This window comes from Ranitomeya variabilis, chromosome 2, assembly GCF_051348905.1.
Source record: "Ranitomeya variabilis isolate aRanVar5 chromosome 2, aRanVar5.hap1, whole genome shotgun sequence".
NCBI lineage: Eukaryota > Metazoa > Chordata > Amphibia > Anura > Dendrobatidae > Ranitomeya > Ranitomeya variabilis.
Genome location: NC_135233.1, coordinates 1,067,696,131 through 1,067,840,309, shown reverse-complemented (window position 1 = coordinate 1,067,840,309; position 144,179 = coordinate 1,067,696,131). Strand labels below are relative to the sequence as shown.

At 44.4% G+C, this 144,179-nt stretch overlaps 1 protein-coding gene across 1 annotated transcript; it reads right to left on the bottom strand.

Annotated features, from left to right (window-relative positions):
* Window positions 1–65,794: 65,794 nt before the first annotated feature.
* TNFRSF21 (TNF receptor superfamily member 21) lies at window positions 65,795–143,688 on the bottom strand. The gene is made up of 6 exons (XM_077291543.1): window positions 143,408–143,688; window positions 121,635–122,247; window positions 118,074–118,505; window positions 98,683–98,948; window positions 71,419–71,641; window positions 65,795–70,102 (listed from the first exon to the last, which is right to left on the bottom strand). The coding sequence occupies exons 1-6, from the start codon at window positions 143,480–143,482 to the stop codon at window positions 69,873–69,875; spliced, it is 1,839 nt and encodes a 612-aa protein (XP_077147658.1). The 5' UTR covers window positions 143,483–143,688; the 3' UTR covers window positions 65,795–69,872.
* Between the last annotated feature and the right edge of the window lie 491 nt (window positions 143,689–144,179).

The following is a 144,179-nucleotide window of genomic DNA, read 5'->3' as shown; positions in this document are numbered from 1 at the left end:
CCTCTTGATAGAGTTGTGGCGGAATTTGTTGATACTGCTCTCTGATGGGCGCAGCATTTTCAGTCGGGATCTCATGCCTGATTGCCGTAGTACAGCCGAAATCCTCCTCGTGGTGTGCGAACATGTCCTGATATCGCCCCAGCAGAGTTTCCACCTGCTGGATCTGCATTGGAGTAAGGCCTGTCAGCTCAGCCCACATCTGTTCCAGTATACGACGCCCTTCTGGGATATGCTGGGATTCTGGTGTCAGGGACATATCTACGGCTACAGTCCAGGGATCTCCTTTCTTCACCGTAAGCTATATGGCCTGAGGTGATATTACTTCATCTGTCATGGCCATAACTCGAGCCACTTCACTTCTGGGAGTCTGTGTGATGTTATCCTCTCCCAAATTGACACACCATATTGAAACCGTCCCATCCCATACAATGGCTAGCGTTCGCGCCACAAGGAGTACTGGGGTAGCTGTTGTGTAATAGCTGATTCGATCTGGATTTCAACACCTTCTAGAGGGGTACAGGCCCGGACAGGCAGGGTAAGCATGGTCTGTCCTGATGGCAGTATGAGTGGAGCAGAGGCTGGAACAATCACTTTTCCCAATGCTCCTCCACCACTGGAGGATTCCTGCACTTATGCCACACGGATTAACGGTTGGAACACTCTTCGTTGGGGAGTGTGTGGGCTTCACTGCTTCAAAGTTACATCAAAGGGCTCAATGATGAGGAGACTCCTGAACTCTCTCAGTACGTTCATTCCCAGGGTGATGGCGTGTCCGTTTCCTGCTTCTCTAGTGGTCAACACTACTCCCTTACGGCCTAGATCTTTGCCACAGATGGTTATTTGCATCCAGACCACCCCTGTGACCGGGATGGGCAGGTGGTTGGCAGCTGTTAGTTTTATCACTGGACCCCACTTAGGCCGCATAGCTTCAGGAAAATGTCATCTAAAGTACGTTTCGGGCATCGTAGTCACCTGTGAGCCAGTACCCACCAGACAACGTACGGTCCGACCGTCCAATTCGGCCCAGACAAGAGGGGACATAGAAACTATATTTGCAGTACTTCGGTTACTCCTTCGTGACTGTTCATGCTCCGGGTGGCGTCCCTCGGGCTCGAAGACCTCTAGTCTAATGGACGACGTTGAGGGGGCCTACAACAATGCGGGCACTCCTAAGCCAAATGTCCAATTTCTCCGCAATTATAACAGGTAAGGGGTCTCTCTCGATGGAAAATCCTTGTTTCACAGCGGGTTTCGGGGCCATCTCTACCCCCTGGCAGATACGGAGTTCCTACGAATTTCTTCTTTACTTAGGCCAATTCCCCTCGAATTTCCTCTATTCCCTTCCGCAATCCCGCCACCCTTTGTGGTTCAGTGATCAGATTTACGGATGCCTCTCCGCTCCGGACCTTCCCTACCGGGACTGTCACCCCTTGTTCCTGCTCACGTGTGCTTGCTTCGCTTCCTATCTCAGAAAAGGTCATGCCAGGGTTTAACCGCAAGCGCTCTCTCAAAGTCTGTTTCGTCAGTACGTCTCGCAAGCCTGTCACCAACTGATCCCGCAACAATATGTCAGTCGGTCCCACACCCCTGCCGTCTTTCCTAATGATAGCTGTATGGATCTCCTGGAGAGCATTCATGTACTGAGTCACCGTCTCCCCTTCCCGTTGTATACGGCTAAACAACCGCAACCTTAGATCCCCTACGTCCATGGGGTCCACATAAGTCTCCTCCAGAATCTGTCTCATCTATAAGATAATGTTTACTGCATGTGTTGGGGGACACTCACTTAGCAATGGGATTCAGTCACTCAGGCACGTTTTTCTAAAAAAAAAACAGCCCATGCGGTTTATTTAGGCATCATAAACCGCAACCACGAACAGTTCATAACATCACTTCATATATGGCTTCATCTCACAGACACTAAACATGCTGGACCCCTTTATCCAGTTGCCATGGGTGACCGCATGCCACACAGTTCATTAGTTCATGGAACACAATAAGCACCAACAGTCTGTGGAGGTACCTTACGGGACCTCCTGCTCCATCACGCTGACTCCTTGTCAGTCCATACTCCTGGGAAGCAGCCTTACGGGGATCACCAACTTGCCTAGCAGACACACATCAGTCAGTTTCAGACCCACCGAAGGATGGTAGCTTCCCCAACACAGTAGCCATCATCGGCTCTGCATATCCATGGCCTCACCTCGTGCTCTTCAGGGATCCGGTCCAGACTCTGGACCTCCCAACACAGAGGCCACTCAGGATCACGGCCTCACCTCGTGCTCTTTAGGGATCCGGTCCACACTCTTGACCTCCCAACACCCAGGCCTTCAGGTCCACGGCCTCTCAGTGCGCTATTCAGGGATCCGATCCTACTCCCAGGATCTCCCAACACACAAACCTTCAGTGCCAAAGCTCCATCACGCGCTATTCAGGGAGATATCACTCCCAACACATAGGCTTCCAGGACCTTGCACATGGACCAAACAGATCCATACATTCAGAACTACTGAGACCATGTAACCACACCATGGTCATATTATGTACCTGTAACTACTCCCATAGGTGGGTGGTGTGTGTGGTTAGCCAGACCCGCCCAGCTCTCTGACTAACCCTGTAAGCTTCCCTTTACAAACTATACAAACATTTGTGGAACTACAGGTCCCAGAACAACAACATTACTGGCTTACAGTGCAGGCTCCCTCTGTGACACATACCGACCATTTACAATCCTGCTGGTCACTGTTTCACCATCATCCCCTGGATCAACATGTTAGGGCATGCTAGGCTATGGGTTGAACTAGATGGACTTAAAGTCTTCCTTCAACCTTAATAACTATGTAACTATGTATAAACACAGATACGCCTCCGTGCGCATTCCGAGGAGCACCTACAGCAACCCCTAGCTGTAACAGGGGTCACTGCATCACACGTCGTAACATGACTGAATCTCTGGCTTCTCCATCTAGAGCCATCACGGCCACCTCAGCTTCTAACTCAGGGGTCATGGGGTGCATCCTCATCATCCCCCACAGCCATTCGGTTCAGCTCCATAACATGGTGTTATTCCCCATAAACTTAGGGAAATTGTTCAACATTGCTCCCAGAGAAATGCTGGACCTAGGGCCCACCCCAACTGCTTGGACTGTCGCCTCCGTTCTGTAAGACTGCATCCTGCCGACTACGCCAAGTGTAAGATTGCAGGTAACGTGGGATGCAGTGACGAGCAGGAGGCTGTTGTGAATTCCGTTCTCGGACTCCCTCCTGTGGTCATGAATGGTACTTCGGTGAGTTCTGTCCTTGGACTCCCTCTGGTGGCTTTGAGTGGAACTGCTGGTCCTTGAGGTTGGCTTTCTCAGCTGCCCTCGTTTATTGCTATGCTGGCTTCTCTATTTAACTCCACTCAGATCATTACTTCATGCCAGCTGTCAATGTCTCAGTACTGGTTTCAGATCTCTCTTGGATTCCTCTGATGACCTGACTACTCCAGCAGAAGCTAAGTCCCTGCTAGTTCATTTGTTGTTCATTGCTTTCTGAATATATTTCTTAGTACATGCTAAGTTCTGTCCAGCTTACTATCATGATATTTCCTTGCTAGCTGGAAGCTCTGGGGGTGCAGAGTTGCACCTCCACACCGTGAGTCGGTGTGGAGGTCTTTTTGCACACTCTGCGTGGTTTTTGTAGTTTTTTGTGCTGACCGCATAGTTCCCTTTACTATCCTCTGACTATTTAGTGAAGACTGGCCTCCTTTGCTAAATCTGTTTCATTCCTGTGTTTGTGACTTTCCTCTTAACTCAGTCAATATTTGTGGGGGGCTGCCTTTTCCTTTGGGGAATTTCTCTGAGGCAAGGTAAGGCTTTATTTCCTATCTTTAGGGGTAGTTAGCTCTTAGGCTGTGAAGAGGCGTCTAGGGAGAGTTAGGTACGCTCCACGGCTATTTCTAGTGTGTGTGATAGGATTGGGGTTTGCGGTCAGCAGAGTTCCCACTTCCCCAGAGCTTGTCCCGATTTCTAGTTTAACCATCAGGTCATTCCGGGTGCTCCTAACCACCAGGTCCATAACAGAGGCAGAGCAAGAGTTAAAAGGGTTTATTACAGGGGTTACTCCACACAGGGAAAGAAAGGGTTAAGGGGAGAATTGATCTAAATATTACATCAGGGTAAGAACAAATGGTTATGCGACAGGTAAACTTATCAGTCTGATGGGTTCTGGACTGTCGAAGCTTGAAATCCCACGGTGGCGCCGTAAGTGACGCGTGAAGTCTCTGGCCTGATCCTGAAGAAAGTTGATACACTACCTCCTGACGGACGTAGTGAATCCTGGCTCTCCTTGGCAAGGTCCTGGAATACCTGGAAGATGTCCATGCTGGGAAGGCGTCTGTGGTACCGCCAGACTGGGACTCAGTTCACAGGCAGAGGCGGGGATGACGCTTCCCAACTCTGGATGACTCAGCGGGTCTGACGCAGGCAGCGAGCCTGCGGCAGTAAGCGGAACGGTGTGGGGAGACTGAGGTAAGTGAGCATGTCGATATCCGTTCCTCAGAGTCGGTCTGTTTCAGGGGGGAGTGCTGCAGTGCAGGTCTGGCCTATTGCATAGCTCCATGGAGAGTGAGTGAACCTTCTCCTTCTGCGAGCTCTGTCTTCCAACTGACCCGCTTTCCCACACACTGTCCCTTTTATCCCTGTCATGAACCCCTACAGTCGGGTGCAAAGGTCTGTCCGGGTCAGAAAGCTTTCCGCCCGGTCACAATGGTGACAGCTCCGATAGTCCCGGAACTAATACGAGGGAGGTCTTACCGGCGTGGTCCATCTCCCTACACTGATACTGTGGCACTCAGGTATTCATTTCTTAGTGTGGCTGTTCCAGGATAAGCCTACATACAATTACATAAATCGGCTTTTGGCTCATTGCCATTAATAAATATATATGAGTTGTGAATATCCATGCAGTCTCTCTTGTAGCAAGATAAATGGTGTCTTGTTTTGTTCTTATTTCCAAATAGTCTGTAGATGACACGAATTTGTGTCCCTGTTCTATTGTCATTGAAATAATCCCAAGATTTCAAAAATTGGCCCAGGTACGTTCCTGTATCCTGTGATCTGTTTCCTCCCACCCTCCTATCTCCTCACTTCCTGTTCCAGTGAGCACTGATTGGCTGCAGCATTCAAGTTGATGTCCTCACAGTAAGAAGAAGAGAATGGAATGATGGAGGACTAAGGCATTATTTTAAGACCACTATTCTCCATTGATAGAGATGATAGTGTAATCATTTTTTCGAGTGTGTATAAACAATGTTCTTTCTGTTAGTACCCCCTTTATTAGACCACCAAGGATGATTGTTTGGGAGTGATTATTCTGAACTTTGGTTTCTTGGTAATGTTGAATAAAGAGAGTAGTTTGGTGAGTTTTGCAGATGGAACGTACACAAGTGACTTACCTCGAGGTCAACAGGTCAGCGACTGAGCTGCCCATTAAGAGGAGAGGTGAAGAATTCCCATCCGCTGCCCCTGAGATGGCCAGCAAAGGCATGAAGATCTGCAGGGGAGATGGTGTTCATTGGTGACAGGTGCTGTGGTAGACCATAAACGTCCATGAACTGTCTAGCTACCAGAGAGAAAAAGAAAGAAAGATGCAAGTGGAAAGAGAGACTCCTTCCTGCATGAATGGCATTGAGGAACGAGCCAAGCCTAGAGAAGGATGTTGTAGAGGCAGATGACAAATCTATGAGTGGGTGGAGGGAAGTAGCCTTGTCGATCCAGACTTAGCTGCCGCTTGGTCATATGGGGCATTTGCCCTTCAAGTTAGCATTGTCTCATGGGAAAGAGCTTCAGAAGAGACCGCCGGCTGATGGCAATAGAGGCCAGAGACCATTGATTTTCTCTTGTGTAACATCACTGTATATACAGTTACGTCTATTTAGACAGAGACAACATTTTTCTAATTTTGGTTATAGACATTACCACAATGAATTTTAAACAAAACAATTCAGATGCAGTTGAAGTTCAGACTTTCAGCTTTCATTTGAGGGTATCCACATCAAAATTGGATGAAGGGTTTAGGCGTTTCAGCTCCTTGACATGTGCCACCCTGTTTTTAAAGGGACCAAAAGTAATTGGACAGATTAAATAAAATGTTCATTTTTAGTACTTGGTTGAAAACCCTTTGTTGGCAATGACTGCCTGAAGTCTTGAACTCATGGTCATCACCAGACACTGTGTTTCCTCCTTTTTGATGCTCTGCCAGGCCTTCACTGCGGTGGTTTTCAGTTGCTGTTTGTTTATGGGCCTTTCTGTCTGAAGTTTAGTCTTTAACAAGTGAAATGCATGCTCAATTGGGTTGAGATCAGGTGACTGACTTGGCCATTCAAGAATATTCCACTTCTTTGCTTTAATAAACCCCTGGGTTGCTTTGGCTTTATGTTTTGGGTCATTGTCCATCTGTAGTATGAAACGACGACCAATCAGTTTTGCTGCATTTGGCTGGATCTGAGCACACAGTATGTCTCTGAATACCTCAGAATTCATTCGGCTGCTTCTGTCCTGTGTCACATCATCAATAAACACTAGTGACCCGGTGCCACTGGCAGCCATGCATGCCCAAGCCATCACACTGCCTCCGCCGTGTTTTACAGATGATGTGGTATGCTTTGGATCATGAGCTGTACCACGCCTTCGCCATACTTTTCTCTTTCCATCATTCTGGTAGAGGTTGATCTTGGTTTCATCTGTCCAAAGAATGTTTTTCCAGAACTGTGCTGGCTTTTTTAGATGTTTTATAGCAAAGTCCAGTCTAGCCTTTTTATTCTTGATGCTTATGAGTGGCTTGCACCGTGCAGTGAACCCTCTGTATTTACTTTCATGCAGCCTTCTCTTTATGGTAGATTTGGATATTGATGCGCCGACCTCCTGGAGAGTGTTGGTCACTTGGTTGGCTGTTGTGAAGGGGTTTCTCTTCACCATGGAGATTATTCTGCGATCATCCACCACTGTTGTCTTCCGTGGGTGCCCAGGTCTTTTTGCATTGATGAGTTCACCAGTGCTTTCTTTCTTTCTCAGGATGTACCAAACTGTAGATTTTGCCACTCCTAATATTGAAGCAATTTCTCGGATGGGTTTTTTCTGTCTTCGCAGCTTAAGGATGGCTTGTTTCACCTGCATGGAGAGCTCCTTTGACCGCATGTTTACTTCACAGCAAAACCTTCCAAATGCAAGCACCACACCTCAAATCAACTCCAGGCCTTTTATCTGCTTAATTTAGAATGACATAACGAAGGGACTGCCCACACCTGTCCATGAAATAGCCTTGGAGTCAATTGTCCAGTTACTTTTGGTCCCTTTAAAAACAGGGTGGCACATGTTAAGGAGCTGAAACTCCTAAACCCTTCATCCAATTTTAATGTGGATACCCTCAAATGAAAGCTGAAAGTCTGAACTTCAGCTGCATCTGAATTGTTTTGTTTAAAATTCATTGTGGTAATGTCTATAACCAAAATTAGAAAAATGTTGTGTCTGTCCAAATACATATGGACGTAACTGTACATACAGCAGAAATAGGCTGCAAATAATGGCTGTAAAGCGCAACAACCTACTTTTCCATCAGGATGTGATAACGCAGCTGGGCAGAGTATTGCTGAGCTTCCTATAGATCACATATGGCCTAAGTGCCCTCCTCTGTTATTCCACATAAAGGAGCGACATTAATCACCATTATTGCTTATGCTGCTGCTGGCTTCAATGTATATTTGATAAGAACAAAAAGGACCAAGGGAAAAACAGGAAGCGAGTGCAGCGCTGGCGTCATGGGCAGTCACACTTATCAGTGCGCAATGACTTGTTGGTACTGAAAATATAGAGTTTTCCAATAACAGACACTTTATAAAGAGAGAACGGCAGAGAAGGGAGAAGGCGGCTAGTTGTGGACCACACAGCAGAGATCCTATAGATTTAATAAGAAATTCCAGTGATATATAAAATGAATGCTACCTGTCCTGCCTGACAATCCTGCCCATAAGGCTAGGGTCACACCAGCATATTTCCTCTAATGCCAGAAAATCGGGCCGATTATGCTAATCCAGGGGCGTACGTATAGCCAACTGCACCAGGACCCAGAGGTGTAGGAAAGCCCTTGCCAGGGCGGTAATAATCTGATGTCATCGGAGTGCAGGCCGATGGTTTCCACAGACTCATTGATTTGCATGGATGAGTGCGATCCGATAATCGCATCCAATTCGGGCATGCTGTGATTTTTTAATTTTTTTTTGGTCCGAGGAAAAATATCAGACATATGTACGGCCCCATAGAATACTATTGGTCCGAGCGTGATCCAATGTTTTATCGGATCACACTTGGTCCAAAATACAATCATGTGCATGAGCCATAAGCGGGAGTATTATAATATTTAGTAAAGATATTCCACTTTGGTTTTCAATCTATTTAATTTATCACGACAACCACATTTGTCAGATATATGTTCAGAACAGTTGTCATCTCCTTTCCCCTACTCCTCATACTAAATCATATAAAATGTAGTATTAAACATGGAGTTAGAAATGAGCAACCAGAGTAGAGAAAATATAAAACCTGTGCTTTTACAGAAATTTGTTATAGCATTGGCAAGAGTGGGCAGGGTAGGTTCATAGCCATAGGGGTAAAGAATAGGAAGCTGTAACTGAAAAACTAAGGGCAGCAAGGTGGCTCAGGGGTTAGCACCGCACAGTGGACAGCATGGTGGCTCAGTGGTTAGCACTGTACAATGGACAGCACGGTGGCTCAGTGGTTAGCACTGAAGCCTTGCAGTGCTAGGGTCCTGGATTCAGATCCCACCAAGGACAACATCTGCAAGGAGTTTGTATGTTCTCTCCATGTTTGCGTGGGTTTCTTCTGGGTTCTCCGGTTTCCTGCCACCCTCCAAATACATACTGATAGGGCTTCTAAATTGTGAGCCCCAATGTGGAAAGTTCCGATAATGTCTGAAAAGTGCTGTGGAATTAATGGCGCTATATAAACGAGTAAAATAAATAAACTGGAGCACAATTGCCAAAATCTTCCACAACGTCTTCTAGGCTCCTGGATGAAGAAGAGACCTGGGCTTTCAGATCTCATTGATTCTGTAGAAGCTTCTTGGTACTGTACTTGGCAGAAAGCAATCATTTCTTACAAGTTTCGTGTGAATGGAGCGGGGATGGATGCTCTCTCATCAGGGGGCATGATAATGAGTAAAAAATGTCAATGGCAGAACTATGGATGAACTTGTCTAGTATGACATAATACTGAAGTGATGCTTATGGAGGACCAAAGGTCCATCTGCTACAAAAGAAGACATCAGTGTGGGTGGGTGGCAAATTGCAGGTTGGGGGACTTACAAGTTTCACATTGGGGCTTGGGACGGTCGTGTTGAGTGTTTGAGGAAGAGCACAATTAAGATTTATCCTTTCCAAGCAAAGGTGCCATCAACAGTGATGGAGGTTTCAGGGAGAAAGATTGAGTAGATGTCCAAGTACTTTATTTAGGATTTATATATATTTTTTCCTTTTTTTACTGAAGAAAAAAATAGAGGCTTCGATCGTACTCAACAGAGATGACGGTGGCACAGGGCAATGGCCTTTCCCAGCTGCTTATAGCCGGTCCCCAGTATGAACACTATAGAAAAAGCCACCGTGGGTCAAGAAGTAAACTCCTACACCATCACATCTGTGACGTTAGCTTGAGCAAGAGAAATGGGGTTGGGAAAAGCAATGATTTTCTGAAGAAAACAAAAGTTGCAAAGGCGAAACCTCCCTCTCCCTTCTCGGCATCCCAAGAAAGCCATCAGCATAAAGGGCCTGTCCAATACTAATGGTGTAGAATATCACTAAATTAGGTCATCAATATCAGACTAGTGGGGAACCACCAGCGATCAGATGATTGCAGCTCCTGTGCATTGTGCTCAGAGCTGAGGCAGCACAGCACCACCCACTGTGTAGTGGCTATTCTCAGGTCCCTTTAAAGTCCTTTCCCTTTTACACAGACGTCCCAGGGCCACGGACCGGGTCAGCCACTGTGACATCCCCCTGTGAACCGCAGGACCCGGTATCGAGTACCCCCTTGCCCTGACGGGGCGCTCCAACTGCAGCTCAACTCTTAATTAATTAGTGATAAAAGATTGAGTTGCAGTTCTAGACAAAACCCAGGGTGGCGCTGTGTCAGGATTAAAGTAAATCCATTTACATATTTTAGATATCTGCTATCAAGGGGAATCTACGTTGCCTTGTCAGGGCTTAGATCCGATATCCTAATATCCCATTTTGGCAGAAATTCTCACTATATTAAGTTGGAGTGCTGTGCCCGCTCCTTATATATTTCCTGTCACCACTTTGTATAACTGCATACTGTTTGTATAGTGATTTACAGTTCAAAGGCCTTTCCCATCAATGGTTAAAGTCAACGAGAATGACTCTGCTCTCTTACTATTACTTACAGCATGTCTTCCTTCTCCAGGATCTGCCTCTATGACCCTGGCACTGAAATATAGAAGAAAAGGGAAATATCAACACTTGGTAAAATTACCAAACATTTATAGAAATTTCAGAGAAAGACCTGAACAACCCTGATTGTATTCGTCCACATAGGCGGTAGTATAGTGATTATATTACAGTGCAGTACATATGAGGCAGGATTATAGTAGTTATATTCTTGTACATAGGGGCAGTATTATAGTAGTTGTATTCTTGTATAAAGGGGACAGTATTATAGTAGTTATATTCTTGTACATAGGGGGCAGTATTATAGTAGTTATATTCTTGTACATATGAGGCAGGATTATAGTAGTTATATTCTTGTACATAGGGGCAGTATTATAGTAGTTATATTCTTGTATAAAGGGGACAGTATTATAGTAGTTATATTCTTGTACATAGGGGGCAGTATTATAGTAGTTATATTCTTGTACATAGGAGCAGTATTATAGTAGTTATATTCTTGTACATAGGAGCAGTATTATAGTAGTTATATTCTTGTACATAGGAGCAGTATTATAGTAGTTATATTCTTGTACATAGGGGGCAGTATTATAGTAGTTATATTCTTGTATATAGGGGCAGTATTATAGTAGTTATATTCTTGTACATAGGGGGCAGTATTTTAGTAGTTATATTCTTGTACATAGGAGCAGTATTATAATAGTTATATTCTTGTACATAGGAGCAGTATTATAGTAGTTATATTCTTGTACATAGGGGGCAGTATTATAGTAGTTATATTCTTGTATATAGGAGCAGTATTATAGTAGTTATATTCTTGTACATAGGAGCAGTATTATAGTAGTTATATTCTTGTACATAGGAGCAGTATTATAGTAGTTATATTATTGTACATAGGAGCAGTATTATAGTAGTTATATTCTTGTACATAGGAGGCAGAATTATAGTAGTTATATTCTTGTACATAGGAACAGTATTATAGTAGTTATATTCTTGTACATAGGAGGCAGAATTATAGTAGTTATATTCTTGTACATAGGAACAGTATTATAGTAGTTATATTCTTGTACATAGGATCAGTATTATAGTAGTTATATTCTTGTACATAGGAGCAGTATTATAGTAGTTATATTCTTGTACATAGGAGCAGTATTATAGTAGTTATATTCTTGTACATAGGGGGCAGTATTATAGTAGTTACATTCTTGTACATAGGAGCAGTATTATAGTAGTTATATTCTTGTACATAGGAGCAGTATTATAGTAGTTATATTCTTGTACATAGGGAGCAGTATTATAGTAGTTATATTCTTGTACATAGGAGCAGTATTATAGTAGTTATATTCTTGTACATAGGAGCAGTATTATAGTAGTTATATTCTTGTACATAGGAGGCAGAATTATAGTAGTTATATTCTTGTACATAGGAACAGTATTATAGTAGTTATATTCTTGTACATAGGAACAGTATTATAGTAGTTATATTCCTGTACATAGGAGCAGTATTATAGTAGTTATATTCTTGTACATAGGAGCAGTATTATAGTAGTTATATTCTTGTACATAGGGAGCAGTATTATAGTAGTTATATTCTTGTACATAGGAGCAGTATTATAGTAGTTATATTCTTGTACATAGGAACAGTATTATAGTAGTTATATTCTTGTGCATAGGGGCAGTATTATAGTAGTTATATTCTTGTACATAGGGGCAGTATTATAGTAGTTATATTCTTGTACATAGGGAGCAGTATTATAGTAGTTATATTCTTGTACATAGGAGCAGTATTATAGTAGTTATATTCTTGTACATAGGAACAGTATTATAGTAGTTATATTCTTGTACATAGGGGCAGTATTATAGTAGTTATATTCTTGTACATAGGGGCAGTATTATAGTAGTCATGTTATTATTATTATTATACATTTTTATATCGCCATTTATTCGATGGCGCTTTATGTTGTAGTCAGTTATAATATATCTTATACATCAGGGACAACGTATTATAATCATTATCCGATAATTTACTTGTTTCATTTTTTATATATATTTATTTGTATATTTGAGCATATTTTTAAGTCCTTGAAGGTCCTGATGGAGTTTAGTCCAATAGTTTTACATAGGTTGCCTAAGTTTCGACAAAGTGACTGTTCGGGGATTTGTAATATTCACTATGAATCTGACCATGTTACCAGATTTGGAGATTACTGTAATTTTTCTGGGCATATTGTACACAATAGTCAAGAGAGTTATATAATGTATGGCTATAATGGGAAGACTTACCTTTATATACACTGAGGTCTATGTCTGATATTGCCCTTTTTATCATTTGGAGCGCCACAGTATTCTTCACACATCAATCCAATAATCTTGCACATTTTTAAGGTAATCCTCGTCTTTTCCTTCGTCTCCGGGTCGCATTATTGTATGATCTCTATGTGTTATACATTTATGACCTTTCGAATGTAAAGAATGTAGGAATTTAACACAATTCCTTTTCTTGCTGGGAGAAAGTATAAAATAACATCACTGGGATTAAATGTATCTAAACTTTAAAAAAAAATGAAAATCATTCTCAACCCATATATTTATAGAAGAAGGTTGGCTTTGTGTATAGTAGGGCAAAATCAGTCTGTGACACCTCCATTGTTTCCATTCGTAGAAAAACGTGTAAATCCCTTTAGAGGGTCTGCATAAAATATAAACTGATGTCCAGTCCTAAAGGGAACCTGTCATTAGATTTATGCTGCCCGAGCCACAGGCACCATGTGTCTGAGCCTGTTTTTTATTTGCTCCTTCTTTTTTAAGTCTATTTTCTATGTGTTCGTCTGTTTTTTTATTTTTATGTTCCTCATTGTTTGCGAAGTTCGGAGTTTTCAGATATTTTTGGATGATTCATCAATGGTGACTTTTTTAAATGTCACAAAAGTTTGTTGAAAATTTGCTCCTGCCCTGCCCCTTCCCTCCAAGTGATTTTTATATATACCCTGAACAACATTTTGCTCATATTTTGTGACTTTTCAGGTGAACATTATCCTTTTATGCAATTTTTTAGTTCAAATAGGCAAAAATGAAGAGCATTTTTTATTTTGCGTAATATATAAGAACCGAGCGACCAATTGTGAAGAATTTGGAGCCAAAATCAAATACCACAAGAGTAAAGAAATCAAAAAAGAAAAGTGACTTAAAAAAAACAACTAAAGATGAATTACGCCCAATAAAATGCAAAGTAGGTACTGAAAATGCATTCCATTAAAAAAAAAATCTAGATCTAGACCAGGGAACGGAATCCTCCGGCCATTGGCAGTTTACGGCCCGCAATGTTCTCTTTTACGGTCGTCTGGCAAATTCCCAGGGACCACAGTGCAAAACGCAGGCAGCCGGTCCTTTGTGCCTTACACTGCGAGCTCACACATGCAGCATTCACTACTGAACACTGCGACAAATGCAATGAAGGATTACATCTTGATGCTGGCCAGTGCTAGTGTCAGGGTGCACTTTGTACATACACTTAGGAAAGAAAAAAGGCTCATCCCCGCGCTGCCGCAAGAAGAATTCCAAAAATTGTAGAGGTTTCAACGTGGTTTATTCTAAGCGTTTCAGGGTTCAGGTGACCCCTTCATCAGGACATACCACAAATACTGTACTTTGTGGCAGAGAGAGCTCACTCTGCACTCCATTCCCACCAATGAAGAAAGCAGCAATAGTCTCAGCGTCTCCTGTGTTGTATATGACCCAGTGTCTCCTGTGTTGTATATGACCCAGTGTCTCCTGTGTTGTATATGACCCAGTGTCTCCTGTGTTGTATATGACCCAGTGTCTCCTGTGCTGTATATGACCCAGTGTCTCCTGTGTTGTATATGACTCAGTGTCTCCTGTGTTGTATATGACTCAGTGTCTCCTGTTTTGTATATGACCCAGTGTCTCCTGTGCTGTATATGACCCAGTGTCTCCTGTGTTGTATATGACCCAGTGTCTCCTGTGTTGTATATGACCCAGTGTCTCCTGTGTTGTATATGACTCAGTGTCTCCTGTGTTGCATATGACTTAGTGTCTCCTGTGCTGTATATGACCCAGTGTCTCCTGTGTTGTATATGACTCAATGTCTCCTGTGTTGTATATGACTCAGTGTCTCCTGTGTTGCATATGACTCAGTGCCTCCTGTGTTGTATATGACCCAGTGTCTCCTGTATTGTATATGACCCAGTGTCTCCTGTGCTGTATATGACCCAGTGTCTCCTGTGTTGTATATGACTCAGTGTCTCCTGTATTGTATATGACTCAGTGTCTCCTGTATTGTATATGACCCAGTGTCTCCTGTATTGTATATGACCCAGTGTCTCCTGTGCTGTATATGACTCAGTGTCTCCTGTGTTGTATATGACTCAGTGTCTCCTGTGTTGTATATGACTCAGTGTCTCCTGTTTTGTATATGACCCAGTGTCTCCTGTGCTGTATATGACCCAGTGTCTCCTGTGTTGTATATGACCCAGTGTCTCCTGTGTTGTATATGACCCAGTGTCTCCTGTGTTGTATATGACTCAGTGTCTCCTGTGTTGCATATGACTTAGTGTCTCCTGTGCTGTATATGACCCAGTGTCTCCTGTGTTGTATATGACTCAATGTCTCCTGTGTTGTATATGACTCAGTGTCTCCTGTGTTGCATATGACTCAGTGCCTCCTGTGTTGTATATGACCCAGTGTCTCCTGTATTGTATATGACCCAGTGTCTCCTGTGCTGTATATGACCCAGTGTCTCCTGTGTTGTATATGACTCAGTGTCTCCTGTATTGTATATGACTCAGTGTCTCCTGTATTGTATATGACCCAGTGTCTCCTGTATTGTATATGACCCAGTGTCTCCTGTGCTGTATATGACTCAGTGTCTCCTGTGTTGTATATGACCCAGTGTCTCCTGTGTTGTATATGACTCACTGTCTCCTGTGTTGTATATGACTCAGTGTCTCCTGTGTTGCATATGACTCAGTGCCTCCTGTGTTGTATATTACCCAGTGTCTCCTGTATTGTATATGACCCAGTGTCTCCTGTGCTGTATAAGACTCAGTGTCTCCTGTATTGTATATGACTCAGTGTCTCCTGTGCTGTATATGACCCAGTGTCTCCTGTGTTGTATATGACTCAGTGTCTCCGGTGTTGTATATGACCCAGTGTATCCTGTGTTGTGTATGACCCAGTGTCTCCTGTGCTGTATATGACCCAGTGTCTCCTGTGTTGTATATGACTCAGTGTCTCCTGTGTTGTATATGACTCAGTGTCTCCTGTGATGTATATGACTCAGTGTCTCCTGTGCTGTATATGACCCAGCGTCTCCTGTATTGTATATGACTCAGTGTCTCCTGTGCTGTATATGACTCAGTGTCTCCTGTATTGTATATGACTCAGTGTCTCCTGTGCTGTATATGACCCAGTGTCTCCTGTGTTGTATATGACTCAGTGTCTCCTGTGTTGTATATGACTCAGTGTCTCCTGTGTTGCATATGACTCAGTGCCTCCTGTGTTGTATATGACCCAGTGTCTCCTGTATTGTATATGACCCAGTGTCTCCTGTGCTGTATATGACTCAGTGTCTCCTGTATTGTATATGACTCAGTGTCTCCTGTGCTGTATATGACCCAGTGTCTCCTGTGTTGTATATGACTCAGTGTCTCCGGTGTTGTATATGACCCAGTGTCTCCTGTGTTGTATATGACCCAGTGTCTCCTGTGCTGTATATGACCCAGTGTCTCCTGTGTTGTATATGACTCAGTGTCTCCTGTGTTGTATATGACTCAGTGTCTCCTGTGATGTCTATGACTCAGTGTCTCCTGTGTTGTATATGACTCAGTGCCTCCTGTGTTGTATATGACCCAGTGTCTCCTGTATTGTATATGACCCAGTGTCTCCTGTGCTCTATATGACTCAGTGTCTCCTGTATTGTATATGACTCAGTGTCTCCTGTGCTGTATATGACCCAGTGTCTCCTGTGCTGTATATGACTCAGTGTCTCCTGTATTGTATATGACTCAGTGTCTCCTGTGCTGTATATGACCCAGTGTCTCCTGTGTTGTATATGACCCAGTGTCTCCTGTGTTGTATATGACCCAGTGTCTCCTGTGCTGTATATGACCCAGTGTCTCCTGTGTTGTATATGACTCAGTGTCTCCTGTGTTGTATATGACCCAGTGTCTCCTGTGTTGTATATGACTCAGTGTCTCCGGTGTTGTATATGACCCAGTGTCTCCTGTGCTGTATATGACCCATTGTCTCCTGTGTTGTATATGACCCAGTGTCTCCTGTGTTGTATATGACCCAGTGTCTCCTGTGTTGTATATGACCCAGTGTCTCCTGTGCTGTATATGACCCAGTGTCTCCTGTGTTGTATATGACTCAGTGTCTCCTGTGTTGTATATGCCCCAGTGTCTCCTGTGTTGTATATGACCCAGCATCCTTGGTAAATGTTACATATTTTGGACTGAGGTTTAGGGGCTCTAGTAGCTCTGATGCCAACAATGTAAAAAGAGAATCAGGCTTGTCTATATTGTTCCTAGTTTTTCTCCGCAAGGCACGGGCTGAAAACAACTACACCCAACTTTAAAGCCAGCTGTGTGGATTGGGTTGATGTGCTGGATTTTTCATTGACGTGTGCAGATGAATGGGTAAAGTGCTCCTGCAGTGTGAGAAATACATAAAATACCGGGAGAAACTTCTTATAGAGTTAAAAATAATCCCAAACAGGAACTGGACTTGTCCACAGCATAGAGCAAGTAAACAGCGGAACGCCCCTTGTTAATAATTTCCTCTTGGGCAGTGGGGACCACAGTTGGCCACTGACGGACGTGAAGAGGTATTTTTCTATTTCAGACTTTGGAAAGGAAGAGGAAAATCACTCCTGAAATAGCAGAGAAATATATATAGGCATTAAAAGAGCGCCCTCAACTGACTGCATAGACTTCTTTGCAATGGCTAAACAGTGGTGACCCCGCAGGCGACACCATGTCCTTCCGACCTCTAAGGTTTGTATACAAGCACATGGTGGCTTACTGCTTCCAAGTGCGCGGTGATGTGGTGAGCAGTCAAGAGCCACATGTACAGGGATGTTGTACCCGAAAGAATATTCATGGGTTCTCTAATACAACTGTGCACAAAAGCAAATGCATGAGGCCATAAAGGGGTTGTCCATACTTAATGACTTTAGTTTTGGGAAGCCAAGACATTAGTACAGCTGGGAACACCAACCTGCCTTGGCCACCCACTTTTGGTCAGGGTTTATAAATACTACCGTTTTTTTACATCCTATGCCAGGACTCTTTCTGAAAAATCAGGACAGTCCCGGCATATTCGGGACCATTGGCACCTGTGGTTTTCCCATCTTGGACGAATTTCTTCCATAGGGTATGTTCAGACTGGTGTAGATTCTCTCATGTGAGATAATTGGGCCAATGTTGCCATTGACACTCGGCTCAAATTCTGTTTGCTCACTCCGCAATTTAGATGGTGACCATCGGAATTGGATTGGAGAGCCGTACATGCCCAGCCACTTTTATTGAGACCGTGCATCAAGACCCCGTTCTCTAAAGAGATGGAGGTCCCATCACATCCTATCGATATAAAACAAATGTCCCATATGGGACAACTCCTTTAAGATGGGTATTAAGGGACATTTAGCATCAAGGACACCTGATCATATGACGGGCAGCACAGTGGCGCAGTGGTTAGCACAGCAGCCTTGCAGCACTGGAGTCCTGGGTTCAAACCCCACCAAGGACAACATGTGCAAAGAGTTTGTATGTTCTCTCTGTGTTTGGTGGGTTTCCTCCGGGTTCTCCGGTTTCCTCTGTTGTGATTTTGCTTTTTGCTCCCTCTAGTGGTCATTAGTGATTTGACTCTGGAGCGTCTGTCTTTTCCTATATCCTCACCTGGGCCGTTAGTTCAGGGGCGTTGCTATATAAGCTCCCTGGACCTTCAGTTCAATGCCTGGCATCGTTGAAATCAGAGCTAATCTGTTGTGCTCTTGTCCTCTGATCCTGGTTCCTGTTTTTCAAGCTAAGTCTGCTTCTTTGCTTTTTGCTTTTGTTTTGTTTTGTATTTTTGTCCAGCTTGTTCCTATCTGTATCCTGACCTTTGCTGGAAGCTCTAGGGGGCTGGTGTTCTCCCCCCGGACCGTTAGACGGTTCGGGGGTTCTTGAATCTCCAGCGTGGATTTTTATAGGGTTTTTGTTGACCAGATAAGTTATCTTGCTATATTCTGCTATTAGTAAGCTGGCCTCTCTTTGCTGAACCTGGTTCATTTCTGTGTTTGTCATTTCCTCTTACCTCACCGTTATTATTTGTGGGGGGCTTGTATCTTGCTTTGGGGTCCCTTTCTCTGGAGGCAAGAGAGGTCTTTGTTTTCTTCTCCTAGGGGTAGTTAGATTCTCCGGCTGGCGCGAGTCATCTAGCGATCACCGTAGGCATGATCCCCGGCTACTTCTAGTGTTGGCGTTAGGAGTAGCTATTTGGTCAACCCAGTTACCACAGCCCTATGAGCTGGATTTTTGTATCTTGCAGACTTACACGTTCCTCTGAGACCCTGTCCACTGGGGTCATAACATTCCTCCCACATTCCAAAGACATACTGATAGGGAATTTAGATTGTGAGCCCCATTGGGGACAGCAATGATAATGTGTGCAAACTGTAAAGCGCTGTGTAATGTGTTAGCGCTATATAAAAATAAAGATTATTATTATATGATAATACATAAATATGACATGGGACAAAGGTATAGCACAGGGCTACTGTTATGCTTGTGTAGCAACTCACTCTGGAAAGTAGATAATATACTAAAAAACAGCAACTGACCCTTCTAATTCCCATACTAACTAGAGATCCTGACCCCGCCGTCCCTAGTGGTTCCTGCCTGAGCAAAGATAGCCCTAACCAAAGAGAAGTTGACAACTTGGACCTAAACTGCCTGAAAGTTGCTTCACGCTCCACCTATAGAACCAGAGGGCAGAGCAGAGTGTGAATTACCTACAAAAGGGAAAGTGTGCTTAAAAAAAAGGAAAAGAATCCCAAAATGAGCAGACTAAACCAATATAATACAAAATAAAGTATAAAGTACGTACTGTTAGATATGATGCCATCTACTTCCCAGAAAACAACAGAAGATCCGTGCAGTGTAAAGTACAGAAACAACAAATGGATCACCCTTAACTGGAATGTCACTGACTGGCTTTAAACAACAACATATCTGAACATCCAAATGAAACCATCACCAGTGGGAAATGACAGCAAGGGAGGAAAGAATATAAAGCAGCACCCGAAAGGTGATAGGGCAGACAAATAAAAACACCTGTGTTATGCTAGAGAGCAGCCAGAATACCAGAACTAAAAACCCCAGGAAAAAGTGTGTCTGCAGTGGCTTGGAGGGCAGAGAAGCTGACAACCAAACACAGGCTCAAGGGTTTGGATCTAGGAGCATGACGGTTACTAAGTCCTGGCAAAGGAACCGTACATTTTTTTCCCTAATAGACCATATGGGCATTATTGATGGGCTCCCCATATACTGTCTTTATGTCAATGGCTGCCATGAACTACTATAATTGACCAGTAGTGGCTACCGCAGAATATATGCATGATCAGCCATAATAGCAGCCAATCGCTCCAGGTTTCGAAAGAAGGACTTAAGGTGGTCATCTGATCACCGCACCAACTTCAGTCTTGTGATAAATTATTCTCAGGTTCATGTAAATAGATAAAATGGTGGTTTACTAAAAAGCAAAACATAAAGATATAAAGGAACTGTGTTGCATAACTTTTGTCACAGAAGTTGCGATGGCGGATACTTCTCCAGCAGATCTTGTCACATATTCAGAGGAAGTCCCTCTAGAGAACAAACGGATGGCAGCACAATCGCAGGAAATAGCTTCCCACAGCCCAGCAATCAATTAAAACAAAGATGAAATCCTCGGGGATGGTGCACTCTACTGCAAGACCATTTAAAGAGACAGGCAGCCTACAAACAATAGCAACCTCACGCGAAAGTATGTGCAGCTCTGCCTGCTGACACTGGAGAGGAATGCAACTACAGAGGATGCAAAATTTAGGAAATATGTAGAATAACTATCACATGTGTAACACAATATTTACACTCTGCATATTCTTAAAGAAAATTTTATGATTAAAGATATTGTACTAAATGTATGGAGTTCCCCAGGATTGGACCCCTGTGTTTTAATATAGCATGAATTACAGATTTATAGGGATTATTATTCCCTGCTACATAAGTACCAGTAGAGTATGCAACCCTTTAGGCTCACATGGTGAGGTGGATCCTCCAAGCCCAAGATCCGGGTGGTACATGGGCCACGACCATCGGTTCATTGGGCAAGTGAGGCACACGGGAGACAGGTAGAAGGGGTACTGGAGACCACAGGTGGAAAGGAGACTGAGGGACTGGAAGCCGAAGGCAGTCAGGAGACATCTTGGAGATTTATGCGCAGGAGTTAATCTACTCTCAGCAAATGTGCTCGGAAACACAACATTCCATGTCTCCTGGTCTGCAAAAAAGCTTCCCACTTCCACACACAAGAAACCAGCATGTGTGGTTGCACCATCCAAGTACGCAATAGCTCCACTGTTGTGAATTCTGTTTTTGGCTCCCTCTGGTGGCTACTGGTGGTACTGGCTTACTTTTGTCTTTTATTTCCAGTGCACCTGTTCCCATCAGGAATTGGGAGTTTCCTATTTAGTTTGGCTTCTCAGTCATTCTAGTGCCGGCAATCAATGTTACCAGAGCACCTCTGTTGCTTGCTACCTGCTCCAAGTCTGCAATTCAGCTAAGTTGGATCTTTTGTATTTTTTGTGTTTGTTTTGTCCAGCACGCATTTTTTCACTCTTGCTGCTGGAAGCTCTAGTGATCTGAAATTACTACTCCGGTGTCATGAGTTGATATCGGAGTTAAAGTAATTTCAGGATGGCTGATTAGGGTTTTGAGGTGACCGCGAAGTCCTCTTTTGTATTTTCTGCTATCTAGTCAGAGGGCCTCTCTTTGCTGAACCTATATTCATACTGCGTACGTGTTTTCCTCTTACCTAACCGTTATTATTTGTGGGGGGCTACTATCACTTTTGGGGTTTCCCTGGAGGCAAGTCAGGTCTGTGTATTCCTCTATTAAGGGTAGCTAGATCTCCGGCTGGTGCGAGACGTCCAGGGATAAAACGTAGGCACGCCCCCCGGCTACTATTATTTGTGTGTTAGGTTCAGCATCGCGGTCATCTGAGATTCCATCTTCCTAGAGCTAGTTCGTTTTTGCCTAAGTCCCTGCCATTGGGAATCATGACACTCCACATCCAGCACAGACAGGCCGACAGGGATGTCTGGAAACTGGAGGAGGACGATTGCATCCACAGCAGGTATTCCTAACAGGAGAATGTAGACAGGTTGCAGAGATACTGAGGGTTGCAGACAGACAAGAGACTGGATAGCTGGAAGCTACAGGCAGCCAGGAGATGTCCTGGAGACCATAGACAGGTTGTAGATATTCTGAGGACAACAAACAGATAGGACTTAGGAATACTAAAGAAAGTCTTAATACCAAGACACAGGTGTGTGTCTTGGTGAGCCTTATATACGCAGATAATCACATGGTATCACCCTGGGCCATCTGCAAAGTCCAACATGGAGTGCAAAGCCTGGATTCGGGACTGGTGCGTAACACAAGCCAGTTGTCGGACTCACTATGGTGCGGTTGTTTTAGCCATTGTATGGCACAATTTGTGCACCATATGTACTGTTACGTAGACATCGGATGGTGATTTTTTGGGGGTGGCATTTGACATTCTGTAAAGTTCTGTTTTTCGGATACTACCCGGTGTTTAGATTTCATTGTATAGTGATGTTATTTGAGCACTGTCTGGGAACTGTATAGTAATGGTACTTATAAAGTATGATAGAAGTTATTGTGCTACTGTCTGCAATTTCTTTTACTATACTGTAGTTGCATGTTTTTAATGTTTTTACATTAGCGCTTAAGTTACTAGGGTGAGACTCTTGGCTTAGATAAATATCGCACATCAAGTTGCAAGATTTGTTAAAGGGTTGGAGAGTGACTTTTTGTCAAGCTACTAATGATAAACAGATCTTTTGAAATTCTACTTTGGAGACTTCATCGAATTTTTCCTCAAAATTTGATTTGGGTTAATAAATTTGTGCTAATATAAATACTGGAGAGCTTGTGCTCAGAAAATACACGTGATGTAAAAGCGAAAGAGAGAACTTACACTCTACAAGAGAGAGGACCCTGCTGACCATAAGAGCTTACATTCTACAGGAGAGAGAGAACCCCACTGACCATAAGAGCTTACACTCTACAGGAGAGAGAGGACCTCACTGACTATAAGAGCTTACACTCTACGGGAGAGAGAGGACCCCACTGATAAGAGCTTACACTCTACAGGAGAGAGAGGAGCCTGCTGACCATAAGAACTTACATTCTACAGAAGAGAGAGAGAAGCCCACTGACCATAAGAGCTTACACTCTACAGGAGAGAGAGAGAGGACCCCACTGACCATAAGAACTTACATTCTACAGAAGAGAGATAGGACCCCACTGACCATAACAGCTTACACTCTACAGGAGAGAGAGGACCTCGCTGATCATAAGAGCTTACACTCTACAGGAGAGAGAGAGGACCCCACTGACCATAACAGCTTACACTCTACAGGAGAGAGAGGACCTCGCTGATCATAAGAGCTTACACTCTACAGGAGAGAGAGAGGACCCCACTGACCATAACAGCTTACACTCTACAGGAGAGATAGAACCCCGCTGACCATAAGAGCTTATACTCTACAGGAGAGAGAGGAGCCTGCTGACCATAAGAGCTTACTCTCTACAGGAGAGAGAGGAGCCTGCTGACCATAAGAGCTTACACTCTACAGGAGAGAGAGAGGGCTCCACTGACCATAAGAACTTACACTCTACAGGAGAGAGAGGACCCCACTGACCATAAGAACTTACACTCTACAGGAGAGAGAGGACCCTGCTGATCATAAGAGCTTACACTCTACAGGAGTGAGAGGACTCCGCTAACCATAAGAGCTTACACTCTACAGGAGAGAGAGGACCCAACTGACCATAAGACCTCACACTCTACAGGAGAGAGAGTGGACTCCACTGACCATAAGAGCTTACACTCTACAGGAGAGAGAGAGGACCCCACTGACCATAAGAGCTTACACTCTACAGGAGAGATAGGACCCTGCTGACCATAAGAGCTTACACTCTACAGGAGAGAGAACCCTGCTGACCATAAGAGCTTACACTCTACAGGAGAGAGAACCCTGCTGACCATAAGGGCTTACACTCTATAAGAGAAAGAGTCAAAATGTTTGAATTTGCATGAAACTGCACATTTTAGGAAATTTGTCTTGAACTGTATTTTCCGTCAATCGATCCTATCATCTCGAGTAGCTACCTCCAATAGGTGGCACTATAGAGCCATCTTTCTTTCTCATGGCCTATAAGAGTCTTTATCCCAACTAGTATACAGTATGTCCTATACCTAGATATAATGGATATACACTTTTGAAACCTATAGTCTGGGCTCATTGTTTTCTATTTACCAACACATGATGGAAGTACATCTTTGGTCCCTTCAGATTCCTTTCAAATTTGGGTCATTCCATAGAAGTCAAAAGTTCTTATATAAGGAAATTGCAATCACGGATCTTTAGAAGCAATTTGTCATCAGAAAATTATATTACCTAGTAATTAAATCACTTTTTTTGTGTTAAATGTATTTTTTTAAACTTTAGCAATGTTTTTTATCCTTAGATTTAAAAAAAAAAAAAGAAATATTGCAATTTTCATACTGGCCACTGGGGCTTTTTGAGACTAACTTCCTATTGGTTCAGTAAATTCACTCACACATTAGTAGCAATGAAAATACTCAGACCCTATGTTTTGTATGGAAGCATCTTATGAGCGTGTGCAAGCATCATTATGAAGGGAGGGGAAGCAAAGGGAGCTGTGACATCACCTATTGCAATTGGTGCATCCTGTGTTATGTACTGTATATAGAGGAGGTATAAGCCATTGTACAGGAGGAGGAGGAGGTGAGCTGTGACATCACCTATTGTGAATGGTGGATCCTGTGTTATCTACCGTATATAGAGGTGGTATCAGTCATTGTACAGGAGGAGGTGAGCTGTGATATGACCTATTGTGAATGGTGGATCCTGTGTTATCTACTGTATATAGAGGTGTTATCAGTCATTGTACAGGAGGGGGAGGTGAGCTGTGACATCACCTATTGTGAATGGTGGATCCTGTGTTATCTGCTGTATATAGAGGTGGTATCAGTCATTGTACAGGAGGGGGAGGTGAGCTGTGACATCACCTATTGTGAATGGTGGATCCTGTGTTATCTGCTGTATATAGAGGTGTTATCAGTCATTATACAGGAGGAGGAGGTGAGCTGTGACATCACCTATTGTGAATGGTGGATCCTGTGTTATCTACTGTATATAGAGGTGTTATCAGTCATTGTACAGGAGGGGGAGGTGAGCTGTGACATCACCTATTGTGAATGGTGGATCCTGTGTTATCTACTGTATATAGAGGTGTTATCAGTCATTGTACAGGAGGAGGAGGTGAGCTGTGACATCACCTATTGTAATTGGTAGATCCTGTGTTATCTACTGTATATAGAGGTGTTATCAGTCATTGTAATCCTGTCTGTGATGATAAGGAAGCTGCTGAAATCGCTTCCTGAAAAGATGGGAAGTAGACAGTCTAAAGAGGTTCCCCAGTGGCCAGTGTGATAACTGCAATATTCTTCGTTTTCTTTTTCAATTAAGATCGTGAAAAGAAAAAAAAATCAATTGCCAACGTTTTTAAAAACATCTTTTAGATTATTTTATTATTATATCCTTAACTTATTTGCCATCATTTCTCTGTAAGTGACCATTTATCAAGACTGGTGATGACACCTGAATTCCCTTTACATATATTAAAAGCTTAATGGCATTGTATACAGAGCAGGATATAATCCACAAAAAATGAGTATATGATTATACTCATTATGATCTCCAAAAAGAGATAATAAAAGTTAAGTTTTAGGTCCATTGCTAATCATATATTAATGGCATTGTAATAGAGTGAAAAAAATCAGTTTCTTTAAAAAAACAACAACTGTACAGCCCTGCCTATTGCTGAGGGACAACTCCTAGATTTTAGGTAGAAAGTGACCAAAGATGAGCAATTAATCTCAGACGAAAGGGAAGGGTGGAGAACACATCTGACAGGACAATATCGAATGGGAGGATGAGTTAGGTGGTGCCTTCAACAAAATCTACATGATAAATATTTCCTTTGTCTACATGATCAGATTCATGATTGAAAAAAAATTAAATTTTTTTCTATTTTTAGTTATTTTTTAATTTATCGGTTGACTTCATTGAGACATGAGTCTTAGAGCACTTTGACCTTGACTAGGGACACCAGATCCTAACTCGAACGGTAAGGTTCTCCCAGTAAATCTGGCTACAATGTATCACCACAGTGAAAATGGATTTCAAGACGTGAACATCAATACGGTGGTCTTGGTTAGACTAACCCTGATGGTACTCTACAGCCTTAAAACCAGCGACTTTAGGTCTGTTATGGGCTCACCTGGTGAGAGAACGTCTCTAAGTCATTATTGTTGGTGAACAGCATGATCCAGAGGCGATGTTGTAGCAGAGCAGTTCTTGATGAATGACACATGGCTCGGTGAGAAGCAGGACAGCAGAGGAGAAGATATATCACAGAAGAAGAAGAGTCTAGTGAGAGACATGCAATATAGGAAACTAGTAAATAGCAGATAAATGGTTGATAGCAGCAATGTTAGGCTACCCTCCCCTATCCATGTGAGTGTAGTAAATAGCAGGGAAATGGCTGATAGCAGCAATGTTAGGCTACCTCCCCTATCCATGTGAGTGTAGTAAATCCCGGGGAAATGGTTGATAGCAGCAATGTTAGGCTACCTTCCCCTATCCATGTGAGTGTAGTAAATAGCAGGGAAATGGCTGATAGCAGCAATGTTAGGCTACCTTCAACTATCCATGTGAGTGTAGTAAATAGCAGGGAAATGGTTGATAGCAGCAATGTTAGGCTACCTTCCCCTATCCATGTGATTGTAGTAAATAGCAGGGAAATGGCTGATAGCAGCAATGTTAGGCTACCTTCAACTATCCATGTGAGTGTAGTAAATAGCAGGGAAATGGTTGATAGCAGAAATGTTAGGCTACCTTCCCCTATCCATGTGAGTGTAGTAAATAGCAGGGAAATGGCTGATAGCAGCAATGTTAGGCTACCTTCACCTATCCATGTGAGTGTAGCAAATAGCAGGGAAATGGCTGATAGCAGCAATATTAGGCTACCTTTCCCTATCCATGTGAGTGTAGTAAAAAGCAGGGAAATGGTTGATAGCAGCAATGTTAGCTACATTCACTTATCCATGTGAGTGTAGTAAATAGCAGGGAAATGGTTGCTAGCAGCAATGTTAGGCTACCTTCACCTATCCATGTGAGTGTAGTAAATAGCAGAGAAATGGTTAATAGCGGCAATGTTAGGCTACCGTCACCTATCCATGTAAGTGTTATCAACTGATATACATAGACCAATTATTTTTCAGGTGTCATCCTAGTTGCACCTTAGTTGCTTCCATTTTTTTAACATCCATTTTTTCATTAAAACATGTAGATTGTCTGAACTTTAATTGACTCTTAACAATGTAACTGTTAAAAATGGATCACACTAGGATGGATCTCTGCAGTACACAGTATGTGTTCCATTTTTCATTCATTTTACACAGATCCCCAAAAACTTTAATGATCAAGTCTGATCTGCAAAACAGATGAGATTAGGAAATGTCACACAGGATAGATACAGGGACTCGTTTTTAAAACTGGTGTGTATGGCTCTATTAAACTCTATGGGTCTGTGTACTGTTAGAGAAGAAAATGAACAGCAGCAAACGTGTCACACAGATGTGTGAATTCAGTCTGGTATTTTTCAGCAAGGCAATAGTTAATAGCAGCAATATTTGCAACTTGAACTTTTAGAGGGGAAATAGATAATGCAGGAATGTAATGAAGTATAAGCAAACTGGAGACATGTTTCTAGAGATGTGTTACCTTGTTTGCCGAAATTAGGTGTGAACAGGACTGAAAACAGTTGAGGAGTTGTTAACTTGTTGAGAGGTTGGTATCGAAGCAAAACTGAGTTTGGAATCCACTTTGGTTTGTAGCATGGAAGTCAGGAGTAGCAGAGATGATTGCCTCCATGCTGGAGAAGAGAAGAAGCAAACTTCTGACAGGCTTGCAGCAACTGAGTATTATGCTGCTTGATTTCCAAGCACCTGATCTCTGCCCGACTTAGCCTTAAAAGGCCTGGGTGATGCTGTTTGAGGAGATCGATGGACTTCTTGAGAAACCCAGCATTGACTAAAGCAAAGAAAGGCAGGCATTTGAGAAGGGATCATGGGCCAGCATCGGAGTCGGGATAGGTAAGTAACAATGTCCCTTATTAGCATTGATCTAAAGGAGACAGAGGAGGAAACTATACTAAAGGTCAGTAAGATGTGGTGCCAATGGAGTAGAATGGAACATTGAGGGTCCATACAGACACAGGCAGAAGCACTAGGGGCCTAAGAAATGCAAACTGGAACACTGATGGACCAGAAGGAACCTAATCTGTTGTGAATTTGGATTCTGGGCTCCCCCGGTGGCTACTGGTGGAATTGAACTGGTGTCTTCATTTTCTCTGTTCACCTGTTCCCATCAAGATGTGGGAGTCGCTATATAACCTTGCTTCTCTGTTAGTTGCTTGCCGGTCAACAATGTTATCAGAAGCCTCTCTGTGCTTGTTCCTGCTCCTAGACAACTACTAGATAAGTTGGACTCTTGTCCATGTTTGTTTTTGCATTTTTGTTCCAGTTCACAGCTGTAGTTTCGTTACTGTGTCTGGAAAGCTCTTGTGAACAGGAATTGCCACTCTGGTGTTATGAGTTAATGCCAGAGTCTTAAAGTAATTTCTGGATGGTGTTTTGATAGGGTTTTCAGCTGACCATGAAAGTGTCCTTTCTGTCTTCTGCTATGTAGTAAGTGGACCTCAAATTTGCTAAACCTATTTTCATACTACGTTTGTTATTTCTTCTTAATTCACCGCCAATACATGTGGGGGGCCTCTGTCTCCTTTCGGGGTATTTCTCTAGAGGTGAGCTAGGACTAATATTTTCCTCTGCTAGCATTATTTAGTCCTCCGGCTGGTGCTGGGCATCTAGAATCAACGTAGGCATGCTACCCGGCCACTGCTAGTTGTGCGTTAGGTTTAGTTCATGGTCAGCTCAGTTCCCATCTTCCAAGAGCTAGTTCCTATATATACTTATGCTATGATCTCTTGCCATTGAGATCATGACAGTTTGACCGGCCCACTAAAGGGTTAAAATCCTTGGCTGAGAAAGGAGAGAAATAAGAAGTCTGCTGAGATTTTTTTTTTTTTTTTTTTTCTCTCCTACTAATCTTTGAATGGCTCTGTATCCACCTGTTTGTAATGGATCTTCAGAGTGTAACTGCAGGTTTGAATAATCTGGCCACGAAGGTACAAAATTTGCAAGATTTTGTGTGTCATGCACCTGTATCTGAGCCGAGAATTCCTTTGCCGGAATTTTTCTCGGGGAATAGATCTGGGTTTCAGAATTTTCGAAATAATTGCAAATTATTTTTGTCCCTGAAATCTCGCTCTGCCGGAGACCCTGCACAGCAGGTCAGGATTGTGATTTCCTTGCTCCGGGGCGACCCTCAAGACTGGGCTTTTTCATTGACACCAGGGGATCCTGCGTTGCTCAATGTGGATGCGTTTTTTCTGGCCTTGGGGTTGCTTTATGACGAACCTCATTTGGAGCTTCAGGCAGAAAAAACTTTGATGTCCCTATCTCAGGGGCAAGATGAAGCGGAAATTTACTGCCAAAGATTCCGTAAATGGTCTGTGCTTACTCAGTGGAATGAGTGCGCCCTGGCGGCGTCTTTCAGAGAGGGTCTCTCTGATGCCATTAAGGATGTTATGGTGGGGTTCCCTGTGCCTGCGGGTCTGAATGAGTCCATGACAATGGCTATTCAGATCGATAGGCGTTTGCGGGAGCGCAAACCAGTGCACCATCTGGCGGTGTCCACTGAGAAGTCGCCAGAGAGTATGCAGTGTGATAGAATTCTGTCCCGAAGTGAGCGGCAGAATTTTAGACGGAAAAATGGGTTGTGTTTCTATTGTGGTGATTCTACTCATGTTATATCAGCATGCTCTAAGCGCACTAAAAAGCTTGGTAAATCTGTTTCCATTTGCACCTTACCGTCTAAGTTTATTCTATCTGTGACCCTGATTTGCTCTTTGTCATCTATTACCACGGATGCCTATGTCGACTCTGGCGCCGCTTTGAGTCTTATGGATTGGTCCTTTGCCAAACGCTGTGGGTATGATTTAGAGCCTTTGGAGACTCCTATTCCTCTGAAGGGGATTGACTCCACCCCATTGGCTAATAATAAACCACAATACTGGACACAAGTAACTATGCGTATTAATCCGGATCACCAGGAGATTATTCGCTTTCTGGTGCTGTATAATCTACATGATGATTTGGTGCTAGGATTGCCTTGGCTGCAATCTCACAACCCAGTCCTCGACTGGAGAGCTATGTCTGTGTTGAGCTGGGGATGTAAGGGGGCTCATGGGGATGTACCTGTGGTTTCCATTTCATCATCTATTCCCTCTGAAATTCCTGAGTTCCTGTCTGACTATCGTGACGTCTTTGAAGAATCCAAGCTTGGTTCATTACCTCCGCACCGAGAGTGCGATTGTGCCATAGATTTAATCCCGGGTAGTAAATACCCAAAGGGTCGTTTATTTAATCTGTCTGTGCCTGAACATGCTGCTATGCGAGAATATATAAAGGAGTCCTTGGAAAAGGGACATATTCGTCCATCGTCATCTCCCTTAGGAGCCGGTTTTTTCTTTGTGTCAAAAAAAGACGGCTCTTTGAGACCATGTATTGATTATCGGCTTTTGAATAAAATCACTGTTAAATATCAATACCCATTGCCGTTGCTGACTGATTTGTTTGCTCGCATAAAGGGGGCCAAGTGGTTCTCTAAGATTGACCTTCGTGGGGCGTATAATTTGGTGCGAATCAGGCAGGGGGATGAGTGGAAAACCGCATTTAATACGCCCGAGGGCCACTTTGAGTATTTAGTGATGCCTTTTGGTCTTTCAAATGCTCCGTCAGTTTTCCAGTCCTTTATGCATGATATTTTTCGCGATTATTTGGATAAATTTATGATTGTGTATCTGGATGATATTCTGATTTTTTCGGATGACTGGGACTCTCATGTCCAGCAAGTCAGGAGGGTTTTTCAGGTTTTGCGGTCTAATTCTTTGTGTGTGAAGGGTTCTAAGTGTGTTTTTGGGGTACAGAGGATTTCCTTCTTGGGATATATTTTTTCTCCCTCTTCCATTGAAATGGATCCTGTCAAGGTTCAAGCTATTTGTGATTGGACGCAGCCCTCTTCTCTTAAGAGTCTTCAGAAATTTTTGGGCTTTGCTAACTTTTATCGTCGATTTATTGCTGGTTTTTCGGATATTGCTAAGCCATTGACCGATTTGACTAAGAAGGGTGCTGATGTTGCTGATTGGTCCCCTGATGCTGTGGAGGCCTTTCGGGAGCTTAAGCACCGTTTTTCCTCTGCCCCTGTGTTGCGTCAGCCTGATGTTGCTCTACCTTTTCAGGTTGAGGTCGACGCTTCTGAGATCGGAGCTGGGGCAGTGTTGTCGCAGAAAAGTTCTGACTGCTCCGTGATGAGGCCTTGTGCCTTCTTTTCCCGTAAATTTTCGCCCGCTGAGCGGAATTATGATGTTGGGAATCGGGAGCTTTTGGCCATGAAGTGGGCTTTTGAGGAGTGGCGCCATTGGCTTGAGGGGGCCAGACATCAGGTGGTGGTATTGACTGACCACAAAAACTTGATTTATCTTGAGACCGCCAGGCGCCTGAATCCTAGACAGGCGCGCTGGTCATTATTTTTCTCTCGGTTTAATTTTGTGGTGTCATACCTACCGGGTTCTAAGAATGTTAAGGCGGATGCCCTTTCTAGGAGTTTTGAGCCTGACTCGCCTGGTAACTCTGAGCCCACAGGTATCCTTAAGGATGGAGTGGTATTGTCAGCCGTTTCTCCAGACCTGCGGCGGGCCTTGCAGGAGTTTCAGGCGGATAGACCGGATCGTTGCCCACCTGATAAACTGTTTGTTCCTGATGATTGGTCCAGTAGAGTCATCTCTGAGGTTCATTCTTCCGCGTTGGCAGGTCATCCTGGCATTTTTGGTACCAGGGATTTGGTGGCAAGGTCCTTCTGGTGGCCTTCCCTGTCACGAGATGTGCGAGGCTTTGTGCAGTCTTGTGACGTTTGTGCTCGGGCCAAACCTTGTTGTTCTCGGGCTAGTGGATTGTTGTTGCCCTTGCCTATTCCTAAGAGGCCTTGGATGCACATCTCGATGGATTTTATTTCAGATCTACCTGTTTCTCAGAAGATGTCTGTCATCTGGGTGGTGTGTGACCGTTTCTCTAAGATGGTCCATTTGGTTCCTCTGCCCAAGTTGCCTTCTTCTTCCGAGTTGGTTCCTCTGTTTTTTCAAAATGTTGTTCGTTTGCATGGTATTCCTGAGAATATCGTTTCTGACAGAGGGACCCAATTCGTGTCTAGATTTTGGCGGGCATTCTGTGCTAGGATGGGCATAGATTTATCTTTTTCGTCCGCTTTCCATCCTCAGACGAATGGCCAGACCGAGCGGACTAATCAGACCCTGGAGACATATCTGAGGTGTTTTGTGTCTGCTGACCAGGATGATTGGGTTGCTTTTTTGCCATTGGCGGAGTTCGCTCTCAATAATCGGGCCAGCTCTGCCACTTTGGTGTCCCCGTTTTTCTGTAATTCGGGGTTTCATCCTCGATTTTCCTCTGGTCAGGTGGAATCTTCGGATTGTCCTGGAGTGGATGCTGTGGTGGAGAGATTGCATCAGATCTGGGGGCAGGTGGTGGACAATTTGAGGTTGTCCCAGGAGAGGACTCAGCTTTTTGCCAACCGCCACCGTCGTGTTGGTCCTCGGCTTTGTGTTGGGGATTTGGTGTGGTTGTCTTCTCGTTTTGTCCCTATGAGGGTCTCTTCTCCTAAATTTAAGCCTCGGTTTATCGGCCCGTATAAGATATTGGAGATTCTTAACCCTGTTTCCTTCCGTTTGGACCTCCCTGCATCCTTTTCTATTCATAACGTTTTTCATCGGTCATTATTGCACAGGTATGAGGTACCGGTTGTGCCTTCCGTTGAGCCTCCTGCTCCGGTGTTGGTTGAGGGTGAGTTGGAGTACGTTGTGGAGAAAATCTTAGACTCCCGTGTTTCCAGACGGAAACTCCAGTATCTGGTCAAGTGGAAGGGATACGGCCAGGAGGATAATTCTTGGGTGAATGCATCTGATGTTCATGCCTCTGATCTGGTTCGTGCCTTTCATAGGGCCCATCCTGATCGCCCTGGTGGTTCTGGTGAGGGTTCGGTGCCCCCTCCTTGAGGGGGGGGTACTGTTGTGAATTTGGATTCTGGGCTCCCCCGGTGGCTACTGGTGGAATTGAACTGGTGTCTTCATTTTCTCTGTTCACCTGTTCCCATCAAGATGTGGGAGTCGCTATATAACCTTGCTTCTCTGTTAGTTGCTTGCCGGTCAACAATGTTATCAGAAGCCTCTCTGTGCTTGTTCCTGCTCCTAGACAACTACTAGATAAGTTGGACTCTTGTCCATGTTTGTTTTTGCATTTTTGTTCCAGTTCACAGCTGTAGTTTCGTTACTGTGTCTGGAAAGCTCTTGTGAACAGGAATTGCCACTCTGGTGTTATGAGTTAATGCCAGAGTCTTAAAGTAATTTCTGGATGGTGTTTTGATAGGGTTTTCAGCTGACCATGAAAGTGTCCTTTCTGTCTTCTGCTATGTAGTAAGTGGACCTCAAATTTGCTAAACCTATTTTCATACTACGTTTGTTATTTCTTCTTAATTCACCGCCAATACATGTGGGGGGCCTCTGTCTCCTTTCGGGGTATTTCTCTAGAGGTGAGCTAGGACTAATATTTTCCTCTGCTAGCATTATTTAGTCCTCCGGCTGGTGCTGGGCATCTAGAATCAACGTAGGCATGCTACCCGGCCACTGCTAGTTGTGCGTTAGGTTTAGTTCATGGTCAGCTCAGTTCCCATCTTCCAAGAGCTAGTTCCTATATATACTTATGCTATGATCTCTTGCCATTGAGATCATGACACTAATCCCTAACTTCATTGTACGCTAGAGCTACCTTTTCCCCCCTTATCTTCATGAGTTACTTTACAAAAATAGTTACCCAGAAAAAACTAAATAATTTCATCTTATATAAACCATGTAAAAGAAATGTCACCTCTTGTTGACTAGAGGCTATTTGACAATAAATTTTATTTAAGATCGGGAACCATATTTTTCTGACTGCTTTCCACTCTGTCAATCAGGTCACATGGTGACAATTAGTCAACATTGCTATTGTATATACTGAACGTTTGGTGTGTTAGAAGCGACGCGCGTCGGGTCCACAAAGGCGCCTCTTATTCACCCTGGTAAATATTCTGACAAATATGTTTATTTACTTATCCAATTGATCTGGTGTATATGTCTCTTTTTTGTGTACTTCCATATTGATTTATACTTATTAATTGTTGTCTTATATTATATATATGATCTACTCTTATTAGGAATGTGTTATGTATATACTGAATATTGATCCGATGCCTAAACCTATTTAGTCTGCCTGCTAAGGAGAGGCGTTCTATGGATTATTCAAGCTAAGCTGCTGCCAACCTCCATGTATATACACTTTTAAATGTTTTTATTAATTTGTTGTGTGTTTTTGCTGTTTATCATACTTAAAAGATTCATTAATATTTGCGCATGCTGAGATTTTTTCCTTGGACAGGATTTATCCGAGGAAAAAAAAAAATCGGCCCCATAAAACACTGGTACGAGTGCGATCTGATATTTTGTCGAATTACTCTTGGACCAAAAATACGCTCGTCTGTACCTGCCCTATAGAATAATTGTTACAGCCAATCACTTGGCTTTTTATATCAGCTGCATGGCTGAGCCATGTGATTGGTGGCAGCGGTCAGGTGATGTTGATATGATGTTACCGCTGTAGCCTTATGGACAAAGACTGGAGAGCAAGGAGCCGATATTGGCAGTGGGCGATCTGATCTATGCTGCCAAACCACGGCTAGCGTGAATCCAACACCGGCAGCTTTTTTGCAGTTGTGTATTTTTTAAAATCTGAAATGCTGAGGCATTTATGAGAAAATGTACTTCGAAAAACCAGCCAAGGACCATATGTCTTGGATGTCAGAAAAATAGAACTCTTACATCTAATGGCCACAGCGAGTCATTACTGCAATGGGTCTGAGACTAATCCTGTCGGCGAGGACATCTAGTGGCAGACCAATGGAAATTACATCAAGAAAGTGGTCTGTAGTCTATAAAGGACTGACCTTCACAGCTTCCGTAGAAACGCCAGAAGAAGTGGAGCCATACGCATAATCCATCAAAGCTTGCGGCATACTTTTGGATTTGGAATAGAGGAATAAATGATACCCGCTCTATCCTTTATCCGGAGCTCAGGAAGTGAAAAACATTGTGATGAAGAAATTAGTATGGTAAACTATCATCCATCCATGATGTCCCCTCTGCCCTCCTGAAGGAACGTTAGGAAGATGTGCGACACCGCTAAGTGGATGCATTTACAATAACTTTCTAATGAATTGAACCTATGATTACTTCACCCCAAAAAAATTAAATGAAGCACAAAGGAAACAACATCTAAAATACACTAAAATAAAAGGAACACTTAAACAACAGAATATAACTCCAAGTAAATCAAACTTCTGTGAAATCAAACTGTCCACTTAGGAAACAACACTGATTGACAATCAATTTCACACGCTGTTGTGCCAATGGAATAGACAACAGATGGAAATTATTGGTAATTATCAAGACGCCCTCAATAAAGGAGTGGTTCTGCAGGTGGGGACCACAGACCACATCTCAGTACCAATGCTTTCTGGCTGATGTTTTGGTCACTTTTGAATGCTGGTTGTGCTTTCACAGTCGTGGTAGCATGAGACGGACTCTACAACCCACACAAGTGGCTCAGGTACTGCAGCTCATCCAGGATGGCACATCAGTGTGAGCTGTGGCAAGAAGGTTTGCTGTGTCTGTCAGCGTAGTCTCCATAGGCTGGAGGCGCTACCAGGAGACAGGCCAGTACACCAGGAGACGTGGAGGGGGCCGTAGGAGGGCAACAACCCAGCAGCAGGACCGCTACCTCCGCCTTTGTGCAAGGAGGAACAGGAGGAACACTGCCAGAGCCCTGCAAAATGACCTCCAGCAGGCCACAAATGTGCATGTGTCTGCACAAATGGTTAGAAACCGACTCTATGAGGATGGTCTGAGTGCCCGACGTCCACAGATGGGGGTTGTGCTCACAGCCCAACACCGTGCAGTACGCTTGGCATTTGCCACAGATTGTATCTGTACAATTTGATTGTACATTCACAGCCTGCAATGCAGCTTCGAGTCTATCAAATTCTCCCATACTGTTCAGACTCTAGCTCATAGCTTTCGCTGCCGTCTGGAATGATGCAGATTGTGGGTACGATTTGCAGGGAGATCACAAAAAAATAAGAGAATTGTTTATTTAATTAATGTAAGTACATGTAGAGCTGAGATGCCAGCCCACCCCACCAAGGAGGAGGTAGGGAGCAATATAGAGTGAGTGGAAGTTGGGATAAAGCCCTGACGTGCCGGGACAGCGGGACTAAGCTCTCAAATTGGGACAGTCCCGCTGAATTGGAAACTGTTGGTAGCTTTGTATTAGGGTTGGCAGAAATTAAATACCCGGGCCTCGGTCGCTAGCCATGGGCTTTCGGGTTCCATAGGTAAAGGAGGATTCTGTGCATGCGCCCCACAAAGGTCTGGGGTTAGACCGAGATGTATGACTTCACCGTGTGTGCAACGACCTTTGCGGATGTAAAGCCTTCCCCAACCTAGGAAACCCAGAAGCCTCAGCCTGGCCCGGGAATATCATTTCTGCCAATGTCGATGCTGTGACAAGGACCGAACGGGTGGCGGTGCAAGTGATCAAAAGCCGATTTGTTTGCACTGTAAATGGTTTATGCATGAAATAACAGGCTATCCCATAGCCACATAATGCTGATCGCTGGGAGTCTGACCACTTTCTAGCAATCCTAGGATTGGGTTTTTGGGACCCCAGTAAATGGGCTCTCCATGCTAAATGCTTGGTCCCTACTCCATACATTGTCTATAAGACTGTAGAAACTGTACGCAGCTGTTTCCGGCAGTCCTATAAACAATGAATTGAGCAGAGCCTGAACATGCACATCTCCACTCCATTCAGGATGGGGCTGCGGAGACCTTCTCGGGGTCACGAAACCGCGACCTTGGGAGCTCTGTTGCATGCATAATTAAATCTCCAGTTAAAAACCTGGAGTTAAGGTTAAGTTATCTGAGAACATATGATGACCCCCATTTGCCAATTTCTTGCTGCAACAGTCTCCACGCATTGTAAGGGAAAGGTAGCGGCTCTTCAGGTTTAAGACAGTTCCACTCTTGCCCACAAGATGGCGACAAATATCATAGGAAAATAATAAAAACTGATTTTTCCACCACAGTTATGGTTGTCATTCCACCATTCGTTATTACTTTGTTTTACGTAGAGTGAAGGTTGGAAGAATTCAGCTCTCACAATGACATTGACGTCAGAGGAATGATGGCGTGTCCGTCCTGGCTAATCTGCTAAATGAGAGCGCCGAAATAGCAGAGCTGCGTTTGTTATATAAACTTATCGTGAAGCTGCTGAAACAAAATCAATATCAATGTAAATAATGTGAAATGTGTATTTCCTCTTATTTAGGGACTTAATGGGGTTATCCAGGCTTTTTTTCCATCTGGACCCAGCACTGCCCGGGCTTCCTTGTTTGCGGATGGTGGGGGGTCGCAGGCTGCTGACCATGTGCAGTGCTGGATTAGGTACATTGATGATTTATTAATTTTTTGTCAGGGTGCCACTACTGAGCCGGAGCAATTCATGGATCAACTCAACTCAAATCCGTTTAATATTACATTAGCTTTCAATCGTGATACTCGGATTGTACATTTTCTTGACGTAGAGAGGGGCTATAGTAAACGATGTATTAAGCGAGAGTTAATGGACTCCCTGCAGTCAATGACTTCATTCTAAGACCAAACGGGACGATGATCGTGGACAGCTGAGCTTCATCTCCACTTATAACCATAACTGGGGGAGAATGGGACATATTCTCCAAAAACATTGGTCGTTCCTATTAAGTGAACCTTCCCTCCAGCCTCATCCGCCTTAATGACACCAAAACGCAGCAAAAATCTAAAAGACATATTGGTTAAGAGTCACTATGTTCTCTGAAAGTGAACCCCTTTGGATCAAGAGGACCAACCCACGGGTGTTTTCCGTCTGGCCTGCACCAATGTCTCTCGCAGCACAACATTTACATTTCATGGCAATTTTTTATTGTTTTTTAATATTTTATTTATTTATTTTTTTTATTTTTTTTATTTAACTTTTCCTTCCACGGCTCTTTGCTCCACCTTTACCCTCATGACAATTAATTGATGACTGGACATTGAAACTGCTCCATGTTTGGATATGAATGATGATCATCAGGCGACACTGGACTGTATAGGGCGCGCCATATGCGTATAGGTAGTGATCTGTGTCCACTAGATGCCCTCTGTTATTATTGTTTCTCTGATGTCCCACGGTGTGCGTGTGTCCTCTGTTGTCTCGCACTCCCTCTCTGTCCCCACCATCTATAAGGTGTCCGCGCAGCCCTTGGAGACAACCCAAGTCTCCTTGCTGTGCATGTTCCCCAGTGACTGCTGGGGGGCGGCGTGGTCAGCTCTCACGGCTAGGCACACATGCGCCATTAAGCCGGGCTGCGATTGGGTGGAATCCTGGTTGATAACTAGCCAGTGGAAGGTCCTATTTACTATATCCCCAGAGGAAGCGAGCAAAGATAATAATAGGCGAAACGCGCGTTGGGGCAATTCATTCCCTGTGTGGCCACACTACTTCTACCATGGCTAAGGACTCTCTGCCTGAACATGCCGTAACATTTACTTGCGGTGGGTATAGTTATTATGTCTTTTCATGCCCACCTCGGCAGTTATGTTCTGATTGACCGTCCTCCACTGCTGGCATAGCATTTAATAGGCTTCTTTTCTGTCCATTATGGCAGGTTTATATACTTTTTTGGTAATGTCGAGGGAATTTTCTCTTGACTGTCTTCAGGCACGCTGTCATCTCCTTTACCCTATGGCATCAATCACAACTATGCATATGCTCTATTGCACTTCGGTTATTGTATGAAGCTGTGGGTCACCTGAGGGGTTTTTTTTGTGCTTTTTCCATCCTTGTGTAATTTTTTATGTATGTAATTTTGTATTTAATAAATAATTAACTTTATTTTGCCAAAAAAAACTCCCTCTTCTTATTGCATACCATTTGCCTTTTATATAGTGGTAGTTTACTCTTACATACTTGTATTTAACTCACAATCTTGGAAGTTGATTGTTATTTAGCTAATGAATCTATTGCTAATCTATAGGACTGTTTCCGGCAGTCCTATAGACAATGAATGGAGAGGAGCCTGAACATGCACATCTCCACTCCATTCAGCACTTTATTGGGGTCATGAAACCTCAATCTTTGGAGCTCTGTCGCATGCATAATAAAATCTCCAGTTAAAAACCTTGAGTATATAAAGTTGAAAATGTTTAGGTTAAGTTAACATATGGTGACGCCCATTTGCCAATTTCTTGCTGCAACAGTCTCCATACATTGTAAGGGAAAGGTAGCAGCTCTTTAGGTTTCAGACAGTTCCACTCTTGACCACAAGATGGCGACAAACATCATAGGAAAATAATAAAACCGGATTTTTCCGCTACACTAATGGTTGTCATTCCACCATTCATTATTACGGTGTTTTACTTAGAGTGAGGGTCAGAAGAATTCAGCTCTCACAATGACATTGACGTCAGAGCAATGATCTGCGAAATGACAAAGCCGATGTAGCAGAGCTGCGTTTGTTATATGAACTTATCGTGAAGCTGCTGAAAAAAATTCCGTATAAATGTAAATAATGTGAAATGTGTATTTCCTCTTATTTAGGGACTTAATGGGGTTATCCAGGCTTTTTTTTTTTCATCTGAACCAGTACTGCTGGCTTCTGAGCCTCCTCTTATGGCCAGAGGGTGGTGTCAGGAGAGAAGAAGACTATCTTTTTTTAATTATTATTATTATTATCATTTGGTTTCCAGCATCATCTGATGACACCCAATTATACACATCGCCTCCTGCCGTCACCCCTGCATTACTACAGAATTCCGGGGAATGTCCGTCTGCTGTCTAACACCACGTCCGGCCTCTATCGAAAACTGGATGTCTCCAAAACGCAACACCCGATATTGCAGCTTCCTTGGGTGGCTCCTCCATCACTCCCCAGCAGCACGCTCGCTGCCTTGGGCTCATATTTGACACAGAACTTCCTTTATTCCCTATGTCCAGTCACTCCCTCATGTCACTTGCATCTAAAATAACCTTCTCCAGAATCCGACCTTTTCTTACCTTTGAAACTACAAAAACTCTTACTGTCTTTCTCATTGACTCTCGTCTGGACTGCTGCGACTCTCTACTGATCGGTCTCCCTCTTACCAAACTCTCCCCTCTCCAATCCACCCTGAATGCGGCAGCCAGGGTTATGTTACTGTCCAGCCGTTTCACCGGTGTTTCCTCCTTGTGCCAGTCATTACACTGGTTACCTATCTGCTACAGAATGCAACACAAAATTCTCTCTCTCACCCACAAAGCTCTCCACAGTTCTGCACCTCCCTATATCTCATGCCGCATCTCACCTATTCTGCAACTGATCTAGGACTAACATTCTACAGAATCTGAACCTCTTAGCTCCGTCTCCAAAGACATCTCTTGTGCTGCACCAGTTTTCTGGAATGCACTACCCCGGACGATCCGACTGATATCTAGCCCCCATTTTTGTAGATTGTGAGCCCTCGTGGGCAGGGTCCTCTCCTGTACCAGCTGTGACTTGTATTGTTCAAGATTATTGTACTTGTTTTTATTATGTATACCCCTCCTCACATGTAATGCGCCATGGAATAAATGGCGCTATAATAATAAATAATAATAATAATATTTTAAGTCTGCTCTTTAGACAAGCCTATCACCTGAACTCACTAACCTAACTCCCCCAGCTTCCCTCTTTCTGAATGTTAATCATAATCTGCCCCCTCCTCATCTGTCTCCACATCCTCCATGCGCCCAATAACACACGGTAACTGCACTGACAGATCCTGGTTGATGTCCGGATCATGCAGCTTAATATGAAACCCCCGACTTATTATAATGATGGCAGGACCGTACATGATAATAAAAATAGATAATAGATAGATAATAGATAGAAGATGGATAGATAATAGATAGATTGATAAATATATAGTAGATAGATAATAGATAGATAGATAATAGATAGATAGATAATAGATAGATGATAGATAGATAGATGATAGATAGATAGATGATAGATAGATAGATAATAGATAGATAATAGATAGATAGATAATAGATAGATAGATGATAGATAGATAACACAGATCAACAAAAAAAAATTTTTTTTCTGGTGTCCAAAATATTTTAATGAATTTGGGGTATTTTTGGGGTGCTGATTCTGAATATGCTATCAGTTTTGCCAGATTGGCTCAAGTTTTTGACATTTTTGGTATCTTATTTATAGCACTTGTTGGTAAATGCGACGCATCATCTCATTAATTTCTTTGGATTAGTACTTGAACTGAGCAGTTCTCAATATAGTTTTGTGTTAATTAGTGTTCTAAAAGTTTGTTCATAGCTTGATTTTTGCACTAACTTTATGTTGTTGTCTGTTTTCCAGTGAAAAGCATGAACTCATCAAGAAGAAGTTGTCTTAACGATCCAGACTCATTCTGTTACATTTGTGGTGAATACACACTGCCAAAACATAGAAGAAACATAACAGACTTCGTAAAAAAAGTGTATTTTGCCTATTTTGGGGTTATGCTTGGGGACCAAGACAAGTTTTGGGCACCACACATAGTGTGCAAAGCATGTATCGAATTATTACGAAAATGGAGCAAAGGACAAAGAAAAAGCTTCAAATTTGGTGTTCCAATGGTGTGGAGAGAGCCAAAAAATCATCATGATGACTGTTATTTCTGTGCAGTGCAAGTGCAAGGATTCAATAAGCATAAGAAACGAAAATGGGAGTAACATGGAATCTGCAAGAAGGCCTGTCCCTCATTGTGAAGATGTGCCTGTACCTGTGTTTACCAGAAATAACAGTCATCATGATGATTTTTTGGCTCTCTCCACACCATTGGAACACCAAATTTGAAGCTTTTTCTTTGTCCTTTGCTCCATTTTCGTAATAATTCGATACATGCTTTGCACACTATGTGTGGTGCCCAAAACTTGTCTTGGTCCCCAAGCATAACCCCAAAATAGGCAAAATACACTTTTTTTACGAAGTCTGTTATGTTTCTTCTATGTTTTGGCAGTGTGTATTCACCACAAATGTAACAGAATGAGTCTGGATCGTTAAGACAACTTCTTCTTGATGAGTTCATGCTTTTCACTGGAAAACAGACAACAACATAAAGTTAGTGCAAAAATCAAGCTATGAACAAACTTTTAGAACACTAATTAACACAAAACTATATTGAGAACTGCTCAGTTCAAGTACTAATCCAAAGAAATTAATGAGATGATGCGTCGCATTTACCAACAAGTGCTATAAATAAGATACCAAAAATCTCAAAAACTTGAGCCAATCTGGCAAAACTGATGACATATTCAGAATCAGCACCCCCAAAATACCCTAAATTCGATGAAATATCTTTGGCACCAAAAATGCTGTTGACCAGTGTAATAGATAGATGATAGATAGATAGATGATAGATAGATAGATAGATAATAGATAGATAATAGATAGATAATAGATAGATAGATGATAGATAGATAATAGATAGATAATAGATAGATGATAGATAGATAATAGATAGATAGATAGATAATAGATAGATAATAGATAGATAGATGATAGATAGATAATAGATAGATAATAGATAGATAATAGATAGATAATAGATAGATAATAGATAGATAGATGATAGATAGATAATAGATAGATGATAGATAGATAATAGATAGATAGATAGATAGATAGATAGATAGATAGATAGATAGATAGATAGATAGATACAGTTGTGCTAAAAAGTTTACATACCCCAGCAGAATTTTTGCTTTCTTGGCCTTTTTTCAGAGAATATGAATGATAACACCAAAACTTTTTCTCCACTCCTGGTTAGTGGTTGGGTGAAGTCATTTATTGTCAGACTACTGTGTTTTCTCTTTTTAAATCACAATGACAACCCAAATATTCTGCCGGGGTATATAAACTTTTGAGCACATTTGTAGATAGATAGATGCTAGATAGATAGACGGATGGATACATAGATAATCACACTGGCACTACCACTAGATGGCAGTCTGGAGTAAGTATAGCAATTCCCGCTGATTCATGCTCTGCCTGCTGTTACTGAGGACTGGATGTGATCCGCGGCCTCGTCCTGTACAGATGACAATGAGCAGAGCAGCTTCTGCCATCCGGCTCCCTTTGCCTCTGGCCATCTGCGTTACCAGTCAGCGAGCTTCCCATCGTCTCCTCTCTACAAGACCAAGAATTTTATATTTCAAAACGATGTTTGATGTTTCCACCTTTAAATGATGCTAAATCTAAGGCCTTATTATTTACTGTGCAATTCAATGGGAACTATTGTTCTCTGTTATCTGCCAAACTGATACTTCAATTCTAGAATCTTATAGCAGGGAGACAATGTGATAACTGAGAACAAAAAAATTCCCATATTACTGCTGCTTTCTGTCACATATCTCCATTGCTGTCACTTTTACTGCGGTTCTCTGTATAGAGGAAAGTTTGTATTATCAGATATATTTTCTTTCTCCACTTATGAGCCAGTTCTCTCCCAAGACCATTGAGCTGATCATTCACTCTGAAAAACAGAGCTAAACTCATGGTCAAAACAAGATAGACTGTCAGCTCACTGAGAGATCAGATTACAGCTCCCTACTGAAGTCTATGCTAATAGGGAGAGGTAGAGGAAGGAGCAGAGTGAGAGAGGCACAAATCTAGTGCTGCAACCTTCAAGTAAGTGTTTATCTCACCATAGAACTGGATTCACAGCTACACTGTACTGTTTGTCATCCTAGAGCTGGATTCACAGCTACACTGCAGTGTCTATCTCACCCTAGAGCTGGATTCACAGCTACACTGCAGTGTCTATATCACCCTAAAGCTGGATTCACAGCTATGCTGAAGTGTTTATCTCACCCTAGATCTGGATTCACAGCTACACTGCAGTGTTTATCTCACCCTAGAGCAGGATTCACAGTTACACTGTTCAATACTACTGTATTATGACCTATATTGTCCTCCATGCTGCTGCCGACTATGCATGTGCTACTTAGACACAGGGAAGCAGGAATCCATCATTTCTGTGTGTGCTGTGCATGGGAGACATCATAAATCTTGTGCACCCCCACTAGCTCAGAGACAACTGAAAAATAAATAAGTTTTTGTCAGAATTCAGACATAAAGCCACTTAAAATGTTGCAAAATTTTGTTTTTATATCAATTTTACAGCCCCTCGGACAACTTTATGAAAAGTAGGAGAAACGTAGCCGAGAAAAAGTAAGGGCAATAAATTCATCATAAGTTACTCCACAAAGGCAAGCGTCGCTGTGCTTCCACCTCTGTGAATAGAATAAGTTTTAGGAGGGCAAAACACTCATGTAAGGTAATTTCTGCAATTTGTTTTTATTGCTGCTCTGACATAAATGTGTTTTGGCTTTAAATGGAAAATCTGTGAAAGCTTTATTTACATAAAACAACACACTCCTTTAAAGGAAATGTATCCCCAGAACATGACCTAATGCTCATCAGGTTTCAGGTTTTTGTGTTAAAGGTGTTGTCAGGTCCAAATCAATAAGACTCTGTGACTGCAAACTTATGAGTTCCCCCAGCGCATGCGGTGTGCCAGGACCGGAGGGTGTGAAGCCGTTATACATACTCCCGGGCAGTGAGTGCGGCCTCGCTCTCCATATGAGGACATGCCCGCTATCCGGCAGTAGTAGTCGGGGCCGGGAGTATGTATAACCCATATATACCCTCCAGTCCTGGGTCAGAAACTGGTGCATCTCCGCAGGGCACAGTGCAGTCACTGGTGGGATTCATAAGTCTGCAGAGTGACTGCAGACTTACTGATGTTGATCGGACAACCCCTTTAAATGTTTTTTTTTAAACTTTCATAGTGTTTTTTTTCAATTTTTAAAAGCGCTATCTATATACAAAAAAGACTAAGAAAAAAAAATAAGAAAAGTTGCCTAATACTAGACTCATACTTCCTGCTAAAATTTACTTTTCAGTAGTCTTCTTATCAGTACAGAGAAGACAGCTATAAGAAAGAGTATTATATACAGCAAAAGCACAAGATCCACCATTCACAACAGGTGATGTCACAGCTCACCTCCTCCTCCTGTATAATGTCTGATAACACCTCTATATACAGTAGATAACACAGGATCCACCATTCACAATAGGTGATCTCACAGCTCACCTCCTCCTCCTGTATAATGTCTGATAACACCTCTATATACAGTAGATAACACAGGATCCACCATTCACAATAGGTGATGTCACAGCTCACCTCCTCCTCCTGTACAATGACTGATAACACCTCTAAATAAACAGATAACACAGGATCCACCATTCACAATAGGTGATGTCACAGCTCACCTCCTCCTCCTGTACAATGACTGATAACATCTCTATATACAGTAGATAACACAGGATCCACCATTCACAATAGGTGATGTCACAGCTCACCTCCTCTCCCTCCTGTACAATGACTGGTAACACCTCTATATACAGTAGATATAACACAGGATCCACCATTCACAATAGGTGATGTCACAGCTCACCTCCTCCTCCTGTACAATGACTGATAACACCTCTATATACAGTAGATAACACAGGATCCACCATTCATAATAGGTGATGTCACAGCTCACCTCCTCCTCCTGTACAATGACTGATAACAGCTCTATATACAGTAGATAACACAGGAGCCACCATTCACAATAGGTGATGTCACAGCTCACCTCCTCCTCCTGTACAGTGACTGATAACACCTCTATATACAGTAGATAACATAGGATCCACCATTCACAATAGATGATGTCACAGCTCACCTCCTCCTCCTGTACAATGACTGATAACACCTCTATATACAGTAGATAACATAGGATCTACCATTCACAATAGGTGATGTCACAGCTCACCTCCTCCCACAAGATTTTTTTTATGTTTATATAATATGAAAAAATAGAACAGTCATTATAAAGCACATTGAACATATTTTCTGATCTCACATTCCCTTTTTCCGGTGCTGTCAGTATAGAGCTGATAGGGTACAGTGCTCAGGACTATAAGCTTTTTCCAGCAGTTCATGGGTTAAGCGCGCTGATCTCCCTCATTCACCGTCACATTGTACTTGTTTTGCAATTAAAAGCAGGCGGCTCATTACATTGATGGAAGATAAATGAAATAATTCACTGAGAGCTTTTTGTATTCCAGTTATCATGGCTCCTCTGTGAATAATGCATCGGCCCCGTGCAGCACATCAAAGCCCGTCAGGGAGGCGTCCGGCCTCGCTCCTGCTACTTAGATATTCATTTCTGAGAGGTTACACAGAATTCATGTCATAAGCGGGCACAGTACATAGTCAGGGTGAGGGGTCATATCTATGGCGGACGACACTGGGCATCGGGTCCTGAATGCTATCCTCCGAAGACAAAACAGCAGCCAGAGGGCGAGGCTATTTCCTTACAATCTTAGTACTTTAACATTATTGAGCAGCAATGGAAGGGCTCCCCTGCAGGGCAACAGATCCTGTGTAGGGGACGGCCTCCTGTGCAGGGGAATTGAAACGGTATAGGAGAGGACCTCCTGTGCAAGAAAATAGCTCTTAAGCATGGGAGGGCCTCCTGTGTAAGGGAATAGTTCCTGTGTATGGGACGGCCTCCTTTGCAGGGGAAAACTACAGTGCAGGGGAATAGCACCTGGAAGGGTCTCCTGTGCAAGAGAATAGCTCTTATGTATGGGAGGCCCTCCTGTGCAGGGGAATAGCTCATATGCAGAGGAAAGTATCCTGTGCAGGGGTATAGCTCCTACGCAGGGGAGGGCCACCTGTGCAAGGGAATAGCTCATATGCAGGGGAGGGCCCCCTGTGCATGAGAATAGCTTTTATGTATGGGAGGCCCTCCTGTGCAAGGGAAAACTCCTGTGCAGGGGAATAGCTCATATGCAGGGGAGGGCCTTCTCTGCAAGGGAATAGCTCATATGCAGGGGAGGGACTGCTGAGCAGGGTAAGAGCACCTATGCAGAGGACCAGCTCCTGTGCATGAGAATAGCGCTTATGTACGGGAGGCCCTCCTGTGCAAGGGAATAGCTCATATGCAGGGGAGGGCCACCTGTGCACGACAATAGCTCCTATGCAGGGGAGGGCCACCTGTGCAAGGGAATAGCTCATATGCAGGGGAGGGCCACCTGTGCACGACAATAGCTCCTATGCAGGGGAGGGCCACCTGTGCAAGGGAATAGCTCATATGCAGGGGAGGGCCACCTGTGCATGAGAATAGCTTTTATGTATGGGAGGCTCTCCTGTGCAAGGGAAAACTCCTGTGCAGGGGAATATCTCATATGCAGGGGAGGGCCTTCTGTGCAAGGGAATAGCTTATATGCAGGGGAGGGCCACCTGTGCACGACAATAGCTTTTATGTATGGGAGGCCCTCCTATGCAGGGGAATAGCTCACATGCAGAGGAAAGTATCCTGTGCAGGGGAATAACTCCTACGCAGGGGAGGGCCACCTATGCAAGGGAATAGCTCATATGCAGGGGAGGGCCACCTGTGCATGAGAATAGCTTTTATGTATGGGAGGCCCTCCTGTGCAAGGGAAAACTCCTGTGCAGGGGAATAGCTCATGCAGGGGAGGGCCTTCTGTGCAAGGAGTAGCTCCTACGCAGGGGAGGGACTGCTGAGCAGGGTAAGAGCACCTATGCAGAGGACCAGCTCCTGTGCATGAGAATAGCTCTTATGTATGGGAGGCCCTCCTGTGCAAGGGAATAGCTCCTATGCAGGGGAGGGCCACCTATGAAGGGAATAGCTCATATGCAGAGGAGGGCCACCTATGCAAGGGAATAGCTCCTATGCAGGGGAGGGCCACCTGTGCAAGGGAATAGCTCATATGCAGGGGAGGGCCACCTATGCAAGGGAATAGCTCCTATGCAGGGGAGGGCCACCTGTGCAAGGGAATAGCTCCTATGCAGGGGAGGGCCACTTATGCAAGGGAGTAGCTCATATGCAGGGGAGGCCCTCCTGTGCAAGGGAAAACTCCTGTGCAGGGGAATAGCGCCTGAACAGGGGAGGAACTCCTGTGCAAAAGAATAGCTCATATGCAGGGCAGGGCCTCCTGTGCAAGGAGTAGCTCCTACACAGGGGAGGGCCTGCTGAGCAGGGTAAGAGCACCTATGCAGGGGACCAGCTCCAGTGCATGAAAGGAGCGTCTGTGCAAGGGAACATTTCCTCTGCGCAGGAGAAGCACATGTGTATTAGAACAGTTCCTGTGCATGGGAGGAGCAGCATTTTTTTATTTTTATTTTTTTTGCGTAATTCCACATATATACTATGCGAAGGCATGTAATGTGTGCTGTTTTATATATTTACGCATCAGTATGTATTGTATTATATGTTTTGTGTATTTATATGTTTGTCTATTTTACTGATCAGGACCTTTTGGTCATGTGACAATTTCTCACCATTTCATTGGTAGTTAGTTCTTTTTACACCAGGTGAGCTATCAAGTAGATCAGCTGTGACAAAGACCGCTGTGTCGGTCGAAACGCCTCGCTTGCCTCATACAGTGCTATGGTGTTGTCCCAGAAGTTACTCTGATTTTACCATGTTGGATTAAAGTTTTACATTTTACAAGAAGCTGGAACCATTTTTTTTTTATTTTTTTTTATTTTTTTTTTTGAGGAGCACCTGTGCAGGGGAGGGTTTTCTGTGCAGGGGAGGAGCATCTGTGCAGGGGAAGAAACACTACTTGGGGGGCGCAGGAGCCAATTTGTCCCAAAGATCCTGAGCAATGTTATCGATAACTTATGGAAATGTCCATTTCGGTAAATTTACAGCAAATGGAGGGATCTTCTTTAGTAAATGTGGCATGTGCATACTGAAGATGTGCAGGAGGTGAGACGAGAAGTTGTGCCAGGGCTGATGTACACAGACACGCCCCCTGTGGGCACTGACACCCCCCACGTGTACACTGACACGCCCCGGTGGGCACTGACACGCCCCCTGTGTACACTGACACACCCCCTGTGTACACTGACACTCCCCCATTGCACTTTCTGGCTAATTAGCATTTGGTCAAATGCAGGAATCACTGAATTGGGACATCTGTGGTCCCTCGGGAGGATTGAAGAAGAATGTTGGTCCACCATATAACAGGACATATATACTGCATCATATACTTCACCACTTAAACAAGTTTGCCCTTGACCTGGTGGATCAACAAAGTTCAAAAAATTGACTGTAAGTGGATCGCCCCCACGTTAAGGGCAATGGGGTACTAGGCACCGGGTCCTTCGGTTCAGGGGATGTCACGGTGGCCCGACCCGGTCCGTGGCCCTTTGAGGGACGTCCAAATAAGGAAGAGTTTTTATGGTTTTGGGAAAGGTCTTTAAAGGGGAAGTTCATGACGCCATCTGTGGTATTCAGTCAGGGTGACCGACGCTGCTTAGGGGTCCGCTGGGGTGATGTGATGGCAGCTAGATGGTATACCTTCCCACAGGTGAAGTGTATCCCCAGGGCTTCCTAGATGAGTAGATGGTGATGGTGGATGATGTAAGGCACAGAGAATAACGAGGACACAAGGTTGCAGTCTCTTTACCTTTACTGGAAGCTTCAGCATCCACAGTCCAGGGTACGGACCACAGGGCAGGCAGAGTCCGGCCGGTCCGAAGGCAAATCCAGAGTCCCCTTTGTCATGGTTCCCAATGGCAAGGGAACGTAAAAAACACATAAGTAACGAACGAGCTCTCGGGTGATGGAAACTCGAGTTGACCGTGAGCTAAATCTACCACACAACTAACAGTAGCCAGGGAGCATACCTACGGCTTCCTATATGCCACGCGCCAGCCGGAGGACTAACTACGCCTGGTAGAGGAAGAAACAGACCTGGCTTACCTCTAGGGAAATACCCCAAAAGATGATAGCAGCCCCCCACATGTAATAACGGTGAATTAAGAGGAAAAGACATACACAGTATGAAAGTAGATTTAGCAAAGAGAGGTCCACTTACTAGATAGCAGAAGGACACAAAAGAGGACTTCACGGTCAACTGAAAACCCTTTCAAAAACCATCCTGAAATTACTTTAAGACTCCTGTGTCAACTCATGACACAGGAGTGGCAATTTCAGCCCGCAAGAGCTTCCAGCTACAGAGAATTACAAAAACTGCAAACTGGACAAAAGGTACAAAACAAAAGGACAAAGTCCACTTAGCTGATCAGCAGACTAGTAGCAGGAACATGCAACCGAAGGCTCTGGTTACAATGATGACCGGCAAGGAAATGACTGGAGAGCAAGGCTAAATAGGAAACTCCCAAACACTGATGGAAGCAGGTGAACAGAAGAAGCAAAGTGCAAACAAGTCACCAGTACCACCAGCAACCACCAGGGGAGCCCAAAAAGCGGATACACAACAGTACCCTCCCCTTAAGGAGGGGGCACCGAACCCTCACAAGAACCGCCAGGGCGATCTGGATGAGCCCTATGAAAGGCACGAACCAAATCCGAGGCATGAACATCAGAGGCAGTTACCCAAGAATTATCTTCCTGACCATAGCCTTTCCATTTAACCAGATATTGAAGTCTCCGTCTGGAAATACGGGAGTCCAAGATCTTCTCCACGACGTACTCCAATTCACCCTCCACCAGCACAGGAGCAGGAGGTTCAGTAGAAGGAACCACCGGTACCTCATATCTCCGCAACAACGACCGATGGAACACATTATGGATAGCGAAAGATGCCGGGAGGTCCAAACGAAAGGAAACAGGGTTAAGAATCTCCAAAATCCTATAAGGACCGATGAACCGAGGCTTAAATTTGGGAGAAGAAACTCTCATAGGGACAAAACGGGAAGACAACCACACCAAGTCCCCAACGCGAAGGTGGGGACCAACACGACGACGACGGTTAGCAAACTGCTGAGTCCTCTCCTGGGACAATTCCAAATTATCCACCACTTGTCCCCAAATCCGATGCAACCGATCCACCACCGCATCCACTCCAGGACAATCCGAAGATTCAACCTGACCAGATGAAAAACACGGATGAAACCCTGAATTGCAAAAGAAAGGAGAAACCAAAGTGGCAGAACTAGCCCGATTATTAAGAGCAAACTCCGCCAACGGCAGAAAGGCAACCCAATCATCCTGATCCGCAGACACAAAACACCTCAAATAAGTCTCCAAAGTTTGATTAGTTCGCTCCGTCTGGCCATTGGTCTGAGGATGGAATGCAGACGAAAAGGACAAATCAATGCCCAACCTGGCACAGACTGCCCGCCAAAATCTAGACACGAACTGGGTACCCCTGTCAGAAACGATGTTTTCCGGAATACCATGCAAGCGAACCACATTTTGAAAAAACAGAGGGACCAACTCAGATGAGGAAGGCAACTTAGGCAATGGCACCAAATGAACCATTTTAGAAAAACGGTCACACACCACCCAGATGACAGACATCTTCTGAGAAACAGGGAGATCCGAGATATAGGCAAGGGCAACAACAACCCACTAGCCCTAGAACAACAAGGCTTGGCCCGAGCACACACATCGCAAGACTGCACAAAAACACGCACATCTCGAGACAGGGAAGGCCACCAGAAGGATCTAGCCACCAAATCTCTGGTGCCAAAAATTCCCGGATGACCTGCCAGAGTAGAAGAATGAACTTCCGAGATGACTCTAGTGGTCCACTCGTCAGGAACAAACAGTCTACCAGACGGACAACGATCAGGTCTATCCGCCTGAAATTCTTGCAAAGCACGTCGCAAATCTGGAGAGACAGCAGACAAAACCACTCCATCCTTAAGGACACCAGCAGGTTCAGAATTCCCAGGAGAGTCAGGCTCAAAACTCCTAGAAAGAGCATCTGCCTTCACATTCCTAGAACCTGGTAAGTACGAGACCACAAAATTAAACCGGGAAAAGAACAACGACCAACGTGCCTGTCTAGGATTCAGGCGCCTGGCAGACTCCAAATAAATTAAATTCTTGTGATCAGTCAAAACTACCACCTGATGTCTGGCACCCTCAAGCCAATGACGCCACTCCTCAAATGCCCACTTCATGGCCAAAAGCTCCCGATTACCAACATCATAGTTTCGCTCGGCGGCCGAAAATTTTCGCAAAAAGAACGCACAAGGTCTCATCACTGAGCAGTCGGAACTTTTCTGCGACAAAACCGCCCCCGCTCCGATCTCGGAAGCATCGACCTCAACCTGAAAGGGAAGAGAAACATCAGGCTGGCGCAACACAGGGGCAGACAAAAAGCGGCGCTTAAGCTCCCGAAAGGCCTCCACGGCAGCAGGGGACCAATTGGCAACATCAGCACCCTTTTTAGTCAAATCCGTCAGAGGTTTAGCAACGCCAGAAAAACCAGCTATAAATCGACGATAAAAATTAGCAAAGCCCAAGAATTTCTGGAGACTCTTCAGAGAAGTAGGCTGCGTCCAGTTGTAAATAGCCCGAACCTTGACAGGGTCCATCTCAATAGAAGAAGGGGAAAAAATATACCCCAAAAATGAAATTTTTTAAACCCCAAAAACACACTTTGAACCCTTTACACACAAAGAACTCTCCCGCAAAACCTGAAAAACCCTCCTGACGTGCTGAACATGAGACTCCCACTCATCAGAAAAAAATCAAAATATCATCCAAATACACAATCATAAATTTATCCAAATATTCCCGGAAAATATCATGCATTAAGGACTGAAAGACAGAAGGTGCATTAGAAAGGCCGAAAGGCATTACCAAATACTCAAAATGGCCCTCAGGCGTATTAAATGCGGTCTTCCACTCATCCCCCTGCTTAATTCGCACCAAATTATATGCCCCACGAAGATCAATCTTAGAGAACCACTTAGCCCCCCTTATGCGAGCAAACAAATCAGTCAGCAAAGGCAACGGATACTGATATTTGACTGTAATTTTATTCAGGAGACGATAATCAATACAAGGCCTCAGAGAGCCATCCTTTTTAGAGACAAAGAAAAAACCGGCTCCTAAAGGTGATGAAGAAGGACGAATATGTCCCTTTTCCAGGGACTCCTTAATATACTCGCGCATAGCAGCATGTTCAGGTACAGATAGGTTAAACAAACGAGCCTTTGGAAATTTACTGCCAGGAATCAGATCTATGGCGCAATCACAATCTCTGTGAGGAGGGAGTGAACCAATCTTAGGCTCTTCAAAAATATCACGATAATCAGACAAAAATGCCGGAATCTCAGATGGAATAGATGACGAAATGGACACCATAGGAGTGTCCCCATGAGCCCCCCGACATCCCCAGCTTAACACAGACATAGCCTTCCAGTCAAGGACTGGGTTATGAGACTGTAACCATGGTAATCCAAGCACCAAAACATCATGTAAATTGTACAACACAAGGAAGCGAATCACCTCCTGATGGTCTGGAGTCATACGCATAGTCACTTGCGTCCAGAACTGTGGTTTATTACAAGCCAAAGGTGTAGAATCAATACCCTTCAGAGGTATAGGGACTTCCAGAGGCTCTAAATCAAACCCACAGCGCCTGGCAAAGGACCAGTCCATAAGACTCAGAGCGGCGCCTGAGTCCACATAGGCATCCACGGTAATAACTGATAATGAACAAATCAAGGTTACAGACAAAATAAATTTGGACTGTAAAGTGCCAATTGAAATGGACTTGTCAACCTTCCTAGTACGCTTAGAGCATGCCGATATAACATGAGCAGAATCACCACAATAGAAGCATAACCCATTTTTACGCCTATAATTCTGCCGCTCGCTTCTGGACATAACTCTGTCACATTGCATTTTCTCTGGCGTCTCTTCAGAAGATACCGCCAAATGGTGCACGGGTTTGCGCTCCCGCAAACGCCGATCAATCTGAATTGCCATTGTCATGGACTCATTCAGACCTGTAGGTGCAGGGAACCCGACCATAACATCTTTAACGGCATCAGAAAGGCCCTCTCTGAAATTTGCCGCTAAGGCGCACTCATTCCACTGAGTAAGCACAGACCACCTACGAAATTTTTGGCAGTATATCTCCGCTTCATCTTGCCCATGAGATAGGGCTATCAAAGCTTTTTCAGCTTGAATCTCCAAATTAGGTTCCTCATAAAGCAACCCTAAAGCCAGGAAAAACGCATCCACATTGAGCAACGCAGGATCCCCTGGTGCCAATGAAAATGCCCAATTTTGAGGGTCACCTCGCAGCAAAGAGATTACAATCTTAACCTGCTGGACAGGATCTCCTGAGGAGTGAGGTCTGAGAGAAAGGAATAATTTACAATTATATTTGAAATTCAAAAACCGAGATCTATCTCCGGAAAACACTTCTGGTGTAGGGATTTTAGGTTCAGAAATAGGAGCATGTATAACAAAATCTTGTAAATTTTGAACCTTCGTAACAAGATTATTTAAACCTGCAGCCAAACTCTGGACATCCATGTTAAACAGCTAAGGTCAGAGCCATTCAAGGGTTAAGAGGAGGTAAGAAGCAGCTAGACAGCAATTAAGGGCTAGGCAGCAAAACTCTGAGGGAAAGAAAAAAAAAAAAAAATCTCCCTTCAACACTTCTTTTTCTCCTGCTTCAGCCCAAACAATTAACACCTTGTGGGCCGGTCATACTGTCATGGTTCCCAATGGCAAGGGAACGTAAAAAACACATAAGTAACGAACGAGCTCTCGGGTGATGGAAACTCGAGTTGACCGTGAGCTAAATCTACCACACAACTAACAGTAGCCAGGGAGCATACCTACGGCTTCCTATATGCCACGCGCCAGCCGGAGGACTAACTACGCCTGGTAGAGGAAGAAACAGACCTGGCTTACCTCTAGGGAAATACCCCAAAAGATGATAGCAGCCCCCCACATGTAATAACGGTGAATTAAGAGGAAAAGACATACACAGTATGAAAGTAGATTTAGCAAAGAGAGGTCCACTTACTAGATAGCAGAAGGACACAAAAGAGGACTTCACGGTCAACTGAAAACCCTTTCAAAAACCATCCTGAAATTACTTTAAGACTCCTGTGTCAACTCATGACACAGGAGTGGCAATTTCAGCCCGCAAGAGCTTCCAGCTACAGAGAATTACAAAAACTGCAAACTGGACAAAAGGTACAAAACAAAAGGACAAAGTCCACTTAGCTGATCAGCAGACTAGTAGCAGGAACATGCAACCGAAGGCTCTGGTTGCAATGATGACCGGCAAGGAAATGACTGGAGAGCAAGGCTAAATAGGAAACTCCCAAACACTGATGGAAGCAGGTGAACAGAAGAAGCAAAGTGCAAACAAGTCACCAGTACCACCAGCAACCACCAGGGGAGCCCAAAAAGCGGATACACAACACCCCTTATCCAGGTGGAAATCAGTAGCCTTCCTACTAGCGCCTGTGTGTTGTAGTCCCTCCCTGCTGAGCTTCCTGGTAAGGTCCTCACAACTCTTGTAGATGTTCTAGATGTTATTTCTTCCTCTCTGTCCCCCAGATGGTATGGATAGGACAAACCCGTATGACTGATGGCCTGAGGCTTGTTTATAGGGACCCTAGAGACGCCCCAACCCCCACAATTTGCCACTGTGTCTTCTTAAGTATTAAGGTCGGGCAGCCAACTTGGAATTGACTGTCCTGCCGGTCTCTGAAGTAATGCGTAGAGTCAATTACTCCCTCGGTGTTCCGGACACAGGCTACGCGCCTCAGAAGGAGGCAGCCTTTACAGGGCAGAACTCCTCCCGGTGTTATCTCCTTGTGCTGTGACTTCGTTTCTCACTCTCTACAATACAATTCTCTTCATGTCCTTTCTTAGGATGCTGCCGCACGTGGGGCAGGCGCAGCTCCGTAGCTTTCTGTCCCGCTAGGCCTCTGTCAGGATCCCACCCCTGACAGGGACCCTCTGTCTGCAGCTCAGAAGTTCCTCCTTTCCCCCTGTCTGCCTGACAGGTCTTGCCTGGGCAAAGCCCAGCCAGCGTCTCTCTAACTTTCTATCCAGCCCACCAGTTTTACCCTTCTGTGAGGAGTGCCCTAGTAGATAGGAGCAAGGCACCCCCTGGTGGTCTGGAGTGTGAAGTGTAGTGTATGGTTTGTGATACCTGGTAGGTAGATCTCCTTTATTACCTTCAGACATAATATCACTCCCCCTGGTGGAAGAATGACATTACTGCAACGACCAGGACTCTGGGGCGCTGCATAAGCATCTTTAGACATGCTAAAGTCACTTGAATATTATTTTTAAGCTTTTTCTTTACTTGCAGTACCAACTTTGACCACTGCATCTAATAGTGTTTTTCCCATAGAGAGCAATGCAATAGCGCCTCCACTCCAACCTTTCCAAGGATGGAATGAATTTCCATAACTTTGGAATGAAGCCCTGCAGAAAAAGTTACCATCATTTACTGTATGAGAAAAAAAGTTTTTTTCAACTCATAGAATTAACTGTACATTCACTGTAACAGCAGTAATTTTTTCTACCCCCGCCACTCCTACGAGGACCCCATAAAATGATGTTTTTTTTGTAGTGATGTTTACTAATCAGCCGCGTTGTATGAGCAATGTCAAATCAAATTCTCAAACACAACTACTATTCTCACTGAGATTACGCAGCTTGTTATCCCGTACGCCCACGCCGCCGTCCGTACAATACCGAGCTTCTCCTGCATGAAAAAAAGCTCCTTTGAAAATCTTCATTCAGGAACACAATCCGCCCTCGAAAGGCCCTTTAAGAGGTCAATTGTTTTCTGTGTTTTTTTTTTTGTTTTTTTTTCCAGGAAGAACATTGTAATAGGAATGAATGGGAAGCACGAGACAAGAAAGGCTCAGTGTTCAGGACCTATAGTGACGTGGGGCAATACTGCGTACAGATCATAATGACCATGTGTCAAGTTGGCATTTGCGTTGGATAATATGATACATGCAGAAAGTATCACATGCACAGCATAGATCCACATTAACTCTTACTATGCAAAGAACTTAATTTGCAAAAAATCATCAGGATTTTATAATATATGTAATCAGAAAAGTATTCTTATTTCTCCACCTATAAGACATTTCTTTTCCTCCCCCTGCCCCCTAAACTGTGTAGCAGAACCAGCTAGGACAGGGTTAAGTCCTAGTTCTTCAGGATTTTATTAGATGCACCTGCCTATCTTATTTTAGTAGAACTAGAGACTGTGTTCACTAGTGGTGTGAGTCTGCTGGATGAAGCAGAACCGAGTGTGCTGCTGGTGAGTGATCAGCCAAAGTGTGAGCTAGAGACTGCATGGGTCAGCTAGGAAAGCTGGGCAGTCTGTGTGTTGGAGCTGCAGAGAACTGGCAGCTGCAGCCTGTTCAGTGTGAACTGTGCCCAGAGTTGAATACTTTAACGCTGGAAGCAGCTGGAGCTCAGGCTGAAGATGATGCTGAGACTGAGAGGATCAGTTTGTTGTGGACCACGGAGCAGTGTCTGATGGTGAGAGGCGGAAAGACCTCTTGGCGCAGATTCAGACTGGGACTAAATCTGAAAGAAAGCCAGACATGTAACTGAAGAGGAGAGCCTGTTCTGTCATGTGGACTGGTTTGTTTTTCATTTGTTTGCCTTTATGCCAGAGGAAGGCTGTATATTTTGCTTTATACTGGAACTGTTTTGATGACCTTTAATAAACTTTCCTATGTGCCATAAAAACTTTGTGCCTGTGCATAAATGATGCCAACTGCCAAAAAGTTAAATGCCAAAGAGGTAAATCCCTACAATTGATTAACCCAGAAAAACTGATGAAACGTGTTTTGCTCAAAACAAGACAGACTACCGGCTCACTGAGGGATCAGATTACAGCTGCCTATTAAAGTCTATGGAGAGACGAGGCAAAAGAGTTGAGAAAGAGGAGTACATAGACGCACAGGCAGATAAATAGTGCTGCCAGTGATGCACTGTACTGTAATGCTGCTTTATCTCACTCTGGTGCTGGATTCACAGCTACATTGCCCAGTGCTGCTGTATATAGTCTTCCATTTTGCTTCGCTAGATGCCTATTAAACCCTTATTGACATTGGGTGTAATAGTACGCAGATGTTGGTATCCCTCCCTTTGATGTGAGCTCTGGCGGTGAGCCTACATCTTTCCCGTGACATGTCAAAAATTATATATATATATATATATATATATATATATATATATATATACAGTACAGACCAAAAGTTTGGACACACCTTCTCATTCAAAGATTTTTCTGTATTTTCATGACTATGAAAATTGTACATTCACACTGAAGGCATCAAAACTATGAATTAACACATGTGGAATTATATACTTAACAAAAAAGTGTGAAACAACTGAAAATATGTCTTATATTCTAGGTTCTTCAAAGTAGCCACCTTTTGCTTTGATCACTTCTTTGCGCACTCTTGGCATTCTCTTGATGAGCTTCAAGAGGCAGTCACCGGAAATGGTTTTCCCTTCACAGGTGTGCCCTGTCAGGTTTAATAAGTGGGATTTCTTGCCTTATAAATGGGGTTGGGACCATCAGTTGTGTTAAGCAGAAGTCTGGTGGATACACAGCTGATAGTCCTACTGAATAGACTGTTAGAATTTGTATTATGGCAAGAAAAAAGCAGCTAAGTAAAGAAAAACGAGTGGCCATCATTACTTTAAGAAATCAAGGTCAGTCAGTCTGAAAAATTGGGAAAACTTTGAAAATGTCCCCAAGTGCAGTGGCAAAAATTATCAAGCCCTACAAAGAAACTGGCTCACATGAGGACCGCCCCAGGAAAGGAAGACCAAGAGTCACCTCTGCTTCTGAGGATAAGTTTATCCGAGTCACCAGCCTCAGAAATCGCAGGTTAACAGCAGCTCAGATTAGAGACCAGGTCAACGCTACACAGAGTTCTAGCAGCAGACACATCTCTACAACAACTGTTAAGAGGAGACTTTGTGCAGCAGGCCTTCATGGTAAAATAGCTGCTAGGAAACCACTGCTAAGGACAGGCAACAAGCAGAAGAGACTTGTTTGGGCTAAAGAACACAAGGAATGGACATTAGACCAGTGGAAATCTGTGCTTTGGTCTGATGAGTCCAAATTTGAGATCTTTGGTTCCAACCACCGTGTCTTTGTGCGACGCAGAAAAGGTGAACGGATGGACTCTACATGCCTGGTTCCCACCGTGAAGCATGGAGGAGGAGGTGTGATGGTGTGGGGCTGCTTTGCTGGTGACACTGTTGGGGATTTATTCAAAATTGAAGGCATACTGAACCATTATGGCTACCACAGCATCTTGCAGCGGCATGCTATTCCATCCGGTTTGCGTTTAGTTGGACCATCATATATTTTTCAACAGGACAATGACCCCAAACACACATCCAGGCTGTGTAAGGGCTATTTGACCAAGAAGGAGCGTGATGGGGTGCTACGCCAGATGACCTGATCTCCACAGTCATCAGACCTGAACCCAATCGAGATGGTTTGGGGTGAGCTGGACTGCAGAGTGAAGGCAAAAGGGCCAACAAGTGCTGAGCATCTCTGGGAACCCCTTCAAGATTGTTGGAAGACCATTCCCGGTGACTACCTCTTGAAGCTCATCACGAGAATGCCAAGAGTGTGCAAAGCAGTCATCAAAGCAAAAGGTGGCTACTTTGGAGAACCTAGAATATAAGACATAATTTCAGTTGTTTCACACTTTTTTGTTAAGTATATAATTCCACATGTGTTAATTCATAGTTTTGATGCCTTCAGGGTGAATGTACAATTTTCATAGTCATGAAAATACAGAAAAATCTTTTAAATGAGAAGGTGTGTCCAAACTTTTGGTCTGTACTGTATATATGTGTTTTTCCATTTTTTTTTTTAAATCACAATGAACTTTTGAAAAGTTTTTAAATCCTCTCCAAACTCTTCCTTGCTGCCAGAGACAAATCCTATAATCATTCCCAACTTCTCCTCTCTCTCTTGTCCCTGCTCTATTTGTATCTCAAAAATGGACCAAGTCATGAAAATATAATATTTTTATGCAAGAATTTAAAATCCTTCATAGCTACAATGAACCCGAATGATTCTGATTCTACGCTGGACTCGCCATAATTTTTATATTCTCTTTAATGTATATTCATAGTTTCTGCTCCTTGTACAGTACATGTTGAACACTTTTTCACCTCATTGAGTTGTAACGAATTCGTATTTTGCAATAATTTCAGACATGGTAATATATGGATGAATGGTGTCGCCTCCGGAGCAGCTGTTCAGCTTCTTGTCTCATCTGTAACCAAACGGTGTGCCATAAGTGGAAGAAAAAAGTTGCTCATCTTGGGTCGAATAGCAGGCCCTATTTTAGGGAACTACACTATTTTTGGGGGGCTGTGACAAACATGATCGGTTACTTTAACTGAAATGAAAGAGAATCTGTCTCCAGGTTTTATTATATTCCCGCTTCTTCCCTGAGTATTAAATTTTTTATATTTTGAAAATGCGCCATACGGTTCCAGAGATACGATTCTTTTGAGTACTAATTTTTTTATTATCTTTGAAAGTGGGCGTGGCTCACAAGGTAATGTTGCAGAGGAGCCTAAAGGCACGCCCCAGAGGAGCTATTAAAAACCAGCACTAAATACAAAAAGGTCCAGATCTCTGGAACTGTATGACGGATTGAAAAAAAAACAAAAACGGAATATTCAGGGGAGCATCAGGAATAAAATCAGAGCACAAAATGGCCACAATTGACCTAGTGTCAGGTTCTATTGATGTCAGGCATTTTTTGTAGGCAGGAGGAGGCTGCAAAAACAGTGTGGTTGCTGGCAAGGAGCAATCACTAGCTACCGAATCTCATCTTCTATGGATTACTAAATGACTCAGTGATTTAGAAAGGGACTCAGTGAGGATAGTACTCCAGGAATTGGGGTAGCAGCAGTGCATGATGGTGGAGCTATTATATGAAGTAATATATAAAAATAAAACCATGAAGTCTGTCTCTCCAGCCTAAAATAATGGAAGCCAGGCTGACACATCTGCATACAATATAGTAGTGGACCTGAGGCCAGGACTTTGTAGTAGCTGTGGGTATGTTCCAGGGACACAAGGAAAGATCTAGTCCTGATTTCCGCAGCACAGTCTCCATAAAAGCTGGCAGCGCTCCAGAAAGCAAATTACAGCAGAGAAAGCCATTTGGAAACTTTAGTTACTTTATCTAAATGATGAAATCAGAGTCTAAAATCTACTGATCTGCCGTCAGCGAGGTTTATTGCCCACTAATAGCAGGTAGAAGGAAATAAAAGCTGATGAAAACCTTCCTCTACTGCATTAGCGCCTTAACGATGGGACAATTAAAAAAAAAAAAAAAAAAAATTGCCAGTATTATTTTTTAGCAACCATACATTTTTTTTAATATTTTTTCATTTACAATGTTGCTGTATGAGTGAGGATTTGTTTCGGAAGGGCGTAATTGTAATTTATTTTTTTTAAATGCGGTTTTGCCGGCAGCGGTTGGCGCACAGCGATGCACCCTTAAAGGCTAGAAAGTATTACGGACCCGCTGAGAGGGTCGCCGTGACATGGCGGTGGGCTTCATACAGTCTGATCAGAAAGGTTAACCAAGAATCTCATGATCAGTTTTGTAAATTTTGGAACTAGACCAATGTATGATTTTTGGATGTGCCGCCCATGTCTTTCTCTACAGCTATGGTAGAAGGAGAGAAGTACCTGTTACAGAACTCGCACATCATATATCCGGCTTCATTTACCTATATAAGACATAACAAATCTTTCTCAAACCATCAAAGAAGGGAACAATACAACAGTCTGAGTGTAGAAATCCTGTCCAGGGTTCTGAAGAGGTAGACACAGGCAGACTAGCAGCTAAACTTCTGTTGTTGATGAGGGTATGTGATCGGATAAGGTGTTATCCGAATATGTTCATGTGCTGAGTGTCTTAGGCATGGTCGAAAAATAGGTTCCGAGTCCCTGCATCAAGATCTCTCGTGGCTGTTTGACAGCCTCAACATGTGCAGGGGGACTAACAGACAATCCCTGCATGTGTTGCAGCTGGCGAACAGACGCGAGACATGCAGTTGCGGAGACTCAAACAAATTTTTCGAACACGAAGAAACTCACAGCTAGCACATGAGCATGCCCAGACACCACCTTATCCAAGCATGTTCTTTCATCAACAAAAGTTTAGCTGATAGTCTGCCTCTACAGAATAACACCTTATCCAAGCATGTTCTTTCATCAACAACGGAAGTTTAGCTGCTAGTCTGCCTGTGTCTGCCTCTACAGAATAACACCTTATCCAAGCATGTTCTCTCATCAACAACGGAAGTTTAGCTGCTAGTCTGCCTGTGTCTGCCTCTACAGAATAACACCTTATCCAAGCACGTTTACTCATCATAGAGGACACCTATTCCACACTGGTGACTTCATTAAAACGAAAAAATCTTGCACATGGTCATGCGACAGACAGAACCCCGTGCTTTTCAACATTATGCCATATAGATATTACATTGCAGTTGCCATCATATCTCACTTGTAACCTCGGGCAACTTCTTTAAATTTCTCTCAAATCAGTTGTAAAATTCTCTCCATCTTTTTTCTGTGCTTGTACTTACATCTGACATTTTCCGCCACCAATTACGACTCTGTGCACCCTTGGGGGAGCGTGTTTATGCGGAACGTTAGGAGCGATCTCTCTAACCCAAATGATAGTTTATCTGCAGCAAACAAGTCATTTGACCCTTTCACAGCCAAGGTTTTATCTCTCGTACATCAAGCACTATATAACATATGCCGTGATTAGTATATAGAGGATCCCAGGGTCAAAGCTTAAAAGTACAAATGTCAGGAGCACAAGAATTTCTTTGAAATTAGAAAAGTGGGAAAAATAAATGTACTTCCTGGTTCTGTATCTGTGTAGGGGAGCAGCAAGTGAGATCAGGAAGAAAGAGGACTCATTTGTCCTCTATAACTTATTCCCTTATCAGTTTTATGATACAGTTGTGGCCAAAAGTATTCACACCCCTGCAATTCTGTCAGATAATACTCAGTTTCTTCCTGAAAATTATTGCAAACACAAATTCTTTGTTATTATTATCTTCATTTAATTTGTCTTAAATGAAAAGACACAAAAATAATTGTCCTAAAGCCAAATTGGATATAATTCCACACCAAACATAAAAAATGGGGTGGACAGAAGTATTGGCACTGTTCGAAAAATCATGTGATGCTTCTCTAATTAGTGTAATTAACAGCACCTGTAACTTACCTGTGGCACCTAACAGGTGTTGGCAATAACTAAATCACACATGCAGCCAGTTGACATGGATTAAAGTTGACTCAACCTCTGTCCTGTGTCCTTGTGTGCACCACATTGAGCATGGAGAAAAGAAAGACCAAAGAACTGTCTGAGGACTTGAGAAACCAAATTGTGAGGAAGCATGAGCAATCTCAAGGCTACAAGTCCATCTCCAAAGACCTGAATGTTCCTGTGTCTACCGTGCGCAGTGTCATCAAGAAGTTTAAAGCCCATGGCACTGTGGCTAACCTCCCTAGATGTGGACGGAAAAGAAAAATTGACAAGAGATTTCAACGCAAGATTGTGCGGATGTTGGATAAAGAACCTCGACTAACATCCAAACAAGTTCAAGCTGCCCTGCAGTCTGAGGGTACAACAGTGTCAACCCGTACTATCCGTCAGCGTCTGAATGAAAAGGGACTGTATGGTAGGAGACCCAGGAAGAGCCCACTTCTTACCCCGAGACATGAAAAAGCCAGGCTGGAGTTTGCCAAAACTTACCTGAAAAAGCCTAAAATGTTTTGGAAGAATGTTCTCTGTCAGATGAGACAAAAGTAGAGCTTTTTGGGAAAAGGCATCAACAGAGTTTACAGGAGAAAAAAAGAGGCATTCAAAGAAAAGAACACGGTCCCTACAGTCAAACATGGCGGAGGTTCCCTGATGTTTTGGGGTTGCTTTGCTGCCTCTGGACTGCTTGACCGTGTGCAAGACTACCAACAAATTTTGCAGCATAATGTAGGGCCCAGTGTGAGAAAGCTGGGTCTCCCTCAGAGGTCACGGGTCTTCCAGCAGGACAATGACCCAAAACACACTTCAAAAAGCACTAGAAAATGGTTTGAGAGAAAGTACTGGAGACTTATAAGGTAGCCAGCAATGAGTCCAGACCTGAATCCCATAGAACACCTGTGGAGAGATCTAAAAATGGCAGTTTGGAGAAGGCACCCTTCAAATATCAGGGACCTGGAGCAGTTTGCCAAAGAAGAATGGTCTAAAATTCCAGCAGAGCATTGTAAGAAACTCATTGATGGTTACCGGAAGCGGTTGGTCGCAGTTATTTTGGCTAAAGGTTGTGCAACCAAGTATTAGGCTGAGGGTGCCAATACTTTTGTCTGGCCCATTTTTGGAGTTTTGTGTGAAATGATCAATGTTTTGCTTTTTGCTTCATTCTCTTTTGTGTTTTTTCATTTAAGACAAATTAAATGAAGATAATAATACCAAAGAATTTGTGTTTGCAATCATTTTCAGGAAGAAACGGAGTATTATCTGACAGAATTGCAGGGGTGTCAATACTTTTGGCCACAACTGTATGTGTTCTGGCTGTAGCATATACCATAGTTTTTTTTTTTTACTAAAGCGTGAGAAAATATGCAATCACACCTTCAGGCCATTCCTGGAGTGGACTAACATGTGGCAGATTTCACATCTTAGTCTGTGCTTAGGTCAAACTTTAAGATCATGCTCCCACATGCTGCAAAGTTGCATCAAAATACACAACAGCAATTTGCACCAATTTTGCCTCTTTTTTGGCGCAAATTTGACAGCATTTTTTTTTTAATGCTTTTTGTTGTTGTTTTTTTTCAGTGGACAAACACCAGTGCGTTTTTTTATGTGTATCTTTCATGAGTGCCATAGGAAAATAGAGGGGAAAAAAAGTTGCACAGTTCAACAGCATCAGAACTTTTCGGCAGGATTGACTATACCACCCAACTGATCTAATCTGCGTTAGTTCGCCGTAAGGGCTCATGCACCATATTTTTGGTCCAAATGTGATCTGACAAAACATTGGCTCGCACCTGGACCAATGTTATTACATGGGGCCCTGTAAGCACACAATGAGTTTTCACTAATTCACTTTGTGTGAACCGTGAAATGCAAATTTTCAGCATAAAAAATAAATAAAATCTGCAGTGGAAAAAAAAAATAATGCAACATTTATCCTTACGTGGGAACATGGCCCAAGTCTCGTGGATTAATTTGAATGAATAATCAGATTTATTCAAATTTATAGATAAAATGCAATTAATCATATTATATACAAAGTTATATTTTGGTGCAAAGTTGCATGAAGGAGCGGGAGAGTGTAAAGTGCTGGCTGCAATTTTTTCAGAACATCGGTGAATAATAGTTTGTTTTTTTCGGGGGGTCTTGTTTGTCCAAAATGTGAAGTTTCTTTGAAACCTGCTGAAAAAAAGGGTTAAAATGGAATGAAGGAATTAAAATCTCATTGTAAATAATCGTTATACTGTAGATAACCCTGCCCGGTATGGAGGTCGCATGTAAAAAATGTACTAAAAATATAGACACGAGCCAGACATAACAAGCGCGCGTTGGCGGCGGTGGTGGACGGCGCCCTTCACCATTAATAAAACAACACAAACAGCTCTTGAAATATAAATAGTAATTTTTTATATTTTTCTTAGAAAACAAGAAAATAAAGAAACGCACTTGCTTAATGCTTAACATATCTGACTGCTTACTAGTAAGGTATAAGTACAAGGAAATATCTCATCTTCATGAAGTACACGTACAGAAGTATTGTCCGGTGACATCTACTAATAAATTAGTTCTATTAAAGGCAACCCTCAATTTTAAATCAAACAAGTTTTGGAGCACAAGTTAAAAAAAAAAAAAAAAAAAACAACCAAAAAAAAGCACCAGAAAATATTTCAGAATTGAAAGGGCGATTCAAACATGAACAGGAATGAGGAAAGGTTGTGGACTCGAAGAAGAACTTGCCAGAAACATCTGTTGAAAACTCAGACACAGATTCAGCTACTTGATAGTTTCTAAAAAAAGAGGCTCATCTTTATCAACTGTGACTTTTACATTGGCCGATAATCAGCCAAACTAAGTAAAAATGCTCGTACTGGATCACTGGGCATGAGATGGCAGAGATCGGCTGATCAGTGGGATCACTCGTTGGCTGATCGCATCATTTAAGCAGCCAAAAAAAAAAAAATAATATAGCTGCTTCTCCGTAACCAAAGAAGGTGCTGCCGGTAGAGTTGAGCAAAAAGATTAGCGGGACCTTGGTACAGTGGTCTCCTTGCCAAACCAAAGCACTGCAACCTCCTCCTTCCTGTCGGCATCCCCAGGCCACCTTTTATTCAGCAGACCCTTGTCGTGGCGTGACACCTCCAGACATACTAAATCAGAGGAGGTGCTGGGGATGCCGGCAAGGAGGAGAAGGTTCGCAAGATCCTGGTCCACAGCCACCAAACCGGAGCTCTGAGACCTCCTCCTTCCTGCTGGCATCCCCGGGCCACCTTTTGATTAGCAGACCCTTGTCGTGGTGTGACACCTCCAGACATACTAAATCAGAGGAGGTGCTGGGGATGCCGGCAAGGAGGAGGAGGTTCGCAAGATCCTGGTCCATAGCCGCCAAACCAGAGCTCTGCGACCTCCTCCTTCCTGCTGGCATCCCCAGGCCACCTTTTGATCAGCAGACCCTTGTCGTGGTGTGACACCTCCAGACATACTAAATCAGAGGAGGTGCTGGCAATGCCGGCAAGGAGGAGGAGGTTCGCAAGATCCTGGTCCACAGCCGCCAAACCAGAGCTCTGCGACCTCCTCCTTCCGGCTGGCATCCCCAGGCCACCTTTTGATTAGCAGACCCTTGTCGTTGCGTGACACCTCCAGACATACTAACTCAGAGGAGGTGCTGGAAGAGTTTGCAAGACCCTGGTTCACAGCTACCAAACCAGAGCCCTGCGACCTTCTTCCTGCCGGCATCACCAGGCCACCTTTTGAGTAGCAGACCCCTGTAGTGGCGTGACACCTGCACGCATACTAAATCAGAGGAGGTGCTGGGGATGTCATCAAGGAGGAGGAGGTTCGCAAGATCCTGGTCCACAGCCACCAAACCAGACCCCTGCGACTTCCACCTTCTTGCCGGCATCCCTAGGCCACCTTTTCATTAGCAGACCCTTGTCGTGGCATGACAGAAAGAAGGAGGCAGCTTGCAAGCCTGGTCCAGAGTACATATTGATAGTCAATAGCCGCCAAACCAGAGCCCTGTGACCTCTTTATACCTGCCGCCATCTTCTCATTAGTAGGCATGGCTTGTTGTCAGAAGAAGTGTCGTGGATACAGGCAAGTAGGAGGAGGTTCTCAGGGCTCTGGTCTGGAGGTCATGGACTGCAAATCTTTCTGCTCGACTCTTGCTGCCAGCAATAGGCAAACTGATCGTTAATGAAATCGATCGTTCCCGTAAAGTTAGAAAAAGGGGCCTTTAAACAAGCAGTGACCCACCATGTCTCAGCGTCTGTTATGGGCCAAAATCTGCCCAAGTACAGTAAGTGGACCTTTAGTATTTCAGTGGCTACTGTAGTTGCTCAAGAAGTCTGATCACATACGTTGTCTGAACTTTTAGTAGACAATTTCAGGCAGAAATAATTCTCCAAGGCAACAAAAGTTATATCAGAACATTATGGAAACACAATAATGGTTTCAACTGGAAGTAGACTTCCCCCTTTAAGGAAAGTCATGTAATATGAACTAAATGGAGACCTCTAACAAAGATAGAACAAGAGTAACAGGTGAAGAGGTCTGTACACCTGCATTGCCACTAGGGGGAGCTCAGGGGGCTACTGTATATACAGCTCCCATTATCCTCAGTAAGTAAATCTGTATGCATTCAGCTCCCCCTAGTGGTGGCTGGAGGAAGGCAGAATATTTCCAGTTAATTTACTCCATTTCTGCATGAAGAAAAGAAGCTGGGGATTTTTTTTTTTGGCGTTTTACATGAGAAAAGAAAGAACTCCGACCTGCATAAAATATATATTATTAAATATCAGAAATTATATGGTGTTCATATAATTGGCCAATGCCTGCTAATAATTATAATTAACAGAAACTTTATTATATCCTGGGGGTCTACGGTGTTTCCTCCATTTATTAACACTAGTGATGTCAGAAGATGCAACACGGTCTCATATTTTTATGATATTTTGTGTTTTTGTTTATTTTTTTTTAAGGATTGCTGGAAACCGTCAGCAAGCTGCTGTAGACAGATCTGTTCTAATGTGGCTTTTCTTGGAACTTTCAGTGTCCTGCTGCATCACCATATCACCTATTCACGTCACAAAATGTCCCATCATTGGGACCCCCTATGATCACATGAATGAGGGTCTCGTGTCCCTGTTTGAATGGATGGTTCGGTCAATCCTGTGCACTTCTGCTCTCTTAGGAGTAGAAATAAAAGATGGCTGAGTAGAGGGGCAGAGGGATGCAAACTATGCTTACTATTAAGATAAAACCATAGTAAGATCTGTCAACAGAAGCTTAGTGATGGTTTCTAGAAAGTAATTTTTTTTACATTGCCGAATAAAAAACGAAGTAATAAAAAAAAAAAAAGGAAAACGGTCACGTAGAAATCATAGAAAAATGCCAAACAATGCAACTAGTCACATTATGGGAGGTGCCCAAAATCCAAAGCCCCATATATAAGAGATGGTAAGAACAAGTTTCTGCCCAATAGCTCCATGAATTAAAGTCTGAGTGCACGTGTCGGCAAATGATGGCCATGTTGGGATCCTATGACGAGGAACGAGGTCGTCATACCTCAGGCCATGGTTTTGCCACCATATTGTGGGTGGTGGGGAATCTTGCCATGAAAAAGAAAAATGTTAAAAAAATGAATGGCAGATACTCTCATCCTGAGAAAAACTAGACCAGATGACTAAATAGAACAAAAATATAGAATTTTCTTCACTTTATATTTTTAAAAAAAAAAAAGCAGATCAATAACCCAAAATGTGACTTTCATCTTTGCAAACATTCAAAAGAAAAACTTTTTACGAACACAAAATACCTTCTGATATTACCAAAATGGGGTGAAATAATGAGGCGAGGGTCCCTCAAGGGTGGGTGGAGATGTGATGACTAAGACGACTGCAGCATTTTTGAACCTGTACCATTCGTCACTGGACGGAAGTCCCTCCCATGAGGAGTCGTAGAAACCTATACTCTCGTACCGGCTGTGATATAGGTAAGTACCATGCATTGTAAGTCTCATCAGCAGCTCGGGAGGGCGGGATATCAACTTCCAGCCCCTTAATTATAACCATCGGCCCAAAGGTCAGTGATCTACGGAAAACTAGAAGATAAGAGAGGTGCCGAGAGTGGTCTACATTATGCAACATAATGGATATCGCCATATTGTGGTGGAATGCCTTCGAGAATCCAAAGAGCACCTCCACGGCTTCACGTCACATGGAACGGAGTAGAACGGTTATGCGAACGTGGTGACGAGAATTCCATTGAACAGAAAATGGACATGATATGTACAAAAGCTGCAAATCCAACAGACGTTTGCAGCACGCGTAGCATCCCGACCAATGCCACGGTTGGGTGAATGCGATAAGTGGGGATGATGATTCGTTACAACTGGCCTGGAGAAACAAGGTACCCGCTCCGTTCTGTCATTCAAGGCAAGCTCTTTATTGTAGACTTCACCAAGGCTACAGCAGGTCAGGGAGGTGGCTGTAGACCGAGTCGAGGAGTTTTTGGCTGGCCTCTTGGCTCTTAACACCTGCTATCTCAAAGAGTCGGTCCAGTTTGTCTTCGGCCTGTGGTATTTCATCGATGATGTGGATCTCTTCGGGACTGAGGATGGGTAGCATGTCATCGAAGATCGGCTGAAGGTCACAGGGGTCTAAGCGAACTTGGCGGAGTACCGTGTCCTTTTTTTCTGTAAGAAGAACAAAAACGTATAAATGTGGATTCTACACAAAAATAGAAAACCGGTTTGATCTTCAAAGGAATTATAACAGACTTGGTGGAGCCGGATTCCAGTTATGAATATTGAGACTTTTATGAATGGCATAGGTCCTACAGTTATGGGAGACATTTTCGGCGTTGTGACGAAGTGGCAAACGTAACGCATTTACTTAAATCACTTGGAACAGCTCAAAATTAATATCAGACAGATGGATAATGATATATTTGCCATGTTTCCTATCTATGGAAAGAGAAGCATTGATAGGAAATATGACATTAATATCTCCTGCCTGGGACCTCCAGGGGGGTGTTATCCTGAAAATTGGTGATCTCATAAGTTTTTGGGACATTGACGCATTTCATTGACCAGTCCCAATCTGAGGTTACACAGGGGAGGTATGTGGGCACATCTTTTGTATATTTTTATAAACACAGACTACTTTTCATATTAAAAAAAACAAATTTTATTAGCTTTGTTCTTTTTGCTCTGTGAACCGCATCCCTGAAGCCATATGCTAACTGTAACGGGTGACCAATCGGCCTGTATAAACGAGTGGTGGTGGCAGTATTATTGCGATTCTTGGCAGTGACAGTACCAGAATTTATTCATATCCCATGCGTTGGAATCAGATGTGTATATACTATACATTCACTGTGAGTTCCTCAATAACCAGCCTAGCAGTGAAAGCAGCCGTGGCCCTCTCCCATCACTCGTCAGTCAATTGCATAATTGTCCTAACGATTGGAGGAAGCAGATTGCTAGTTTTTGACAACTTGGTAACAGTGGAGGTATATCTGTGTCATTTCCTAGGAGTCCCATTGCTAGGACCACCATAAGGTAAAGATAGTTTGTTGTTCCTGCAACTTATCAAAGGGGTAGGAAACATTAAACCAATGGTTCTCTCATACTCTTTATTTGCCCCAAATTTGGGAGAGTTATTTGACGTGTGCCCTAGGGATACAGCATTAGGAAAGGGGGCTCGGTGTACCAACCACTCCACTAAAGGGTAGGAAAGAAATGGATTCTCTTTGGAGATGTTGAAGAACCAATGGTCCTCTTATACTCGTTCTTGGACCAGACTGAGAAGAGTCATGACTGGTGGGTGCGTCAGTGATATTTATTGCCTATCCCTTGAGAATTAGTAGTAAGAATATCCCTTTTTGAGGAAGATGTTCCAAAACGTTCTGGTTCTGAAATTCTCCAGGTAGCTCAGGTAAACATCAAGGAAGATCTAGGCTTTGATACACAGGCGTGACTGACACCAAAGTGAACCCAAGTTCAGTTACCTTTGGTTATAAAGGAGCCTCTTCGACTAAGAGCAGAGGAACCACTGGATGTAGAGTCGCATCGCAGAAGAGGTTCTGACTCATCGGCAAAGAAGCATTTATTCTTATCCAGAGGAGATGGTTCTATTGTCAAAGCGGCAGAATCGGGCGTCTTGACAGAGGGATCCTGAGTTGGCATTGGCTGGTTAGGACTGACTGGAAGGGTCGGCTTTTCCTCTTCTATCTGTCGAGGCAAACAGAAGACATATAAATGAATGGTGGAAAGCAATGCTCTCATCTACTGCCCAAGATACCAAGCCAAGTCTCCTCTGCATCCTCACAGTAACGTTACACCGGGCTCGATAGGGACGTTATCACAAGCAAAAGGTATTCTCAGTTATAAGGACACATTTGCAGATTGTCACATACAGTTTCAATTACTAAATTCAGTAAAAAAAAAAAAAAATCTAAATATCAGAAAAGTGAAAAAAAGAAGAAAATAGAGAAGTAAATCGCCTGGGAGGTGAAACAATGGAAGTGGTATAAATACTCTGATAAATGAAGAGGTCAGTAATATATTATAGAAGTTATATTCTTGTACATAGGGGCAGTATTATAGTAGTTATATTCTTGTACATAGGGGGCAGTATTATAGTAGTTATAGTCTTGTACATAGGGGCAGTATTATGGTAGTTATATTCTTGTACATAGAGGGCAGTATTATAGTAGTTATATTCTTGTACATAGGAGCAGTATTATAGTAGTTATATTCTTGTACATAGGGGCAGTATTATAGTAGTTATATTCTTGTATATAGGAGCAGTAATATAGTAGTTATATTCTTGTATATAGGAGCAGTATTATAGTAGTTATATTCTTGTACATAGGGGCAGTATTATAGTAGTTATATTCTTGTACATAGGGGCAGTATTATAGTAGTTATATTCTTGTACATAGGGGGCAGTATTATAGTAGTTATATTCTTGTATATAGGGGCAGTATTATAGTAGTTATATTCTTGTATATAGGGGCAGTATTATAGTAGTTATATTCTTGTACATAGGGGCAGTATTATAGTAGTTATATTCTTGTATATAGGGGCAGTATTATAGTAGTTATATTCTTGTATATAGGGGCAGTATTATAGTAGTTATATTCTTGTACATAGGGGGCAGTATTATAGTAGTTATATTCTTGTATATAGGGGCAGTATTATAGTAGTTATATTCTTGTACATAGGGGGCAGTATTATAGTAGTTATATTCTTGTACATAGGGGGCAGTATTATAGTAGTTATATTCTTGTACATAGGAGCAGTATTATAGTAGTTATATTCTTGTATATAGGAGCAGTAATATAGTAGTTATATTCTTGTACATAGGAGCAGTATTATAGTAGTTATATTCTTGTACATAGGGGCAGTATTATAGTAATTATATTCTTGTACATAGGGGCAGTATTATAGTAGTTATATTCTTGTACATAGGGGCAGTATTATAGTAATTATATTCTTGTACATAGGGGCAGTATTATAGTAGTTATATTCTTGTACATAGGGGGCAGTATTATAGTAGTTATATTCTTGTATATAGGGGCAGTATTATAGTAGTTATATTCTTGTACATAGGGGGCAGTATTATAGTAGTTATATTCTTGTATATAGGGGCAGTATTATAGTAGTTATATTCTTGTATATAGGGGCAGTATTATAGTAGTTATATTCTTGTATATAGGAGCAGTATTATAGTAGTTATGTTCTTGTACATAGGGGCAGTATTATAGTAATTATATTCTTGTACATAGGAGCAGTATTATAGTAGTTATATTCTTGTACATAGGAGCAGTACTATAGTAGTTATATTCTTGTACATAGGAGCAGTATTATAGAAGATATATTCTTGTACATAGGGGCAGTATTATAGTAGTTATATTCTTGTACATAGGAGACTGCTAGCTGTGGTAATATCCTTTCCCCACTCCTACTACACATTGCTTTATACAGCAGGGAACCACATCACCGTGCAGACAGTTTCTTCTGAGGTAGAGAACGTGAAGCTGAGGTCAGACGTGAAGACGGTGTATACCATACATAACCTCAGATGTATTTGCGGCTTACAGGACATGGCCACCTACAGCACATTGTTTTCTATGTACACAACCCCATCCTTCGGGCCATAAGCACAGACACCGGTTAGCGATCACAATGTGCCGCCATCTATATGCAGTTCCCTTCATGGGTGTATATGCAGCCATGTTGCTCTTCACCTTCATCACTCCAGGTCATTGTCTGTTCTACATATTCAAGCCTTTCTGTAAATGGTCCACACCCACGGAGGGATCCTCTCACTGCTTCAGAGCTGCCACTCCCAGCACGCCAGGACTAGAATAGAGATTTGTGACTATAAGATTTCCAGCACTTTCATCTTGTAAGAGCCCATTAGAGAGAGCTGCTCCCCAGCAGATAATGTAAGGGCTCCCATCCCTCAGTGACAGCTGCTGGTGGCGGAGAGCATTGATATGCAGGATGTGGCGGCACTAGACGGGTGTGTCTCTGAGAAGATTACTACTGTGCGCAGCGACAACCCCCACTCTCCGCACAGCAGTCACATACTATTCTACATGACAAATGAAGAAAACAGCAAAAACTGACATCCATTATGGAGGAGCGTGTGTGCATAGATATAAACAATGCTACGGCTCATGGTTGACGGCCATAGCCAAAGGAACCCTGTTGTAATACCACCGATGGGCTATCAAGGTGCCAGGACACCCCATCATGTCATAGCTATTACCCAGGGCACCCCATCATATCATAGCTATTACCCAGGACACCCCATCATGTCATAGCTATTACCCAGGGCACCCCATCATATCATAGCTATTACCCAGGACACCCCATCATGTCATAGCTATTACCCAGGGCACCCCATCATATCATAGCTATTACCCAGGACACCCCATCATGTCATAGCTATTACCCAGAGCACCCCATCATGTCATAGCTATTACCCAGAGCACCCCATCATATGTCATAGCTATTACCCAGGACACCCCATCATATCATAGCTATTAGCCAGGGCACCCCATCATGTCATAGCTATTACCCAGGACACCCCATCATGTCATACCTATTACCCAGAGCACCCCATCATGTCATAGCTATTACCCAGGGCACCCCATCATGTCATAGCTATTACCCAGGACACCCCATCATATCATAGCTATTACCCAGGACACCCCATCATATCATAGCTATTACCCAGGGCACCCCATCATGTCATAGCTATTACCCAGGGCACCCCATCATGTCATAGCTATTACCCAGGACACCCCATCATATCATAGCTATTACCCAGGACACCCCATCATGTCATAGCTATTACCCAGGACACCCCATCATATCATAGCTATTACCCAGGACACCCCATCATGTCATAGCTATTACCCAGGACACCCCATCATATCATAGCTATTACCCAGGACACCCCATCATATCATAGCTATTACCCAGGACACCCCATCATGTCATAGCTATTACCCAGGGCACTCCATCATGTCATAGCTATTACCCAGGGCACCCCATCATGTCATCACTATTACCAAGGACACCCCATCATGTCATAGCTATTACCCAGGACACCCCATCATATCATAGCTATTACCCAGGGCACCCCATCATGTCATAGCTATTACCCAGGACACCCCATCATGTCATAGCTATTACCCAGGGCACTCCATCATGTCATAGCTATTACCCAGGGCACCCCATCATGTCATCACTATTACCAAGGACAGCCCATCACGTCACAACCATTGCTCAGGACAGCCCATCACGTCACAACCATGGCTCAGGACTGCCCATCACGTCACAACCATTGCTCAGGACTGCACATCACGTCACAACCATTGCTCAGGACAGCCCATCACGTCATATCCATTGCTCAGGACAACCCATCACGTCACAACCATTGCACAGGACTGCCCATCACATCACAACCATTGCTCAGGAATGTCCATCACGTCACAACCATTGCTAGGACAGCCCATCAAGTCACAACCATTACTCAGGACAGCCCATCACAGCATAACCATTGCTCAGGACAGCCCATCACGTCACAACCATTGCTCAGGACTGCCCATCACATCACAACCATTGCTCAGGACAGCCCATCACGGCATAACCATTGCTCAGGACTGCCCATCACGTCACAACCATTGCTCAGGACTGCCCATCACGGCATAACCATTGCTCAGGACAACCCATCACGTCATACCCATTGCTCAGGACTGCCCATCACATCACAACCATTGCTCAGGACTGCCCATCACGTCACAACCATTGCTCAGGACTGCCCATCACATCACAACCATTGCTCAGGACAGCCCATCACGTCACAACCATAGCTAGGACAGCCCATCACATCACAACCATTCCTCAGGACAGCCCATCACGGCATAACCATTGCTCAGGACAGCCCATCACCTCACAATCATTGCTAGGACAGCCCATCACGTCACAACCATTGCTCAGGACTGCCCATCACGTCACAACCATAGCTAGGACAGCCCATCACATTACAACCATTCCTCAGGACAGCCCATCACGTCACAACCATTGCCCAGGACAGCCCATCACCTCACAATCATTGCTAGGACAGCCCATCACGTCACAACCATTGCTCAGGACAGCCCATCACCTCACAATCATTGCTAGGACAGCCCATCACGTCACAACCATTGCTCAGGACTGCCCATCACGTCACAACCATTGCTAGGACAGCCCATCACGTCACAACCATTGATCAGGACTGCCCATCACGTCACAACCATTGCTCAGGACTGCCCATCACATCACAACCATTGCTCAGGAATGTCCATCACGGCATAACCATTGCTCAGGACTGCCCATCACGTCACAACCATTGCTAGGACAGCCCATCACATCACAACCATACCTCAGGACAGCCCATCACGGCATAACCATTGCTCAGGACAGCCCATCACCTCACAATCATTGCTAGGACAGCCCATCACGTCACAACCATTGCTCAGGACTGCCCATCACGTCACAACCATAGCTAGGACAGCCCATCACATCACAACCATTCCTCAGGACAGCCCATCACGGCATAACCATTGCTCAGGACAGCCCATCACCTCACAATCATTGCTAGGACAGCCCATCACGTCACAACCATTGCTCAGGACTGCCCATCACGTCACAACCATAGCTAGGACAGCCCATCACATTACAACCATTCCTCAGGACAGCCCATCACGTCACAACCATTGCCCAGGACAGCCCATCACCTCACAATCATTGCTAGGACAGCCCATCACGTCACAACCATTGCTCAGGACAGCCCATCACCTCACAATCATTGCTAGGACAGCCCATCACGTCACAACCATTGCTCAGGACTGCCCATCACGTCACAACCATTGCTAGGACAGCCCATCACGTCACAACCATTGATCAGGACTGCCCATCACGTCACAACCATTGCTCAGGACTGCCCATCACATCACAACCATTGCTCAGGAATGTCCATCACGGCATAACCATTGCTCAGGACTGCCCATCACGTCACAACCATTGCTAGGACAGCCCATCACATCACAACCATACCTCAGGACAGCCCATCACGGCATAATTATTGCTCAGGACAGCCCATCACCTCACAATCATTGCTAGGACAGCCCATCACCTCACAATCATTGCTAGGACAGCCCATCACGTCACAACCATTGCTCAGGACAGCCCATCACCTCACAATCATTGCTAGGACAGCCCATCACGTCACAACCATTGATCAGGACTGCCCATCACGTCACAACCATTGCTCAGGACAGCCCATCACATCACAACCATTGCCCATGGCAAGTTGATCAAGGCGACAATGACATGAAAAAAGTTGCTTGTGGCAGCTTATCATGTGGTGACCATTACGCGGAGCAGTCCATCATGGGACAGACTACCTGATGGGTTGTTTGTAGTCTTAAACCATGGAGACGTTAAGGTCTGTATTAGAGCTGCAAACACAAAACTCTTGGAGATTTTGAATAAAAACCATTTGCATCTCTCCAGCACATCATTAGGCCACATCATGACCTTCACTGGCCACTAAAGTGGAAACAAGGCAGACCGAGGAGAACCAGTCCCCTGCTGACATCACCGTGTACTCCGTGAAGGAGAAGGCGCTAGACGGGACATTAACCTCACTCGCTGCCTCGGAGGAGCTTACAATCTACTTTCTTGCTGCCGGGGAGGACACCACAGATAATGAAGGCAATTTTGCTAGATATGTGCAACTGCCAAGTGTAATGGCGCCATCATATGACATCACATGGTGGATCCACTTACGGAGATGGCTTCATCTATCTAATCAGGTACGTGGCAGGTTTCTTTAATTTTGCAGTTGAGTCATGAGATCGGTTACCATGAGAAGAAGCACATATAGGAGCGAAAACCCCTTTCCGTTGTTTTTGAAAAAAAATTCCTACCATTCATGGAGAATGAAAAACTGCAAAAAGTGGCACCAAACTTCATGTGTCCCATGGGTGGGGCCTTCCCTATAATACATACCACCTTGTCCTAGAAGATGGAGACCGAATATTCGATAGTCACAGCTCGCTAAAGGTTTCCAGTTTGACGGCTGTCAGAGGACACTGAGGGAAATAATTGGCCAGGGAAGGGAGAGGCAGCCATAGACGTCGCTCAGCAATTACAGGCAGACCGGCGGGCAGACACTCGCAGTAACAGAGGACCTCAGCACGTGCCTTGGCAGCGACGTCTAATACGATGCGATGTGAATGCCAATTCTATCCTGATGGCGACAGCACAACAGGGAGGAAAAATGTAAAAACCTCCTGAATAACCGGTGAAACCATACCGCACTGAGAGAGGGGCACATCGTTCTCCCCAGCCTGCCAAATCTGCCATGCGGGAAGTGGACATGGCGTCTTCGGAGACATATTCAGTGTGCAGCTCTGGGGAAGGGAAGAGGCATAATATTATTAAAGGGGCTTCAAACTCATTGCAGCTTAAAGGGATTATCCATCAGGTCGGCATCTGAGGGGAGCAGTGCCGAAGATGTTACGGCCCCACACACCGGCCGAGACGTGGGCACGATCGGCAACTATCAAGCATGTGTCCTGGTCATTAGAATAAGACACCTGCTCGATACCTCTTAAGTGCATGCTTCTCGGCAGGTGTGTGGGGTCACAACGTCAGCGTACCACTGAGATCCGATATGGAAGTGAGCGGCGATGGATAACTCCTTTAAAGAAGTTTTTAAAAGTTAGCCTAATCACAGACCAAACCGCCATCACACCGGTGGTCTTCAACGGTCTTTGTTTCTTGCTGCTGTGTTGCCATGCCGTACATATGATGTACTGCTGCAGTCAATCTCTGGAGTCATGTAAATATAGATTGTCGAGAACCACGGAAGTGAGAGAGGCGGGAACTTAATGGATGATTAATGGTGAATGTTTTTTTCCCCATTCATTTATGACGGAGCAGGGTGCGGGCTCAAGAGCTGAACCGACTCCACTCACTGAAGAGCTCAGATCTCTAAGTGCCGCTATCAATCGCTGATGAGAGCTAGGAGGCAGCTTTGGCAGGGCTTCATAGGAGATCATTAATTTCACCAGATAATGCAATTCTTAAAAGAGTATTCCCAAGTTTTCTCCTGAGCAGCTCGGAGCTTTGCAGTCTCCTTACTTCCTTGTTTCTGGCAGGGAGGGCTCTTCTCCTTGAGTGACAGTGATGTTGAGTAGCACTATAAGGGTCCCTTTCCACTTGCGAGATAAAAAACGGTCCGTAATCTGGACCGAAAAAACGGATGGAACGTATGCGATTGTCATGCGAGTGTCATGCGAGTGCCATGCGATTTTTTAATCGCACCATCCGTATGACATCAGTATGACATCCGTATTGCTGTCCGATTTTTACGCACCAGTGTCCTTTGAAAAGCCGGCAATTCAGCGCTGTGTACAGTAAAATCACACTGACAGGTTAGAATAGAGTAGATATATGCACATAGAATGTGTATATATACATATATACATGTCAGTGAGACACCTATATATGTATATTTATATTTAATGCAGCGCTAGATAGCATAAAAGCCTCTAATTCAATTACCGGCTTTTTCCTTCTCCTTCACAAACCCGACAGGATATGAGACATGGTTTACATACAGTAAACCTTCTCAGATCCCCATTTTTTTTGCATATTCCACACTACTAATGTTAGTAGTGTGTATGTGCAAAATTTGGCCGCTGTAGCTGCTCAAATAAAGGGTTAAATGGCGGAAAAAATTGGCGTGGGCTCCCGCGCAATTTTCTCCGCCAGAGTGGTAAAGCCAGTGACTGAGGGCAGATATTAATAGCCAGGAGAGGGTCCATGGTTATTGGCCCCCCCGTGGCTAAAAACATCTGCCCCCAGCCACCCCAGAAAAGGCACATCTGGAAGATGCGCCTATTCTGGCACTTGGCCACTCTCTTCCCACTCCCTGTAGCGGTGGGATATGGGGTAATGAAGGGTTAATGCCACCTTGCTATTGTAAGGTGACATTAAGCCAGATTAATAATGGAGAGGCGTCAATTATGACACCTATCCATTATTAATCCAATTGTTGGAAAGGGTTAAAAAACACACACACACATGATTTAAAAGGATTTTAATGAAATAAGCACAGCGGTTGTTTTAATAATTTATTGCTCTCTCATTCCATTTTCATACCCTCGCTTGGCAAAACAATAAACACACAAGATACATACCCTCTCTGATGAACTGTCACGTCCCACGAGGTAATCCATCTGAAGGGGTTAACTAATATTACAGGCAGAGCTGCGATAATCCACTCGCTCGTGCCTGTAATCCCCGGGTGCTGAAAGGAAAGCAGTGATCTATACTTACATTCAGTCGCGGTGATGCGCCCCTGCTGGATGTTCTCATGAACTGCAGCCTGGGAACTTTTTCCCACGCTCCAGGTCATATGAGGACATCCACCAGGGGGCGCATCACCGCGACTGAAGGTAACTATAGGTCATTGACCTACATTTCCTTCAGTCGCGGTGATGCGCCCCCTGGTGGATGTCCTCATATGACCTGGAGCATGGGAAAAAGTTCCCAGGCTGCAGTTCATGAGAACATCCAGCAGGGGCGCATCACCGCGACTGAATGTAAGTATAGATCACTGCTTTCCTTTCAGCACCCGGGGATTACAGGCACGAGCGAGTGGATTATCGCAGCTCTGCCTATAATATTAGTTAACCCCTTCAGATGGATTACTTCGTGGGACGTGACAGTTCATCAGAGAGGGTATGTATCTTGTGTGTTTATTGTTTTGCCAAGCGAGGGTCTGAAAATGGAATGAGAGAGCAATAAATTATTAAAACAACCGCTGTGCTTATTTCATTAAAATACTTTTTAATCATGTGTGTGTGTGTTTTTTAACCCTTTCCCACAATTGGATTAATAATGGATAGGTGTCATAATTGACACCTCTCCATTATTAATCTGGCTTAATGTCACCTTACAATAGCAAGGTGGCATTAACCCTTCATTACCCCATAGCCCACCGCTACAGGGAGTGGGAAGAGAGTGGCCAAGTTCCAGAATAGGCGCATCTTCCAGATGTGCCTTTTCTGGGGTGGCTGGGGGCAGATGTTTTTAGCCACGGGGGGGCCAATAACCATGGACCCTCTCCTGGCTATTAATATCTGCCCTCAGTCACTGACTTTACCACTCTGGCGGAGAAAATTGCGCGGGAGCCCACGCCAATTTTTTCCGCAATTTAACCCTTTAATTTAATAGCTAGATCCCCCAAATTGTGCACACAGACACTTGTTACATTATTGAAGAGGAATATGTAATAAAAAAAGGGATATGAGATGGTTTACTGTATGTAAACCATGTCTCATATCATGTCGGGTTTGTGAAGGAGAAGGAAAAAGCCGGCAATTGAATTAGCGGCTTTAATGCTATCTAGCGCTGCATTAAATATAAATATACATATATAGGTGTCTCACTGACATATATATATGTATATATACCTATTCTATGTGTATATATCTTCTCTATTCTAACCTGTCAGTGTGATTTTACTGTACACCGCACTGAATTGCCGGCTTTTCAAAGGACACTGGTGCGTAATAATCGGACAGAACTCGCATGGTGCGAGTGCTGTGCGATTTTTTTCTCGCACCCATTGACTTGCATTGGCGAGTCTCGTCCGAGAATCGCAGCAATACGCAGCATGCTGCGATTTTTTTCTCAGCCGATCCAGATTTTTCTCAGTCCGATTTCGGCTGAGAAAAAAATCGCAAATGAAAAGCCACCTATTAACTAACATTGGTCAGAGTGCAATCCGATTTTTAATCGGATTGCACGCATCCGTTTTCCTCGCAAGTGGAAAGGGACCCTAAAACTGCAGATTCAACAGTCAGTAGTTTGTTCTACATTGTTATCACTAGCTTTACAAGCATAGATAACAGGGCATTTGAATAAGCACACAGGTCAGTGAGAGCTTTGATTAGGAAAGCTGATCTGAAGCTAATGATTTTACAGGATTTATAACAGCAGCTTGTCAGGAGCTGAGATAGGGGGAAGGAAGTGAGCAGCTTTATCGGCTGTATAGAAATGGCTGTATAGAAACGAATGGCCTGAAGAGAGTTGGTATGTTAGTAGTTAACTTATCTCCTAGAATGTAACTACTGTCTGGGCTGACACTAGTAGCAGAGTGCAACGGAAACCAGCTGTACACTATGAAAGATAAAAGCTCACACAGTATAATGATAGCAGATCAAAAAAGCAAGTCAATTGCAAACTTGCTTAATTATATACTGTCTTAATTAATTAAATTAAATTTGAGTAATGCAGTATAGTGATCACAGGTTGGGGAAGACTTAAGAGAAAAAAATGTATTACAAGAAATAAAAAAAAAAAAATTCCATAAAAGGAAAATACGGTAAATAAAAATTGAATGAACAGTGATCATAATGTCGAATATACCCCAAAACTATAGAAACAGAAATATCATCTCGCCCTGCAGGGAAAAAAAAAAAAGTCCAACAACAAGCTGGAACTTCTCTAGCTCTTCTGTCAGAGTAAATGTCATTATTGACTCAATTACGCAGAGACTCAGCTCCAGCCGGACTCATTACAGGAGTCTACCAGACCGGACCCCTCAATGCCAGACATCTGCAGTTCATTAGCGATGTATACCCGTGACGGGACGTGCCTGCTGCCGGCAGCTCTACACACAATATCCATCGCTATACCAGATCTCATTTGTGGCACCTAGAAGGCCTTAAAGAGAGAAAAATAAGGATTTTATCGGATTAGGATTTTCTTTTTGCTGGATTTAGGTAATCACCAGCTCTATGGAAAAGAGAGTTTGGCCCAAAAGAGAAGGATGAATGGTCAGAAGAGGAGCATCCAAGAAGGTGGTGTGCCGATTAACAGGTGGTTTCCACCTTGGGCCTCCCGAGGAATCAAAAGTGGTAAATAGTCCAAAGCATCAGCTGCCGAAATGTCACTGTTTGTGCCACGATAAGGTAGTGATTGGTCATACTGGTGGCGTCTTGGACTAATCTGCATGGCAAGAAGATGGATGAGGAGGTCGGAAGAACCAATATCCCTCTTAAAATTATCTTTGAAAATCTGAAAGAAGTTTTCGATGAGGTAAAGTGACTGTGCCATAAGGCGGCATCCGGGACACTGACCCTACAGTAGGAGACAACCGGCAATAAATTCCTCTTTAACAACCTTTCCACGCAGGAAGTGGCGGAGGAGTTATCCTCTGCAGAGCGGGTCAGCGTCCGCTACGCCATGTGCAGAGAGACACGAGGCTGTATGAGAACACACAATACACTCATATCTTCTACATGCCTAGAATATTCATGGAATGTGTAATCAGAAATTATCTATTGTTTAAACCAGGATTCAGGGTTAATGTATTTTTTTACATTTTGATAAGGGTTGTTTTTTCAATTTTTCGTTTTATTACCAAAATGAAAAAAAAATATATAGAAATCTGAAAACTTGTATAATTGTCACTAGACTTTATACTAGATTCACACTCCCCATTCTGAACTTTTCAGCTATCACATGATCATCACAGGCAGGAATACAATGAAAGGGAGCACCTCTATGTACATTTGATAACACAGGATGCACAATTTACAATAGGCAATGTCACAGCTCACCTCCTCCTCCTGTACAATGACTGATAACACCTCTATATACAGTAGATAACACAGGATCCACCATTCACAATAGGTGATGTCACAGCTCACCTCCTCCTCCAGTACAATGACTGATAACACCACTATATACAGTAGATAACACAGGATCCACCGTTCACAATAGGTGATGTCACAGCTCACCTCCTCCTCCTGTACAATGACTGATAACACCACTATATACAGTAGATAACACAGGATCCACCATTCACAATAGGTGATGTCACAGCTCACCTCCTCCTCCTCCTGTACAATGACAGATAACACCTCTATATACAGTAGATAACACAGGATCCACTATTCAAAATAGGTGATGTCACAGCTCTCCTCCTCCTCCTCCTGTACAATGGCTGATTATACCTCTATATGCAATAGATATTACCTATTGTGAATGGTGGATCCTGTGTTATCTACTGTATATAGAGGTGTTATCAGTCACTGTACAGGAGGAGGAGGTGAGCTGTGATATCACCTATTGTGAATGGTGGATCCTGTGTTATCTACTGTATATAGAGGTGTTACCAGTCATTGTACAGGAGGAGGAGGTGAGCTGTGACATCACCTATTGTGAATGGTGGATCCTGTGTTATCTACTGTATATAGAGGTGTTATCAGTCATTGTACAGGAGGAGGAGGTGAGCTGTGACATCACCTATTGTGAATGGTGGATCCTGTGTTATCTACTGTATATAGAGGTGTTATCAGTCACTGTACAGGAGGAGGAGGTGAGCTGTGATATCACCTATGGTGAATCCTGTGTTATCTACTGTATATAGAGGTGTTACCAGTCATTGTACAGGAGGAGGAGGTGAGCTGTGACATCACCTATTGTGAATGGTGGATCCTGTGTTATCTACTGTATATAGAGGTGTTATCAGTCACTGTGCAGGAGGAGGAGGTGAGCTGTGACATCACCTATTGTGAATGGTGGATCCTGTGTTATCTGCTGTATATAGAGATGTTATCAGTCACTGTGCAGGAGGAGGAGGTGAGCTGTGATATCACATTGTGCATGGTGGATACTGTGTAATCTACTCTACATAGAGGTTGTACCACAAAAACTTGATTTAAGCAATAAGTTATTTTCTTATTACACATTTCCTTTAAATATATAGATAATTTCCTTTTTTTGCTAGATGCATCTATGCCTTAACAGCTTGGACCTCGCACTGTCCCTGTACATGGTGCTGTCTGTAGTCACACAATAGAGGCCTTGGTTACTAGTAAGGATTTATTGCATCGCTCTCCGGTCGGTTCAATCAGTGGTCTGCAAACAATTTGGGGCACAGGCTTTTTTTTTGTTAAAGAAGCTTAAAGGGGTTGGTCTAATAAAAAACATTAATGCACAGGACAGATGATAAATATATGATCACTGAGGGGTCTAGATGCGGAAATTCCTGCCAATCTCTAAGGTATAAAATGTAGCAGTATTGAGCATGTGCGACCACCACTCCTGAAGCAATGGTCGCACATGCTCAGTACTGCTCTGCAGGAGACTTTGGGACTCCTGTTCTCCTGATCATACACTTATCACCACTTGTGGATTGGCCTTACATGTTGCATATGGTACACCCCTTTAACCAGTCAGCGATAATCTGCGTTTTACCCCAGACGACTACCCTTAACATTTGCAACCCCCAACCGTGCATTACCGATGAGTCCCTGCAGATCCTCATCTGGGAGCAGACAAATATTCCTCTGCATTGCAGGTATTTCTGGCAGAGAAGTGCATTAAGACATATTTATAAAATCTGCTCTTCCAGTAATTTCATTACAGGCAGAAACACAGAAACATTTTGCGAGACTAATCCACTTAATCCTGCACCTGGGAGCCACTACACCGTCAGTACATGATAAAACACCGGGCCCTAAACTGTACTGAGGGCTGCGGGTAGAAACAAAACACCAAAGGGACATGTCTGTACAGAGGGATCCCCATCCGTCACCTCCATAACTCACACAACGAATGTCTGAGCCGTGAGATGCATTAATGCTCCTCCGAGAGGGGCTCAATCATCTCTAATGGAAAGCTCTTCAACTCTCAACCGTTTCTCAAGAACTCTGCATTATGAAAAGAATAAAATCATGAAAAGGCTGACTATATCTGAATAACCAGGTGTATTATTCAGCAACGAGCTTAATAGCTAGGTCCGAAGGAGATCATGTGGATAGGCATTGAAGGCAATCGGTCAGCAAGTTTTTGATGCCTCAAAACCAGCATGAAGTAAGGGCAGATACCCATATTCCTCAGGTATAACCCCAGTAAGGAGAAGGTTCTTCTCCGAAACGCGTTGTAATAAACTGGAAGGTATTTTTAATACTTACCACCTGTATTAACCTTTGTCAGTGGCAGCGCGTGGGATCCACCGCACTCCCCTCTCCTGTAATGGTGTTATAGCATATACGTAAGATGGACACAAGAACACAGGTCAGCTTACACTAGTGCAAAGACCACATGCACCTGAAGAAAGGAAAGGACGGTTCATCCTTTTTAACTTATCATAAACTCCATTCTTTAACTGTTGCCCACGGTGTTACACCAGGAGCGCCTCTTGTTTGTTAGTGCTCTAGTAAAAAATAAAGAACAAAAGGCTTTCACTTCTCAAAGTTGGTCCATGCTTTCAAGGGCTTTCCGAAAAGTTGTACCAATGTGACACGTTTAGAACTCAGGCGAAAAATTTACCTCCAAGCCATGACCTTTATTCCAGGTCACACCACCATTTCGACCCCTTCCACAACTAATTTCCTGCCCCTTGAATGTCCAGTGAAGAAACCTCCAAGAATCACTGCTTTATAGGAGGTTTGGGTGGTTTTCCAACTATCAGGAGATCTCACTCTTGCATAAAAGTTGTATTTCGGTAAGAAAAACCAATACGACATAATAAAACAATCATGGGAAGCGATCTTCTATCCCAGCCCAAAGTCTCAAAGGTTTGTTTGCTCTAACCCAAGCCTACATATGTCCTCCTGTCAGGATTGTTCATCAGAAGAGATTACAGCTTAGACCAATGATTGATATATTGACATTATGAGACCTAGAAATCTCAAACGTGTCATGGCCTCCTACGGTCAGATAAAAATAAGGTTCGATCAGAAACACTCTTTGGTTACTAATGCTCCTCTACTTTCGGTTTTTTACCAAACGTTAGTTTATGCTTTGAAGGTACCAGAGCTAAAGCGGTAATTCCCTTTACAAAAATCAATGAGTCTTTCAGCCGCTGCGTCCGTCTCGTCACAGAACTCAATTGAACTCTCCAAGGTCTGGAAAGTTACAGAGAGGATGGAAAAGTCACTAAACCGCATCTGTCAACCAGATCTCAAGTGGTTCCCACCACGGCTTCCCGTCAGGTCAGGAGAGGAATCGGACTTGTGACCGGTTGCGTTGGACTGAACGAGGTGTAACTAAACACAGCCATGTAAATGACTGACAGATCTTTTCCATTCGAGAAAATGGTCCGCCTGTTTTGGGCTCATACATCATGGGCTAATTAGGTTTGGGATAAGTCCAAAACAAATTCCTCCAGGCTTCCAGGATGTTTGGTTACGGCCAGAAATATTCATGAGTAAAGTCCTCTTCCACTGAACTCTGAGCAAAATAATTTTAAATTATTCTAACTCCAACTTGGCTGTTCATGGCTAGTCCTGCCCTCAGCTGAGAAGTACCTGCAGTATCAGTGTAGACAATGCTCTGCGAGCTAAAAAGCAATGCTCTTCACCGATTTCTTGATTCTCCTCCTATTTTCGGCTGCGGTGATGACATGTTCCTGTGTTGGGACATCATCGCTCAGACAAAGTAGTGACCAAATGAGGACCGGGCGGCATTGAAATGAGAGGTGTACATTCATGGAGTAGTCAAACATACTTTGAAAACCCGACTGTGGATTGTGTCTCAACTAACTAGTTCAAGGCAGGTCCCCAGCGGCTTGTCCCCGTCCTGATCCCTTTGACCGACAAGTTTCTCCCTGTACACACATAGTGAGAGACCTGTCAATCTGGTAAACCGAGTGAGAGACCTACCTTGGACCAGTCAAAACAAAACTGGTATGTCAAAAGCTTCAGGGTATGAGTTTCCATCTATTAGCAGTCTCACATCACCAAGCCCAATGCCGATCATCAGATGGAGTTGTGTAAAGCCACCACCACTGGACTCTGGAGGAGACGTGTTCTGTGCAGTGACAGATCGCAGTTCTCTGGCCTCTAATGGAGGAGTTTGGGTTTGGCGATTCCAGGAGAACGTTACTCCCTGACTGCATTGTGCTACTGTACAGTTTGATGTAGGAGGCATAGTGATATGGGCTGTTATCAGGGGTCGGCCCTTTGTACCAGTGCTGAGAAATCTTAATGCTTCAGCACAAGACATTGTGGACAATTGTAGCTTCCAGCTTCGAGGGAACATTTTGGGGAAGACCCTTTTCTGTTCCCCATGACTGTGCCCAGTATACAAGGTCCATACAGACATGGTATGGGGGAGTTTGGTGGGAAGAACATGACCGACCACAAAGAGCCCGGAACGAAACCCCATCCAACACGTAAAATGGAGACTGTGAGCCTGGGCCACTCCCCAACATCACGTTCTGACCTCACAATTCCTCTTCTGGATCAAGGGGAAAAAAATCCCAGACGCCTCCAAAATCTTGAAATCCTTCCCAGAAGAACGGGAGCTGTTATATCTACAGAGGGACAGACTCCATATTAATGTCAGTGGATGTAGAATGCGAGGTGAGAAAGGAGGAGTAGTGTGGATTGGGCACATACTTTGGTCCATATAAAATCCAAAAACTGTAACAGCTGTTAATATACGTGAAGCTGATAGAAGATTGTATCTGCCATGTCCATGCCTTCATGAGTTTTCTAATGACATGAGCAATGGCGACGGCGAAGTGCGCGGAGCTCGGATGCCCCCTCCTCGGTATCTATTATTCCCTCACAACGTGTGGATTTTGAAGGTACAGGATGACATTGGTGTCATCTTAATGGTGAAGAAAAGAACACGACGGGAACATTTCTTTTTGCATTAACGTGAGCTGCCACAATATAAGGCATTTTCTTTGTCCCCTTATTATGAAGAGCGCAGCTCCCGACCTCCGCCGTACAATGGGTAACAATGTGCGCCTGGCAAACGAGGCGATTCTGGGTCACGAGCCCAGCAGAGCAGAGTCAATGTTTAACCAGAGCCAGCTCCGAAAGCACGAGCAGAAAAACACACAACACGGAGATAACGCCGGAGGCTGCGGGGTACAACAGCGAAACCTGGCTGAGCCACAGACGACGTCATAGTGATCCACATCCACCACAACATCTATCCACCTATATTGTGTATTTTTTGTTTACTTTTTATTTATTTTTTTCGTCCACACCGATTAAATCACGGTACAATTCTCACAAGAAGCAGGTGTTTTCTTACAAGCCAGGACTTGAGATACGTCTTCCTCCATATCTAATTTTAGAGGATCAAATATATAGATTTACTCAGGCTGTATCAGGTTCCCGGATCCTTGTATCATATTACTTATATGAGGAAATGCCGTCACCCTATGCTTTCCCATAATTTCCACACGCGCCGGTACGACCACACGCGACATCCGATAGTTCACAGTTACACTTTCTTGTGCCACGTGGACTACAAGCTCGTAATGTTATTGCCAAAATCTCGGTTTATGACATTTATGTAACCGGAGAGCTGAGAACACATAACATCCACACCTGATCCAGCACCAACCTGATGATCAGAGGGAAAAGAAAAGAATTCAGCACCCTGTTTATAGAGTACACCCCGTACCTCGTCACAGAGGTCATCTAGGAGAAGATTAGCTAAAGACCAATACATATCTACTAATCGATTTCCAAAATATAAAAGGTCTGGGAGAGTTCAATCCTGTAGATTTATAAAACTTTCTAATATGTTTACAAAGGAGGAGGAGGAGGGAGATGCAGCTGCAGAATTTCCTTTTCTGTGTATGTCAAACTACATGCTGTGAGAGGGGAGTGGAAGCGACCTGTACAGCTTTTGAGTCACACTGAGAACAGTATGCCACGGATAAAAAAAAAAATGATAAAAAAACATTTACAGAAAGAACTTGGGAACAAAAACACCCCCAAATATCCAGGCTATGCACATCTAATACACATTTACCCCTCTGCTCAAGTTTGCACTCATGTATACCAACAATATGCATGGCCTATTAGGGAGTATGTATGCCACACAGAGGAGGATCCTTCAATCAAGACCCCCAACTGAGAGCCAGAACAAAAAAAGCTGGTGAATAAAAGAGCCCCCCAATCTGGTGATCTTAAAGGGTTTAGGGGTGTTACCTAATAGTCATCTATAACATATCCATGGGAAATTACAGAGGTGGGCCCCGTATTAATTTCTAGATCGGAGGTCCCCAATTCTGTCCGACCACCAATGAGTGGAGAGGGAAACGTAAGCACCGGCTCCCTCCTTCCACAACTATGGGAGTTCAGAATACAGCCCAACCAATGCCAACAGCTGTATCAGGATTTGGTCAGTCGGAGCATACGCCGCTACCTCTCCACTCACTGGTGGACGGATGTGATCTAGAACCTCCTATCTGGAGATAAGGGACAAGCATCTACCAGATATTTAAGTAATTTCATCTGGATACCGTATGTAGGATGCACGGCACTCCATGTGGTCTGGTTGCACAGGAAGGGTACTACTACAGAGTATACGCTGCTACCTCTCCACTCACTGGTGGACGGACGTGATCTAGAACCTCCGATCTGGAGATAAATATCTGATAGATGCGAGTCCCTTATGTCATTTCATCTGGAAATCGTATGTAGGATGCACGGCACTCCGTGTGGTCTGGTTGCACAGGTAGGGTACAACTACAGAGTATATGCCGCTACTTCTCCACTCACTGGTGGACGGACGTGATTTAGAACCTCCGATCTGGAGATAAATATTTGATAGATGTGAGTCCCTTATGTCATTTCATCTGGATACCGTACGTAGGATGCACGGCACTCCGTGTGGTCTGGTTGCACAGGTAGGGTACAACTACAGAGTATACGCCGCTATCTCTCCACTCACCGGTGGACGGATGTGATCTAGAACCGCCGATCTGGAGATAAGGGACCCGCATCTATCAGATATTTATGTCATTTCATCTGGATACCGTATGTAGGATGCACAGCACTCCATGTGGTCTGGTTGCACAGGAAGGGTACTACTACTACTACAGAGTATACGCTGCTACCTCTCCACTCACTGGTGGACGGACGTGATCTAGAACCTCCGATCTGGAGATAAATATCTGATAGATGCGAGTCCCTTATGTCATTTCATCTGGAAATCGTATGTAGGATGCACGGCACTCCGTGTGGTCTGGTTGCACAGGTAGGGTACAACTATTTCTGAGATATCCCTTGGATAGGGCAAATGTTTTTAGAGGGACAACCCCTTTGACAATGTCAGCAGGATATTTTCATACAGAAATAGTGATATTTTTGTGTAGGCACTGGTCTTCCCAATGGTTCCTTTTTCTTTTTTGTGTCGCAAGAAATTGAGCATATAAGCCATATGCAAATCAGGGTACAAGTGCATTGTGGGGGTTGTGCATTGACACACTCCCACAGTGCACTTCCAGCCTGATTTGCATGTTTCCTTATGAGATTTTTCATGATTGGCACATCAAATCTCTAAAAAGAAAGATATCATTTTTGAGGGGACAGCATCTGTACGGCCATAACACTACTTCCATGTGCAAAACCGCGCAGACAGATTTCCTTTAAGATGTCCTGGTATTACAAGGATGACTACCACTAGACTTTCTCCAGACATGTCCCTTCTTTTTTAGGATTCTGCTGCCTGTCAGCATTCGCAGACCATGTGAAGTGTGTTTACTACGATGCGGGAAGGATTTGGATATTTATAGATCTAAGATCTACGTCTTTGGCTTGGTAAACATCACACCGTCCGCCCCGGGCCGAGAGCTCGGCTGACGGGAGATGCTGCAAGAATCATCTTCAAGAGCAAATTTCATCCATGCCACATAAAAGAGGTGACCAGAGATGGCCGAATCCCTCCCTTAAAGTGGAGCAAACAGAACGGGAGTTCAAGACCTACCAAGGCTCCACGTTAACGCCGCTGCAGAGCACTCTGAAGCTCTTTTGGCCTTCTTCAGGCTGGTTGTATCTAAGACTGTGTTCACCAAATGTGCCGGTGGTTTCCCGTAGTGTTGAAGTAGCGCAAAGTGAACATAGCCTAAATATTTCTGCGCCTATTGCTGCAGAGCGTCACATTGGAGTCACAGGGGATGTAAATCAGGAGAACCTCTATAAATAAGCAGTTCTGGGTGGATAGAAGATGGACGATGTCCTCATTAGTGGCGGTTGTGTGCAGAATCTGGTCATTAATGGGTAGTAGCGTCAGGGACAGGGGATCAGATCAGTGCTGAAAATAAGCCATGAGGTTTGATTACAATGTACTGGGAAATTGGAGCTCAACATACATTAATTATTCAGGGCAGGAGCTACGCTCAGTACATATCTGCTACTGCCTAGTGCTGCCAGGACAGGTAGTGCCCACTGCACCAAGGATCCAACCGTACCAGCACCAGAACAAAGGCTGTCATGGTAGAGACCTCCTGCAGTACCCAGGTCCTGAATGTGCCAGCGACCATAGCAAATACTGTCACAACAGGTAATAACCACTGTACCAAGGTCCCAAATCTGCCAGTAACCAGAACAAATATGGTCACAACAGGTAATAATCACTGTACCCAGGTCCCGAATGTGCCAGCAACCATAGAAAATACTGTCACAACAGGTAATAACCACTGCACCCAGGTCACGAATGTGCTACCAACCAGAGCAAATACGGTCACAACAGGTAACACCCACTGTACCCAGGTCCCGAATCTGCCAGCAACCAGAGCAAATACGGGCACGGCAAGAAACACCCACTGTACCCAGATCCCGAATCTGCCAGCAACCAGAGCAAATATGGTCACAACAGGTAATAACCACTGCACCCAGGTCACGAATGTGCTACCAACCAGAGCAGATACAGTCACGGCAAGTAACACCTACTGTACCCAGTTCCTGAATCTGCCAGCAACCAGAGCAAATACGGGCACGGCAAGTAACACCCACTGTACCCAGGTCCTGAATCTGCCAATAACCAGAGCAAATACGGCGCACGGCAAGTAACACCCACTGTACCCAGGTCCTGAATCTGCCAGCAACCAGAACAAATACGGTCACGGCAAGTAACACCCACTGTACCCAGGTCCTGAATCTGCCAATAACCAGAGCAAATACGGGCACGGCACATACCACCCACTGTACCCAGGTCCCGAATCTGCCAGCAACCAGAACAAATACTGTCACGGCAGGTAATGACCACTGTTCCCAGAACTCGAACATAGAAGCACCAGAGCAAATACTAAATACTGTTATAGCAGATATCACCAACTGTACCAGGTCCGAAATCTGCCAGCAGCAAAGCAAAATCAGTCATGGTAGACAGCACCCACTGTACACAGGACCCAAATCGACCAGCAACAGAGTGTCAAGGCAAGTGGCGCCAATTGTATATAGGACCCAAATCTACAGCAAACTATGAAGAATCCACCTGGATAATGTAATAAAAGGGGTTGCTCACTATTGGGGACTTTCTTTAAAAATGTATCACCATTAGGCTTCTACAGGCTCATTTGTCTCCCAGCACATTCGATTTTGATGTGGTCTATGGTCATAAATCATCTCAGAGAAGCTTTAAAAAAAAAAAAAAAAAAAAAAGAAGAACAGACCACTACAACGAGCTGACTGACTGATTCTCAGTTAGCTCATTCTGCAGCCAGCAACAAGTAATGTAACATTGGGGTTATAGAAAAGCAAACAGTGCAAAATTTGTAATGAAACCCACATGAAAAACTGAATTTCAGACCACAGTATATGTATTAAAGAAAAAAAAAAAAAAAAAAAAAAAAAAAAAAAAAATCACAAAGAGATGGACAAACCCTTCAACACTTTAAGTGGCACATCAGAAGAGGACATGTGTACATAAGAGGGGGATCATGGTTCACATCTTATTACAGCCTTTATTTTTCCATGTATGTTAGTGACCCATGGAGCTTCTGCCGCTTCTCCTACACCCCTGACAATGACCCGTGTTAGGACTCTCTTCTCACTGAGCACAGTGATTACCTCTGTGGTATTAAAAGGGGTTTTCAAAAATCTGAAAATCATGGCTTACTTCTACTAGAAATAGCGCCACACCTGTCCACAGGTTTTGCGAGGTATTACAACTTAGTCACTTCACTGCGCAGCCTGGTGTATCCCGTGAGCAAGGTCAAGTGCCATTTCTGACACATTCTTGAAGACCACTTCGGAACGTCTTGGAGACCAGTCTGGTCACAACGATCAGCAGCAGCTCCTCTTCTCGCTTTAGTTGGCAAATACAAACCCTGGAGACACATTACAAATTTAGAATATTCATTGCGCAGAAAGGACATTTAGGGTCTTCGTCATCTTCCCGAGAAGTCCAATAACTCTAGGATGAAGTGTCGGGGGGCGTCTGACGCAGCAGATCTGGGGTTTGTTTACTCAGCATCAAGACTTTCCGTGGCCTCGACAGCTCTCCGAAGAAATAAGCGAGCGGCCTTGTCACAGCTGATCAGTGAAATGCAGCATGAAGGAGATGCCCAGAGCCACAGCGTGCCCTTCGTTAAAATAGAAACGATACGGCTCCTGGCAGCTGCGTACAAGTCCCGAAAATTAAAGACGGTGTAGTTTCTGGCCACCAGGTGATGCGAAAAAGGTCAAGTCAAAAATTAGTAGATATGACACATACCACCGTTACATTTCAACTATAGGGATGTAGAAAAAAGATGAAGCCCCCCATTGTGAAGTCAAAACTTCGAGGGCTATTTCATGTTGGTCTAAAGAACCCATTTCCTATAAAGGCCAACATTGTGATGGTCACCCCATCACCAGTCTTGAACCTGAAGGTAATAATCTCACATTACATTGTGTCACTTCCAGAGCTGAACTCTAAATTCTGCTGACTCAAAGATCGTTCTCCAGTTTCATAAAATTGTATTTCAGAGTTGCGCTCTGCTGATTCAGGGTCTTGGTAGGTTTGTTGCTTTTGTATTATGGGGTTGAGCCATGCACGTACCTTCTGCTCTAGGGTTACTGTCGCGAAGGTCTACTGCTCGGGACTCCCCGTAGAGAAGTATCAAAACCTCCTACTTGGATGGTCACACCTATGTTATTACAGTGTCCACTGCATAGAAAATCCATAGCTGGGTGTAACAGGACCCCGTACTCCTACCCAAAGTTAGAAGAAGATATTTGCTGGGCCGGCTTCATTTCAAAAAGAGTCTACGATTATGAGACAACCATTTTAAAGAGGATCTGTCATTTCCTTTTGTCGTAAATATGTAAAATTGTTATCTGGTATAAATGCCACTGTTCTCCTGAATCCGGCATTCTCTTTCTTTTTTTCCTGCGCCTCTCCGTTCCGGAGATCTGGCCCTTTCTTCTCCGTCTCTAAACCCAGTCTTATTAGTCAGGTGGGCGTGGCCTTAACACTGCCCTGTGGGTGTGTCCTTGTCAGACACGCCTCCTGGCTTAAAGAACTAGATTAATATATACAGCGAAGAGAGAGTGATATCTCAGGAACGGAGAGGCGTAAGAATAAAATAACAATATCGCGAGATGCAGGAGAACAGAAGAATTCACACCAGGTAAAAAAAATACATATGTATGGCAAATAAGCGGTCCCCTTTAAGAAGGCAATGCCATACTTTTTCGGTTCTACTTATACCTTAAAAGATTACTTCTTCAATCCCTGGTGGCCATACCAGTTAACAGTAGTTTCCCCATACTATCCTGTCTTCTGTATGAATCTTCAAGCCACTCAATGACATTTCTATGATATAAGTGATTATCTCCATTTAGCTTATTGCCATTCATCATCTTTCTCTTTATTTCTTAGTCGTTTTTTCCAAACAGATTTGTCTTCTCCAATGAGCCAGGTCTCCTTATCAGTATAACTGATCATCTAAGCTTCCCCTGAAATGTTTGACCTGACACAGTCCAGGGTTCATTTTGTTCAAGGATGGGGACACGATGTTAGGCTACGTTCACATTTGCGTTGTGCGCCGCAGCGTCGGCGCCGCAGCGCACAACGCAAACAAAAACGCAGCAAAACGCATGCACAACGCTGCGTTTTGCGCCGCATGCGTCCTTTTTTTAGTTGATTTTGGACGCAGCAAAAATGCAACTTGCTGCGTCCTCTGCGCCCGGACGCGGGCGCCGCAGCGACGCAAAACGCAAGTGCGACGCATGTCCATGCGCCCCCATGTTAAATATAGGGGCGCATGACGCATGCGGCGCCCGCCGCTGCGGCGCCCGCCGCTAATGTGAACATAGCCTAAGGGTGGGGGGGGGGGGAAGAGAGAGCAGGGTGGGGGAAGAGACAGCGGGGCAGGGGAGGAGAGAGCGGGGCAGGGGAGGAGAGAGCGGGGCAGGGGAGGAGAGAGCGGGGCAGGGGAGCAGAGAGCGGGGCAGGGGAGCAGAGAGCGGGGCAGGGGAGCAGAGAGCGGGGCAGGGGAGCAGAGAGCGGGGCAGGGGAGGAGAGAGAGCGGGGCAGGGGAGGAGAGAGAGCGGGGCAGGGGAGCAGAGAGCGGGGCAGGGGAGCAGAGAGCGGGGCAGGGGAGCAGAGAGCGGGGCAGGGGAGCAGAGAGCGGGGCAGGGGAGCAGAGAGCGGGGCAGGGGAGGAGAGAGCGGGGCAGGGGAGGAGAGAGCGGGGCAGGGGAGGAGAGAGAGGGGCAGGAGAGGAGAGAGCGGGGCAGGGGAGGAGATAGCGGGGAAGAGATAAGGGTAGGGGCACAGGCTATGTGCAGGAACATGAGATGAGGGTATGGATGGAGATCAGAGTAGGGAGAGAGGATAAGGATTGAGATAGGATAATGTAGAATAGGGTTACAATAACTAACAATGGGGATCGGTTATGAATAGAATAAAAATACGATATGATAGGATAAGGATGTGATAAGGATGGGTAATCAGCGTGTGTGCATTGGATGGTAAATGCCACTGGATAAGCCGGGTATATGGAGCGTGACCAGATGAAATGCGAGCGACTCTGTACTGAACACTACTCAAATTAATGAAGGTTTATTGAGCCGCGCTTCAGCATCTATTACGGATCCCACCGCTACCGTACACGTCTCCACCGCCGGCATCTCCTGACCGGTGTCACTCGGCTCATATAATCACAGGTCTGCTTCCCGAAAAGTTATAATTACTTTTTGAGAGTGAGAAGTGTTTTGAACAAGTCAGTTTAAGTTGTGCAGATACATAAAAATGCTTTTTATCGGAAGTATTACACTCCAGAGCTGTATTCATGCTTTAGCTGTTTTTTTAACTGTCAAAACTGTGGCCAGACAGAAGTCACAACAATACTATTCCTGGGCCACATTATATTCTGGATCACTTACTTCCTAAATTCCCACAATGTAAAGGCGCAGACACTGATCAAGCAGATAAAGTGGAGAGAGTTGATCTTAGAAGTCATAAAAACTGAAAAACCAGAAGTGGATAAAATGCACCTAAAAGGCGTGCCCTCATCGAGAATCAGCCGAAACGTAAAGTTGTTTACTGCTCGTTTCCTTGGCTAAAAGTCCTTCAGTGGAGGCCGGCTTCCTATGTAGGGAGCGCAGCGCCTGCAAGCCCGTTTCTATATAGCTTGGAAGCGCTGCTCTGAAGCTGGCAGCTTCACAGGATCTGGCAAATGGCCTCCGATGCCACCTCTGCTTGCAGCACAGCAGAGCACGGCAGAACAAGGATACCGCTGGTCCAAACTATCAATCAACAGGAGCGCGATGTTTATCAGCAAGCGGGAAGATGGGAGTCTCACTCCTTCCAATAGAAGAGGAGGCAAAATATTGCAAGAATCACTGTACGACCTCTGGGACCGGCACCGATCCCAAGAATGTAGTGGCTTCAGTGCTGGCTTACCGCTGCAACCCTCTTTAATTTGTCATGCACGGCGGCAGCCATACCACCCGGCTGGGAAAGAAATTGTAGCCAGCCTCATAAAGAGGGAACGTAGCAGTACACACCCCAGGGAATCACAAACGTTGGATCTTACAGTGAAAAGTGAACTGACCAATGTGACAAACCCTCCAAAATAAATCCAGTGCTCAGCACAGAGACGCCCAGGAAGGGGATGATGGTGCCACCATCTCTGGTGAGGACGGGATGCAGAACCTTACGCTCCACTGTGCGTGGTGTGGATATAGTCATCAGCCAAACAGGAAAAGCCAAGCATGGGACAATGATGTGTTACAGCCGGCAACACGGCCCAAATTTATGGGGATTTATGGCTTAACCCTTCCACTGTCAGGAAAATATAAAAACATATGGATATGTAAAATAGGAAATAAAATCATATAAACTTCCAAAAATTTTCTAAAAAAAAGACAACACTTGGTATAATGGAATTGTGCAATTTGTATCAAGAGGTAAGATTTTATAAAAAAAATAAATAAATAAAATAAATAATGTAGAACAATTCCTGTTTGAGTTTACAAGTGTAATCTGAGTAAAACCGAAAATAAAAACTTCCGAAACATAGAAGTACAAGACATGACGAGTTTCTACACAACACTCACGGCGACGTCTATAACCACATCACATGTTCACCAGAACTCGTGCAGGGGGCTCCTGGGGCATACGACAAATGTATTATCCATAGGCACAATTCATTCAGGAGAAGCCAAGAGTGTCCTTCTCGCCTCCATTGGGCTGGTCAGAAAGCCCCAAAATTGTTTTTCCAGGATTTAACCGCCCCACCTAATCTATACCTATGCCAATCTTGTAGATCTCTACAATGTCTATAAATCTATAGATTCTTGATGGACACTTTGGTCGAGTCCTTGGAGAAGGTCTCATCGATGGAGACCATGATAGACAGGTAAGTCTCCTAATCTGAGCTTATGGTGAGGACATGGACTATAGTAAGGGTGGGGATGGCAGTAGACATCACGGTACCTGCACAGTGTCCTCCATCAGGCCACGGATCTTCTCCACCACGTCATTCCGTCGGTGCTGACGTAAAGCGCTGATGAGCTTGGCCAGGCTGGCTTCAGGCCCTCGTATAGTCCAGTGCTGTAAGGCTGCGTAGGCTCGCTCGTGATCCGCTGTGTAGCCATTGGAAAATGCCGCCACCTCGTGCTCGTTGGCATTGCAAAGGAACTGATAGATATCCTGCCACTGGCTGCCAACCTGAGCTGCCACCAACTTCAGAATGTCGATACCTGCAGAAAGAACGAAACAATGATCACCGGGGCGGTAACACTCAGATACCCTTGTGCTCCAATAACAACCACATTGGAGGAGATCATAAATCTTGTGCTTTCATTTCATTGGCTCAGTATTGCTTTATAGGGTTAATTTCATATTCATAAATGACGTTTGTCAGATAGTGCGTGCAAATACCAGCAGTTTTACAATATACAGCTTATTAAAATTTGCAGCCATCTTTGAGATATTAACACTTTTCTTTTTTTTGAAAATCTGTTTATTAGATTTTAATATAATACACACCATTCAGTTCTAATGTCAATAATACAGTAATGTGACAATACCTTTAACATTACAACCCAGAACCCTCCCACCCCAATATACACCCCAACATAAACCAAACATGACCCTCCGGACTCTGCGTGCACCCAGCGAAAAAGTACCTCATGGAATTGGTGATTCACCCCCTATCCGCTGCAATAGATACCATTGGGTATTTTCAAACTGTGCTCTCAGTTTCTCCCTAGTTTCCAGAGGAAGCGATGGAATAAAGGTAGCCCATGTGGAAAAGAATTTGCTTACTTGTTTTTCTTTGTTAGTCAGTGCCTCCAACCATTCCATCCTAAATATGAACTGTATTTTTGTGCGAATGAAAGGGAGTGAAGGGACTAAGGGACTCAACCACTGGTGTAAAATACTCTTCCTAGTTGCCGAAGCCCATATCACAAGTGTTGCTTTGATGTGTTTGGGTAATTTTCGAGATGTTTCATCTAGGATATTAAAAATGGCCCATTGTGGAGTAAGTGAAAAATCTGCTCCACAAATTTTTTGCAATTCTTTATGTATCTCTCTCCAGAGTCCCTGAATTTGCGAACAACTCCATAAGTGATGATAAATGTCAGTATTATGGGCTTTACATTTGGAACATGAGTAGACGATGGATGGGGACATCTTAGATTGCATACAAGGCGTGATGTAGGCTCTATGTAATATTAGCAGTGCCATGTCAGTATAGCTGCTATATGGTAAAATTTTTCTTTGTGTCATGGTAGCCTCAAAAAGGTCACTCACCTCCAAGTCAGGCATATCTTTCAACCACCTCGCCACTCCCGTGGTTTTCCCTTCCCCCACCCATTTCCCACGCAAGATTGAATAAATGTTACTTATAGAAGCCGGGTTAGACTTAGCATTTCGGATAAACCCATCTAAGTTAACCCTCCCCTCTGCCGTCTCTTTCGGTGTCTGACATTTCTGTACCAGGCTACGCGCTTGGAGAAATAAAAACGGTTTATTGTTAAATAATGGGTAATGTTGTGATGCCGTTTCAAAAGATATTATTGAAAAATTAAGATCCAAGAGGTCTATCACCTGCCTGCATCCTTGAGACGCCAAAATCTTATAAAAAGACGATACAGAGCCCTCTGTGAACCTTGGGTTTCCCAAAAAGGTCTGGAACGGGGATAGATTATATCTTAAACTACAAATCTTCCTACATTGTCGCCAGGTTTGCAGCGTTTGCCATAAAGAGGGGTGATCATGTATTCCCACTGGGAGTTCCTCCCCACCCAGATGTAATAAAGCTGATAGCGAAATATGTGGGTAAAATTGCTGCTCTATTTCAACATTTGCAAAGTGGGAGAGACCCCTGATCCAGTCAATTGCATATCTGAGATTAGCCGCTAAGTTATATCTTCTCAGATCTGGAAAATTAATACCACCCTCCAATTTAGTCGCTTGTAGTTTTGCAAGACTTATACGTGGTCTACCCCCAACCCCCCAAATAAATCTTCTAAAGTTTAAGTTCAACAAATTCTGATCTGACTGAGTCAGGAGAAGGGGCAAAGTCTGAAAGGCGTATAGCAGCTTGGGAAAAACTATCATTTTAATTAAATAGCATCTACCAGAGAACGACAGTGTGACGTGTTTCCAGGAGTGGAGAAGATTAATTATGGAGGAGACTAGTGGTTTGTAGTTAGCTCTATATAAGATAGATGGGTCTGCTGGTAACCGTATCCCCAGGTATTTAATGGAGTCTCGGCACCAGTGGAATGGGAATGTGGGGTCACTCAACCTCCCCGATCTAAAGACTGCCAAGGCCTCAGATTTACCATAATTAACCTTGAATCCAGAACATTTACCAAAACTCTCCAGGATACGCATAATGGCCGGGATTGCCCCAACTGGGTTAGCAATAAATAAAAGAATATCATCAGCAAAGGCTGAGATTTTTACCAATGTTGATCCCACCCTCACCCCCTCAAAGGCCACCTCGTTCTGTAATCTTCTCAGGAATGGGTCTAATGCTATGTTGAATAATAGTGGAGACAGAGGGCATCCCTGTCGGGTCCCCCTCTGAATCTCAAAAGGTTTGGAAAGAACATTGTTCACGGACATCCTGGATAGTGGCTTTCTGTAAATTGCTTTGACCGCTTCACTAAACCACGGGCCAAACTCTCGGAATGATAGCAGATCATATAGATAGTTCCATGCTACTCTATCAAACGCCTTATCCGCGTCTAGACTTACTACTATGGTTTTCATATGTTTATTTGCTCTACTATAAGATATGGCACTCACCGCTGTCCTAATGTTGTATGTAATGGATTTCCCGTGGATAAATCCAGTTTGTTGTGGCGATATCAAATTTGGCATTATCTTCTGTAATCTGTCTGCCAGAATTTTTGTGAAAATTTTAAAATCCGAATTTAATAACGAAATAGGTCTATATCCCTCAACCTGAGTATGATCTTTACCTGGTTTTGGGAGAACAATAACTACCGCCTCGTTAAATCGGTCTGGCATATGACCAAGTCCAACTATCTTATTGAATAACTCACTCAAATAAGGAGCTATACATGAACTTAGAATCTTATAGTGTTCATTGCTGAACCCGTCAGGACCAGGTGCTTTGGATACTTTAAGTTTAGTTATAGTCTGTATAACTTCTGATGGTGTTATTGGGGAATTAATGACCACCCTCTCTTCCTCTGTGAGCGTCGGGGCAAGGTTGTCTTTGAGAAATTCCCCGCTTCCTCCCCCAGTCTCTGACCTATACAACTCGCTGAAAAAAGAACGGAACTCATCCACTATCTCTTCATTTTTTATTAGGGTATGACCATTTCGTTGTTGTATTTTGTGTATTCTTGTCGGTTTCCTATATGGTTTTGTGAGAGATGCCAGCACCTTCCCTGGCTTGTTACCCCATTTAAAATATTTTTGTTTTTGGTAATCTAAGTTGAATAGAGCCAATTCGTGGGCCAAAGTGTCTGCCTCTTCCTTAGCCCTCAAAAATTTTTCCCTTGTCAGTGGAGTGTTGTTTAGTTTGAAGTCTTTATAGGCTTGGGTTACTGATTTTTGTGTGTCCCTAACTCTATTCATAATGTCTTTTTTTTTATGACTGACATAGGAAATAATTTGTCCCCTCAATACGGCCTTGGATGCCATCCAGAACAATTGTGTGTTATCACAGTGGACCTGATTATCATTTTTATATATTCCCCATGACATTTGAAGGTATTTTTTAAAATCGTCTGATTGGTAAAGGTATGAGGGAAAGCGCCACCTCCGTTCCTGTTGGATTGGGGACACTAATTTGGACTGAAACGTCACTGGGGCGTGATCCGAAATATGAATGTTTTGTATATTTGATTGCGTTACTAAGGGTAACAAAGATTCATGTAACAACCAGCAATCAATCCTGGCATTTGAGTCATGTACATGGGAGTAATGAGAATAGTCTCTCTCCAAAGGGTGTTGTAGTCTCCATATGTCAATCAGATCAAATTGATCTATTAGTGATTGAATGCCATTATCCTGCGTTGAACGGTGAGTTTCTTTAGGGCTAGATCTATCCATGGATATGTCTGCCACCTCATTAAAGTCACCTCCCATGACCACCCGTGACGTATCCCATCCCGCCAGTCTCTCTCTTAATTTGACTTGAAACTGAGCCTCAGGCGCATTAGGAGCATAAGGCTATGTGCACACAGTGCAGATTATTTGCGGTTTTTTAGCGTTTTTGCGCTATAAAAACGCTATAAAACCGCAAATAATCTGCATACATTAAGCATCCTATCATTTTTAATGAAATCCGCACTTTCTGTGCACATGATGTGCGTTTTTCCGCATGAAAAACGCATTGCAGTAAAAAACCGGACATGCTCATTAATTTTGCGGTTTTTTCGCGGTTTTCCCACTGTCTAATGCATTGGGAAATGTTTGGGAAAAACCGCGTCAAAAACGCGTCAAAAACGCGTCAAAACCGCGTCAAAAACGCGCAAAAAACGCGCAAAAAAACGCATGCGGTTTTTATGCGGAAATCTGGCAGAAATGTCCGGATTTTCACAGGAATTTTCTGCATCAATTCCTGAACGTGTGTATGGGGCCTTAATGTTAACTAGATTAAAACACATTCCCTCAATCATAATTTTGACCAGCAGAAATCTTCCCTGAGGATCTTCTAGAGTGTCTAGTATCTCATAATTAAGGCCATTATATATCAGTATGGCTACTCCTCGTTGTTTTTTTGTGTATGAGGCCTCCGCACAAAGTGTATATTTCCTACTAAACAAAGAAGGGTGTCTACCCTTAACCCAGTGTGTCTCCTGAAGAAAAATAATGTGGAAATTCTGTTTTTGTAGGAAGTGTATAACCTTCTTCCTCTTAACCGGGGAGTTAAGTCCATTGACATTCCATGAGCACCAATGTAAGGAGTGGATAGTGGTGTCTTTAGTGCCTGCGTGATCAGTCATTAACCTATCCCTTTTTGGGGGACCACCAGACCCACCTGTAAAAGTTGTAAGTGAGATCCCCACCCATCCCAGCGAGTGAGAGCAGGATCTCCCTGGAACCAAGATTTAAGCGTACATAAGCAGAGCCCTTCCCCCCTTCCCAAAATCCCTCCCCAATTTAACTCTATAACAATAACAAGTGTACTCAACTTTAAAGTGAACATAACATAGAAAGTGACCATGCCGCTTAAAGGCATGAGAATGTTAGCACAAGCATGATATCACTTAATAATGGCATATTAAACTAGCTTTCTTATTCAGGATTTAACAGAATTAGAGTGAGCCCGGGGTGTTTCCCGAAGGTATTCCAGAGCCTTTCCTGGATCACTGAAGGACCAATTTTTCCCCTCCATAACAAAACGCAGAATTGAAGGATATTGCAGATTAAAGCGAATATTTTTGTCCACCAGTATTTTACAAGCAGGATTGAAGGCTTTGCGTTTAGCTGCCATGGCTGCTGAGTAGTCCTGGAACAATAATAATTTGTGGTTCTCATACATAAGAGTACGTTGTTTTCTGAATGCAGCCAAGATACGAATCTTATCCTGAAAATCCAAGATTTTGAAAATGACCGGACGCGGCCTGTCTCCTTCTCCTCCTCTTGGGGGTCCTAGTCTATGAGCTCTTTCAATGGCCACAACTCCTGATGTTGGCAGCACCCCAAGAGCTTTAGGCAGCCATTCAGATGTGATTTTTATCAGCTCCGAGGGAAGGATTGACTCTGGGAGGCCTATAAGTCTCAAATTGTTACGACGGGACCTGTTTTCAAGGTCATCTACTTTGTCTATTAAATCTGAAATAATCTTTTCTTTATCATCTAGTTTGTCTGTGAGAGTTATGGTAGAGTCCTCCAGGTCTGATATTCTTTGTTCCGCATCTGTTATGCGTGCGCCCTGGGTATTAACTTGTGAGACTATTGTGTCCAATGAAGTTTGGAAAGCTGCTAAACGGTTGTCTATCTCAGGCATCAGCCGTTCTATGATAGCGGTTGCAATAGACTGTGGGTTGTCTGTATTAGTGTCAGCGCTTTGTGACACCGGAGATGTGCCTGCTTGGCTGCGAGTAGAGCTTCTGCCTGCCTTGGCACCTTTACCCATAAATTTGTCCATGTTGAGATGGAAGCCTGAGATATTTGTTAAGTTATTAGTGATATCTTTGTGCTTGGTAACTACATTTAAAGATAAATCTAAGTGTCCTTTATGTTAACACATCAGGTGAGACTTTCGCTGAAAAGCTCTGTGCCTTCCAATTATGTTGTAAAAAAAAAAAACAAAAAAAAACAAAACACTGTGGTTACTATGAAGTTATAATAGAAACCAGTTCTGTGCTCCTGTTATGCAAGCTGTGCAAATCGCCCTGCACCAGTTGTGCCTCCTGTAATCCTATAAACAAGACTCTCTCCCTTTGACCGACTCAGACCAAGGGTGCTGTGTACACTCTCCTATACCAGCACTGCTATCTGCTGTGAGTTTCCACAGGACAGCATCCACAAAATGGGGGAGGGTAGTCCTGCGTGCCTTCCTCTATTATATTCCAGGTCCTGTGACCTTCACCGACTCCCCCTGTGCCAGGGCAACATGCACAACACCTGCGCCGCTCACTCTGTCCTGGCAACGGCTGCAATAGGTGCGGTTCGGCTCACCTTCCCTCTCTGGCGGCAATCAACAATCCCCGAGGACTGGCGCGCTGTCCAACAAAATGGCGCCGGCTCACCTTCTTCTTCCCGCGCCGATTCTCAGCTCCTCTCCGGAGCTATTCACTGCCCCTGTGTGCCTCAAGATCTCCTCGGCAGCTCCTGCCCTCTTCACCGACCTAGCTCGGTGCCTCTGCGAGCCGCGCACTCCTTTCCGCCGGTCCTTTCACTGCCTCCGACCCTGCAGGCTGTGATCAGCGCAGGGTGCTGCAAAGTGCTTGGCGCTGCTTGCGCTTCTTGACTCCCGGGGAGAACCGGAGAGCTGGGATTACCGCCGGTATCCCTTGTCCGGTCCTTATCCTGGATTCTGTGTTAGAAATCAGCGCTTTAAGAATAGTTTATGCTCTTTGTCCAGGAGCTCTGCTAAGAAGCGGCCATTCAATAGCTCCGCCTCCCGGAAGTCCCTATTAACACTTTTTTTTTGTTTACCTCTGGTTGCCTTGGAGACTGACCACCATTGATAAATAGCAGAACAGCGCTCTTTTCCTGTCCAGGTCTCTGGAGAACACTGTTACCTCCAATTCCCAGACACCTACAGCGAAATGTTTAAGAGTTAAAGAGTAAAAGGTGGTCGGTCTCCTAGGCAACGAGCTGTAAACAAAAGAAAAATGTTAATATCTCAAGAACGGCTGCAAAGATAAAATAATTAAAAAAAAACTAACCTCATGGGTGCTGAGAAAATCCTGGTACATGAGGCACCCTTCTCCCTCAGTAAATGGTCAGACAAAAGAGGGTCAGTATTGGGGCATCTACGGTAATTTTTTGCAGTGGTGGCCGAATGTTTATCACAGTATGGCTCGGCCCACATAGGAATGCCGCCCTGGGTACCCCCTTCTCTCTCACAGACTGGGGGATGCAGCGTTACTGCCTGGCGATACATTGCAACATGGAGGAGAGAGCTCAGATATTAGTTTAGAGGCAGCCATGGTGTCCAGATAATTTCTAGAAGGTAATGTTTATACACCCAATGTTCTAAAATAGTCTGGACAATGAGTGCAGAGAATGCGATGCAGTCAGTCCGGAGTTTTCCAGCTGCCGTGAACAAAGAATAATTGGACGGCTTCGATTAGAGCGGAGTGGAGCAATGCCACCGGGACGGGTTTTATGACCGTTCTGAATTATTTGTAAAAGGACAGAGTGAACTTAGAAGAATCAAAGATGCTGAGCGTCGTGAAACTCCACCCAAACCGTCCATGTAGTCTTGTACGAAGGGGTTTAGGAAACATTTGATAATCCTCAGTAAAATAAAAATCAATGTAGCAAAAAATTAAAACAGCTGCGTAGAGGGGCCGTCTCTTCAGAGATCAACTCTTTCAGAAAGGAGCCACCGTAGATCAGCTGAGTGCAGAGGGTCTGGCTCCTGACACTCATGGCGCAGATGTGATTGTCCCTCTCTGTAATACATGGTGGACTGGCGATTGTCCCTCTCTGTAATACATGGTGGACTGGCGATTGTCCCTCTATGTAATACATGGTGGACTGGCAATTGCCCCTCTATGTAATACATGGTGGACTGGCAATTGCCCCTCTATGTAATACATGGTGGACTGGCAATTGTCCCTCTATGTAATACATGGTGGACTCCAGAATACCATTCTGACTCATGAGGAGCAAATAAGTAGTAGTAAATAAGCATTCATGTGCACTCCAATGCTCTATTGTTACCAGGGCTGTGGAGTTGGTAAGCCAAACTTCCGACTCCTCAATTTCCATGACACCGTCTCCACCAAAATGGGCTCCTACTCCGAATCCACAGCCCTGATTGCTACAGTGGTCTCCTTAGGTACCGGAAGTGACAACCATCAGTCACTTGAACACAGCAGCTAGTGACTACTTAGCATCTGGTCCAGGTGGAGAACACCAAAGCACTGGAGGGGAAAGTAACACTTGCTTCTTTATTGTTCTCACACTATCCAGTCCCTGATTCTTTTCACCTTGTGCTGCACACACCGGAGGCAGGGTCAGCAGTGATTGTGGGGTTCACATGCAACTATTACTCCTGAATCCCTCACACCCCCAATAAACATCCAAGTGTTCTCATGGGGAGAGAGGTATGAGCCACACGTCTTTGGCAGGGGCTCATGCTCCGAAAGAACATAGCGAAGGATCGGCCATGCTGAGGTAATCAGGCTCACATGTAATGTGTATGGGATCCGTGAAGCACAAGATATTTATCTACAGATGTAAGGGCGCAGTCAGACGGCCATATAACGATCGCAGCGCAGTGAACGGACTGGCCGGCAGCTCTCCTGACCTGAACATGACAGCTGTATAGAAATACATGTCGACACACTCTGACCAGGAGACCTGCCGGCCAGTCTGAGGACTGCGATGTGGTAATCTTTATATGGCCGTCTGACTGCGCCCTAAGGCCACCAGACACATTAGATGAAAATTATCGGAACCTGCCAGAGTCCGTTGACCATCTAATGTAGATGATGACCTAACGACCCTCCCTCACGGGAAAGAGAATGATCCGCCCTTCGGAATTTCAATGGCGCCTCTTGTTCTCCTGAAGATAAGCCGTTGCCCGATGACGGTAGTAGCAGCTCTCTCACAGAGAACATCGGAGCGCTCTCCCGGGTATGGGAGAGTCGGGAAAGATGGCCGCCGGCTGGACAGTCATTTGGCCGACAGCAATCAGACATACAAGGCCAACGCTAGTTCTGTCAGTAGTGTCTGTAATTATTTCATACTTGTCTTATGAGGAAGAATATACATTTTGTGGTGGCAGCAGATAATCCCCTTTATGTTTTCTCCTTTGTGACAGGGCGTGACCATTTTTCACCATGGGATTGTGGATGTCGGGGCCAAGGTTGATGATGCAGTAAGCAACCGGTCATGGTGAAGGAAATGCCGGAGAAGAGAATAACGGCCTTACAAGAAACTCAACAAATCTTCCATGACGCCAGGAGGTCTGCTCTTTTTCCAGGAGCCTCTTAAACACTCCGATATAATTCACAAATGTGGGCAATATAAGGGGAATCTATCAGCAGGATTTCACACCCCAAACCATTTATATGCACATGGAGCCTTTTCAAAAGACAAGTCAAACAATACAACATGTGAGGCAGGGCAGAGTCCCTCTACAGCATGTTGGGGCAAGGGGAGTTCCTCTACAGCACGTGGGGGTGGGGCAGAGTCCCTTTACAGCACGTGGGGGCAGGGGGAGCCCCTCTACAGTACGCAAGGGAGGGGCAGGTTCCCTCTACAGCACGCGAGGGAGGGGCAGAGTCCCTCTACAGCACGCGAGGGAGGGGCAGAGTCCCTCTACAGCACGCGAGGGAGGGGCAGAGTCCCTCTACAGCACGCGAGGGAGGGGCAGAGTCCCTCTACAGCACGTGGAAGCGGGGCAAGAGTCCCTCTACAGCATGTGGAGGCGGGGCCAGTCCCTCTACAGCATGTGGAGGCGGGGCCGCATCCCTGTACAATAAGTGGGGGGGACTCTCTTTACAGTTGGTTGGGTGGGTCTTTGTCCCCCTACAGTAAGTGGGTGCAGGCCTTTATGTCTGCTCCTGCTCTTCAAAACTAAAAAGAGGTGGTCTTCCAGTTCAGGAAAATCATGCCATTGGACAATAAAAGGAGCAATGTGTACCAGGAAGTAGGGGAAAGAAAATTCCAGCACCTATAATGCTGGCAGAATACTGAGGTAAAACAACCACCGGCTTAAAGAGAGTAGATGGCAAGTTACAGAACATAACAAATCAGGACAGCTCCTGACATATTGGACTGATATGTACACCAAAAGTAGTTTTATTTTGTTGTGGGGGATGATGGCAGAAAGAGCAGGCTTTCTACAGGCGGTGTGTGAAAAAACACACGTCAATAAATATACAGATCTCCCCATATTATACAAAATTGAAGCAAAAATTCATAAAACACAAAGAAAAACAATAAATGAAACAAGTCTGTCCCAATAACTAAAAAATAAAAAACAAAAATTATTGTTGAAATATCCAGGTGAAAAGACCCCGCTGCCCCCACAAAGCCCGGCTCAGCTGTCCATATATTTTCAGTGACTGTCTCTGTAGACAATGTTCTCTGGGTTTTAGTACAAGGTTGGAGCAGTCACTTCTGGGCAATGACATAAAACCTCCAGGATCCCAGCGACCAGGAGCCTCATCGATCAGATTCTGCGGCTGCTGGAAGGATCTGGACAAACTCGTTCAAGGTTTGAGCCAAATTCTTTGATTTATTGGAGGACACGATGGAAATTAAAACAAACGGGAAAAGTCAGAGCGAAAGACGTGAGCGAAACGTTCTCCCGTCCTCATAGGTAACAGCTTCATCAAGAATTCGCATCAAGGCACGAGAGCGGTTAGCGCCAAATGTAATATGCAACATTGGACCCCTGGTCTTAGGACCCCGACCAAAGAGCCATGATAATGGAGATATAGTGGGCGCTCGTTGTTCTTTATAAACCCCTTCCCAACAACGTCGGGAAGCCCATAGCTTTATCCATCCTCTGCCACCAAACCGTACAGGGGGCACAATGCAGTCAGGGGGTAACGTCCTCCTGGAATCAGCAAACCCAGACTCGTCCGCCAGACGCCAGATAGAGAAGTGTGATCCGCCACTGCACAGAACAGTCCAGTGGTGGCGGCTTTACACCACTCAATCCGACGCTCGGCATTGTGCTTGGTGATGTACGGCTGCATGCAGCTGCTCGGCCATGAAGCTCCCGACGGGGGGGCAGTGTTTGTGCTGATGTTAATACCAGAGAACTCTGCAGTTGTGGGGTCAGCAGAGCGCCAGTGAGTTGTCTGCCCTCTGCTCCTCCGCACTCGGCCCCCCGCTCTGTAAGGTTATGGGGCGATGGCGTCCCATTACAGGTGACTTTCTGGGATGTCACGCACTGAATCACGCTGAGTCCAAACATCTACACAGCACAGCCACATCTGAAGCTCCGAGCAGCTGGTTCAGACTTGTTCCATCCACGCCAGGCACGTACCCAGCTAATCAGCCAAAAACCATGCAGCACGGGCGTTCATAAACCCCTCCACCCCGGGGGACGCTATGTTATGCTGCACATCATAAATCCGGGCATAGATGACAAACAACAAACTTCTCTGCTACTGAAGGGATGGAGGGGACGGTACTGACCCCACTCTGCACTGGCAGTGCACAATGGCCGCTCCGGCTGTAAGTGACAGCAGTACATTACCTAGAAACAATCAATATTCTGCCGGCACTACACATAAATCTGCTAAATTATCAAACTTTTTGCAACGATCGCTGTCAACCACGTTTCCCCCAAGTGTCAGGGTTTCACCACAATGTGCACAAAATTTGTGGCAAAGTGAATCTAACGTGAGTATTAAAAAAAAGTTTCCTTACTATCTACCTCACATATCAATTTGTTGTTCTTATAAAGATCTCTGTTTGCTGTCAATGAGTGAAAGCATTCCGGATTCCATCCCAAGATAAAAACCTGGTCACATGTAATATTTCACACAGACGTGGATTATAAAGTGTCTTATAAAGTTTTGGCAACGCTAGAATGCATCAGTCCAGAGGGTCTCGGCTTGTGTTCCCTCTAATCTGAGCAATCTGGAAAGGAAAAACAGTTAGGAGAATGAGACTTTCTTCTTTCTCCTCCTAGACTGATCGTTCATTATCAAAATTCTCAATTGCTGGGTAAAATCTGTATTTAGTGAAGTCTGTTACATTGTGGAGATAGATGGGAAATGACAGTTAGTGCTCATAAAGCTCTACGGAGAACTGGAATTCTTTTAGGAGAACTTGTAGCAGAATGTCTGTGTCTAGCTCCTCCCCTCCATAGAATGTGTCTGCCTCTAGCTCCTCCCCTCCATAGAATGTGTCTGCCTCTAGCTCCTCCCCTCCATAGAATATCTGTATCTAGCTCCTCCCCTCCATAGAATATGTCTACCTTTAACTCCTCCTCTCCACAGAATATGTGTCTAGCTCCTCCCCTCCATAGAATATCTGTGTCTAGCTCCTCCCCTCCATAGAATATGTCTACCTTTAACTCCTCCTCTCCATAGAATATGTGTCTAGCTCCTCCCCTCCATAGAATATCTGTGTCTAGCTCCTCCCCTCCATAGAATGTCTGTCCGCCTCTAGCTCCTCCCCTCCATAGACTGTCTCACTCTAGCCCCTCCCCTCCATAGAATGTGTCTGCCTCTAGCTCCTCCCCTCCATAGAATATCTGCCTCTAGCTCCTCCCGTCCATAGAATATCTGTGTCTAGCTCCTCCCCTCCATAGAATGTCTGTCTGCTTTTAGCTCCTCCCCTCCATAGAATATCTGTGTTCCTCTAGCTCCTCCCCTCCATAGAATGTCTGTCCGCCTCTAGCTCCTCCCCTCCATAGAATGTCTGTCTGCTTCTAGCTCCTCCCCTCCATAGAATATCTGTGTTCCTCTAGCTCCTCCCCTCCATAGAATGTCTGTCCACCTCTAGCTCCTCCCCTCCATAGAATGTGTCTGCCTCTAACTCCTCCCCTCCCTATAATATCTGTGTCTAGCTCCTCCCTCCATAGAATGGTGTCTGCCTCTAGCTCCTCCCCTCCAAACAATGTCTGTGTTCCTCTAGCTCCTCCCCTCCATAGAATTTTAGCGGCACTAATTGTCATCTATCTCAGTAACGTCTCTGTCTTCACAGAATACAGATTTTACCCCTGAATTAAGAACATATAATCAGTCAATGAGGAGAAAGAAGCAGATTTCTCTGATAAGATCTACTACAAAGTTTTTTTATTTTCCTGTGTACTACTGATTTCCGAAATAAAAAGTTAAACCGACGGTTACTCTGTTGAACTGACTGTGCTTAATGCGTTTTTTTATATATAAGCTTAAGGTGGGGGTCTAATAAGCCAAAAAAAAATGCAATTCACACGAATCCTGAACAGCGATCATTTACCGCCTTAGGATATAGAGGTTCCAACAATAGTTTCTTAAAAAATTACAATTTATTAACACATGATTAAAAATATCCATCAAAGAAAAGTGAAACAAGACGAAAAAACAGGCTGGGAATAAACCTCCAACAAAGGGATGTCTGTGATAACCAGTAAAGCCGTGACCCTCATGCACTTTCATCTAAACGTCAAATCGCAGCTAGCCGTCCAATGCTCACACTCAGAATGACTCTCACGCTCAGAACACGCCAATAAGACGAGGTTTGTCCACACAAACAAATCCTTTTTTCAAAAGTGGTTTAATGTACAGAACGCTTAGTGCAAGAAATACTTAGTATCAAAAAAGGGCAAAATATTCCAAGATATTAAGTACTGAATTACAGCAACAAAGACATTTAATCAATGGTACTAAAAGAAATATAGTCGGGCAAAAGACTACATCACCTGAGGTCGTTCAAAGGAATAAAGTGCATGGAGAGGCAGAAGACGGCTACATCTCCCCAAACCCCGGCGCCGTTCCGCAATAGCTTTACTACACTAGATGGAGGCCGGATGCCATCGCATCGGGAGGGCGGTAATGTCATGATGGGGGCTGGCTTTGCAGCGTTGACAATCTCTCCCTCCATGTGCTCACCCACCTATCCACTCTCTCCTTCCCCATGTGCTGACTTCTCCTGCCTGTAACCTCTTCTTTGACCTGTCTACCCCATGTGCTATGCACTCCTCCTGCACAAAGATGGCGGCGGTCATTGAATCATTCGGCTGATCCCAGCGGCGGTGTTCCGCTGGTGGTACCGCGCAAGAGGCTGCATACAGCGTATACAGTGTGTGTAGCGTACGGCGTATACAGTGTGTGTGTGTTGCGTACAGCATATACAGTGTGTGTGTATGGCGTATAGTGTGTGTGTGTGTGTGTGTGTGTGTGTGTGTGTGTGTGTGTGTGTGTGTGTGTGTGTGTGTGTGTGGCATATACAGTGTGTGGAGGGGGTGCGTACGGCGTATACAGTGTGCGTGTGTGTGTGGTGTGTACGGCGTATACAGTGTGTGTGTGTGGAGCATACGGCATATACAGTGTGTGTGGAGCGTACGGCGTATACAGTGTGCGTGTGGTGTGTACGGCGTATACAGTGTGTGTGTGTGGAGCATACGGCATATACAGTGTGTGTGGAGCGTACGGCGTATACAGTGTGTGTGTGTGTGTGTAGCGTACGGCATATACAGTGTGTGTGTGTGTGGTGCGTACGGCATATACAGTGTGTGTGGTGCGTACGGCGTATACAGTGTGTGTGGTGCGTACGGCATATACAGTGTGTGTGGTGACTACGGCGTATACAGTGTGTGTGGTGTGTATGGCGTATACAGTGTGTGTGTGTGGTGCGCACAGCGTATACAGTGTGTGTGTGTGTGTGGTGCGTATGGCGTATACAGTGTGTGTGGTGACTACGGCGTATACAGTGTGTGTATGGTGTGTATGGCGTATACAGTGTGTGTGTGTGTGTGTGTGTGTGTGTGTGTGTGGTGCGTATGGCGTATACAGTGTGTGGTGACTACGGCGTATACAGTGTGTGTATGGTGTGTATGGCGTATACAGTGTGTGTGTGTGTGTGTGTGTGGTGCGTACGGCGTATACAGTGTGTGTGTGTGTGTACGGTGCGTACGGCGTATACAGTGTGTGTGTGTGTGTGTGTGTGTGTGTGTGTGTGTGTGTGTGGTGCGTACGGCGTATACAGTGTGTGTGTGTGTGTGTGTGTGTGTGTGTGTGTGTGTGTGTGGTGCGTACGGCGTATACAGTGTGTGTGTGTGTGTGTGTGTGTGTGTGTGTGTGTGTGTGTGTGGTGCGTACGGCGTATACAGTGTGTGTGTGTGTGTGTGTGTGTGTGTGTGTGTGTGTGTGTGTGTGTGTGTGGTGCGTACGGCGTATACAGTGTGTGTGTGTGTGTGTGTGTGTGTGTGTGTGTGTGTGTGTGTGGTGCGTACGGCGTATACAGTGTGTATGTGTGGTGCGTACGGCGTATACAGTGTGTGTGTGTGTGTGTGTGTGTGTGTGTGTGTGTGTGTGTGTGTGTGTGTGTGTGTGTGTGTGTGTGTGGTGCGTACGGCGTATACAGTGTGTGTGTGTGGTGCGTACGGCGTATACAGTGTGTGTGTGTGTGTGTGTGTGTGTGTCTGTGGTGCGTACGGCGTATACAGTGTGTGTGGTGTGATAGTGTTCCGCTAGTGTCACCGCACAAGAGGCTGGTACCACCAGCAGTTTCCATACTGAGTCACCCATCACTTGGGTGTCGCAACATGGAGGTCGGTGAACTTCCGCCGCTTGGAATTCTGGGTTTTCCGGACACATCTGGACGGTATAGGATGTGTAGACATTACAAGGTAAGTACGGTATATACTAAGATCCCTTTGTTGGAGCTTTATTCCCAGCCTGCTTTTTTAGTCTTTTTTCACATTTCTTTTTCTTTGCTGGATATTTTTAATCATGTGTTAATAAATTGTAATTTTTTAAAGAAACTATTGCTGGAACCTCTATATCCTAAAGTGGTAAATGGTGGCTATTCAGGATTCGTATGTGCTTTGGACCCTATTGTTAAATTATTATGTACAAAATACAGTTGGATTTTTTACATCCAAAATCAAAGAATTTTTGCACTAAAGAAAAAACAAACATTAAAAATTGCTCCTTCAAATCAACACTTATAAGGGGAAAAAGGCATAAAAAATGTAAGCCAAAATGCAAGAATTGAAAGAAACTGCTACTGCATATTTTGGTGCGGACACCGGCAGAAGACCTTTATCTGCAGAAACATTCATTTGTGTGTCAACACGACCCAACAATGAGGAGCCCAAGCGCAGATACAATTTTAGAGTCTGCAGAAAGTTCTAACATTTCCAGAGCGCAAATTTAGGGAGATATTCACACAGTTTTTTGGAGTCGCAAAAAAACAAAAATTTTTCAAGAGGAATCCACTTTATGAAATGCTGCTTTTTTGCAGTATTTTTTCAGTATTTAGGCTTTTTTCATCCCTGAAAAATTCCTTTTTTGGAGCAAATTCCACAAAAATCTGACATGTAGTTTCCACCCCCACCGCAGCAAGGTTTTCAAAATCACGTCGGTGAAAAAATACCCTTGGATCCAATTATTGGATCTGTGTAAGTGACAGTGTTCACTGCAGAACTGTCATTCTCTTCAGGAACCAGCAATATCAGGATGAGCAAAGTTTCTAATTCTGAATGGGATTTTTTGCTGCAATGCAAAGAGTTAACTCATTACATCCCAGATCGAGGATACGTCGTCACTGCAGAAGATTCTGATTTTTTTTACTTATCCGATAATTTTTTCTTTTTTTTTCTTTTTAACCCAGATTAGTTAAAATCCAGAGTTTGTGCAATCTCTAAATTGCCCTTTAATTTTGTGCTAAACGATTTTGCAACTTGTTAGCGCAAAATATTACTCGTTCTGCTAAAATGTAACAAAGTTACGTAAATACATCAAATTACTCAATGGGACTGGCGAACATTTGTGCAACATAGTTTGTGACTTTTTTTTTTTTTTTTAAAAGTTGCAATTAATGCAACAGTCGAGAACATCAAAAACATCAAATCCTATCCCACTGACAAAAAAAAAAAAAAAAAGGAAAACAAATTGAAAGAATAAGCAGAAAATGAAAAATAGGCTAAAGAACACCAAAAACCATGAAAAAGAAGTTGCAAATGGAATAAACGAATCAAGGCCCAATATCTATAAGAAACAAAAAAAGAAAAGAAAATGAAAACATCCAAAACTATGGGGAAGGGAAGTCCACCTATATTGCCTGCGACAGCCACCTGATCTTATACGATGTTGAAAAAAATCACAAAAAAACCCGCTAAAACTTGTGTCCCTTCTTCGGGTCCCGTAAAGCCATAGCTGTCAATCAAGCAAGAGAAAGGCAGAGATCGATCCAATACAAGTAGGTGGCACTGAGCTGGTGGGTGCACAGAGCACCTGAGCTTAGTTTGAACAGTCACTTTGTGCTCACAGACTCCCCTTTAAAGGGTTACTCCTTTTTGATATATGGGCATCGTTGGATAGGGCTTGTAAATAGAAGCAATTTTGCAATTAACTGCTTGTTCAAATTTTAATCCGTTCTTGCGATATTAACACTTTTCTTTTGTTTACCTCTCGTTGCCTTGGGTGACCGACCACCGCTGCTGGAGAGTAGAACACGTGCAGTGCATACAAGCGCTCATCTATTGACCTTGTAAGCGCTGTTTTGAAGTTGGCTAGGATTGGTGGAGCGTGCGCTTACTGCCAAATCCTGGGCTAACTTCTGCCCAGTGTTTGCCAACTAAACAGCAGTGGTGGTCGGTTTCCTAGACGACAGGTTTGTAAACAAAAGAGAAAAGTGTTAATATCTTAAGAACGGTTGCAAATTTTAACAAGCAGTAAATGGCAAAAGTGTTTATTTTCACAAGCTCTATCCAACAGTAACCATCTCAGAAGATGAGAATAACCCCTTTAAAGCCGGGTTCCAAGCTATGTGCCAATGAAACTACAGTATCGGGACCGAGGCTGATGTATGCTTTCTACACGGACCTTAGTCTGTAGCAATATGATGAAGATGCCCCCTATGATCAAATGGTTGGCTTGTCACTGATGAGGATCTGAAGACCAGTATTGACTTGGTGACGTCAGTCATCCGGTGACGTCGTCTGTTACACATTTACAGCACATCTAGGTAATTACATTAATTATAAATCATTTGGCGCCTGCTGCAATTACGCCTCATTAGTGAACATTACATTACACAAGGCAATTAACGGGAGAATTAGAAAAACAGTGTTATTCCCTGCAAGCTGATCCAGAAATGACTGCCCATATATTACAAAAGATACATATTGTTTTGCTTACAAGTGGGTCCAAAAAAAAAGTCAAAGAGGTGTGCAACTTTCACTAACCTTAGCTCAATTAACTTGTGTGCTAACAAAATGTCTTTGGTGTGCTCGAAACACATGTTCGAGTCCACGCGGCTCCATGTCTCACAGCTGCCGAGGGGACTCAAACATATTTTTCGAGTACGCCGAAGACGCCTTATCCTAGCACGTTCGCTTAACGATATTCCTTAAAAATCAACACCATTGTGTTCCCCTTAGCAATTATGGATTAACTGCCTAGCATAATGACTGGCAAATCCTGGAAAACCCCGCTAATTTAGTGTCAAAGGGTGGCGTAAATGATATCTTGCTGATCACCAGGAGGACCTCCTGCCCTACCGACCTGAAGAAATGTCATGTTGGATTGGAAACATGGGTTAGCCAAGTACAATATTCTGTTCTCAAAATTGGTGGTGGTCACAGTGGTATCACTTCCGCCCCCAGCAATCAGAAAGTTATGGGGAAGTGGGTAAATCTAAAACCCATACTAACAAAGTCTCCTAGAAAGTTCAGTAGGGTCTCGAAGAAAAGTGGAGACCTTTGAAATTTTTGGAAGTGTTGGCAAATTTTCTGAGGACTTACAAAATTCTCTCAAAAACCTGAAGGAGGCGCCGAAGTAGTGTTGAGGAGAAATGGAAGGATGAAGGGTGCAAAACAAAGTGGGTGGCTGAGAGATCAAACTTTCCAGATGGGACTTGTCTGATCATTGCTCAGATTACTCCTACATTCCCACAAAACGTTACCCCATAGGGCACCAATCTTGTAACAAAATAAATAAATAAAACTAAGACATTAATTCTTGGGAGGAATAATACTAGATCACAAATCAAGACTACTCAGAACAAGACACCATCTCCGTCTCACTCACCATGCCCGTTGCAGTAGTAGATCCACTTCTCCTTGTTCTGGGTTAATGCCGTGGACTTCTTGAAACCGGCTTTCTCCACAATGGAGCTCGGATCCTGCTTTGGTCCTTTTTTGAGCGTGCGGGAACTTTTCCTGACGCTACAAACCACAATGATGACGAGTACCAGCAGAAGAAAAAGTACAATCATCCAAGGTAAGTGCTCGTTGATGTCAAAGTGGTGAGGGACCTGCCGGGAAGGTCTACTCTTAGTGGTCTTATAAATGGTGCTCTTGAGTCCTTCACCTCCGCCTCTCGATTTACCAGGCTGCTCATCTGTCAGCTGTGTTTGCCTTCCGTCTGGAGTCTCCTGCGGGTGCCCCTTGCCTCGATCTTCCGTCATGTTCAAGTATTTTGTTTCATTCGTTTCAGTATCGTTGTAAACATCTGTCGGCTCTGTAAGATGAGGAGAAAAAGAGAACATTGGAGGTGGGGAACTAGACGCCTGACTAACATCTCAAAGGCTGCACAGACATTCATCGAGACCTATTCCCGAGATCTGGAGAAAGACCAACCTCCAAGTGACAGCTCCTTATAGAAGGCCATGCGTCCGGGCAAGGTGCTCTTACTTTAAGCAAAGAATACGACTGGCATACAACTCCTTTTGTCAGACTTCTCTATGACCTCACATAGAGCTGGCAGGAACATGTGCCTCCAACCAGCTCAACCCTCAGACGAGCTGTCACTAAACTAAACACCTGCTGCACGGAAAAGCTAAGAAACCAAAAAAATATTAAAAAAGGAGAGTGCAGATGAAGTAGACCTTTGTGTAAGAACATGGCCGGTAAATGAAGAATTTGGAAACCTCTCTCCATAACTTTCCATGGTAAACATTAGCCATCCGCCTGGCACAAAACTCTGCCAGAACTTCCTAATTACCTGAGCTGAATTAATGACTTTAGCAATTATACTTGACCCTTAACGCATAGATTAATAGGTTTATTGGTTTAACCTTGGCTTAACTGAGAAGACGTTTAAAGGGAAAGTCCAGAGAAAATGAACACTGATGTCAGACGCAGTTGACAAGAGTACATTGGTGTAACACTGCCTTTGTTTTTAGGCCATCTTCTTCATCTAGGTCATAGGAAGCTGAAAAAATGAAACCATAATATCTGCGATCCGATGTCTTATTCCAGAGAAATCCATGTTTTTCTTTATATGTAAATGAGCTGTTAAGATCTATGGGCGCGGCATAGATCTCCCTGAGAACCTGCCTCCACATGTTATTACAAATGATTCTTCTGAGCTACTCTCAAGCTCATTAATGACTACAAAATTCAACTCAACTTTCAAAATGTTCATGAGAAAAACTAAGTACACCTTCTTTGAACGCTATGGTTTTACATATCAGGGAGTAATTTAAAAAAAAACAAAACCTCATAAAAACATCTGGTCTTTTGTAGGCCTTAAAGCTATGTAAATGCAACTTGAAATGAAAAAGACACATGAAAAATTACACAGTCATTATTAAATGGACCAGAAACTAGGCCAAAATGCAGAAGCAGCAAGTGAAAAATTAAGTACACCCTCACTTTTTCCATGGGCGATTCCAGTCAACAGAACAGCTCTTCTTTTTCTGCACCGCTTTGTCGACGGGCATGACTACTGACATCATATCGATTGACAGCTGGCTCCCCGCAGTTAGGCAGTGGGGAGCCGGCTGACAATCAGCATGAAGTCGGCAGTCACACTCTGTCAACAGAGCAGAACGGAAGAGATGATGCTGCTCTGTCGACGTGACGTCAGCAGAAGCTGCTAAATCGCCAACAGAACTGGTCTTTGACGACTCTGTCACCAGAGATTTACACTGGTCACGACAGCCAAGTAGTTAACAACTGCCTGTTAATTCTTGCCCCCATAATAAAGAAATTAAATAGTCCCAGATATCCCCTTTAATAGGGTATGAAGCAGCCAGGTGCTGGAAATCAAATGTCCTCAATTATCAGCAAATGTGACCGCCTCTATAAAAGCACAAGTTTCGTCAAATGCTGTTCTGGAGCATTCAGGAATTTCAGTTCCAAGGAGGAAAAGAAACGAGCAATGATCTTAAGTAATTGCTGCTGCCCATCAATCTCGGATAGGTTATAAGGAAATTTTGCCCCCAATACTGTAGTCCATTATTCTACAATAAGAGATTATTCACAATTAGAAAAAATTTTCTATACCATGGACCATCTCCCAGGAGTGGACGTCCAAGCAAGTTCACCCCAAAAATCAGACAGTACAGTGGTCATAGAAATTCCTTAACAACCCAAGAGCTGCAGCTCAGACTCTAAAGGCCTCAGATAGCATGTTAAATATTCACGGTTATAACAGTACAATCAGTAAGAAACTGATCAAATACAGCTTATTTATATACATAGAAACACATATGATTTATTAAAATTAATATATATTTTTTTTATCACTCATATCCTTTTTCGTGGTCTGCGACAATTTCTATCCTGCCTTATTGTGCACTATTATTTTCTTTAAAACTCAGTGAATTGGACGGTTTGCAATTCAGCAAATGGAGAAGGAGCCTTAAGACCAACAATACACATGCTTCAACGATACGTCTCACATTATTCCTTATTAGCTCTATGCAATTTTACACCATGGCGGGCTTCTTTTAATTTTTTTTTTTGAAGGGCTGCCATGAAAATTTCTCTCCTTTCTGAAAAGAACATGGTAGCATGACTAAGGCCAGCACTACACCTATTTCCCCCCGACCATAGTCTGCTAGGTGTCGCTGCTACACAAAGTGAATGGAGTAGCATTGTGTTCCCAAGGGTGCTGCAAATGGTGACAAACAAGCGGCACCAAAAGCCTGGGGAAAGTGGCACAAATGGTCTGGGGGAAAGCGGCACAAATGGACTGGGGGGAAAACGGCACAAACGGTCTGGGGGAAAGCGGCACAAACGGTCTGAGGAGAAAGCGGCACAAACGGTCTGGGGGAAAGCGACACAAACGGTCTGGGGGGGAAAACGGCACAAACGGTCTGGGGGAAAGCGGCACAAACGGTCTGAGGAGAAAGCGGCACAAACGGTCTGGGGGAAAGCGGCACAAACGGTCTGGGGGAAAGCAGCACAAACGGTCTGGGGGAAAGCAGCACAAACGGTCTGGGGGAAAGCAGCACAAACGGTCTGGGGGAAAGCAGCACAAACGGTCTGGGGGAAAGCAGCACAAACGGTCTGGGGGAAAGCAGCACAAACGGTCTGGGGGAAAGCAGCACAAACGGTCTGGGGGAAAGCAGCACAAACGGTCTGGGGGAAAGCAGCACAAACGGTCTGGGGGAAAGCAGCACAAAAGGTCTGGGGGAAAGCAGCACAAAAGGTCTGGGGGAAAGCAGCACAAAAGGTCTGGGGGAAAGCAGCACAAAAGGTCTGGGGGAAAGCAGCACAAAAGGTCTGGGGGAAAGCGACACAAACGGTCTAAAGAAAAAAGATATAGAGATGGGAGAGTGAGAAGGTCGAACAGACACGAAAACAATCTGTAAGACCGTTATAGTTGTAGAATTTTGAGAAAAGAAAGTGAACAACTTACCATAATCAGCGGGTGGAGAATAGGAGTCTTTGGAAGAGGGGGAGGAGATGGGTCCACATATATTGTCCCGTTCATTTGTACCAGGCTTCAGGACTATCAGGCCCAGAGCTGAGCAGTTGGTATGGGTCTTACATCTCAATGTAGTAGAAGGCACATCAGAATAAGTACCGTGGGCACAGGTCTTACATTTGACATTTTCAGTCTCGCTTCCCTTTTTTCTCACCCCCCATCCTACGGGGCACACAGTGTGATTGACACAGGTGCCGTTCAGGAGGTACATTGCAGATGGGCATGAGCACTCACGGTCAGACAAGGCAGAACAAGGCATTTTCATGACCATGGGCGGTTCACATGGTGGACTACAATTATGGCACCTGTCATTCCCATTCTCGTGTCTTGTGAAGGTGCCATTCGGGCAAGGGCTACACTCTCGAAGGGCAAACTGGGTGCAGTGTTTGGACACGTACGTGCCCGCTGGACATTTGTCACATGTTACGTTTATCTTCGACCCTGGATTGGTGTACAGATATTTCCCAGATGGTAGAGATATTGACTTTTTATCAGTAATCTGCCCCGGCTCCGCTCCCGTGGGTTCAAGATGGAAAAGCAGAACCTGAAATAACAAGAAAAGAGATTACCAGGATTTTCCTTAGGTAGGAAGATTGAGCAGCTCAATAATGGACGAGAAGTTTCTGACTTTACAAGTAATGTGTCCATGAGAAGCCTTACAAAAAGAAACCGTGCCTAGTGTTCTTTAGTAGGGGGTACACCTTCACAATGTGGGGGCTCAAACATGATGGAATTACAGAAGAATGTCTTACTATCAGCAGAAAATTGCTTCACATCTATAGGTTTTTGGCCAAACCAACAGCAAATTATATATTATATTCAAATGTATATATGATCTAGGAAAAAAACCCAAAATCAATAATCTCTCCCGACCCCAACTTTCATGGCCCAGCGTTCTTGGTTACTTAGATACTTGGTTTTGGGTCTTTGGGATAAAATGGACATCACATGGACGGCGAACTGACCAACGTTATTCAATAGGCCTGTACAGATTAACGATTTCTCTCTCTGCCCGACTGTTCCCGAGGAGAGAAAAATCTCAGCGTGTGCTATTTCTAGTGTAAATCAGATGAGACTTGCCCATTCCCTGCTGCACAGCCTGGCGTCTAGGCCCTCCCCGCGGCACAGCCTGTCATCCGGCCCTCCCCGCGGTACAGCCTGGCGTCTAGGCCCTCCCCGAGGCACAGCCTGGCGTCTAGGCCCTCCCCGCGGTACAGCCTGGCGTCTAGGCCCTCCCCGAGGCACAGCCTGGCGTCTAGGCCATCCCCGCGGTACAGCCTGTCATCCGGCCCTCCCCGCGGTACAGCCTGGCGTCTAGGCCCTCCCCGCGGCACAGCCTGGCGTCTAGGCCCTCCCCGCGGCACAGCCTGGCGTCTAGGCCCTCCCCGAGGCACAGCCTGGCGTCTAGGCCCTCCCCGCGGCACAGCCTGGCGTCTAGGCCCTCCCCGCGGCACAGCCTGGCATCTAGGCCCTCCCCGCGGCACAGCCTGTCATCCGGCCCTCCCCGCGGCACAGCCTGGCGTCTAGGCCCTCCCCGAGGCACAGCCTGGCGTCTAGGCCCTCCCCGAGGCACAGCCTGGCGTCTAGGCCCTCCCCGAGGCACAGCCTGGCGTCTAGGCCCTCCCCGAGGCACAGCCTGGCGTCTAGGCCCTCCCCGAGGCACAGCCTGGCGTCTAGGCCCTCCCCGAGGCACAGCCTGGCGTCTAGGCCCTCCCCGAGGCACAGCCTGGCGTCTAGGCCCTCCCCGAGGCACAGCCTGGCGTCTAGGCCCTCCCCGAGGCACAGCCTGGCGTCTAGGCCCTCCCCGAGGCACAGCCTGGCGTCTAGGCCCTCCCCGCGGCACAGCCTGTCATCCGGCCCTCCCTGCGGTACAGCCTGGCGTCTACACCCTCCCCGAGGCACAACCTGGCCGTCTAGGCCCTCCCCGCGGCACAGCCTGGCGTCTAGGCCCTCCCCGCGGCACAGCCTGGCGTCTAGGCCCTCCCCGCGGCACAGCCTGGCGTCTAGGCCCTCCCCGCGGCACAGCCTGGCGTCTAGGTCCTCCCCGCGGCACAGCCTGGCATCCGGCCCTCCCTGTGGCACAGCCTGGCGTCTAGGCCCTCCCCGCGGTACAGCCTGTTATCTAGGCCCTCCCCGCGGCACAGCCTGTCATCCGGCCCTCCCCGCGGCACAGCCTGGCGTCTAGGCCCTCCCCGAGGCACAGCCTGGCGTCTAGGCCCTCCCCGAGGCACAGCCTGGCGTCTAGGCCCTCGCCGCGGCACAGCCTGGCGTCTAGGCCCTCCCCGCGGCACAGCCTGTCATCCGGCCCTCCCTGCGGTACAGCCTGGCGTCTAGACCCTCCCCGAGGCACAACCTGGCCGTCTAGGCCCTCCCCGCGGTACAGCCTGGCATCCGGCCCTCCCTGTGGCACAGCCTGGCGTCTAGGCCCTCCCCTTGGTAGATTTTTTTTCTACCTGTAGGTAACATTTGTCATTACCGCGCAGGAAGCTTTTATTTTTAGTTTGTGTTAAGTAAATGAGCGTGTAATTGTCAGTGGTAGAACAGGCAAATAAATCATTAGATATGAGATGTTTAGTTTATGATTACGACACCTGAATAACCCAATCGATATTCCAGAAATGCAGGAGTCACCAGCTTTATCTGTCGTAATTTACTATTGTTACTGGCAGGAGGTGGGATGACCTCATGGTTTAGTGACAGGAACCTTGTGAATGAGTAACTGGAAGCATTCCTGGAGGATGACTAACCATGATGTGAGGATAATAAGGGAATTCTCTGTAATAAGGTCCAGAGCTCCCGGAAATACTGCGGATATTCCTGGACCAACAAGTCCTGAAAACTGCAATTTACCCCATAAGACTCCTCAGCATGTGCATATTTTTTTAAAAAAGTGGAGACATTTAATTAACAAAATAGCACCAAGTTTCAGTCGGTATTCTTCATTTATTCATATATTTTCAGACTCCATGATGCTCACTTTACAGCCTGATCAAATTTCTCTTGTAGGAGTGACTCCCAGTAATACAGGCTGGATGTGAGCTCGGTGTCTCTCCCAGTAATATAGGCTGGATGTGAGGTCTGTGTGTGTCTCCCAGTAATATAGGCTGGATGTGAGGTCTGTGTGTCTCTCCCAGCAATATAGGCTGGATGTGAGGTCTGTGTGTCTCTCCCAGTAATATAGGCTGGATGTGAGGTCTGTGTGTCTCTCCCAGTAATATATGCTGGATGTGAGGTCTGTGTGTCTCCCAGTAATATAGGCTGGATGTGAGCTCTGTGCGTCTCTCCCAGTAATATAGGCTGGATGTGAGCTCTGTGTGTCTCTCCCAGTAACATAGCCTGGATGTGAGGTCTGTGTGTGCCTCTCCCAGTAATATAGTCTGGATGTGAGCTCTGTGTGGGTCTCCCAGTAATATAGGCTGGATGTGAGCTCTGTGTGTGTCTCCCAGTAATATAGGCTGGATGTGAGGCCTGTGTGTGCGCCTCTCCCAGTAATATAGTCTGGATGTGAGGTCTGTGTGTGTCTCCCAGCAAAATATGCTGGATGTGAGATCTGTGTCTCTCCCAGTAATATAGGCTGGATGTGATCTGTGTGTGTCTCTCCCAGTAAAAGAGGCTGGATGTGAGATGTGTGTATCTCCCAGTAATATAGGCAGGATGTGAGCTCTGTGTCTCTCCCAGTAATATAGGCTGGATGTGAGCTCTGTGTCTCTCGCAGTAATATAGGCTGGATGTGAGCTCTGTGTCTCTCCCAGTAATATATGCTGGATGTGAGGTCTGTGTGTCTCCCAGTAATATAGGCTGGATGTGAGCTCTGTGCGTCTCTCCCAGTAATATAGGCTGGATGTGAGCTCTGTGTGTCTCTCCCAGTAACATAGCCTGGATGTGAGGTCTGTGTGTGCCTCTCCCAGTAATATAGTCTGGATGTGAGCTCTGTGTGGGTCTCCCAGTAATATAGGCTGGATGTGAGCTCTGTGTGTGTCTCCCAGTAATATAGGCTGGATGTGAGGCCTGTGTGTGCGCCTCTCCCAGTAATATAGTCTGGATGTGAGGTCTGTGTGTGTCTCCCAGCAAAATATGCTGGATGTGAGCTATGTGTCTCTCCCAGTAATATAGGCTGGATGTGAGGTCTGTGTGTCTCCCAGTGATATAGGCTGGATGTGAGCTCTGTGTTTGTCCCAGTAATATATGCTGGATGTGAGATCTGTGTCTCTCCCAGTAATATAGGCTGGATGTGATCTGTGTGTGTGTCTCTCCCAGTAAAAGAGGCTGGATGTGAGATCTGTGTATCTCCCAGTAATATAGGCAGGATGTGAGCTCTGTGTCTCTCCCAGTAATATAGGCTGGATGTGAGCTCTGTGTCTCTCGCAGTAATATAGGCTGGATGTGAGCTCTGTGTGTCTCCCAGTAATATAGGCTGGATGTGAGGTCTGTGTGTCTCCCAGTAATATAGGCTGGATGTGAGGTCTGTGTGTCTCCCAGTAATATAGGCTGGATGTGAGGTCTGTGTGTCTCTCACAGTAATATAGGCTGGATGTGAGGTCTGTGTGTCTCCTAGTAATATAGGCTGGATGTGAGGTCTGTGTGTCTCCCAGTAATATAGGCTGGATGTGATGTCTGTGTGTCTCCCAGTAATATAGGCTGGATGTGAGGTCTGTATGTCTCACAGTAATATAGGCTGGATGTGAGGTCTGTGTGTCTCCCAGTAATATAGGCTGGATGTGAGGTCTGTGTGTCTCCCAGTAATATAGGCTGGATGTGAGGTCTGTGTGTCTCCCAGTAATATAGGCTGGATGTGAGGTCTGTGTGTCTCTCACAGTAATATAGGCTGGATGTGAGGTCTGTGTGTCTCCTAGTAATATAGGCTGGATGTGAGGTCTGTGTGTCTCCCAGTAATATAGGCTGGATGTGAGGTCTGTGTGTCTCCCAGTAATATAGGCTGGATGTGAGGTCTGTGTGTCTCCCAGTAATATGGGCTGGATGTGAGGTCTGTGTGTCTCTCACAGTAATATAGGCTGGATGTGTGGGTCTGTGTGTCTCTCACAGTAATATAGGCTGGATGTGAGGGTCTGTGTGTCTCTCCCAGTAATATAGGCTGGATGTGAGCTCTGTGTGTGTCTCCCAGTAATATAGGCTGGATGTGAGCTCTGTGTCTCTCCCAGTAATATAGGCTGGATGTGAGGTCTGTGTGTCTCCCAGTAATATAGGCTGGATGTGAGCTCTGTGTCTCTCACAGTAATATAGGCTGGATGTGTGGGTCTGTGGGTCTCTCCCAGTAATATAGGCTGGATGTGAGCTCTGTGTGTATCTTGTAATACTTTCTCCCTTCTCTCTGCTCTTGAGATCTGTGTACATCCCCCTTCTCCTCCCTGCTGCTATCTCTAACACTGAGATAAAAGAGTGGAAGAGCAGAGACCCCTCAGAACAAGAAAAAGGAGGTGTGATGAATCTGTAACATTTTTACAGAGTACTCTTGCAATATTTCTCTTCAGGCCTCTTCCCAAAGGAGTCCGGCCTGGGGACATATAGATGTAGATAGTATTGCTGCTCGCACCCATTGAGCTGTGTCGGTCGTGCAGCAGAGGATCGTGGGATCACATATCACACATGGGGGTGGGAGTTTAGGCAGCATGGGGGCAAACAAAGCAAATTCTGTCACTAGTGGCAGCACATCACGGCTCATTATAAAGAGACTGTCTAGAAAACACAAGATCATGTTCACTGCTTATCCTGTGAATGAGGCACTTTAACCCCTGTTATAATGCCCCACTCCATTCATTCCCTGGGGGGCAGCCGAGCACTCAGCTGTTACCACCAGTCTCACAGAAAGTGAGTGGAGCGATGGTCGGAGATTTCACCTGCCGCTCCACTTTTGTAACAAAATTAAAAGTACCACATTGTGCGAGTCCCAGAGGACACAACAGGTTAGTAAGTTATCACCTATCCTGCAGATAACTTGTTTTCACAGCACACGCACAGCCATTATAGTCTGGGCTCAACCTCTGATGTTTTAGTTTTAGTACAGGAGCTCAAGTAATGTTAGGGAAATGAAATGCCAAATGGCAGAATAGTGAGTGCAGCTCTGGGGTATAATACAGGATGTAACTCAGGATCAGTAATGTAATGTATGTACACAGTGACTGCACCAGCAGAATAGTGAGTGCAGCTCTGGGGTATAATACAGGATGTAACTCAGGATCAGTAATGTAATGTATGTACACAGTGACTGCACCAGCAGAATAGTGAGTGCAGCTCTGGGGTATAATACAGGATGTAACTCAGGATCAGTAATGTAATGTATGTACACAGTGACGGTACCAGCAGAATAGTGAGTGCAGCTCTGGAGTATAAGACAGGATGTAATTTACACTTAGTATAGACAAGTAATGTAACGTACTAATACATTTATTACACTTTTTGCATATTAAAGTGCTATTTCAGGAGCCCCTGTAGGTTTCAAGCACATTGCTTACATTACAGGCATTGCTTACTAATTAGTGATGAACTGTTTGTTAGTCCCCCTGCATGTGTTGCGGCTGTCCAAGATCCGCGAGGGCTCGAATATATTTTTCGAGCACGCTGAAGACACTGTTAGCACCTGAGCATGCTGAGATAACGCCTCACCCGATCACGCTCGCTCATCACTATTACACACGTTTCTATCTCCGCATACTTGCTTACGGTTTCCTCCGGCAGTTTCAGGCCCTCCGCCCCGCACTCGCTCACTTCCCCATGAGGACACGCCTGATGCAACCTGTCATCCAAGGTCTCCTAGTAAAGACAAGCTGCAAACATAGCAGCACCCAGTACAAGTACCCCTTGTAGGGAAATCGGCAGGGGGCGGTCGGGGGCTTAAGAGAAGTAAAAAGATTGAGGAACTGAGAGGAGACGAAGCCGAGGATGTGGAGAAAAATGAAATCTGCTGTATGGAGCTGTCATGGAGGGAGGACAGATAACAAGCACGAGGTGTGGAGTCATAAAAGGAGCAGAAAAGCAGCGTACGGCGCTGTACAAGCAACCGGCTCGTAAAGTGACTCCGAGACGAGGCTCATCACATCCTGAATGCTGCCTGACATCGTAGGCAGCACATCTCATCAGGTAAACGGGACATGTGCTGCCGAGAACATGCACTGGAGCGGGCCAGCCTCGGCTTTTCCGTGCTACTTATGGTATTTCTGTCGCAATTTTTATTTTTTGGTCCCATAACAGTCTAACAAATGTCCAGAAATTTGTCAGAGCATGTGCACGGGGTTTCCGAAAACACTAGTCACATGTACGGGGTGCAAATATTTTGTGGATTTTTGGGGCAGAATCGAACATGACAATGAGCGAACGTGCTTGGATAAGGTGTTATCTAAGCATGCTTTAGTGCTAAGAGATAAAAAAAAAAGAAAAATATATTGGAGTCCTCGCGGCTGTTCGACAGCTACAACACATGCATGGATTGTTTGTTAGGCTGTCTAATAGCCACGAGACATGCGACAGCGGGGACTCAACCATATTATTAGACCGGAGACACTCGGCACATGAGCATGGCGGATGACACCTCGCTCATCACTAATAGTCAGGTATCGTAGAATCGCTGTACGTCAGAAGTATCTGAAAGCCGACACTCCAGTAAAAACTGCCGGAGGAAACAACTCAGCATCTTCTCACAGTCCAGACTCTGCACCGCCTCGCTCCAGTCAGTCAGGACCCAGTCACACATCCGCTTACAAACTAACCACAAACAGCAGTGCAAATAGTTTTGCTTATCTGTTACTACAAAAGTCTGGGAAGAGGAAAGAAAGAAAGAAAGAAAGAAAAAGAAAGAAAGAAAAAGAAAGAAAAAGAAAGAAAGAAAAAGAAAGAAAGAAAGAAAAAGAAAGAAAGAAAGAAAAAGAAAGAAAGAAAGAAAGAAAGAGAAAGAAAGAAAGAAAAAGAAAGAAAGAAAGAGAAAGAAAGAAAGAAAGAGAGAGAAAGAAAGAAAGAAAGAAAGAAAGAAAGAAAGAAAGAAAGAAAGAAAGAAAGAAAGAAAGAAAGAAAGAAAGAGAAAAAGAAAGAAAGAAAAAGAAAGAAAGAAAGAAAAAGAAAGAAAAAGAAAGAAAGAAAAAGAAAGAAAGAGAAAGAAAGAAAGAAAGAAAGAAAGAAAGAAAGAAAGAAAGAAAGAAAGAAAAAGAAAGAAAGAGAAAGAAAGAAAGAAAGAGAAAGAAAGAAAGAAAGAAAGAAAAAGAAAGAAAAAGAAAGAAAGAGAAAGAAAAAGAAAGAGAAAGAAAGAAAGAAAGAAAGAAAGAAAGAGAAAAAGAAAGAAAGAAAAAGAAAGAAAGAAAAAGAAAGAAAGAAAAAGAAAGAAAGAAAAAGAAAGAAAGAAAAAGAAAGAAAGAAAGAAAGAAAGAAAGAAAGAAAGGAAAGACAGAGAAAGAATAGACAAAGAAAGATGGAAAGAAAGAAAAAGACAAAAAAAAGAAAAACAGAGAAAGAAAGAAAAACGAAAAACTGAGACAGAGAAAAGAGAAGTTTAAAGTTTAATGAAAGGATTGTGTGATTTTTTCTTTTACTCTAGATGTAATAAAGCACAAGAGCCGGTTATCGGCATTTTTGAATTTGCGTTGAATTCAAAACATTTTCAGAAATTTGGCACAATATCTGTCATCACAAAAAGAATGATAAGATAAAAAAAAAGGGAAAAAAAGGGAATTAAAAACCCAAATGATAAATGGGGGCCATTGATTAATGCACGCTTTGGTCTTATACTCCGTTCACACCCAGAGCTGCATCCAAAAAGTCATCTCTGGTTCCAAAAGCATAAACTGCTCATCATCAACCAAAAGACACAAAAGAGCACAGTAAAACCAAAAACACTCCATTGCAAAAAAAAATCATAGTAATCAGCAAGTGCTAGTAAAAAGATGTAAAAAAACAGGGTATTTGGTTGATACATTTTTTGCAAAAAATATATACTAAGCTGCTCCACCAAACGTCAAGGTATACCCATGTAGAGCAGTCCTAACTGATGTATGTAATCCCTATCTGATGTATTCAACAACCTGATCATCTGTATATTACCTGTGTGAGCAGGGTTCAGAGAGGGAATATCCATGTGGACACGCTGGATGGAACAGCTTTTGTGCAGATAGCCCACAAGGAGTGGTGGATAACTCCCCAGTCTTGTAGACACAAGAGAACAATTATGCAAACAGAAACAAATTAATACGTTTTTTGCAAAAAATGTATACTAAGCTTGCATACATCAGTTAGGACTGCTCTATACGGGTATACCTTGACGTTTGGTGGAGCAGCTTAGTATATATTTTTTGCAAAAAACGTATCAACCAAATACCCTGTTTTTTACATCTTTTTACTAGCACTTGCTGATTATTGTGATTTTTTTTGCAACGGAGTGTTTTTGGTTTTACTATGCTCTTTTGTGTCTTCAAGTTTCTTGGTGGTGTGTGAACATGTTCCTACAGACTTGTTCACTGTGCAAGTAGCCCATGTGTTTCTGGTTTCATCATCAACCAAGAAGATGACAATCTGCGCCCCCCTTATAACACCGCACAGGTCTCCCCTCTCCCATTGTTACTTCTCTGCAATCTATATCGGTATTTTGTATGTAATCCCTTGGAATCACTGGCACTTTAAAAATAAGTACGGTAATACTAGTGTTGTTCCTCTTTTATTCTTCCTGGAAATGTAGGAATAAATCGTCAGCAGTCCCTTTGGGGTCAGATAATGATGCACCTACCATCCTATCAGAGATTATGGGAGTAACAAGGATTTATTGGTGTACATATGGCCGATCACCTCCTGGAGATGGCTTGTAACCTCCGCTCCCAGCTCCACAAGCGTTAAACACTAACCAGGAGCTGTAACGGGATCGCAGCCATTTTTCACCCAGTCAGGACCATCAATAATACAGAAGGCAGATATCGGAGGCAACCGGCAGCAGAGTCAGGCGGGTAAGTGAGCGTTCTCTTGCGAGCCACCTCCTGAGCATTTATGCTTTTTTCCTGGAAGCATTGCTGAGTTTCCTCGAGAAGAATGGACAAGACGAGAGGCCACGGGGTGGTGGCCATCATTAGTAGCCACAGCCACAGTTTCTTGTAGATCATTTTTCCACTGTAACTGGGGCATCTATAGAAGCCTCAGTTACAGGAAAATCCACCCTGTCTTTCTGCCACAAGTCACTGGCGGGGCCGATCTGGGTCTGCTAGGACCGAGCAGTTGCACTATTCCTGGCAGACAATGGCTGATCATCTAATCGCCGCCCCAGTAAACTTGACTTCTATCTAGTGCTCACTGAACGTTATGTAGCCGGCACAAGAGAAGGTAGAAGATGTCGGTAATAAACTGCCTTTTTCTCCAGGGTCCCTGGCTATTTCTGCCATCTGGAGACCCGATGTGATCCTGCTAAACTGCCGGAGTGGTATCGGAGCGACACCAAAAGATGCCACGGCAAACCTAATGCCTACACCAACCGCCAATAAAAGACAGTGGGTGGTCGAATCAAATAAAACACGTGTATGAGACCAGCAAGGGGCCATTGAGGCAGTATCAGTACTTAGTGCCAATGGTCAAAAAGAGAAGAACCAGATAATTCCTTTAACCAGCAAAAGCGGAAAAATCTACAGCACTAACAATAATAGAGCCTGATGGACCCCATCAATTACAATGAGGTCCACTAGGGTCCTTCTGAGCAGTCATGATGCCAACCCAAAGTCCAGGGTGTGGTTTCAAAAAAATTAGATCACACTCATTTATTTAGGCCACAACCATTTCTGAAGTATCAGCCAAGGCGTGAAGAACTTATGTTGAAGATGACGACCACTCAAGAACTCAATGTTTCCTTTTAAAGGAAAATTATTATAATTACTTAAAGTTGAGGAAAAAGATTTGGAGGACCATGGACAAGTCGATAGTCCATGGACAGATGGATCAGAGCCCTACGAAGCCCCTGGAATCACGACACCTCTTCTGATTAGTAGGCTTGGCACAATATCATGCTCGAGATGATGTTGCGCCGGGCCTTATAATCAGAAGGTGCGCCAGGGATGCCGGCAAGTAGGAGGAGGTTTGTAGGGCTCTGGTCCAGTTGTCATGGACACACAACACTGGCCATTAGACAAGGGTCCTGCAAAAAATTTTTTTGTTCAACTCTGTTAATTTCTGTATAGCAGGTTGGCAAACCATTGGAGAAAGGGAAAAGATCATCATGGTAGTAAGGCCATGAAAAGAAGAATTAATGTAATCAGGTAATCGGCGGAGGTCCTGCTGTGGGGATACTGGACGCGATAATCAGCTTTATTCTACACACTTTCAAATGAGAAGAAAATAAAAACAAACCCCCTCTAAGAACGTAGATGGTGTAACGTATCTCCAAGAAACGATCACGGGAAGAGAGAACTTTACTCGGATGGGCGATAGTGGGAATCCACCGGTCACCAAGGACTAGATGGAAAGCACAATTACTATTTGTGGTTTGGAGGAGCACTCATATAGAGACCAGGAGAAGAAATGAGGAAACTCTACCGTTGACATTGGAGAATCTTTGGTTTAATACCAGGTTCCCATTGAAAATACAATGAAAAGTCCCGAAAATCAGAATCTGAAGTGTCTACTCCAATTCTTAGGTACATGGTGTTGCCCAGGCCAAGTTCAATACATCGAGACCATAGTTTCCACCAAGTCCCTATATGGTCCTCAGAAGTTTATGGAGGTGATGGCCACCAGGTTGCAAACGTGCCCAATTCTTTCACGTCTTGGTAACTTTTTCCCCCCATGCGCATCTCCAGCACAGATGACGGACGCAGTCCAAAGCCTTCGACCCAGCTAGTTGGTATCAATGATTGCTTTTCCATAAATAACATGAAATTTGTCAATACCCTACTGCACAGATGACGTCAGAAAGCGTGCACTCATCATGGACAACGCTGGCTCTGATGGGATCTTCTACGATTTGTACACAACTGACCAACACGTGATGAACAACAACTCCCAGAATATCTACTGCTCTTTAACTATTAGTGTCCCAGAAGGACTACACATACCTCCCCAAAATATCTGTCACATATTATACCAGAAAGCTCTTAAAGGGAACGAGTCAGCAGAAAATGACTTTAAATGAAGTAGTTATATGTTCTTTTTTTTTTATACCACAAACAGTATTAAAATAAAGGAGGAGGTGAGCTGTGACATCACCTATTGTGAATGGTGGATCCTGTGTTATCTGCTGTATATAGAGGTGTTACCAGTCATTGTACAGGAGGAGGTGGTGAGCTGTGACATCACCTATTGTGAATGATGGATCCTGTGCTATCTACTGTATATAGAGGAGTTATCAGTCATTGTACAGGAGGAGGAGGTGAGCTGTGACATCACCTATTGTGAATGGTGGATCCTGTGTTATCTACTGTATATAGAGGAGTTATCAGTCATTGTACAGGAGGAGGAGGTGAGCTGTGACATCACCTATTGTGAATGGTGGATCCTGTGTTATCTACTGTATATAGAGGTGTTATCAGTCATTGTACAGGAGGAGGAGGTGAGCTGTGACATCTAGTGTGAATGATGGATCCTGTGTTATCTACTGTATATAGAGGTGTTATCAGTCATTGTACAGGAGGAGGAGGAGGTGAGTTGTGACATCACCTATTGTGAATGGCAGATCCTGTGTTATATACTGTATATAGAGGCGTTATGAGTCATTGTACAGGAGGAGGAGGTGAGCTGTGACATCACCTATTGTGAATGGTGGATCCTGTGCTATCTACTGTATATAGAGGAGTTACCAGTCATTGTACAGGAGGAGGAGGTGAGCTGTGACATCACCTATTGTGAGTGCTGGATCCTGTGTTATCTACTGTATATAGAGGTGTTACCAGTCATTGTACAGGAGGAGGAGGTGAGCTGTGACATCACCTATTGTGAATAGTGAGTGGATCCTGTGTTATATATAAGGATCCTTTGATCACTGCCCTCTTGTAAAGACCATTAAAAAAATTAAACACTCAAAGAGGTCCAGATATCTTGCACCGTATGGTGGATTTTTTTCTTTAAAGCAGAAAACTCAGGATAGCCGTAGGGACAAATCAAGAGCAAAGACTGGTCATTCCTGACCTGGTGACGGGTCCTCTTTAAATAAAAACTTGTTTAAAGTGAAATGGAACAAAGATCCCAAATTAGACAACCTGTAGAAATACGGCGCTGTGTGACCGTATGTCCTATGGATATCTGTTCCTAGAACGTGCAATTCCTCTGTTATTCCTCCTGGAAGAGTATGAATGTATTGACTGCTGCTTTCTAATAGCTTGTGTTTCTACGTACTTAGACACACGTTTCAGGAATATATGCATTTCCCGGAGGAACAACAAAACGCAGAGTTCTAAAATTATCACCATAATTTTTGGAGATGGGAATAAACGGCGCCTACAAGTGGAAACCGCGGCGGTGCAGAGAACCCTCTGATTTTTGCTCTTTTGAGCACTGGACTATCTAGGCGGTCACTGGTACTGTGCTGAATTACGAGAAAGTTCACATGTCTGCGGGGGACGGGTATAATTCACGTCGTAACAGACTCCATTGTCACTTAACAGGAATGCGTGACACGGATCGCTGCAGAAGCCGGATATCAACGCGAAGAAAACAAGCGTAAAATGCCAGCACAAAGTAACGCGACTCATCCATGTCACCCGGCACAGACCGGCGCCAGGCATCTGAATACCGCAAGGAAAACCCACAGCGAACCTGGACCTGTCCTGACAGCAACATCCACCCACTTATCCAACACCAGCTGCTGAGACTGCAAGAAATTATGAAGGTCACAGGGCGAAATCTCCAGCAGAGGAGAAGGAAAGCTGGAGATGTTCTCCTGGGAGAAAGTTGGACCCCGGCTCCTTCATATAAATGTATCCATAAGGATATATATATATACACACACACACACACGTATGTATGTATGTATGTATATAGCCTTGCGGCTCCCTGGAACTTTTCAACCTTTTCCCACATATCATGCTTCAAACAAAGATACCAAATGTAAATTTTTGGTGAAGAATCAACAACAAGTGGAACACAATTGTGAAGTTGAACTAAATTTATTGGTTATTTTACATTTTTGTGGAAATTCAAAAACTGAAAAGTGGGGTGTGCAATATTATTCGGCCCCTTTACTTTCAGTGCAGCAAACTCACTCCAGAAGTTCATTGTAGATCTCTGAATGATCCAATGTTGTCCTAAATGCCTAATGATGATAAATATAATCCACCGGTGTGTAATCAAGTCTCCGTATAAATGCACCTGCTCTGTGATAGTCTCAGGGTTCTGTATGAAGCACAGAGAGCATCATGAAGACCAAGGAACACAACAGGCAGGTCCGTGATACTGTGGTGGAGAAGCTTAAAGACGGATTTGGATACAAAATGATTTCCAAAACGATAAACATCCCAAGGAGCACTGTGCAAGTGATCATATTGAAATGGAAGGAGTATCATACCACTGCAAATCTACCAAGACCCGGCCGTTCCTCTAAACTTTCATCTCAAACAAGGAGAAGACTGATCAGAGATGCAGCCAGGAGGCCCATGATCACTCTGGATGAACTGCAGAGATCTACAGCTGAGGTGGGACAGTCTGTCCATAGGACAACAATCAGTCGTTCACTGCACAAATCTGGCCTTTATGGAAGAGTGGCAAGAAGAAAGCCATTTCTCAAAGATATCCATAAAAAGTGTCCTTTAAAGTTTGCAACAAGCCACCTGGGAGACACACCAAACATGTGGAAGAAGGTGCTCTGGTCAGATGAAACCAAAATCGAACTTTTTGCCAACAATGCGTAAAGGCAACACAGCTCATCACCCTGAACACACCATCCCCACTGTCAAACATGGTGGTGGCAGCATCATGGTTTGGGCCTGCTTTTCTTCAACAGGGACAGGGAAGATGGTTAAAATGGATGGGAAGATGGATGGAGCCAAATACAGGACCATTCTTGAAGAAAACCTGTTGGAGTCTGCAAAAGACCTGAGACTGGGACGGAGATTTGTCTTCCAACAAGACAATGATCCCAAACATAAAGCAAAATCTACAATGGAATGGTTCACAAATAAACGTATCCAGGTGTTAGAATGGCCAAGTCAGAGTCCAGACCTCAATCCAATCGAGAATCTGTGGAAAGAGATGAAAACTGCTGTTCACAAACGATCTCCATCAAACCTCACTGAGCTCGAGCTGTTTGCCAAGGAAGAATGGGCAAGAATTTCAGTCTCTCCATGTACAAAACTGATAGAGACATGCCCCAAGTGACTGCAGCTGTAATCGCAGCAAAAGGTGGTGCAACAAAGAATTAAGTTAAAGGGGCTGAATAATATTGCACGCCCCACTTTTCAGTTTTTGAATTTCCACAAAAATTTTAAATAGCCAATAAATTTCGTTCAACTTCACAATTGTGTTCCACTTGTTGATTCTTCACCAAAAATTTACATTTGGTATCTTTATGTTTGAAGCATGATATGTGGGAAAAGGTTGAAAAGTTCCAGGGGGCCGAATACTTTCGCATAGCACTGTAATAAAATTATATATATTATATATATATATATATATATATATATATATATATATATATATATATATATATATATATATATATATATATATATACACACACACACACACACACACACACATATTATCATAGATGGATATGTATGGATGCAATGTACTCCTTATTAAAATTCTCAACCGTTCTAGATTTATTAACACTTTTAATTCCGTTGCCTAAGAGACCGAACACTGCCGCTGTCTAGAGTATAAACACTGCGCGGATGCTAGTCGGGATTAGGAGGTAACTGGCCAGCTTCATAACAGTGCGTAAAAATGCAATGGAAAAGAGATTGTAAGCACTGCGCAGGATCTGTTCTCTAACAACGATGGTCGGTCTCCAAGGCAACAAGCTGTAAACAACCACACAAAAAAATGTTAGTATCTCAAGAACAGCTGAAAATTTGAATAAGGGGTAAATTGCAAAACTGATTGTTTTTACCAGCACTATTTATCTAAATTCACAAGTAATGCCCCCAAACCTGCTAATGGAAATAGATACAACTGGACAAGACTGATGATGGCCGCTCGGATCAGTATACAGAGCCTCAATCCGACCAAAGATATGTAAGGACATGGGAGATCACGCTGAAGTGAAAGCGTCTGACCACTGATAATGATGCCCTGTATGAATGGAGCGGTAATGAGAATGTGCGACCACAAACTCTGAGTTGTAGCTTTCGAGGGGGTCAGTCTAGTGCTCCTTTAAGAGGACCGGTCACTTGCCATCAATACGTAATTTTTTGTTTTGTTCCGTCTCTGAGACACGGCCCCCTATTTATGCAATATAAATGCAACATCGATAACCTCGGGGGCGGGGTAATCTTGGAAACGCCCACAGAAGAGCTGAGGCCCACGCCCACTTAGCTAATAAAACAAAAGAGATGAGAACGGTGAATCTCAGGAAGGGAGAGGCACAGGAAGAAATGAAAAACATCGCCAGAATCAGGAGAACACCGGCATTTACACCTTGTAAATAAAATTCCATATTTACGGAACATGACAAGTTATCTTTAAGAAAGGCATGGAGTCTTATGGACATGTGAATTAGCTCAATCCAGGAGGAAAGGAAAATTATTTCATTACTGAGACTTTTTAGAGGCAGTCACCCTTCTAGTTAGTGCCCAGCCCTTGTAACATGCCCCAGTCCTTGCACCTAATTCCTGGCATGACTCCATACCCATCCTCCATTGCAACACAGTCCTGGGTCCATCAGACCTTCGTTTCTGCTGATCCTTCTGACATTATCCTCAGAAATTGCGATTGAGTCAAGTTCGGAATCAATGTTAATCAGATGAACAGTTTTATGAATTGCGGATCATTGATTGCTGGAGACACAGTCAAGATAAGAGATGTCAAGACAAGGTTGTCTGTTATGCGGCTTCGGTAAAAGCCACTAGGAAAAAAAAAAATCAAGTAAAGATGTAACGGGATTGAGTTTAGATTATACTCCTATATTCTGTGTGCAGGAACCCCAGGAGCAACACTGACAACTGTGGCAGCAACCACGTTCCATCTAGAAGTCTTGGCCCCACAGTGACAGCTGTTTCTCTGTGTTCTCCAAACTTTGCAGCATAGACTGTGACAGACTGAGCAGAGTCATTTCATTATTATGTAAGAGTGGGAAAGTTAAAGTGACGCTACAACTCAAACCTAAACGTGACAATGCACTTCCCATGCTTAGTCACCAGACCTGGTGCCCTCCGTTCTGTTGTCGTTGCCTCTCTATCTGATTGGTGGTCTCATTCGCCTTGACTTCAAAATGGCCAGTTTAGAGGGATGGGGAGAACTATAGGAAGTCTGAATCAAGCCTCCTCTGACTTTTTCCTGCCGAGGGATGAACATAACACAGTCATCATTTCCCAGAAGCTCCCCACGTCTTTGCAGTGGCCATCATTTTGCAGCAAAGGCAAATAAGGCCACAAAGCAGAGAGAGAGAGGCAACCACAGAGAACACCATGTCTGGAGATTAAATATGGAAAATATATAGTCACACTTAAGTTCCACTTGCAGGGTCAATTTAACTTTCGAAGCCTAAAAATAATAATGAGATGACTCTGCTCAATCTGTCACAGTCTATGCTGCAAAGTCAAAAATATATTTTTTTTTGTCTAGTGTTCAAAACTTTTTTGGATAGTAAGAGTATGGACATGTAGCTGCATTATATAAGATCCTTTTATGTTGACGCGACAGATCAATATATCAGAGAAGTTGTCCTCACAACGTGCAATGCAACGGAAATCATTCTCCTCCAGAACAGTCTGTGAAAAAAAACAAATATCTGGCAACAAAACTGAGCATTTCTTTTCACGTGGAGAACACAAGAGACGATAAAAAATTACAACGGTAACTCTATAAAAATAATGACATGTTGCACAGTAACCGCCCGGAAGGTTAAGTAGTCATCTGGAGGGAGCGTCCTCCTGACAAAGCGACTCGTGTACATAAACTCTCAATAGAAGTGTCCTGGCCAACAACAACCAGCGTCGGGGCTTATAATTGCTAAACTATCAGGAGGTCCAGCGCGTCCACATCTGAGTACCATCCTGGAGGTCCAGCGCGTCCACGTCTGAGTACCATCCTGGAGGTCCAGCGCGTCCACGTCTGAGTACCATCCTGGAGGTCCAGCGCGTCCACGTCTGAGTACCATCCTGGAGGTCCAGCGCGTCCACGTCTGAGTACCATCCTGGAGGTCCAGCGCGTCCACGTCTGAGTACCATCCTGGAGGTCCAGCGTGTCCACGTCTGAGTACCATCCTGGAGGTCCAGCGCGTCCACGTCTGAGTACCATCCTGGAGGTCCAGCGCGTCCACGTCTGAGTACCATCCTGGAGGTCCAGCGCGTCCACGTCTGAGTACCATCCTGGAGGTCCAGCGCGTCCACGTCTGAGTACCATCCTGGAGGTCCAGCGCGTCCACGTCTGAGTACCATCCTGGAGGTCCAGCGCGTCCACGTCTGAGTACCATCCTGGAGGTCCAGCGTGTCCACGTCTGAGTACCATCCTGGAGGTCCAGCGTGTCCACGTCTGAGTACCATCCTGGAGGTCCAGCGGGTCAACATCTGAGTACCATCCTGGAGGTCCAGTATGTCCATTCTAAGTACTATCAGGAGGTCCAGCGTGTCCACATCTGAGTACCATCCTGGAGGTCCAGTATGTCCATTCTAAGTACTATCAGGAGGTCCAGCGTGTACACATCTGAGTACCATCCTGGAGGTCCAGCGTGTCCACGTCTGAGTACCATCCTGGGGCTCAGCTTAGATACACTGCATAGAACAAGCGGAGTTGGGCTCTGTTCCCACCAGCGCACGGAGCCTCTGCACCAGTTGTGTTGAGGTTTCCATCAAGTTATTATCAACAGATTTTTCTTAAATGACTGCAGAGTTGGTGCAGTTTTCAGTTCCTGGACTGAGACGTTCTACATGACAGATCTGAGGATTATACTCACCCACAGACTATAGGGATTAGTGGTGCATTATGGGATTACAATAAGCCATAAACAATATTCTGCGCTCTATGCAGTTTGTAGGCACGAAACGTCCGGAGGTGAAGGTGACCGGGACCTGCACGTGGACTGTGCAACAACTCCTACATGATCTCACTATCTAATGAGCGAAGGAGAGCAACACGTGTACATACATTACATTACTGATCCTGAGTTACCTCCTGTATTATACCCCAGAGCTGCACTCACTATTCTGGTGGTGCAGTCACTGTGTACATTCATTACATTACTGATCCTGAGTTACATCCTGTATTATACTCCAGAGCTGCACTCACTATTCTGCTGGTGCAGTCACTGTGTACATACATTACATTACTGATCCTGTGTTACCTCCTGTATTATACCCCAGAGCTGCACTCACTATTCTGCTGGTGCAGTCACTGTGTACATACATTACATTACTGATCCTGTGTTACCTCCTGTATTATACCCCAGAGCTGCACTCACTATTCTGCTGGTGCAGTCACTGTGTACATACATTACATTACTGATCCTGAGTTACATCCTGTATTATAGCCCAGAGCTGCACTCACTATTCTGCTGGTGCAGTCACTGTGTACATTCATTACATTACTGATCCTGAGTTACATCCTGTATTATACTCCAGAGCTGCACTCACTATTCTGCTGGTGCAGTCACTGTGTACATACATTACATTACTGATCCTGTGTTACCTCCTGTATTATACCCCAGAGCTGCACTCACTATTCTGCTGGTGCAGTCACTGTGTACATACATTACATTACTGATCCTGAGTTACATCCTGTATTATAGCCCAGAGCTGCACTCACTATTCTGCTGGTGCAGTCACTGTGTACATTCATTACATTACTGATCCTGAGTTACATCCTGTATTATACCCCAGAGCTGCACTCACTATTCTGCTGGTGCAGTCACTGTGTACATACATTACATTACTGATCCTGTGTTACCTCCTGTATTATACTCCAGAGCTGCACTCACTATTCTGCTGGTGCAGTCACTGTGTACATACATTACATTACTGATCCTGTGTTACCTCCTGTATTATACCCCAGAGCTGCACTCACTATTCTGCTGGTGCAGTCACTGTATACATACATTACATTACTGATCCTGAGTTACATCCTGTATTATACCCCAGAGCTGCACTCACTATTCTGCTGGTGGAGTTGCTGTAAGCCCCCATACACATTAGATAGCGGTTTTGCTGACAGCTCCTGGAGAAGAAATGGGCAGGCAGTCAGAAATCCAACATGTCGGATCCATCTGCCCCTGACACCCCCTGTCTGGAGAGAGTCGGCCCCCATACACACTGCTGCCTGCTCCTCCCGATGTCACCGGGATCACGTGACTTTCGCCTATGGTTCTCTCTGATAACATAAACATTACTGTCTCTAACAGAAACTGGAAAAACATACATTCCTGCCCATAGCAACCAATCACAGCGCAGTTTTAATTTCTTAAAGAGTTCTTAAAAAATAAAAGCTGCGTTGTGATTGGTTGCTATGGCCAACAAAAACAGGTTCTCATCCGCTCAGGCCATAACTCCCTGAATTGGTGTTGCCCATAGCAACCAGTCACATTACAGCCAAAATTTACCTAAAAATAAAAGCTGGCCTCCGATTGGCTAAGATCGGCTCCCTGATTATTCGCAGGCTCAGCAGAGGGTTTGCTTTCTGGGATGTACAGATGCCAGTGTGACAGTCTGCACAGCCACACACAGGGTCTCTTAAAGGTGATGGCTTGTGAGGCACCCGGAGCCTCCAACCTCCAAGCCACAGAGTCTACACACACTGCTGCAGAACCTCTAATAATCCACCTACACTGCTGCAGAACCTCTTGGCAGTCTCATACACTACTACAAAACCTCTAATAATCCCCCTATACTGCTGCAGAACCTCTAATAATCCCCCTATACTGCTGCAGAACCTCTAATAATCCCCCTATACTGCTGCAGAACTTCTTGGCAGTCTCATACACTACTACAAAACCTCTAATAATCCCCCCTATACTGCTGCAGAACCTCTTGAAATCCTCCTAAACTACTGCAGAACCTCTTGAATTTGTCATCTGCTGTTGCAGAACCCCTTACAATCCTCCTATACTGCTGCAGAACACCTTGAAACACGCATGCACTAATGCAGACCCTCTTGACAATGTCATGTACTGCTGCAGAACCTCTTGGAATGCTCATGCACGCCGCAGAACCTCTAAAAATTGTTACATACTGCTGCAGAACCTCTTGGTATTCTCATGCACTGCTGCAGAACCTCTTGACATTATCATACACTCTACAGAACCTATAAAAATGCTCATATGCTGTTGCAGAACCTCTTGACATTCTCACATACTGCTGCAGAACCTCCTAACATTCTCATACAGTCTACAGAACCTGTAAAAATTCTTATATGCTGCTGCAGAACCTCTTGGAATAGGATCTGTACAGTGTACAGAACGTCTTCCAAGCTGTATAAACTGCTGCGGAACCTCTTGGAATAGCCATAAGTCATTCCTGTAAATTCCAATACCACGGAGCTCTGTAGCCTGAGCCGCCCACAAAGAGGTTCTGCATCAGCATCATCCCTAAGTATAGGTGATGGGCCGGCCCCGCATACACGGCGCACAATGGAGGCGGCACCGCGGTACTTACAGCCAGGAGGCAGATGCCCGCAGCAGCAGCAGATGTCCGGGGGCTGCAGCCCTGCCTCTCCCCGGTGCCCCCCATGTCCCGGGCGGTGTGGGGTTAGCTCATGCCCCGTGCAGGGCTCAGCAGTAGCCCGGCTGGGTAGAGGACTGGCCGAGCTCCGGCAGGGCAGGCTGGCCGCGGGGCAGGGTGGCACAGAGACCGGCGGCCATCCCTGAGCCGGAGCCGCCGCTCTCACCGGCTGTAGGGGCAGCGGAGGAATGAGCCGACAGTGACAGGCAGCGGGGAGCAAGGGCAGGGCTCCGCCCACCCGCCGTGACGTCACAATGAAACTCAGGCTGACCCCGCCCAGGTCCTGTGGCCACCATGAGCTCAGCGCGCAGTCATCTCCATTGTCACCTGCCCCGGCCGGGGAGAGGCGGCAGCGGCACCGTGCGCGGCATGGAAAGGCCCTGTGTGTACAAATAACGTATGGAAGTGGCCCCAAATCAGCACCCAGCAGGTGTATAACCCGCCGGGAGCAGAGGTGTGATGGGCAAAGGTGGTGGGAAGGCAAATTATAGTGATATAGGTCATCTATAAGGCTCTATAGGTTACACTGACACTGCCCATGTGTAATGATATCAGTCTCTATAGGTTACACTGACACTGCCCATGTATAATGATATCAGTCTCTATAGGTTACACTGACACTGCCCATGTGTAATGATATCAGTCTCTATAGGTTACCCTGACACTGCCCGTGTGTAATGCTATCAGTCTATAGGTTACCCTGACA

What these genes read in the sequence shown, in the direction of transcription:
- TNFRSF21 (XM_077291543.1), bottom strand. Translation starts at nt 143,482, where the DNA reads ATGGGGGGCACCGGGGAGAGGCAGGGCTGCAGCCCCCGGACATCTGCT. An exon ending in TTCTCCACCCGCTGATTATG is followed by an intron (nt 118,506 to 121,634) that starts GTAAGTTGTTCA and finishes CTCATCTTACAG; the next exon opens with AGCCGACAGATGTTTACAAC. An exon ending in TGATGGAGGACACTGTGCAG is followed by an intron (nt 71,642 to 98,682) that starts GTACCGTGATGT and finishes TTGCCTCGACAG; the next exon opens with ATAGAAGAGGAAAAGCCGAC.